Below are 111,650 nucleotides of genomic sequence, written 5' to 3'. Positions count from 1 at the left end.
AACCTAGTAATGTGCCCTAGCAGGGAATCGAACCAGCAACACTGGGCTCGCAGGCTGACACTCAATCCACTGAGCCACAGCAACCAGGGCCTGTTATTCCACTTATTTATGCATTCATTGGTTGCTTCTCACTTGTGCTCTGACAGGAGACTGAACCCGCAACCTTGGAGTATCCAGGCGACACTCTAACCAAGTGAACTGTCTGACCAGGGCAAAAACCTGGTTTCTATGAGGCAAGAGATTATATAAATAAATTGATCAGACAATGGGCTGGAAAGAAAAGAAGAAAGGGTATGAAGAGAAGGAAGGGTGGAGGGAGGGAAAATTCTAGGATCAAGGTAGCATCAGAAAACCCCAAATTTAACTTCTTCCCTCTCCTAGTTTCTTGCTGCAGTCAATAACCCCCCTCACTGCCCCAATAGGAGAGAATCCTCATACTATCTTCCCCGCTACTCATCCCCACCAAGGGTGCCCACATGCCAAGCACATGTTTTACAGTGTTTATAGACTCTTGAATAAAAATAAGTTTGGACAATAACCTGGATCAAATGAATGTTGGGAGATCCCTAATAGCTCAAAGAACCTACGATTCCTATAACTCATTAATTCTAGTAGCTAACACTTACTAAGTGCTTTCTATGGGCTAGTTACTGTATAAGCACTTCATGTGGTTTATGTCACATACTCAGGTAATAATACTAACAGGTGGGTAGTATGATTATACTGTTATACAGATGAAGAAACTGAGGTACAGAAAGGCTAAATAACTTGTCCAATGTCACACATCTAGTAATTACAGAGCCAAAATTCAAATCCAGAGACACTAGCTAACTCCAGAGACACTAGCAAAGAAGTGATGAAGTTCCCACCAAGATTTGGTATTTAATTTCCCATTAGAATTTTCTCTCCCCATCCATTAAATGATGTTGCTACATTTCTCACCAAGCATACCAAGAACATAAAACATGGAAGTCTAGGGATTTTTGTGTTTTTTTTGTTTTGTTTTGTTTTGTTTTTTTATTTCTCTGGCTTATAAATTTGTAAACTAAAAATATTCCCTATGTTATTTGATTCTTTAAAATGAAAAATAATTTTAAAAGCAACTTTCCCTGGAACCAAAGTTCCTTTTGCAGAATCTTGTTTACATTCAGAATTTGAAATGAAATATAAAATAGAATAGGATGCAATGTCTACATTGTCAACGTGCTTGATGGGTGGAACTGAATTTCCATTATGTTCAGCCATCCAAAATTTGACTGATGGAGTTGACATTTGTTGCAATGACCCTGCCAGGTAACTGGGGAGACAATTTTGACCTTGAAGACCATATTATATTGCAAAACAATTGTTTTTCTGTTTGCCCAATTCAATATTTTGTAAGAAAACTGCCCATGAGAACCCTATTTGCAAATAACTTGTGGGTTTAAATGAACCTATTTCCTTTAAACATTATGTATTTGAAGATCATATGTGCCAAATAAACACGAATTATTTGGGCTTATTGCCAATTGAAAATATTACTCAAAAATAGGTGTGTTATAAAGTATATGACAATGTTTTGTTGACCAAAAAGCCTAAAAATTTTTTAAAACACTTTTTCAGTAAGACTATATTATTTCCTTAATAGAACTAAAACTATCCCATAGTAAGAGAAGGGGAAAAATCGACATGGAAGACAGCTCCGAATAACTTAAAAGTCTAATGCTCATTAGTGAATGTAATAAACTCATATTGAACACAAAGAAACACATGCTTTTGTTGATAGTTTGTTTCATTTACTAAATAAATTGATTGAATACGTAAAATACGTTTTTAAGGATTTCAAATAATTAACCTGCCTGTTTGGGATATGTTGTGGGAAGAGGGATATTCCTTGGTGCCTCTTTTAAGCCCTTTGATAAAAGAAAAAGCTTAGGAACACCTCATATACCCAAAGGCAGTATGCCACAAAGGCCACAAGGTGTCACTTTCAGACAGCCTCTTGCTTTGCAACTAACAATATCCTCGAAGGAGGAGAAGGAAAGCAATGTTAACTACATTTCATTGTAATTACCAGGATATACAACAATTAATGCATCTAGATCAACAGGCCTTTCCCTCTAACGTCCCTAAACCTAATACTCAAATCTTTTTTTTTTTCTTCTTTACTTTCTTTTCCCCTGGAGCAACCCTGAGCACATTGGTATTGCTGCAGATTAGGGTTACCAATTTGAAAATTTTCCATCACCTTTTGGTCTTCACAAACATTCAGTGGGATGTTCTGGGTAGGAATTATAATCCTTATATTACAGATGAGAAAACGAAAAGTTGTAATCAGCAATGAAAATTCCAGTGGCCAAGTTTCCTTATCACCACCCCAGCTGGAGATGCTACCCCCTGCCCCTCCCCCCATCCCTCAGAGTGGAGATGGTTGGGAGTTTGACTATTTTGATTTTTAGAAATTAATGTAAAATATATGTAACTGTTTAATATGAATTTGAATTTAGTTATCTTTATAAAATAAGGCTTCTGGGAATTTTCATGGGTGCTCTAAGCCCCTTTGGGCTGTGTATCCTTAATGGGTTTCCAAGGGAAGTTCACTCTGTTGCTAGTGGTATTAGTGCTTAGTGTATTAGTTTGCTAGGGCTGCCATAAGAAAGTACAGATTGGGTGGCTTAAACAACAGAAACTAATTTACTCAATTCCAGAGGCTAGAAATCCAAGATTAAGGTGTCAACAGGGCTGGATTCTTCTGCAGCCTCTCTCCTTGGTTTGTAAATGGCCCGCTTCTCCCTGTGTCTTCACATGGTCTTCCCTCTATCTGTGTCTTAATCCCCTCTTCTCATAAGGAGGCCAAGCAGATTGGAATAGGATCCACACTAATGACCTTACTTTAACTTAGTTATCTTTTAATAGGCCCTGTTTCCAAATATAGTCATATTCTGAGGTACTGGGGATTAGGGCTTCAATATAGGAATTTAGGAGGGAAACAATTCAACCTGTAACAGGGTGGAAAAGTGGAGAAACCTACATGGCCCCTTCCAAGTCCTTCTTACCATGAGAATGATAGTGTTTTAGTTTATGTCCTTCATCTACAATGTCAGAAAACTGGACGCTATGTATTTCTTTTTCTAAAAAAAGCTCCTTAATTTGTCTTTTTTCCATGTGACTCTCTTGCTTTCTGTGAGAGCTTAGAAAAAAGATTTATGACTCTCAGCCTTGAAGTAAGGAACTATATTCAACTTTGGAGCAATTTAAAAAACAGGAATAGAATATTTTTTAAAATAATGCAGCCTGGAAAGTAAAAATTATCCTTACACTCACCACCTAGAGAATGCTACCAATATTACACATCATCTTTCTAACCTATTTTCACACACATACTTTGTTTTTAGCCAAATAGCAAGTTTTGCAAAAAGTTTAGTGGCCTTTTTCTTTTTCCTTATAGTCTTGCCCAAGTATATGTTTATTGATTTGAGAGAGAGATGAAGGGAGGGACAGAGAGAGAGGGAGAGAGGGAGAGAGACAGAAACATTTATTGGTTGCCTCCCATAAAGGCCCTGATGCGGGAGGAACCCAAAACCTAGGCACGTGGCCTGAGCCACACAGCCAGGACTGGCCTGTTTTATAAACCTAATTCTTTTCAGTATCGTTCCATATCCTTCTGCAAAACGTCGTCGTCGTCGTCGTCGGCATCCGTCCGTCTCGAGAGACGATGGTGTAGCTTCTACTGAAGCTACAGAGCCTGGGCAGGGTGATATGGAGGGTCTGCTGTTGCCCATGCAGCAGACCCCCCCTCTCTTCGCAGCTGAAGGGTCCAAGGGAAAGACGGAGTCAATACAGCTTGGCTTCAGGTGCGCCGCAGGAGTTGCCGGTGTTGACTACAACGTCAAACGTACCTAATCAGTTACTTAATCAATTTCAGATTTTTGGACATTTATATTGCTTCCAATTTTTTGAAGTAATAAGTAATACTGTAACGAATAATTTGTAAGCTAAAGGGAGAGAAGGGGCAAAGAAAGGGCTAGAGATGTGGACAGAAATGGGCTCCACAGCCCAAAACGAAGAATGCGCCTAAGACTGGAGGGAAGGCGAGAAAGTTAAGGGCAAAAGTAGAATGGGGCACAAAGCTGAGCGAGTTAGGGCCTAGGTACCTTTACGACTTAGTTTGTACAAAATTTACAGAGCCCAACTCCGCCCAGGAGTGGCACTGGGTTCGTGAGCGCCCTATATCAAGCAACCGGCACGGGAAGGTGGCGAGCGCAGGTTCGGACAGAGGACGGAGACGCCGCTGCACTAAAAGCGCCGAAAGGGAAGCTGGAAAAGCCGACGAGCTGGCGCGCCCTGAGCGGCAGAGGAAGTGGCGCTGCCGAGCCCGGCGTCTCTCAGCCAATGGCAGCGCGATGCGCCGTCCGACGCAGAGTCGCACGGCACCTGCGGAGAAAAGGGGGAGCCCGTACTGCGAGAGAAGGAACTATCTTTCTACGCCTGGACAGTATAGTCAATGACAGGCGTCTCCTCCCATTTGTCTCGCCGGTAAACTGTTCAGTGACACCGCGCCTGCAACCCAAGGCCCTCCTCATCCCCTTCAGCTGCCTCTCAGTGAAGATGGCTGACTGACGCGGAAGAAAAGCCGGAAGTAGGCGGGATGGAGGGGGCCGGGCGAGGGCGTGTCGTGGGCGTGGCTTGGCTGTCGCCAGGCCGGGAGAGGTGTGGCACGTCGCCACACTAGGTTTTTGATGGGTGATGCGCCCTCCTGCAGCCAGCAGCCCCACTTCCAAAGGCGGATCACCACTGGCCCTGCCCCCGCGCGGATCTCTCTTCTAGGGATTCCTTTCAGTCTCTGAGATTTGTTCCGAGTCGGAGCGTGGATCTCCAGGTTCTCCGCGGTCAGAGCGGCGATGGAGGGCGCCCAGGAAAACCCCTCGGAGTCGAGCCCCTCTGCGTTTGGGTCCGGAGAGCCTACCGGCTCGGCCAGAGACCCCGAGGTATTGCCTCCCGAGGGGACAGAGGGCTGCCCCCGGCCGCCGGAGACGGTTCCCAGGAAACTCTGTGGATACTTAAGTAAGTTTGGCGGTAAGGGGCCTCTCCGGGGCTGGAAATCTCGCTGGTTCTTCTACGACGAGAGGAAATGTCACCTGTATTATTCGCGGACCGCTCAAGATGCCAATCCCTTGGACAGCATCGACCTCTCCAGTGCGGTCTTTGACTGCAAGGCGGACGCCGAGGAGGGGACTTTCGAAATCCAGACTCCCGGCCGGGTTATTACTCTGAAGGTAAATGGAGCGGTTTTTCCTTTTTCAGCGGGGATGAGATTTTGCAGGGCGCGGCCGAGCGCCGGTAGGTTGTCACAGTAAGTTTCCAGGAATAATGACAACCGACCCTGATCACCTAGTGCTTTCCCGAGCGCGTTCACACCCATTTCCTAGTGGGTTCCCACAAGCAACTGAGTCAGAGAGATGAAGTGACTGGCCCGAGGTCAGGCAACCACAGAGGGGTTTATGTCGCCCGCACTTGGGCTCTCACAGTCTTTCTACCTCTCAGACAGCGTCAAAACGTTTACTTTTGGGTGTGCCTGACACCCAAAAGTTACCTTAACTTTCTTACTTGAGGCTGAAGTATATAGTCAAGATACGAGCTTAGCAATCCTCTCTCAAGGCCTGGATTCTAAATCACTTTTCTTGATATTTTGGTCAAGAGGAGTGAATGCTGAGACAATGTTGGCAGGGTTTGGGAGGTAAACATCCACTTTTCTTGATGTTTTGGCCAAAGGGAGTGGAAGCTGAGAAAATGTTGGCAGGGATTGGGAGGTAAATATCTAGGTTTCGCGGACCAGTCTAGGTTGTTCATCAAGTCATGTCTAAACCTGTTTTCCTATCTGGAGGTTTTGTTTAATCTTTATGTTTAACTGAGAAAACCTGAATCAGTGGAAAGGCCACGTGCAGGCTTTGAAATCAGACAGGGTTGGACTCAACTTCAACATCAGCTACTTACTAGCTGTGTGACCCTGGGCAAGTTATTGAACCTCTCAGAATGTAGGTAGTTTGTAAGATTTCAGACAAGATGGGTAAGTGTCTGGAACATCAAAGACACCTACAAACTGCTGCATTTCTCCCAGCTCCTAGCATATAGCCTGATACCTGGCAGTTGCTCAGTAAATGTTTGTTGAACGAACACACACAGTGATAGAACCAAAATCAGGATGTTCATGCCAGGAGGAGGTGCCTCAGAACTGAATTAGAAAGTCAATTCTGAAGTAAGAGTTCTAGGAATCACACTCATCAGAGAAGAATGTGTCAGGAGACAGCCTTCCCAACCCTGCCCCGTCTTCCTACCCCTCCGCCCTTGAATGCAGCCCACAGCTTCAGTTTTCCTTTACTGGCGAGGCCTCACTGGTAACCAGAGTTGGGGGATCGGTGAAAATAATGGAAACCAGGAATTCCGGGCCTGGAAAGGCAGGTATTTCAGAGGTCATGTGGTTTATGGGTCCTTTGTCTCCTCCCGCAGGCTGAAGGCTGTCTGCAGGGTCTCCAATGTGTGTCTTCTAGTATTCCATTGATCTGTGTGTGTGCCCTCCGCTGTGCTAGGCACTGGGGTATGGAGCCAGGCCACACCTACCCCCTGGTGCTCAAACAGCCTAAGGTCTGGTGAGAGACTGACAGGGAGATTGGCACACACAGTAGGATGTTCTATAGAGACACTGGAAATCTATACCAGGAAAGTGTGGTGACAGAAGGGCTCAGTGGCACTGAGTGGGAGGGGCCATCCAGAAAGGACATCATAGAAGAGGCAATGACACCTGAATCTTGAAAGACGAGATCGGTTTTCTACAGGCAGACAATAGGGAGAATATTATTTCAGCTCAAGAGAGCCCCATGAGCCAAGATAGGAAAACATGCTACCTATCTCCCACAGAGGAGCCTGGGGCACAGAGGGGCCCAAAAGATGGAATTAGAGAACAGAGGCCCAAGGGTGAGGGAGTTATGTGAGGGAGCTTAGACTTTGTCCTGTGGGCTGTGGGACATTGTCAGAGAGCTTTAAGCAAGAGAGCACTGTGATATTAGAATGTTTAGAATGCTTGGTCTGACTGTTGGGTAGAGAACAAGTTAGAAGGGAAGGCAGGTGGTCAGGGAGTCCAGCGGGAGGGGATCATGAGAGAATGATGGCTGAGCTAGAACAGTGACAGTGGAGAGGGAGCCAGTGGCCAGCGATGGGAGGCAGGAAGAATGTGAGGGATGAGTCAGGGGTGGCTCCTGTGACTAGCTGACGGTCTGGTTGAGCCAACCAAGGATGAGGAGACAAGGACATCCAGGTATACGTCCCCCTTGGTAAACTCTTAAGTTCCAAGACAACAGAGGCCATATATCTTGATTCACCACAGACTCTCCAGTGCCTATCACAGTCCCTGAACATATAGTAGGTGCTCAGTACACACTTGTCTGATGAATTAATAAAATGGGTTTGGGTATGAGCTGGAGCTTGTCAGCACAAGGTCATGGTAAAGCCTGAGGTCTCCCGGGGAAAGTGTATAGAAAGAAAAGACTGGTGGGCATCATTTTATTTTATTTGATACCTTCATGACAGGCTGAGGGCCTCTTTCATGGAGCATCCTGGCCTTCTGCACACCTCACCTGTGGGCCTCTTGGAAGGAGGAGCTTGCCCTGGCTGCCCATAGCCACCTGCTTTTCTCATGGCCTTGATTGTGAACAGCTCTGTGGTGCTCACCATGCACTCCCAGGGAGCTGCCCAGCTTCTGTGCCCAGCTGATCCAATGCCTTCTCTACATAGGCCACATCTCCTGGCTGTAAATTACAACAAAGCTCTGGTCAAGAAGTGGGAGACCCAGGTTCTGACACCAGTTTTAATGCGATCTGCCTGAAGGACTTCAGAACCTTAGTTTGTCCATCTGTGGAAGGTACTGATCGCTCCTGCCCTGCCTCCTTCCTGGAGCATGTGGTGATGTAATGGCTGTGAGAATAGTATTCAGACCATCCAGTGCTGAGAGACTAATGACCAGCATCAGCCATTAGGTGGTTCAGGGCTCCTGGAGGCTGCTACTGTGTCGTAGTGTGCATGTGGCTTTCCAGTCCCCAGTCATATGCATGATTTCAGTGTACCCACAGAACAGAAGGGAGTCTCCATTCCACGGAAAGTCAGCTGAGACATTGGGCTGTCACACAGAGAGCTAGAGATAGTGATGGTTCCAGTGCCCCACCTAGATCAGCATTTCAAAGCTATTACCCTTTCTCTTAGCATCTCCAAATTCCTTTACTCTCTGAGCACATTCTGAGGACCTACTGTATGTCAGGTACTATGCTGAGCACTTTATCTTTCTTACCCTGTGAAATGAGTATTGTCATCACCATAGTACAGATAAGGAAACTGAGGCCCAGAAAGGTTAAGGAATCTCTAAATCGGAGACCAGAGCCTGATTATTTCCTATGGCCAAGAAGCATGTGGTGTTTCAAGGTAGACACCCAGCCACAGTGAATTTTTTTTTTTCTGGGAAGGAGAGAGTTACCAAGTCTCCCCAACCTTCCCACATCCCACACTCAGTGCCACCCTGCGGGCTCAGGGTCTTGCCAACTAACCCTTGTGCTTCTCAGGCTGCCACCAAGCAAGTGATGCTGTACTGGCTGCAGCAGCTGCAGATGAAGCGCTGGGAGTTCCACAACAGCCCGCCTGCACCTCCCGCTGTCCCTGAAGCTGCCCTGGCTGGGAACGAGCCTGCCCTGCGCCTTGAGCTAGGTACCCAATGGGCTCGCCTCCTGTGCACACCCAGGGCTTCTGGTGACTAAGTCCGTACCATGCTGTTGGGAGTGAGTGGGAGGAGCCCTCTGCTAAGGAACAAAGAGCTAGGGATGGGACTCGGGATCAGTTAGAGCAACAGTATAGCATCCAGGGCGGGGATGTGGGCTCTGAGGCCAGGCTACCTGGATCCAGATCCAAGTCTTGTGTGGTCTTAGGCAAGTTGCTTAACCTTTCTGAGCTTCAGTTTCATTCCCTGTAAAATGAGATCAATAAAGAAATTATACCTTCTTAAGGTTATAGTGAGGATTAAATGAATTCATACACTCTTTAAGTGGTTGAAACAATGAATGCCTACACATTGTCAGAGCTCAGTGTCAGCTGCTAGTATGATGACCGTTTATGGGGCTGTCTTAAAAAATGAAACTTTCACAGAGTTGCTATGAGGAAGGTTAATGAAAAAGTACAGTTATTGTTGCTGCTTCTTTAAACAAATGCTTTTGTGCTGTGAGTTGCATAGACCAGTGATTTTATCCCTGGTGTTCCCATAAGTCAGAATCCTTTTCCTCCACACGGCCCACGAATGAAGTTTCTCAATCGCAAATCCTAGAACATCCCAGAAGAAAGGAGTCCTGGAGCTCACACCCTCCCACTCTGTGCTGAAGGCCGGAGTATGATTGGCAGATTTTTGCATCAGGACGGACCACTCGCAGCTGCCCCTGCAAAAGCATAGACAATGAGGTCTCAGCACAGATCTACAGTGTGCCTAAGATGCCTCATCCTCAGTTAACACGGAAGCCAAGTGGGTGAGGGCAGGACTGTGGCCAAGTGCATCCTAGTTCTCCATACCCGGATGTTTTACATGTCCCCCAAACTGAGCTCCTCTGCCTTGACCCTTGTCCCCAGTTTTCCTTCCCTCAGTAAATCTCCCCACTTACCCAGCTGGTCCAGTAATCAGGAGCCACCCAGTTTCTTCCTGGAGCAAGTTAGCCAGGCTAGTCAGTCACCAGTGCTGGCCATGTCCCCCCTCTGGCCTACATGACAGACCTGGGCCCCCCTTCACTGCCTTTGCCTTGCGTCAAGCCTCAGCTCTTAGCTGGAAAGTCATAGCAGCCTCCTCCCTGGTGTCCCCATGTCCCAGCCTGCCACCTCCAAGCATCCTCCTCACTGCAGCCAGAGTGAGCTTTCTAAAGTGAAAGCCTGAGCCCCGCCCGCCTCCCTGGCTGCTCCCCGCGTCCCAGGTCCAGTCCCAGCTTTTTGGCACCATGCTCAGGCCTTCCTCCTCCACCTCTGCCCGCTCCCCAGAGCCTGCCTCGTGCTTTACGCTTCAGCAGCACCAGAGGTGTCTCTGCTGTCACCTCTGCCCAGCAAATTCCTGCTTTTCCTCACGGCCAAGCTTTAGGGTCGCCTCCTCCTCCTGCCAGCCGCCTCTTGGAAGCCTTCTGGGACTCTGCTAGCTGGACTTTATATGAACCCTCAACACTTTCAGACAATTCAAGGCCTGTCACACTGTATTCTAATTAGGGTGTCCTTGTCAGTCTCTGCCCACTAGCCCTCAAGGGTGGGGGCGTGTCTGTCGTCTGTGTCCCCACTACCTGATTTCCTGCCTGGCACATTGGATATTTGTTGAGTGAGTGTATGAGCAAATATATTGAATTTTATAATTAAATGAGGAAAGGAATGTGAAGCCCTTAGCATAATGGCAGGCACGTAGTGCTCAATACACAGCAGCTGTCCAAATATTATATCATCACTATTATAATAACTACGTCTCTTTATTGTTAATAATCAGTAATTTTTTCTGAGAATTTTCTGGGTGTTTTATGCTTGTAAGGTCTTTCTTGGGGGAAGGGTTTATTTATTTTTGCTTCTACATTTTTACTCCACTCCCTACTCCCCACCTCCGAGAGAGCTGAACAATGCTGGCTATGCTGAAAACTGCAGCCTGAGTTGACACGATTCCCCATCAGCCCCAGGCCACAGCAATGAGAAACCCTTCCTGACTTGAAATGGGAGGGACCAGGTTATCAAAAGAGTAGCTTTGGGGTCCCACAAGTTGACCGACTGTGCTGAACCCTTCTCAAGTTCTTGAATTCTGTGGCTTTGGTTCAGCTCCAGCGGTGGGCATCAGGGCCAGGGAGTGGTTGCCATGCCAGCCAGGGCACTGGTTTCCCAAGGAGGACGCTCGGGAGATGCAGAAAGCAGGGATGCGGGCTTCTCCCCTGAAGCCTTCATCGTCCTGCACCAAGCCATCACCCTCCCAGACCCAGGGCCCCTGTGAAACCTTCCCCAGCTGACCCAGAAAGACACTTCTGGAGTCTTGAGCAAGCTGGCAGGCCCTGGATTGGCAGTCTGGAGCAGGCTGCCCCACCTCCCCAGTCTCCACCCTTCCTGGGAGGAAGCAGGGACCTGCCGCCAGAGCAGTGAAAACCTGACTCATGTCTGACTTTGAGTCACAGAGGCTTCGTCTTGTGCAGAGTGCCTTATGACTGCCTTTGAGCATCCACGAGGCATGTTCTCTACAGCTTTTACACCTTTATTTGATATTTTACCTAAACATTCTTCTCCCCAGAGCCAAGAAAGATCAAAGGGAAGCCAACAGACTGATAATGACATGTTGCCAAAGTAGAACACATTTTACAAAGCACTTTTATAAATGTATATCATCATAAAAATATGCATACCACTTACTGACACTGTTGTAGCTCTTGACATGTATCATCTATCTAATCATCACAACAATTTTATGAGATCGTTAACTGTTATTCTGATTTTACAGAAGAGAAAACTGAAGAGGCCAAGGGACCTGCCCAAGGTCAAACAGTAAGGAAATTTCAGTGCTGAAATTTCAACCGTAGTCTGCACTCACATGCCTATCCTCAAGCTGAGGAGGCAAGTGGCCATGTGTCCAGGGCCCTCCAGGAAACCAGTACCCTTTTGGCCTAAGCCCTACTTGTGAGGCAATGACTTCCTCCTGGTGATGGGGGAACCTCAACGGTTCAGGCAAAAGGCAAATGACAAGTAAATGCTGCTGAAAATTGTGTGGTCACCCCACCGAGGGTATTTCTCCAGGCAGGAGAGGACCCAGTGTCCCCAGACCAGGCTCTTTGGTCAATCTGTTTCCTCTAGGAAGTGCTGACCCTCACTGGGGTGTCACCATCATGTGCCTCTTATCCTTTGGGCACCCCTTTGCACTGGGGAGCTTGCACTGTCCTGGGCACCCCTTCATTCTTGGAACTATCTGCTTGTCAAAAAGAAAAAGTGAAGAACTGGGTCGGATCCATGGCTTGGCTTGCGGCTTTGCAAACTTGGCTGCAAAATTCACACTCTCTGAGCTGCTGGCCTTCTCACTGATGAAACCATCCAGTGGGAACATTTACACCCAAAACTTAGTTCCGTGTGGCCTCAGAGTAGAGGTGGAAGTTAAAGGAAAATATACTGTTAGGGAAGTACTTGCCAAAACATTAAAATCTTGGACAAATGGTAACTTTTTTGTTTGTTCTGAATGAGGGAGAATGAAGATGGCTAAAGTGCTGATAAACAAGGAAACCTTAATTATTTTGAATCAGTTCAAGGTCTAGATCAAAGACTACTTTGAAAGATGTGCATCCACAATATGGGGCTTTGTGGTTTTCAAAACATTTTCATGTACTTTAACGGTGAAGGAGACAGAATGTAGAGTGGCCTTCCAGTTTCAACAATATGGAACCTGAAGCCGAAAGAGAATCAGTGATCAGCCAGGTCACAGCATCCTCTCAGCAGAAACAAGGCTTGCCTCAGGTCTGCCAACTCCACAGCTATCACCCTTTCTAGTCAGCCAGGTTTCTTCAGGCTCCTGCTGAAACCCCCAAGGCCCTCTACCATTCCAGATGAGATCCCTTCTTAGCCACCCCATCCCGTTTGTCCTGATCAGCTCATTCTCCTCTGGGTTTCTCCTGGCACCCTCAACTCTGGCTCTGGAACCTCTTGCTACCTACACAGTAGGATCCTCTCAATCCTGCAGGTCCAGCTCCAGTGCCCTTCCTCCAGGAAGTCTTCCCTGACTTGAGTTGGAAGGAATCTGTCTCACCTCCCAGAACTTCCGGCACTTTGTCTGACCTGCCCTCCAGCTTCTAGGCAATTGGTCTAACTAAAGTGTGCACTTCTCCCCTGCTCCTGAAGCTGGGTGCTTCCTGTGCCTAAGATTGTCTCACTTTTCCAGCCCCGCCCACCTGGACACCTCAGGATAGGTGCCCAAATTGCTTGAGAAAGTGAATTGAAGGGAGGAACTCAGAAGAATGACTTGGTATGGCCAGGTCTGCTGGATTATAAAGAGCCCCTTAAGGATTAACAAATGATTGTTTGCAAAGTTTATTTCCAAGTAGATTGAAAAACTCTGCTTTGGCCCCCACCATTGCATTTAATGTTTTTGCAGATGTAGTGCAAAATAAATTTCCTCTACCCCTACATTTTCACCCTCTCAGTAAGAGGGCTCCAAGTGAAAGGTGTCTGCTGCCTTGCAGACCTCAGAGACTGCCTGACCAAGACCATACCTAAGTGGCTTTGGTTCTCTTCTACTTTTTGTAATATTCAAAAGTAACTTCTGAATATTTCACCTCCTCTCTCTTATACCTCAAATACTTCTTTCGCCTAGAAACCTGCCTCAATATTAAACCTTCTGAAGTACTCACTGTATAAAAAGCACTGTTTAGGCCCTGGCCAGGTAGCTCAGTTGGTTATAGCATCGTCCTGCTACACCAAGGTTGCAGGTTCAATCCCTGGTCAGGGCACATACAAGAATCAATCAGTGAATGCATAAATAAATGGAACAACAAATCTCTCTCTCTCTCTCTTTTTTCCCCCCTCCCTCCCTTCCTCCCCCTCTCTCCCCCACTCTTTCCCCCTTTTCTCTCGCTCTCTAAAAAAAAACAATAAATAACAGTTTTAAAAAAAAAATCACTGTTTAAGCAGAACGTTTGGAGAACATAGATAGGCCATAGCCTATCTATCACCCACAGCCCATGATAACATTGTATTATGACCTCCTGCCTACCTTTTATTTAAATGTATTTCCAGTCAGATAACAATAAAAAATGCTTTACTTTCCTTTTTGGTACTCAGTATTATGACCCATAAAATATTCTTGTGTTATAAAAATCTCTTTATTAACATCTATTTTTGATGCATATATATTATTTTCTGTTTATAAAAGTAACCCATGTTTACTGTAGAAAATTTGGGGGGAAAAAAACATAAACTTTAATGAGTAGCCTGCTTACTTCTAACCCTATCATGCAGTCTGACCACTGTTAAGATTGTAAAGTATTTCTTTGAGGCTTTTCCTATACAATGGCGATCATACTATACCCCCAATTTTTATCTGGCTTTTCAACCTAATATTATGTCCCATGCACACTTGCCATGTTCTTAAGCATTCTTCCTTGGCATCATTTTAAATGGTTAAGTAAACTCCATTGTCTAAAGGCATGATGATTGATTTAACCATTCCCCCACTCTTTACGTTATTTTCTGTTTGATGTTAAACAGTGCCAGATGAACCTCTTGGCTCATAAAGCTTTGTCTACGTTTCAGACAACTTCTTTAGGGTGGATTCTCAGATGTGCAAATATTTGCAGTTCCTCATACTTTAATGGGTTTCTGGGAAGGCTATTACAGCAAAATGAATATTTTACTGGTTGCGGAAAGTTCAGTGAACCCCTGCCTCTTTGGCTGCTGTTAACCCACAGGAAGTCTTGTTCTCACTGACTCCTGCCTGCTCCCAGTCTGGACCTGAGCCTGTAGCATCCACCTGTCTGGTCTTTCCAACTGCAGTGACCCAGAGGGTGACTGCCCTTTTCTTTGTTTCCCAGAGCAAGAGGAGGCAGAGCTGGAGGAGTTCCTGTGCCCCGTGAAAACGCCCACTGGACTCGTGGGTGCAGCTGCCGCCTTGCAGCCAGCCCCTGCCATGCCCTCGGCCCTTCAGAATATTTCCCTCAAGCACCTGGGAACTGAAATACAGTAAGTGCTAGTGGGGCTGGGGGGCTGGCCAAGCTGCAAGCAGCCCCTCTTTTGAGCTTACTGTGATCTGGGGTGATTCTCGGAAGGCAGGTGAGTCTGGGGAGGGGCTAGGGGCTTTATCTTCAATTCATCATGTCATTACTTTAAAATATTACCTTCAATGTTCTCATCTGAAAAGTAGTGCATGTTCTTTGTAGGAAATCGGAAATATCTCGAAAGGTGCAAATTGAACGTGAGCCATAATCCTGTCACCCAAACAAACATTCTTAGCATTTGGTGGATCTCTTTTCTCCTCATTTTCTATAGACACACATGCGTAACTGAGATCGTACTGAATATCATGTGATGGCTTCATAAATGTCTACATGTGTCAAATGCATCACATAATTTACTTTTAACGTGTAACTTATTCTTTGTCCATCTTATCGCAGCTACTCTTTCACTTACTAATGTTTTACATGTACAATTTCCCATTGGCGGGCTTTGTTCTAAATAGTTTATAAGAAAGTAGTGATATGGCCTGGGCTTCAGAGTCCGACTGACTGGATTTGTGTTTTGGCTCCAGCAGTCATGGTCTGTGGTATCCTTAGCACATCATTTGATTTCTCTGTGCTGCACTTAGGTTGTTAGTAAATACAAAATTCAGCAGTGCTTGCCTTGTAAGATTAGCACAGGGGTTAAATGGCCAGTGCGTGCAAACTGCTTTAGAACTGTGCATGGCAGTGGGTAGGCACTGAAAAAAATACAGGGTGGGGCAAACGTAGATTTACAGTTGTTCATATGAAAAGTAACTCCAATAACTAATAAATAATAATACAAGATAACTGTTTAAGGTCTTGTCTTCTTTCTAGTTTAGTTTTATCTAGGCAGGCACTAGTTCCTTGAAGATGAGGTCTACCTTTCCAGGTTTGTTTTTAAACTTTGTTGGGGCAGATCTCTTGTAGCCTTTCACCAGAGTTACTTTTACCCTGCCACTAAGATATGACCCTCTTTAAGTCTCTACTGATAGCTCAAACATGAAATTCCACTGTCTCCCAGTCTTGTGTAATTTTTGGGAATTGTTTACCTTATTGCTCCCTGTCAGTGGGTCTTCATCTCCCTTGTGGAATTTCACCCTCCACATGCACAGATTGAACCAAAGACTTATAACCTCCATGTTTATTTCTGGAGCTTTTTCTCTATCTAGCTCTCTTCTTTCCTCTCATTTCAGATGTGTTTGTCTTTCCAAACTCTAGTCTTGTCCTCATTAACTCAGTAAGTGGTTCAGAAAGTACACCCAGGCAAAAAGCCAGGCTGACCATAAGACTTACCTCATTGTTTTTTCTTTCAAGGATCAGTCTTATGCTGCCTGTTATTAGATGTCTGAAAACATTTTGTCCAGTATTCTAGTTGTTGTTGTATTTTGCAGCAAGAAGGTAAATGCAATAGCTTCTAGGATTAGAAGCCCTGAAGACAACTGGGGTGCTTTAAAAACTTTTAAACAAATTTAATAAGGCTTAAAAAAAAATCCAAGTTAGCTTTATAGAAGAGTATATATTAATATACTCTGACTCCAAAAAACCTCCGCTGCCTTGCGGCATACCTCTTCAGGGGAAAGGCTAAGGGAGTAAACCCCGACAGAAAATCCGGAGCTGGAGTCCCTAAGGCGGTTTGACGTTGTAGTCAACACCGGCAACTCCTGCGGCGCACCTGAAGCCAAGCTGTATTGACTCCGTCTTTCCCTTGGACCCTTCAGCTGCGAAGAGAGGGGGGGTCTGCTGCATGGGCAACAGCAGACCCTCCATATCACCCCGCCCAGGCTCTGTAGCTTCAGCTTCACTGGAGAGGACACTCCAGCGTCATCGCAAGATGTTGATTCAACACGGGAGGAGACAGATACCGTGTCACTCCCGAGTCGGACTGCACAGCCATTCTCGGCGGTGCAGATAGACTCTTAAGAAGCTACACCATCGTCTCTCGAGACGGACGGCTGCCGACGATATATTAATATTGCTACTTGACCTCTGTATAATAATACAAGAATAAACTCTGGGTTTCACGGACTCACAACTGTAGACCTACTTTTGCCCCACCCTGTATTATCTGCTGCTGTTATTGTTGCTTTAACTGAAGGAATGGAAGCTTTGGGGAATCCCAACTGCCCAATACTGATCCAGTTTAGGTGCATATTTTCTGTGGGGACATCAGACTAACTAGACCACTTAGAAAGCAGAAGAGATTGGTCGCTGGACTTGGACTAGAAGCCCTTGGCTGTGTGTGACTTGGGTACAGCATTTCCCTCTTGTCAACTGCAGTGGTTGAATTTGCCTGGGTAACTAGAAGAGTCGTGGTGCTGTTCCTAGGACAGAAGCAGGTTTTAGGGAACAGATGGTGAGTGTTCTCTAGGGTCTAGAGGTAGAACTACCCAACAGGCATTAGATGGAGGAACCTGGAACTCAGTAGAGAGACTTGAGGGCATGAGGCATGGTTAAGCCCCTCAGTGTGAGTGGACAAGGAGGGTGCCCTGCTGGGGATCTTCCCTCGGGAGGAGCTGGAGGGAACTGGATGCATTGTGAGCCTGATGGGAGGTTTGAGGGGACCTGAGAAGTCCGGCCATCCAGCTAGTACACACTGTAACTGTGTCCAGGGTGGTCTCACCGAGATTAAGCCAGGTTCTGTGCCTGATGAAGACCACAGACAGCAGAAGTAGAACAGAGAACATGCAGAGACCAAGAAAGGAAGGAAGTGTCAGGGGATCAGTCAGTTATCTCCTTCCTTACACTTTCAATGACCCACAGAAAATGCAGGGCAACATTGCCAGTGTCCTGGGGAGAGCCTGGTAAGATCAGGGTTGCCCTTATCTCTGGCACCCCCTTGCCCTGGCTGGTCTTAGAGCTTCCGGTTGGGTCTGCCATGAGCCCAGGTCATAGACTGGGGAAGGGAGTAAGAGAGCTTCCAAACCACTGTACTGGGTGCTTTATACTCTCTCACTGAGTTGTCTGGACAACCCTGTGAAGTGGTGTCATAACAGTTAAGTTCTCAGCCTGTGGAGTCAGATGTCCAGGTCTCATGCTCAGTCCTACCACTTACCAGCTCTGTGCTTTGGTTACGTATCCTTTCTGAAGCTGATAGTAGTACCTACTCCATCGGGCTGTTGTGAAGATTAAATGCATGTGTGTGAGGCTTAAATGAGTTGTATTGCTAGTGTTCAGCTTAGAGCCTGGTCCATGAAGGGCCTCACTGTTGTGAATATGCTCCTCATCTGCAGTGCAGATGAGGGAACCCAGGCTCAGAGAGGGTAAGTGGCTTGCCCAGGGTTTTCTTTCCAGAACAAGCCCTATGACCGCTACCTTCATGATGCCAGGCCTTTCAGACCTGGAGCTGAACCTACACAGAACATGATCTAGGAACTGTTTCAACCCAAGTTAATAAAATTATGAAATGTCTCGAGATGCCTCTTCCAAACACAACTGTTTGGCTGAGTAGTAGCCACCTTGTCTGTGTTTATAGTCAGTGAGCTCCTCCCCATCCCCAGAGGAGATGGGTGAGAGCTTCGAAGGCCCTGTACTTTGCTGAGGTTGGGTTTCGATGCCTCCCACACCCCAGGGATGGTGCTTGTGAGCTCCTGGACATGGTGAGCAGGCTGCAGTTCCTTGGCAAGGGGAAGTGTGGGCAGCAATGATTGTCACCCCATCCAGCCAGTTCCTCCAGCTATAGGGATGTGTCCCTGGGTCTTCTCCAAGTCATGTGACTTGTGGTTTGTGAGATACATTGTAATGGGGCTTATCAACACAGGCCCCAGCATATAGTGATACTCAGTAAATAGTGCCCCTCATGGCCATCATCATTCTTTTTAACATGACTACCACCCTTTATTTTCAGATGGGACAAATAAGAACTTGGAAGAGGAAGTGACTAGCCCAAGGAGTCAAGGGTTTCTTAAAATAGGACATTAGTATTAACAGAGTAAAAGGAATCAGAGACCAAATTTCAAAGTCAGGTATTGGGAGTGCTGAGTTCGAACTTTTTCTCTCCTTGATTTAACTGATTGATTTTTCCCTCCATCAGTCAGCTGTACTGTTTCTTCATTAAAGTATAATCTCATTCTTATGTTGGACCCAACTATACCAAAAAACTGCATTTTCTTTTAAAGATAAGTTTCAGATTAAATAATGATTCTTTGAAAAAAAACATCAAAATTGACAAGCCTTTAGCTAGACAGACCAAGAAGAGGCATCAGACTCAATTACTAAAGTCAAGAACAAAAGAGGGGACAATACTACCAACCTTATAGAAATAATAAGGATTATAAGGGAATACTATGAACAGTTATATGCCAACAAATTAGATAACTTATATGAAATACACAAATTCCTAAAATACACAAATTTCTAAAACTGACTCAAGAAGTAGGACCTCTCAATAAACCTATAACATGTAAAGAGATTGAATTAATAATCAAAAACTACCCATAAACATAAACAAAACAAAACACCTAGGACCACATGACTTCATTGGTGAATTCTACCAAACATTTAAAGAATAATTAATACCAATTCTTCACCAATTTTTTCCCACAAAAAGGAGGGAACACTTCCCAATTCATTCTCTAAGGCCAGTATTACCCTGAATACCCAGAGTCTTTGCCTAGAATTTCCTTTTGTTAATTTTGCCAGCAGGCATGTTTTTTCTAACTCACCTCTTCAGGAGTCCCAGCTTTATGTAAAACTTCAATTTCAGTTCTACACTTTACATGGATCCAAACCTTGTTTTCTTTCTCCCTTTGAAACCAAGGCCCTAGGTTTTCTGTATCAGTAGTTAAACCCTGATCACCAAAAAGAAAAAGAAAAAAAAAATTATAACTGTATGTGGGGATGGATATTAACTAGTCTTACAGACTTATCATGGTGAATATATATAAACATTGTATACCTGAAACAAATATGATGTTATGTGTCAATTATATCTCAATGTAAAAAAAAAAAGTTGATTCCTGAACAGACGTATATCCTAGTCAACTCTCATGACAATAATGCTGCAAACAAACACAAAATTCACTGTCATATAATAAGCATTTATTTTGCACCCATCTGGGTTCAGCTGACAAAGGCTAGGCCACTTGATCCTGACTCTAAGCAATCGGTAAGATCTAGTCCAATCCATGTATTTCTCATCTACGGACCAGCAGCTACCTGACGCATGTTCCTCAAGCCTGTGTTCACATCACATCTGCTAATGTTCCTTTGGCCAGAGCAAGTCACCTGACCACGCCCAAAGTCACAAGGGGGTGGGGGAGGTACTAGAGAAGGAGGGGAAGGAGTGAATACTGGCATACCTTGTTTTGTTACATTTCGCAGATACTGCGTTTTTTACAAATTAAAGTTTTGTGGTTACCCTGCATTGATAAGGTTGATCAGCACCAAATTTTCAGCAGGCTTGGCATTTTTTAGCAATAGGGTACTTTTTTTAAATTAAGGTATCTCTGAGGTCTACCTGTGTTCGCTGAACAGTAATCTACACATTCATCTTCCTTTTGTGTTTCCACTTGAATTTCACCTCCTTTTTCATGTTTAGTACCTAGGGATTTCTCTGCCTTTCCTGGGAATTCAGCTAAATATTTGTGAAATATGTTTTGTATTTATCTAGTAGCCAGGTGTTTTGGAATAAGGGTTTTTTACAGTAACTGGCCCCCCGTGTTGCTGGAAGTACACACTGCACGTCGGTGTGATACAGCAAAGCCAAGATTCCATCACTGAGCTACACGCTTCCACATCCTCTTCTCTTTTGACCACGCTGTTGCTATCTTTAAATAAATGACTTACTAGTGCATTGTTTTCTAACTTTTGACCATGATCACAGTGTACACACATATTTATATCTCACAAAATACTAACCATCTCTAAGTGGGGTACATTCTCATGTTTTCCATTTTTTTTAAATGCTGGTCATGATACTAAACTGATTTTACAATCTACCAATGGTTTATTAACTTGTAGTTTGAAAGACACTGACCTACTGAGCTCCTTTAATCATTTTCTCTTCCTTGTTATTAATTTTGGACTATGTCTTCCTTTTATGTCTCTGCAAAGGGAAAATAAAGTCAATCGAACTGTCTTTTCATCTGACTCATGAATTTCTCTGTGGTCCCTGGTCCTAGGCCAGCCTTTGGTGCTACCGAGTTCCTTCCTGCAAACCAAACATGTATTATTGATCTTGCACTCTGGGCATATGCAAACCCAGTGCCAGGTGCCAGCAGTCATGCAGGTAGGTTAGTGCCCAGCTCGTGAAGAAAAGACATCATCATCATTCTTGGGCACAGGGTGGCCCATTCATGAAGTGCAGTGAGCTCCTTTGAGGCTACAAGGTCACTGGTAAAAGCATCAGAGAGAACAGATCAGAGCAGGGAAGGAGCCAGAGAAGCAGGATACCGGGAGATGTTCAGAACTTCTCAGCAGAAGTAGGGAGCCACTGATGGTTTCTGAGCCAGGTAGTTACAAGACCAGGTGAAGGTTTTAGGAACAAGAGCTTGGCAGGTCCATTCAAAATTCATTCAACACACATGTAGAAGGGCCCTCTATGTTTCAGGCACTGTTCTAGGCATTCAGAGTACTTCAGTGAACAAAGCAGACAGACATCCTGCCCTCATGGAGCTTCTACTCCAGCAGTGGGGTTGGGGCAGGGGAGTGAAGCTTATATTGTTTATAAGCAATATTGTGGAAGGTGATAAGAACGATGAAATAACAGAAAGGTGAGGGGCGAGGGGGGTCGGGGGTGCATCACGCTGGGTGTCTGCGATCTAGCAAACTGACCAGGCCGTGGCTCGGGGTAGGGATGTGACCTGAGCTCCAGCAGTGACAAGGAGGAGAGGTACAGAATGGCAGTGCTGTCAGACTCACACTCCTTTGCTTTCCTTCAGAAACACGATGTGCAACATCCGGGGCAACAGGCAGACCCAAGGAACAGGCCACGGACCTCCAGGGGAAGACTTGCTGCAGAGCGGGGAGCCTCAGAAGGAGGGGCAGCCCTCAGCCCCAGACACTAGTGCCCCAGGTGAGCCCCTGCCCAGGTCTGAGCTGCCTTCAGAGCCCAAGTGTGCTTTTGCATGTCAGCCATGCAACTCTCCACGTCATTGCTCCTGGGTTTATGGGTCTAGTAGCAATTATTTATTATTATTGTTATTACTGTGGTGGTGGTGGTTGTAAAATGTACATAACATAAAATGTAACCGGTTTTAGGTGTACAGTTCAGCGGCATTAAGTATATTCTCATTCTTCTGCAAACATCACCACCATCCATCTCCAGAACTCTTTTCATCATCCCAAACTGAAGCTCTTAGCCATGGTTGTTGAAGTAATAAAGGGAAATCTTACTCACTTTCCTACTTTTTTCTTCTTTTTTTAATTTATAAGGAAAGGATATACAAGTGCCTTTCTGGGGTGATTAAAATCAGTCAGCTGTGCCTGAAGAAGTGGAGCCAATGACCTTTAGGTATCTGCCTCAGCTATGACATAGCACATTATTATTTCTTTCACAAAATGCATGTGACCCACACCACTGAGGGGAGGGTGGCTTCCTTGAAAGTAGCATTGGCGCCCATAGAACATAATTTAACATAGAAGCAGTCGGGAGAAAACTGGCTGAGGCAGCACTGTGGGGGTCTTCTTATAGCAGAGACGGGTAGAAGTGACTCGAGGAAAGTGTCCCTGTGGAGCAGTGCCTAGGGAGACCCGCTGATCGCAGCAGCAGTTCCAGAGAAGATCAGTACTGTTTTGAATCAACAGTAATGATGGAGCTAGCACTGACATATAGCGGTCACTTTGTGCCAGGGCTACTCTGAGCACTTTGGGTCGGGGGGCGGGGGGCGGTAGCAGCTGTATTAGGATATAATTCCATACCATAGAATTCACCCATTTGATGCATACAGTTTAGTGGCTTTCAGTATATTCACAGAGTTACGATGCAGCCATCACCATAATCCATTCTAGAACGTTCGTAATACAGTATTCTCTCACTTATCGTGGGTATTACGTTCTAGACACCACCACCACCCCCCCCCCCGCGATAGGTGAAAATCCGCAAAGTAGGAACCTTACACTTATTTTAGTATTTATATATATTTAAGGCTTTATAAACCCTTCCCACACACTTATAAACCATTCCCAGTCCCTTATTAACCTTTCCACACTTTTATAAACACTACTTATGTTCTTAAACATATTCTACACTCTTAAAACTACGTAACTTTAACAACATACGTATACAGTACTGCAAAATCCTGTGATAATAGCGAAAAACCCACGATAAAAAATTAAATATAATATTTTCTAAAATCCTGCAATACAGTGAGGCCACAATAAGTGAACCATGATATAGAGAGGGACTACTGTACCCCCACAGGAACCCTACCTCCCTCAGCCATCAGTCCTAGTCTCCGCCTCCCTGCAACTCTAGGCGACCACTAACCTGCCTTCTGTCTTTACAGATTGTCCTATTCTGGATAGTTTTTATCAATGGAACCGTACAGCATGTGGTCCTTTCTGATTGGCTTATTTCATGTAGAACCTTTTCAAGTTTCAACCACATGTGCTAAGCACTTTACCTGAATTAACCTGGTTAATCCTTACAACCACCTGAGCAGTAGATACTGCTGTTGTTCTCATTTAGTAAATGAAGGAACTGAGGACAGGAAAGTGGAACGACTGGCTCACGGTCACACAGTGAGTGACAGAGCTAGGATTCAGGCCGAGCACTCTGGCTTTATATTGCAACCTGAAGCCTCATTTTCTAAATCAGTGATTTTTAAAACTATGTCTTTATTTCCATGAAACTTTACTGCCACACAAAATCTAATATAGAAAGCATATAAAAGCTGGCTTTAGTTAGGGGTGGGAGTCTCGGCTCCCCCTGATCCCCAACTCTCAGTCCGTCTCAGTCAGGCGCTCCCATGAAATCCAGGGGCACTGTATTGGGGCTTGATTTCTCCAACTGTAAAATGAGCAAGTGATCCCTCCCCTGCCTGCCCTCGGGGCTGGTGGACAGGGGTGTTTCAAAGGTCAGTAGGAGAGTCTGACTCTCCGGGAGTCCTTGGCTGGAAGGATAGAGATATCACATTCTGCAGAACTCTGCAGTCTGCTTTGTTCTTGGCTCCACCAGATTTCTTTTAGGTCTGGAACAGACCATTCTGTCCTTCTACTTAGCAAGTTCAAGCAGTTTCTGGTTCCTATCACTTACTAGTGTAGTTCTTTTTTCTTTTTTTCTTTTTTTTTTTTAATTTATTTTTAAAGCCCTGGCTGCTGTGGCTCAGTGGATTGAGCATCGGCCTGCGAGCCAGGTGTTGCTGGTTCGATTCCCAGTCAGGGCACATGACTAGGTTGCACGTCAGGTCCCCAGTTGGGGCTGCAAGTGAGAGGCAACCACACAGTGGTGTTTCTCTTCCTCTCTTTCTCCTTTCCCCTCTCTCTAAAAATAAAATAAACAAACAAACAAATAAATTGTTTTTTAAAAAATTTATTTTTAGAGAGAAGGGAAGGGAGGGAGAAAGAGAGGGAGAGAAACATCTATGTGCAAGAGAAATACTGATCAATTGGTTCCCTCTTGCACACTCCCAACTGGACACCGTAACCCAGGCATGTGCCCTGACCAGGAATTGAACTGGACCTTTCGCTTTGTGGGATGATGGCCAGCCAACTGAGCCACACCAGTCAGGGCAGTTCTCTATCTGTTCAAGACTGTTCAAGACTGTTTGGCTGTTCCCGGAAGAATGATACTAAGTCACTCAGCTTGTTTTCCAAACCCTACCTGTCCCCTCCCCTGAGGTCCCATTCCACATCCTTTTTTTTAACACCTTAGTCTGGGGATAACTTATTAAAATACATACCTGGGCAAAGTAAATGAGTAATTATAGTTAGAAAATTTAGATAAGATCCTTCATAGTAGCTAAGGATGGGCAACAGATGTGGCTCGGAGCATCTCAGCAGCCACAGCAAAGAGGGAGGTGCAAGTGGTTAGATTATTTCCAGTGTTCATAGCTTAACACATATTTTCTTGGAAGGAGAGAGCCTTTTCTGACACTGAGGGCTGAGGAGAAATTCTGTTTATTTCATCCAGCCCTGTACAAGCTGCATCAGCATGATGTGTATGTGTCGTGTAAACTCAATTCTGAAGGTCCCTTGACCATATAATCAGACCATATAACATTCCTGGTTGCAAACTGATGGCAGAGACTGAAGCAAAGAGTGGGGACAGGGCAGGACAAGGTGGCCTGAAAGAGTGAATCTCTGATATTGGGTTTGATTTAAGAATAAAATTTAGCACTGATCAGCAAATGTTTTCTGTAAAGGGCCAGATAGTAAATATAATATATGAGGCCTGGTGGGCCATGTGGTCTCTGTTGCAAGTCCTTAGTTCTGCCCTGTGGAGGGAAACCAGCACAGACAGTGCGTGAACAAGCAGGTGTGGCTGTGTCCCAAGAAAACTTGATCTGCGAAAGCAAACAGTGGGGTAGGTTTGGCCTGTGGGCCATTGGTGATGACCCTGGCTCTAGAGGAAATGCTGAAAGGACTGTGCAGCCTTGAGGCAATCAGCTGTGGGAAATGCCACCTCACTTAGTTCATAGTAAGAATCAAATGAGAATTTGAGCTACTCTCTGGGGCAAGAATGCAGAGTACAGATATAGTCCATGTACCTGCCAAGACGCAGGTCTGTGTACTTTGAAAATTGCTCAGAGGATAGAGGTGGCATCCTGACAAAAGAAACAAGACATTCTGTCAGGGCCTCTGACTGAGAGGCTGACCACCTGCCAAACACAGCCTGCGCAGGTTGGGACCCGCGAGTAGGAGATAGGCAGAGTTCAGAGGATGGGCTGAATAACCTGGCCAGCGTGGTGTAAATCATGTTTATTTCCTTCAGCCCTATACAAGCTGAAGTGCGAATTCTAGGGGTGTTTTAGAAATGCGAATTCTCAAGCCCCACCCCAGGCCTATTGAATGAAGATCTCAGGGAGTGGGGTAACACAATCTGCATTTTACCAAGCCTTCCCCGTGCTTCTGCAGCTAGCTCAAGTTTTGAGGACTGCTAAGGCCCCTGATCATAACCTCTGTGTCTCTCCTCTTGATCAGGGAAAGATCCAGCGGATTCTCTGAAGCCTGCACCCAAGTCCTCTCTGACTGCCAATCTCATTCAGAAAGCCAAGCGCCAGAACAACACCTTCCCACTCTTTGCTGAAGGACTCACACGGAACCGCGCTGCCCAGGAGAAAGCCTTGGCCTTGGAGCAGCAGGTTCTGGTGCTTACCAAGGAGTTAAAGTCTCAGAAGGTGAGCTCTGGCCCCAGAGAGGCCTCAGGCTCCTCTGGGTATAGGCCATTCTGTGGTCCTCAACAGCCAAACTGGGTGGTTGAAAACGCTGTGCTGTTGATTCCTCAGGGATACGCTGTCACTCAAACTAGGTGACAGAAAGCCTCCAAGGGCAGGGTCTCTGGGGCCTACTTTAATAACTGCCTCCCAGACCCCTCCTAAGGGACTATGCATGGCCTGACCCCACACCTGATGAGGGACAGTATTTCGAGGAGGGTGATCTGGATCAGGGCTCTGGGAGGGGCCATCAAAGAAACCAGTGGGATTCTTTGACCTGTCAGCTGGTAACTGGGCACAGATCTCTGAAGGACCATCTCAGTCAGAGAAAACAGGCAGTTCTCAAAACCCGGGGGCTGAGTCGGGCCCAATGGGGGACAATAACAGGGAGGAAGATTCAGGCTTAATAGAGAAGTTAACTTTAGCAGTTAAAAAAAAAAAAAAAAAAGAGCTACATGGTCATTGTAGAAAACAGATTTCACACACATACACAGACATGAAAGTGCTTAAAAATCCTACAACCCGGAGGTAACTCGTGTTCACGTCCAGGGCAACCTCACAAAGCAGTGAGGGTCCCATGGCAGGGAGGCAAAAGCGGCTGCAGCACTGGGCAGCAGGCTAGAGCAGCTGCCTGATCCCTGGGCCAGTACAGCTTAAATCCTATATCTGAACCTGGGCAGGAAAAGAAACCTGGAATGTAAACACCGCTTCTGCTTGCACCATCTCTTCCCCTTCCTTCTAGGAAATACGGGCACCCTCCTTGACTTGGCCTTTCCTTCTAAGGCATTATGAACTGTCAAGTGGAGTAGAGAGGCCCCGAAGACCAAGCTTCCATTTAGGTTTGCCCTGACAGCTCTGCAGCCCTGGGGGGCACCCTGTCCTTCACTAAATGAAGGCAAGGTCCTGGAGCTGAGGAAGGGCCCCTGGCAGCTGACGACTTCCCTATCTTTAGAGTGAGAATGAGAAGAGGAAGTTGTTAAAGCTTTAAGGAATCTGCACTTCCTTACTGCTTCACTTTCCAGCAAACCTCAGTCCTGTCTGGAGCAGGTAGTCAGGAAGAGGACAGGTCTTGTGGTTGAGCTTTTGACTTGCAACGTGAGTGGACTTGTGTGTTCTCTGACCCATCTCATAGCTGTGCTTCGGTCTAGTGGGTAATTCAGAGCACAGGCCTTTGAACAGGATGGTGCAGACCCCAGTTCACCCCTGAGCAAGTTACTTAACCTCCACAGCCTCAGTTTGTTCCTCTGTGAATGGAGTTGTAGCCGTTCCCTGGAGAGACCTGTGTCCAGATTCATAAAGCCTGTGCCTGGCCCCAGCAGTTGCCCAGCAGGGTCAGACTCTGGTTATTTTGACTATTACAAGTATCCCCTGCCCTGTTGATTCCTTCCTGCCTTAGAAGGAATGACGCATCCGCCTTGAGGGGCTCTGAAGAACTCTCCTGAGGAGTTCTGGAAACACACATGAACCCATGAGGGCCTCCAGGAAATGCGCTGGTGGGACATAGGGGTGATGGACAAAAGGTCAGGTCTTCACTCCACATGAGGAAGGTGGCACCCCAGCCCTGCCAACTCTGGGGTTTCACCTGCAGCCCAGACACCAAAACCAAAGAGGGGAAGGAGAAAAGGAGACCAACTCTTGGTCCAGAGGAAGCAGAGGAGGCTGGCACAACCTTGGAATGCCGAGCCCTAGGCACTCAGAAATGCTGGTCGGAGAGCAGCTCTCCATCTGACCCCCAAGTCCAGTCCCCCAGCTGGGGACACAGCCCCCCAGGCTTCCTATGCCCGTATCTCCAAGATGCCCATCCCATGGCACTTCAATGGAAAGGCACCATCTTTCTACCAAAGGCTACAGGACGATATGGGAACAGGGGGCCTTGTTCTGGCCCAGACAGCCAGGTGGCCATGGCCAATAGCTTTAATGATCCTTTAAGAATTTGTTTCACAAACTGTTGGGTGCTCTAGAGGCCCCCGGTCTTTTTCTCCAGGTTCAGGACTCATCACAGGCTGCTACCTCCATGGTCTCGTGGTACAGCCCAGGGTCAGACACACCTGCTCTTCGGAAAAAACAGCCCCAACTCTCTGCCTCCCTGGTGTCACATTAAGCCACAGGGCGACTGATACCCATTAAGGCATTCTCTCTCCCAGGCTCTGCAGTGCTGGGCCTGCAAGAGATGTGGACTCCAGGAGATAGTACCAGATGGCTGGTTGCTTCGCCGGCTGGCTCAGGCTCAGAGTTGACAGAATTGCACCACCCTGAGGGCCGATGGAAGGCTATTGTTTGTGAGGATGTTCACCATCCATGTTGGCTGCTGGGAATGAGGGACTCCTCCTGGGCCCTGACTGGGGTCCGCTGGGGCCAGCATAATTCACTCAGGATTACTTGGTGAAGACGTGTAATTTGTTTAGGAAACTCAGTGTGGGCAAAGGGCAGCCTGTTATTTCCCTAGAACCCGAGCCAGAGAGTTCAGAGTACACTTCCGCTGCACAGGGTACAGACTTCAGAGTGCACTCCCTGTAAAGTGGCTTCTTTTATTTTATTTTTTACAGTGCAAAAGCAGCTTCACAGTGGCATGTATCACAAGTTTCCGTTCTTGTTTTTAATATTTCTATAAGGTATGTATGTGCATTTTTGTGACTGGCTTATTTCACATAGCATAATGTCCTCAAGTTCTCTACGAGTAGTATGTGGCAGGATTTCCTATATTTTTAAGGCTGAATAATATTCCCCATGAGTGTGTGTGTGTGCATGTGCACCATATTTTACCCATTTACTGTCAATACAGACTGTGTTTTTTACACCTCTTGGGTGTTCTGAATAACGCTGCTATGAACATGGGTTATTCCTATTTTTAAAGAAATTGAAAGAAGCATTTCAATGCAAAATCCATTAACTGTGCATCATGGAGAAGTGAGAGATCCTGGATTAGAGTTGGGAGCAGTCTGTTATGACATGTTTTTCCTCTCATGGGTATCTACCAGGTCCCTTTAGTCCTCTTCTCTCTCCTTTCTTTTGGTTTCAGTCTCCCCATGTAATAGCAAGGTGGCTGGGCCAGGTTTTCTGAATCCGTGATCCATTCCAGGGCCATCTTTTATGCTTCTTATGCTGGCTCCACACACCACCACCACCCCACCCCTTTTCTTTCTCCCTGTCTCACTGAGTGGGAGGAGAGCCTTCTGGGTTGGTGTCTTGGTCTTAGATTTTGAGATCCAGGTGTGGGAAGGGGGAGACAGCTGGATGTAATGAAATGGGCTTCAGAGTTGACTCTGCCACGTTGGGGAGGAAATATTCATTTGATTCTGAGCTTCAGGCAGGTCTCAACATTGGTGGTTGTTGGTTACTTCACCAGGCAGTTAGCAAGGTAATCTCCATATCTCAGCTGAACCAGAAATGGTCTGGGTTTATTCATTCTCCTGGAGCCACAGGAATGTTAATCTCTCTCAGCAGGGCCCAGGAAGGGATTTCTTCTTGGTTTGGTTTGCAGCTGGCCTACCCTCCTCCTGTAACACCCAAGGACCCCCATGGCTCCTACCTGCTCTTTCAGTCCTCAGGGGCTTTGTCTGAGCTGCTTTTAGCTCAGTTGTCTGGGAAGCTGTCTCAGCCCTCAACCCCCCCCCCCCCCCCTGCTGCTTGGCCATCTCTGGCCCTCCCATTCTTCGGTTTAAACTGACGTGCCTGGGGTGGGCCTGGTAGGGGAGAGCAATGGGGGGAAAATGGGACAACTATAATAGAACAATTTTTTAAAAAGAAAGAAATGAAAGAAAAAAATAAAATAAACTGATCTGTCTTCCTGTAGAAGATGCTGATCTTCCCCCACTGCCACCCGAGGCAGAAGTCATTGCTCTCTTCTCTGGGCCCCCACAAACACCCTTGCTTCCCTCTGTCGAAGGAAATGGCTGTGTTACAGTGGTTCACCTTCACTCCCACCAGTCTTTGTGGTTTTTGAAGGTGAGAACTATGGCCAGTCCCTCTCTGGGCCCCAGCAGCTGGCCCAGGGCTTGGTGCTGAGTGGATGTCTGATACAGGTTGAATGGAAGAGAGAAGCAGAGAAGGAACAGTACTGACGTTTCAGGAGGTGCATGCAAATTTGGTCTTGTCATTAACTTTTCATATAAAGTCGTGATTGGGGGGTTTTCTCCTCCAAATAGAATTGTTCTTAGCAAATAACCCTACCCCAGCTGATTCATTTATTTAAATGCTTCGGCATAGATGCAGTTAATGTGTTTCCAGGAAACTTTTTTCCAGATGAGGCTGGCATGGAACACAGCAACAGCTTAAAGACCTTCCCTACAAGGTTCATGAGGTTCGAGGAGGCTCATGAGGTTCAAGGTTCATGTGGGGCTGGCAGGTAGGCTGCTTGGCTTCTGATAATCTGATCCTGGCCCTGAATGAATCCATACCTCTGCTTTGGGGGACACAGATCCTGGGGAGGTTGGAGCCTCCAAGGCATCAGAGCCAAGCAGACCTTGAGTTTCCACATGAATGAATTACATGCTCTGCCAAGGTGTGAACTGAGGGCTGTTGCTCTCTAGCGGCTTCCTTGCAGGCATCGCTTGGTGGGCTGAGGAGGATGGGTGCAAATGAATTAACTGAGGCTGTGTGTGACTTAGTGTGTTTCCTCTGTTGCTGTCTCGGCTTGATGGGTAGCGACTGCTTGGGTGCTAAATTCAAAAGGATTCTTGAGGCCTCCACTAGCCCTCATAAAGGAGTATTGGGGTTAATTGGTAAAATATAATACCTGCCACAGGAGTGAGAGGCGGGAGAGCAATGCGCATGTGCCACGCTGCCCCTGCTTTCATTACTGATTTCATTACTGACTGAGCACTGGCTTTGGAGTCCGGGTGATTTGGGGTTAAATTCCACTCTACTTTGTTGGGCCTCAGTTTGTTCATCTCTGAAATAGACAGGTATTATTTAGGATACAACCTCTGAGTACTGTGACCTAAGACAATTTGGAAGTTTATTCCTCTCATTCTCTAGAAGAGTCCAGCAGTTCTGAGCTGGTGAGGCAACTCTGCTGTCCTCCACATGCAGCTTGTGCTGTGAGCCCGTGTGACTGCTGTAGTTCTTGTCTTTTCCCAGCCGGGAGGTCCACTGGACCAGGGAAGCATGTGTTCAGTGGTTTCAAAGGTACAACCAGGAAGCTGCCCGAATCATTTCCTCTAAGCGGTGTAGGTACAGCTGTCACTTGGCCACACCCAGCTATAAGCTTAGCTGGAAAACGTAGTCTTGAGCTGGGGAACCATGTGTCAAGCTAAAACTCTTGAACAGGAAAAGAGGAAATCAGTGCTGAGGTGAGATGACCCAGAGGGTGATGCTGGCCACCTCTCAGGGCTGTAAGGAAAACTGGTGAGGGCACGTGCCTCACCTCTGGCACCTAACAGGCCTTTCCCGGGTTCATGAGATGCTTCCGTTTCTCCACACAGGAGCTAGTGAGGATCCTGCACAAGGCGCTGGAGGCTGCCCAGCAGGAGAAGAGGGCGACCAGCGCATACTTGGCGGCAGCTGAAGACAAGGACCGGCTGGAGCTGGTGCGGCACAAAGTGCGGCAGATCGCAGAGCTGGGCCGGCGGGTGGAGGCCCTGGAGCAGGAGCGGGAGAGCCTGGCACAGACGGCGAGCCTGCGGGAACAGGAAGTGCAGGAGCTTCAGCAGCACGTGCAGCTGCTCATGGACAAGAACGAAGCCAAACAGCAGGTCATCTGCAAGCTGTCTGAGCAGGTCACGCAGGACTTCATGCATCCCCCTAACAAGCCCCTCATGGCCCTAGATGCTGCTGACAGGGACTTCCTGAGCCAACAGGAGAAGATGGAGCACCTGAAGGTAGGGGCCCCTCCCTCCAGACCCAGGGTCCCTGGGGAGGGCACCGCTCTCCATCCTAAGGGTTTTCTAAATACAACAGGGATAACATTCAATCTCGGCATGTTCATCTTTGAAAGAGATATTGGTGGAAATATTTCTACATATTTTCTCACTTTCTTAGCCAGAAGGCCCAGTGCAATTTGACCTGTTCATGGTGTCCTCAGCTGAAAAGGGAGGTATCTCTAGCTTATCAAATTAGAAAGAGCCCAAGATGGGTCAGAACTTCTGAGGGCTAGATCAGCTGTACACCTGGGGCCTGGCCTGGTCAGGTTCCTTAGGGAACACACTGATACTGTCGGGAGCCTCCATGGTTCCAGGGTGGCCCTCCCTCAGCAGCCTGCACACAGTACAGGTCACTTGTAGCTGGCCATGTGACCTGATCATCATATGGCACCAGTCACTGCTCCTGTCCTAAGTGCTTTATCTGCATTGTTGCATTTAGTCCTCACACCAGCCCTCTGAGGCAGTCCCCACTTTACAGATGGCAGTGCTAAGCCTGGAAAAGGTGGCGATACTTGTTTGCCCTGGGTTGTGAGCTGGGAAATGCAGACTGGAATTGGGTTGGAGCACACACCTCTGACTAGTCTGTTTGCTCTGCTGCCATCTAGCTTCTTCTCCTCTTCTAGCTACTGCCGCCAGCCTTGCCTCCCCCTGCCCCAGGGGTGACTCTCGCCTGGGGAAGGCTGCCCCATCCCACAGGGACCAGTTGTAGCACAGGGGGCAGGAACTTGATTTTATATGTGATCTCTGGAGGGTGATGGCAAGAGCTGCCAGACACCCAGAGGCCTGAGCTGGTAACAGGTGCTCACAGTCCCAGCTGTCCATAAGGGCAGCCATATAGCTGGGGCCAGTCCTGCCCCAAACTTTGCCACTTGCAGCCACATATGCATACATGTATATAACCATGGGAACTTTTGTGCTGCTGTACCAGAGAACTATTGTGGGGGGAGGGGAGGGAGAGAAACCCAGAAGCTTTAGAGGACCAGTGGGCAGTGTGGTCCAGTGGTCCAGTTGGTAGGAGGATAAGGGAAACCCAGATTCCCTTTCTCTCTTTCAGCATGAAAAACCATATAACCAGTCTGAGTCTTCTTCCTTAAAATCAGATTCGTTTAATTCAAAATGAAAACAAAATCCTTTCAAATGCAGTTGCAGCTAGGTCGCTAGAAAGCTCTCAGTCCTTCACTGAGCAGCGAAATGGCTTCCAGAAGATTGCTTTCCTGCCCAGCTGTACCCGCCCTGCTGGAGTCCACTGTGGAAGATACAGTAGAGCAGCCTGGGCTCACCCAGGAGACTGAGTGTGCCCCTGAGTGTGCACATGCAGGAATTTAATCTATCAGTGAGCCCAGGTCTGAGAAGATTCTGGTTATGATTCACATCAACCACAACCACACTTATATTTGTAGCTGATCCTCAGAGGCCCAGCATTTTGTGCTAGAAAGCGTTACATGTACTTGAGTTCTTTAGTTGTTAGCCTTTAGATGTCTGGTCTAGAATAAGATAGAAAGCCCATCCAGAATCCATTGTCTGAGTTTTGGGACATAGTGTGTTTGCATTTTCTGCTTGCCCTATAATTGAGAACAGCCAGCTTTAAGGAATGCCTCGTTGTTGAAGCTGTCATTCTGAGAATAGAATCACCGACTCTAAATATCAGAGCTGGAAAGACTCAAAGATCTAGTCTGTCTGACCCGCACCCCACTTTCTGACAGGGACAGCCGAGCCCTGGTGAGGTGAGGGGACTGGCCCAGGGTCACATAGCACAAGCAGCAGCGTCACAACTAGACCTCAGGTTCCCCACACCTAATCCACTGCCTTCCCTGCTGGCACGTGGGCTGGCCCACACGATGTTCCCCAAAGAAATATCATGGGTTCCCGTCCCTGTGGAGGCGGGCAGGCAGATTCCTTCCTCCTATCTGTCCCCTTTCTTCTGTTGTGTTTTCCTCCTTTGCTTCACTGGTGACTGTCACATGGCTTTTCTCTCTTCTGAGACTTCTCATTTTCCTCCCTACAGTTGTGAACCAAGAAGAACAAGGTAGGGCAGTGAGCTAAACAGGAAGCTGCTTGCTGCCCAGATGCCACCCCCACCCTACAGCCACAGCTGCTCCAGGGTGCTCAGTGCCGCCCTCCCTGTCTACCCTGTGCAGCATGTCCAAAGCCTGGGCTGGGGATAAGGAAAGGGGGACGGGACCAGGAGGCAGGACCAGGCAGTAGTGCAGTGCGTGCTCCAGCAGCAGACTCCTGTGTCTTTCGCCTGGAAGTATTATAGTTTTCGGTCCCTACAGTGACTGAACACACCCGGGTTTGTTCTGTCTCTCTCCATACCAGCTGTGTGACTGAGGAGAACTTACCTTCTCTGTGCTTGTTCCCTCATCTGTAAAGGGAGAATGACAGTACTTTATAGTTTTTAATGTATTTTATTGATTATGCTATTACAGTTGTCCTGATTTTTCCCCCTTTGCCCCCTCCACCCAGCACCCCCTACCCCTCAGGTAATCCCCCCACCATTTCTCATGTCCATGGGTCATGTGTATAAGTTTTTTGGCTACTCCATTTCCTGTACTGTACTTTACATCCCCATGGCTACTCTGTAACTACCTAATTATACTTCTTAATCCCCTCACCTCTTCCCCATTGCCCCACACCCCCTCCCATCTGGCAATCATCAAAAGGCTCTCCGTATCCATGATTTTGTCTCTGTTTTTCTTGTTTGCTTAGTTTGTTTTTTAGATTCAATTGTTGATAGATTTGTATTTTTTGCCATTTCATTGTTCATAATTTTCATCTTCTTCTTTTTCTTAAGTTTCTTTAACATTTCATATAATAATGGTTGGCTGGGAAGCTCTTTTATCTCCCCTGCAATTCTAAATGATATCTTTGAAGGGTGGAGCAATATTGTCTGTGGGTCTCTGTTTCTCATGACTTTGAATATTTCTTGCCAATCCCTTCTTGCCTGCAAAGTTTCTTTTCAGAAATCAACCGACAGTGTATGGCAACTCCCCTATAGGTAACTAACTTCTCTTCTCTTGCTGCTTTTAAGATTCTCTATCTTTAACCTTGGGCATTTTAATTATAATGTGTCTTGGAGTTGCCTCTTTGCATCTATCTTGTTTGGGACTGTGCTTCCTAGACTTGCATGTCTATTTCCTTCATCAAATGAAGGAAGTTTTCTTTCATTATTTTTTCAAATAGATTTCCAATATCTTGCTCTTTCTCTTCTCCTTCTGGCACTCCTATGATGTGAATGTTGGACCTCTTGAAGTTGTCCCCGAGGCTGCTTATACTGTCCTCATTTTTTTGGATACTTTTTTCTTCTTCTTGTTCTTATTGGTTATTTCTTGCTTCCTTAAGTTCCATATCATTGATTTGATTCTAGGCTTCATCCACTCTACTGTTATTTCCCTGTAAATTGTTCTTTATTTCAGTTAGTATATCCTTGATTTCTGGCTGAATCTTTTTTATGCTGTTGAGGTCTTCACTAAGTTCCCTGAGCATCCTTATTACCAGTGTTTTGAACTCTGTATCTGATAAATTGCTTATCTCCATTGCATTTAGCTCTTTTTCTGGAGTTTTGATTTATTCTTCCCTTTGGGCCATGTCTCTTTGTCTTCTTGTTTTGGCAGCATCCTTCTGTTTGCTGCTATGTATTAAATAGAGCTGCTTTGACTTTGTGTCTTGGTAGTGTGGGCTTAATGTAGTAGGTGTCCTACAGGGTCCAGTGGCACAGCCTCTTTTATCACCCAGGCTGGGTACCCTTCATGTGGACTGAGTACACCGCCCTCTTGTAGTTGAGCCTTGGTTGCTGTTGGCAGGTCAGTGGGGATTTACTCAGGCCAGTCATATGCAAGGATTGTCTATGACCACTTACCATCAACCTTTACCCTCTGTGGAGGATCAGCTGTGCACGGGCAGGGTGGTGGTGCTCTGTCATGGCCTGTAGTGCACTGGGTGCACTGGCCCTGGGGTTTCCCAGGTGGTGCAGGCCAAGGTCAGCCCGCACCTATGCTTTGACCAGGGTATCTGAGATGGCTGCTACTTGTGCTGGGCTGGAGATTCCCAGGCGAAGCCAAGCTGTGAATCTAGGCTGGCTGCTGCTAGTACTGGGCCCAGGGCTCACTGAGGCCAGCTCTTGCTTGTTTGATGGATTTAGGAATTTGGGAAGCATGAGCCAAAACCAGCCATTCGTATGGAAAAACAGGTTGATGGAGTCTCATATATGGCACCAGCTTGCTGGCTCTGTGTGGGGAGAGTTTAGAAAAGAGACAATGGCCTCTGCTCATCTTGACGCCAGACACTTCAGTTTCTCCCTGTGTACCACTGGTGACTTTCAAGCTGCTACCCCAGTGCTGGCGCTCAGAGGGAGTAAGTCTGAGTCCGTGAGTCCGTGTGTGGGTTCTTTAAAAGAAACTTCTTTGGGCTCTAACAGTTTCTTCCACCGACTCAATCCGTGCTGGTTTTTTCAGCCAGAAGTTGTGGGGACTTCTCTTCCTGGCACTGGAATCCTGGGCTAGGGGCCTGGTGTGGGGCTGGGACTCCCCACTCCCGAGACATCCCTCCTGAATTTTTTATCCACCACACGTGGGTGAGAGACCAGCCTGTTCCACGTCTGCGCCCCTCCTACCAGTCCGGATAGATTTGGTTTCTTTAATTCCACAGTTGCCAGACTTCCATTCAGCTCAATTTCTGATGGTTATGAGTGATGGTTGTTCTATATTTTAGTTGTAATCTTGATGTGATTGTGTGAAGAGGCGAGCCATGCCTTCCTATGCTGCCATCTTGACCAGAAGTCTCGAGAGCAATAGCGCTTTAATACTTAGCCCACAATGCTGTGGTCAAGATGAAATCACGTTCAATAATGAATGTGGGGGAAATGGGCCTGCACATAGTAGGAACTCAGGCAACTGTTAGCTCTTCTCCCTTGCCTGGAGGCTTGTTCATTTCCCCAGGCATTTGGGAAGAATCCACAGTAGCAGCAGTCCGAGATATGAGAACTCCCGTGGGAGAGGACACGTGCCCTCCACTTGCCACATGCCAGCCGCCACTCTAAGCCTTTTGCACAAATTGACTAATCGATTCCTCCCAGCAGCCTCTGAGGTGGTGCTATGATTATCCCGGTTTTCTAGGTGAGGACGTAAGGGGGAGTACCTTGTCCCAGGACTCAGGGGTGAAGGCAGGATTTATATGCAGGCAGTCCTCGGGCAGCGTGTGTGTCATTGACATGGCGCTATTATACAGACAGTTAGGAGAGACCAGACAAGCCTGTGTGCTTTCAGCCAGAAGACACCAAGGACAACCTTGAAGGGTGGGACTAGACTTTTGACCTGCAGGTGGATTCCAGTGGGGAGGGAGATTAAAGAGTAGCTGGGTGGTAAATGCGGTGGTTAGGACTCAGCTCCAGAATCAGACAAACTTGGGCTTAGTCACACCCTGCCGTGCACCAGCTCTGTGACCTCAGGCGCTCACTCCTCCTTTCAGAGCCTCGGAGGCCTCATCTGTGTTACCTTCTGAGCTGCTGGGAGGATTGTGTGAGATGATGCACTCAGCGTGGGAATGGGGTGTGCAGGTGACGGCATGCGGAGCCTGTACAGCCTCTGTGAGTTCTCTACATTTGCGGACAGTAAAGTGTAAGACTGTCCTGGGAGCGAGGAGTGGTCCTGGAAAATTGTGATGCCCACAGGAGGTTGGTCCTTGGGCTGCAGACGTGAAGTTTCCCACCAATCTCACTACCCTCTACGGCACAAGGATAAGGAAGTGGGGATCAAGAAGGGGAAGCAGGCAGACACTTGCCCAGAACAGCAGCCAACAGCCCCAGCAGCATTTCTGAGAGAGAGTGAGCCTAGGTTTTGATCCAACACAGAGATGCAGTTGGAGGGTAAGAGGAAAGCCAGGGTGGGGAGCTGGAACTGCCTGGGTCCTGGCCAGCAGGAGAGAGCAGAGAGCAAGTTTAGCCTGAGGACAGCCTTGTAGCCTGGGCACAGTGAAGGAGATGAAGACATGTGGCAGCTGGGGTTGGGGACATCACAGAGAACCCCAGCAGAGTGGTGACAGGCCATGTGATGAAGCCAGCCCAGGGCATTTATTTCTAGCTATGAGCCCTGGGACATGTGGCCCTCCCACCATGTCAGCTATCTAGGAAGAAGGCAGCAGACCCTGGACATGAGTTGGAGCTTCTGGGCCTGGGAGGGTTCTTGGCCAGAATGAAGACCCACCCAGGATCAGTCAGGATCACCTTTCCCTGGTAATGCAACACCACAGGCTAGGTATGATGTTGTTCTTAGTTTCCAGATAAAGCAGTAGCTATCCGAAGTCATCCCTGCGGTACTCTCTCACTCTCACCTACAGCCCAGTACACTTTCTTGAGTGGGAGAGAAAGCGATTGAGTTTCAGCTGGTAAATGCCTGAAATTGCTAGGTGTAGCTATGAGTGCGTGTTGTCCATTGCTTCTGCACTGTCCATGCGAGCAGAATAAAGACTGAGAGCCATTGCTGTGGCTGTTTCTTTCTGAGGCTCAGGCTTCTGCTTGAACCTCCGCGGTGCTCGGCTGGCGTCTCCTCGCACACCCCAGCAGCTGGGTCTTACTCTCCCCACTGTACAGCCTGCAGAGGAAAACTGCGGGCTCAGGGAGGTGCATCACAGCATTACTCATAATCAAAACAAACCGAACACCCAGGGCTCAAGGTAAAAACAATAACAGGAGAAGGATTATAACTAAGGGTAAATTCGCCCAATAAAATAGTCATCTGGCATTAAAAATGATCACTGGAGAACAACACAAACAAAGGAACTAAATAGAACAAAGAGCAGAATAGCAGTCAATAGGGGGGAGGGGAGAGGGAGAGAAGGGGGATAAGTAAGGGAAGGGTTTAGTCAAAGAACCCGTATAAATGACTCATGGACATGGACAACGGGGAGGGATATGATTGCGGGAGACAGGGTGGGTTGGGTGGGGGAGAGAAATTGGGGGAAAAGGGGACAACTGTAATTGAAAAACCAAAAATTTAAAAAAAAAAAAAAAGAAAAATAAATAAATAATGATCACTGGGAAGTTCCTGTAGCAACATAGAAAAATATTTAGAAAGTGGCACTAAGTTAAAAAATTGTCCACACCAAATTGTTTAGCATGATCACAAATATATGACAAAATATGTTTATTTTAAAAACAAGCATTGCCTGAAGTGTTTGCTATGTTTTGGTCTCTGTACTTAGTGTTCTGATACCTTACCTCACTTAGTCTCCCTGCTGCCCAGCGAGGTAGTTGGTATTTGTTCCTTTTACAGATGAGGAAACAGAGAGAGCAGTGCAGTGAGGTCTCCCAGGACTTGAACTCCAGGCTTAGCACTCTTTCCACCATTAAATTTTGGGATCAAGATGAGAGAAGGGGGCTATTAGTAATTTTTTTTTTTTCTTTCAGACTTCCTTTTCTGTTTGCATTATTGGAAATCTCTTAAGAAAGCAAGTGTTGGCAGCTCGTTTGAGGGTGAGAACCAGGGAGATGTTTATGGTGCAAGTCCTTAACTGCTTTGCTCTCTTCTCCAGGATGACATGGAAGCATACCAGACCCAGAACCGCTTTCTCAATTCTGAGATCCACCAGGTCACAAAGATCTGGAGAAAGGCGGCTGAGAAGGAAAGAGCCCTCCTGATGAAGGTGAGAGGCGGGACCCCTGTTCTGGCCCCCTCTATTCCCGCCACCCTGTGAGTCTCCTCAGCATCTCACCCATCTCACTCTCCTCCTTACCTGTCCACTCTCCCTGTGGACTGTGCCCTTCATGAGCTGTCTTCCAAACAGCAGGTGTCTGTGCTCTGATAGTTCGCTTATCTCCATTTCGCCCAGAGGTACAGAGGAAGAGGTAGGCACTCTTTGTTACACAGGATTTCAAGCCCCCCCTGGAGAAAGTAACTTCGAGGGACTTTAAAGAGCTGGCACCGTTTTTTTTATCTTTTTTTTTTCTCTCTTTTTTCCTTTTGGAAGCCAGATATTAAAGACTAAACATTCAAAAACAGCTGTATATGTGAAAAAACTTAGAAAGTGACCATGTGTGCTCAGGGAGAGGCTCAGAAAAGACCTGAGAAGACCTTAAGTTTACACTTGCAGCTGATTCTTGGCACAGAACCAGCCTACAACAATTACAGAAAGAAAAACAATTAAAAAAAGAAAAATAGCAAACCCTAGGGAAGAGGGAGAATCTGATTTCCAGATTTGCCATGTTATTAGATTCAAATGTCCAGTTTTCAGCAAAATATCACAAGGTATACAAAGAAACAGGAAAGTATGGCCCATTCAAATGGAAGAAAAATTAATGAAAACAATCCCTGACAAAGACCTAATGACTGATATACTAGACAAAGACTTTAATACAATTATCTTAAAGATCTCAAGGAACTAAAGGAAGATGTGTAGAATCAAGAAAGTAATGTGTGAACAAAATAGAATCTTAATATATAGAAAACCTAAAAAGAAACTGAAATAAATTCTGAAGCTGAGAAGGACAATAACTGAAATGAAAAATTCACTGGAGAGATTCAAAGGAAGATTTGATCAGGCAGAACGAATCAGTGAAAATGAAGATAAGGCAATAGAAATTATCGAATCTGAGAAACAGAAAGAAAAATATTGGAAAAAATAAACATTAAGTGGACCAACAACACCCTTGATAGTATGGGAATCCCATAAAGAGAAGTGAGAGACAAAGAGGCAGAGAGAATATTAGAAGAAATAATGACTGGAAATGTCTCAAATTTAATGAAAGACATGAATATAAACATCGAGTTTAATATAAACTCAAAGAGACTCACACCAAAACACATTATAATCAAACTTTTAGTACCAAAGACAAAGAGATACCTGAAAGCAGAGAGAACAGACTCATCACATATAAGAGACCCTCAATAAAATTATGAGCAGATTTCTCATTAGAAACTTTGGAAGGCAGAAGGCAGTGTCCTGAAATATTCAAAGTGCTATAAGCCATCAACCAAGAATCCATACTTGGCAAAACTTTCCTTCAAAAGTGAGAGAAATTAAGACATTTTCAGATAAACAAAAACTGAGGGACTTCATTACCATTAGATCTGCTGTACAAGAAATGCTTAGGGGAGTCCTACAGAGTTAAATGAAAGAATACTAGATAGTAACTCAAAAGGTGTGCAAAGAAATAAAGATCTCAATAAAGGTATATACATAAGTAATTATAAAAGCTGGTATTATTGTAAAAATTATTTATAACCCCAGTTTTTGTTTTCTACATAATTTAAGAGACTACATTTTTTAAAGATTTTATTTATATTTTAGAGAGAGGGAAAAGGAGGGAGAAAAAGAGGGAGAGAAACATTAATGTGTGAGAGAAACATTAATCGGTTGCCTCTCACACACGTGCCAATCAGGGACAGTCCCACAACCCAGGCATGTGCCCTGACTGGGATCAAACCGCTGACCTTTCACTCTGTGGAACGACACCCAAGCCACTGAACCACACCAGTCAGGGTCAGACTACATCTTAAAAAAATAATTATTATCATTATTAGTCTAAAAGCTAGTGGCATTATTGGTTTGTAACTCCATATTTTGTTTTCTGTGTAATTTCAGAGACTAATGCATTTAAAAGAATTATTTATGTTTTGGGGCACACAATGTATAAAGATGTAAGTTTGTGACATCAGCAACCAAAAGGGTAGGAATGGAACTATAAAAGTGCAGAGGTTTTGTATGTTATTAAAGTTAAGCTGGCAGAAGTCTCCCCTTATCAATAATTACTTTAAATGTTAATAGATTAAACTCTCCAATCAGAAGACAGATTGGCAAAATGGATAAAAACACATGATCCAACTATGTGTTGTCTACAAGAGACTCACTTTATAACCAAAAACACAAATAGATTGAATGTGAAATGATGGGAAAGGTATTCCATGAAAATAGTAACCAAAAGAGAGCAGGGTAGCTATACTAATATCAGACAAAAGAGACTTTAAATTTTAAAATACAAGAGACAAAGCAAGACGTTATACATTAATAAAAGCTTCAATACAGTGAGAGGATATGATAGTTACAATCATTTATGCACCTAGTAACAGGCCAGCAAAATATATGAAGCAAAACCTGACGGAATGGGAGGGAAGAACATACAGTTCTACAATAATTGGAGACTAATACCCCACTCTCGGTGATGAGGAGAACAGCCAGGCAGAAGGTAAGTGAGGAACTAGGGGACGTGAACAACACAATAACCAACTAAATCTAACGGACGCGTGCCGATCACTCTGCTCAACAGCATCATGCACATTCTCTGCATGTGTGTACGTGATATTTTCCAGGACAGACCATACATTAAGCCACAAATCATGTCTCAGTGGCTTTAAAAAGACGAGATATCATATCAGATATCTTTTCCAACCGCAATGGGATGAAGTTAGAGATTAATAACAAAGTAAGGAAAATTCACAAGTCTGTGGAAATTAAACAACACATTCTTAAACAATGAATCCAAGAAGAAATCACAGGGGAAATCACACCAAGACGAATGAAAAAGAAGACTCAACAGACCAGAACTTAGGCAGCGCAGTGAAAGCCTTGCAAAGGAGGACATTTAGAGCTATAAATGCTTTAAAAAAAAATTTTTTTTTTAAGCTCAAATTAACAATCTAACTGTACAACTTAAGAAACTAGAAAAAGAACCAAATCCCAGGTAGCCGAAGGGGATAACGATTAGAACAGAGATAAATGAAATAGAGAACAATAAAGAAAATCAATGAAACAAAAGTTAATTTTTTGAAAGATCAACAAAATTGTCAAACCTTTAGCTAGATATACTAAGAAAAAAGGAAGGCTCAAGTTAAAACCGGAAATGAAAATGGTGACATTACATTGATTCCGCAAAAATAAAAAGGATTATAAGAGAGCACTATAAACAGTCGTAGACAACAAATTGGATAACCTGGGTGAAAGGGACAAACTGCTAGAAACACAGCCTACCGAGACTAAATCGCAGAGAAATAGAACATCTGAGTAGACCTAAAACTAGCAAGGAGGTTTAATCACTAATCACAAAATTCCCGAAAGGCGTCGCTGGTGAATTTTGCCAAACGTTTAAAAAAGTAACACTAGTCCTTTCCAGGCTTTTCAAGAAGGGTGCGGGCTAGTGAGGGAGTTGAACACCATCAAGATGCAGTTGGGCACACAGGATTCTTTGGGGCCTAAAGGGAGGAAGAGCCAGAGAAGGCTTCCTGGTGGAGGTACCTTCTGAGGTGAGTCCTAAAAGGGAGTTACCGTTGTCCAGACAGAGTGGAGAAAAGCCTTCCAAGAAGAGAGGCAGCCAGGCTGGGTGGGCTGAGGCGTGAGGCTGGTGGGCGCAGGCTTGGGAGCGCATCCGAGGAAGCTGGTAGTTGTTGAGGGGGTTGTGAGTGGTGAGGGTCTCAGTCAGACTTGTCTTGAGAAAACCATGGGTGCCCAGTGGACTTGACGAGGTGGCCTGGGGGTAGGAAGACTTGGGAATCTGTAGCAGAATTCCAGAAAAGGCTTTTGGTGAGGGGGCTCAGGAAGCAGCCCAGAGGTGGAAGGACGCCGGAGTGGGGGCCAACTGAAACAGGATGGCTTGGAATGGGTGCTCAGCCAGTGTTTGGAGGTGGGGACCCAGGCAGGGGTGCCACAGAATGGCAGCCTTGCCCAGGAGGCATCCACTGTGCCCCCCAGGATGAGACTGGGCTGGGCTGGCCCCGAGGCTTTGGCAATGCTGCAAGGCACATCTCTTCCATCTCCCCCTTACAGAGAGGAAAAATGGGGCCCAGCCCTGCCCAGCTTATATAAATAGCAACAGGGTTCAAGGCAGAGGGAAGGTGTGTGGTGTGTGTCCCGTGAGGTGGGAGAGAGGGTGTGTGTGGGAGGAGCATAAGGAGCCCACGTGGTGGTAGCAGGAGGCCCAAGGGCGGTGCAGAGCTCTGTGTCCATCCCCGGGCACTGCTCAGTAAGGCCATCCACAGGGAGCCTGCTCTAGGCCTGGGACCTGGGCAGGGCTTTATGCACATCTGCTCCCCCAAGCCTCACCGGAATTCTGAGGCAGACTCTATTATCCCCGTTGCCCAGATGGAGAAGCTAAGTAAGGCACAGAGAAGTTCAGGCCCTTGCTATCATCACCCAGTCAGCAGCGGCTGAACCAGGATAGGACTGCAAGCCATATAAGAGCTGAGCTGTCTCTGCCCACCCTTCCCTTCTTTCTTCTGAATCCAGCTCCAGCCCTGGACCTGGTTCTGTCCTGCCTGGAGCCCTTTCTGCCTTGTTATAAACCCTTGGACTCGGAGCCCACTTCCTTTCCTTTATGTGAAGGGCTGGAAGCAGGGAGGGGGGAACCTGGAGAAGGGTGTGTTGCCTAAAGCTGTGCAGGCCTCAGGCCTCTGCGGCAGCCCAAGCCCAACCCAGTGGCCTGACCAGCACCCCCTTTCGCCCTGGCAGTGTGCCTACCTGCAAGCCAGGAACTGCCAGGTGGAGAGCAAGTACCTGGCAGGGCTGCGGAGGCTGCAGGAGGCCGTGGGGAGCGAGGGCAGTGAGTGCGCTGAGCTGCTCAGGCAGCTCATCCAGGAGGCGTTGCAGTGGGAAGCCAGCGAGGCCGCTGCTGACAGTGTGGAGCTGAGCCCCATCAGGTGAGCCCCGCGGCAGCCTGGGGGTCCCCAGCTGCCCCGCTGACTGTGTGTGAGCAGTGCCTATTTCTTACCTCGCACCTTCAGATGAATGAGCGTGAGGTTCGGACGGGCCCCATTTCACAGCTGAGGCAGCGCGGGCTCAGAGCAGGCAGCCCTTTGCCCCAGCCACACACCACTTCAGTGCACCTGACCTCAGTCTGCCTCCCCAGGCTGCCCCCCCGAAGTGTTTTTCAGAAAGATGGGGAGAGGGGACAGTACAGCTGCCTCCCCTGAGCTAAGCCCTTGCTGAGCACAATGGACAAGGACAGTTAAATAATGACAGAGGGGCTGCGACTGGAGTCTCGGAGGCTGGGTGGCCCAGTGGCAGGAGCCCCAGCTTTGGAGCCAGACTTGGGTCTCTCACTGTGCGACCTTGGACAAGTCACGTTAACTCTCAGAGCCTCATGTGCAGCTTCCATAAGATGTACATAAGGTCCCTGCTTCGCAAGATTACTAGGATCCAGTGACATGGCACATGCAGAGCACACATGGGGCAAATGTTGAGTAAATGAAAGGCCATCTGAAATGGATCCCCAACCCTCCCTTCTCCGTTTGTCATTGGTGCTGTCTGCGCCCCATGCATTTTGGGCTTACTGGCTCAGGAACTGGGCTTCTACATTGACAGTGCAAGGCTCCCGGGCCTAATAAGAGGATCCATTATACTTGCACAGAATGAATGAGTAAATGTCTCTTCAGCTCTTACTGTGTGCCAGGCACTGTCTGGGCCCCCAGTAGTTCATAACAGGATCTCAGTGGGTCTTCATGAGGCAGAACAGGAGTTTCTCTACCCATTGTACAGAGGAGCAAATTGAGGTTCAGAGAACTGAGTGACCTGTCCAGAGCTTGCATGGCTAACCCACAGTGAAGCCAAGGCAGGAACCTTGCCCTGGGTGCACTCCCTCCCCACTGCCGCTTATCTGGGGAGGGGCTCCACAAGGCGTTGCTAACACGGGCTTCTGCTGACAGCGAATATGATGAGTATGGCTTCCTGACTGTGCCCAACTACGAGGTGGAAGACCTGAAGCTGCTGGCCAAGATCCAAGCACTGGAGGTGCGCTCGCACCACCTGCTGGCCCACGAGGCTATGGAGCGACCGCTGCGAGAGCGCTGGGCTGCACTGGGTGAGCTTGCACCCTCCACCGAGCTCAAGCAGCTGCTGCGGATGGGCGTGTCCCAAGAGCACCGGCCTCGGGTCTGGAGGTGGCTGGTCCACCTCCGCCTCCAGCACCTGCAGGTCCCCGGCCACTACCAGGAGCTGCTGGGCCGGAGCCAGACCTGCAAGCACCCTGCTGCCCGCCAGATCGAGCTGGACCTGAACCGTACCTTCCCCAACAACAAACACTTCACCTGTCCCACCTCCAGCTTCCCAGACAAGCTCCGCCGGGTGCTGTTGGCCTTCTCCTGGCAGAACCCCTCCATCGGCTACTGCCAGGGCCTGAACAGGTAGGTGAGGACACAGCCTTTATCCTTCAGAGTGGCCCTCTGTCTCTTTGGAGCCTTTCAAGAACCTAGAGAGGTGAGTCCAGGAGGCTTGATGCGATCCCACTGTGCAGGTGGGGACAAGCCGATGAGAGGACATGTTCAGGACAGAGGTGGGTCCGAGCTCAGGGCTCCTCATCCCAGGCTCTCTCCTTCGCTTTGTGCTCAGGGAGGTGCCACTCCTGAAGAAAACATGGTAACCGGCCCCCTGGAGTTGTAGTGCACAGCCCAGTTCATAAATTGTGCCAATGTCTGGGTCAGGGATCATTTGCTTTAAATGAAACCCACTCAGCAAGCCAAAGGAAATGAGAATTTGCAGACATTACAGGGGAACCTCGCCCAAGCCAGGAAAAGAAAATAAGAGAGAGGACGTGGTCATTGGAAGCTGAGGCAACTGCACACCCCAGGGGGCATCCTTCACTCTGTGTTCCAGGGTCAAGGCCCCTGGAGACTGTGCAGCTCTGAGATAGTCCTGCTCTGCGGCCCTTGTGGGGCTGTGTGGCCTGTGGCCTCTCGGTCCCCATTTCTGCTTCCTCCCCTCTCAGCAGACCCACCTCTCTGCCCATCACTCCTTGGACATTTAGGGCCCATGGAAGCTGTCAGAATGGAGACCTCAGCCTCTGAGTCTAGAGCAGCGGTTCTCAACCTGTGGGTCACGACCCCTTTGGCGGTCGAACGACCCTTTCACAGGGGTCACCTAAGACCATCGGAAAACACATAGATAATTACATATTGTTTTTTGTGATTAATCATTATGCTTTAATTATGTTCGGTTTGTAACAATGAAAATACATCCTGCATATCAGATATTTACATTACAATTCATAACAGTAGCAAAATTACAGTTATGAAGTAGCAACGAAAATAATTTTATGGTTGGTGGGTCACCACAACATGAACTGTATTAAAGGGTCGCAGCATTAGGAAGGTTGAGAACCACTGGTCTAGAGCCGTTCAGCAGGTCTTCCCTTTTGTCGATACCCTTATGTCCCAGATCAAAATTCCCGAAGGAAGGAATCTGACCCAGCCTGGATTAATTTCTCCTTCTAGTCCAATAGCAGGAGACAAGGGATAAGGGTGGGGTCACCTGGCAGGGATGCCCCCCTCCAGTACTCTGGGGGCCTCTCATGGATGCCCCCAGTCATCTCAGTAGAGTTTGCACAATCTCAGGTATTTCCCAAAGCAAGTTTTGACTCCATTTAAACAGACATATGCTCAAGGAAAATTGACATAAGACATTCTGCTCGTTTTTCAGAATAGGTGGTGTGTGACATTTATTCAACACAGAATAAACATTCAGGCTGTCCCTCCTCAAATTGGAATGGTTCCCAGGGGTAGATATTTTTGATACTTTATTTCCAGTCTCAATTGGGTAAAATTCAGAGCATATACATGTACAGTTACCGGGAATTTTGAGTTAAACCCCAGAACAGCTAATCTGTGCTGAAGAAGCAGGGGGAAATTCCTGTACCAGAAGGGGGTCTTAAGATAAGCCTCAGAAGGGAAGACGCCAGGGTACATAGGAACTGAGACCAAGAATGAGGTGACACCCACATTGTATTTCTTTACTTCTTTTTCTCAGTAGTCTTTTTTTTTTTTACCAGTTATTGGTATATAGGAAATATTCATGTTACTGCTTTAAACAGAAAGTTATTTTTAATAGAACCTGTTCAAATGTAGAGGGTGCTGCTTATTCTTTCAAAGGCCAGTAAACCCAAGCCTGCAGACCCCTTTCACTTGTTGAGTGCCGCCATCTAGTGGTAGCTATGGGAACTGCACGTGTCGTGTCTGGAGGACAGACCCTGATGATACGGAACACATCCTGCCTATTTAGAGTGATAGATATCGTGGTCATGACTTGAACAAACATTTTAAATCCATTTCCCTTTAAAATATAAGTGGAGTGCTTTAAACGTTGGTTTTTCCCCGTTGTCACACCCCCTTCTTTCCAGACCCACTGGACCTTAAATGCTTAAGTCAGAGTCTGGCTGCAGTTTGTAGGCACTAGTTAATGCCAGCAGCCTGTCCTCATTTACCTTTTAATGTGCAGAAGCCTAAGCCGATGATGGCAGCCTGCTCCGGGACTGAGCACATCCTGAGGCTCTAGTGGAATGGGGTGAGGTGGAGAGAACAGCAGGGTGGACTTTGGGAGCCCTGGATTCTATTTCCATTCTGCTACCAACTGACTGAGTGACCTTGAGCAAGTCACTTCTGCTTTCTGGGTCTCGGTCTTACTGTGTCTGCAATGACTATCTATACCAGTAGGATGCAGCTGCCTGGAGCCTTGTCTTGTGAGTCTCTGAGGCAGCCTCAGACTCAGTGGGAAGGAATGCCGTGATCTGTTAGTTATGTCTGTCCTGGGCATAGTCAGGGAGAGTGGTGGCCGGTGTACCATACACGTGCTATCCCTGAACTAAATGACCTGAAACCCCCCACCATCCTTCCCCAGCTCTGAGAGGGCAGAGCTTTCTGTTTCCCAGGAGACCTGTGACTGTTTTCTCCATCCACTCAGCTCAGACTCATGAGGGTTTATACAAATATTTTAGCCAAAATGGAGAGAAATTCCTTCTCAAACTGCTGGGAAGATAAAAAGTTGTTTTGTTTTTTTTTCTTTTGAGAATTGACCCAGTTTCTTTGAAAAAACATTAACCTGGGAAGAGGCTGGAGGTCATGGATCCAATCTAGTAGGAGCCCAGAGCAGCATAAACATCTGGACAGTGACATGTGCTCTGTGTGCCCATCAAGAGTGTGAGCCTTCCCGGTGCTGCAGAGTGCAGTCTCACTAAGGATGTTTAGTGGGTGCACTTCAGAAAACGGGCTCCACAGCCCCATTGGACGGCATGGGTTAGAAGGCACACGATGTCCTCTTCCCTGTGGGATTTCTCAGAGGCTTTGCTGAGATACTGTGTATCATTGGCCTCTAAAAGGGAGCTGGAGTATACAGCATTCCCTAAACATCTGACTGTGGGTCCTTGTGTTCACCTAGCATCATGACAGATGAGTACATTTTGGAAAAGGTATTCTTGGATTGTTCCCAGAAAAGACCCATCAGGAAAAATGGAAGAAGTAGAGGAGATAGTGTTTCTTTCAGGCAGATTTCCCTGCTCAGCACTGTGGGTCTTTCCTTTCTTACCCATGATCTCATTAGAGCCCTGTGATAACTTTAGGGGAGAGGGGAAGCAAAGGAGAAGAACTCTGTGTATTGAGCACCTGGTATATCTAGACAGTGAGCATCTCCTCACTCCAAATGCCTCACAGTCCCAGGAAGTAGACATTAATCCCACTTCACAGGTGGGAGGCTCAGAGGGGGTGGCTTGCAGAGTCGCAAAGCCTGTGAATATGAAGATGAGGACAGTTAATATTTATAAAGCACTCACCACATGTCAAGTGCTGTGCTGGGCATTTACCATACATTAACTGTTAATCTTCATAACAGTCCTATGATTATTAGGAGGATGCTGAAACTCAGAGAAGTTAAATAGCTTGCCTAGGGTCACCCAGCAAGGAAGTGGCAAGACTAAGATTCACACCCAGGCAATGGGATTTCAGAGCGCCTGCTCTAAGATGATCCTCATTCGTCTGGAAATCCTCAATGTAGTCCTCCTCAAATGCATGTTTGGCTCACCCAGGTGCCAAGAACACCAGCTGGTCAGGGAGTGGGGTTGGGCAGGACTTCCCCTTCAGACCCAGGGAGCCATGTCTGTCACGAACTGCCTGACTGTGACTTCTGTGGGTCACTCCAGGCTTCCTTCCCTCCCACACAGGCTGGCAGCCATTGCTCTGCTGGTCCTTGATGAAGAGGAGAGTGCCTTCTGGTGCCTGGTGGCCATTGTGGAGACCATCATGCCAGCTGATTACTACAGCAAGACGCTGACAGCGTCCCAGGTAAGCAGGGCCGGGAGGAGACTTAGTGGTTATCTAGGCAAGCCCCTGAGGTGTTCTTGCAAGCCAGTGAATCTCGGAAAAGTCAGGGCTCACTCAGAATGGGCCAGTACCCTCTCACTGGACAGACAGGAAGTTCTGGTGAGCTAATGACCTTTAGAATTTGGGGGACCCTGCCCATAGGATAGATTGTTGTTATTCCAATGGTGACATTGTCATTAGAAACCATTGGTTTCCTGGGGAGGGGAGAAGAAGAAAATAATAGTGTCACTTGCGATTGGCCAATAAAGATTTTCAAAATAGAGTTCAGGGAGTATGGAAGATGGGACTGGGAGGGTAGAGGTGGCAATGATCCCCACACAAGCTCATCATCTCCTGCTGAGAGGTGCAGCTGCCACCAGCATCTCAGGACCTCCTTTACTGCCAACTGAGCACAGGCCAGCCCTGGAGTCCAGCGAACTCAGTCAGAGCCAACCCTTTCCGTAATCTGCAGTGCGGCCTGGGCAGGTGGCCTCCCTTCTCTGACCACAGACTTGTCCGCTTTTGAACGAGAGGAACTCTACTTCATGGGTTTGTTGAGAAGTGTAAATGAAAGGCCATTTCAAACCTCCCAGCTCCACTCTCCTCCTCCTATGCGTCACCCCTTGGCCTGCTCTTGCTGCATCAGCGCCATCTGCCTTATGGAGACGGGCTACCTCTGGAGCACTTTGTCACTTCCCAACCCCAAACCTACCAAGCCACTACCACCCCACCCTTCCTGTTCTGCTTTCCTACTATGGTCGTGCAACACCAATTCCTCCTTCTAGGACATCCTCCTGGGTGGGATGCTCAGGAGTGCATAGGCACTCGGGTGTGGAGTAGAAAGGTCAGGGCTGGAGATCAAGAGCTAGGATCATCGGGAAACAGGTGGTGAACCAGGTAGGGGGGTGTTTGGCTGTGCGGAAGGCAAGCCCAGCCTAAGAGCAGCTTAAGTGGGCAATTCTTGTCAGGTAATGACAAAGCTGAAGGCTCCTGCTAGCCCTCTGCTCTGCCATCCTGGCATGTGGCTTTCACCCTCCCACTCATCATGTTGTGACTACAGAATGGCATCTTGTGTCACCCCTGGCACCGTGGCCCTGGCCCAGACTGGAAGAAGCAGGAGGGGAGCGGCAGGAGCTGGCTCCCTATAAAACAGCTTTCCCCAACCCAGCAATTCCTGCTGACGCCTCCTGGCAGAACTGTACCACGTGGCACCTCTAGTTGCAAGGCAGGCTGGGAAATGTTCCATATTCTGTTTTCACATTTTAACATCTCTGAAGCTGAGGTGTGTTGTATAATCGATATGTGATGGTGGGCTGTTGTTTTGTTTGTTTTTTCATTTTTTAGAAAATTTCATTTTTAGAACATCTTTAATGTGCATAAACATTGAGAAAACAGTATATGAACCTCTATGTACCTATCACCTAGTTTCAATAATTATCAACACTGGAAGGCCAGTGCTGTTTCAACTAAACCTCTACCCATTCTTCCCACTTTGATGATCTTGAAGTAAATCTCAGACATCATATCACTTCATCCATGAATCCTTCAGAAGGCTCAGTGGCATCTGAGATTGAATGAATTACCCTAGGTTTTGAGCTGGACACTAGGCCTCCACAGCAGACCTGGGGTTCTGGGAGAAGAAGGAAGGAAAGGGAGGGTGTAGCTGTGGCCAACAGCTAACGCCTAGGAGATGACGTAAGTGGAAGGGGAGGGCTGAGAACCAGCGGTTACAGGAAAGCAAGAGCAACAGGAGCCTCAAATGGGCCTGTCCTAGAGGTGGGAGGCCAACCACCAAAGAACCATGTCTTAGAGCCAGGAAAGGAGCCAGTGCTGGAAGTAATCAATTCGTTCAACTAAAACAAGGATGGAGACATGACAGTGGCCACACGGGGAGGTCCTTGGCACCCATTGCCCAGCAGCATCCTCCTTTAGGGAGATTCCTGGATATTCAGGGCAGCGGGACAGTGTGACTCCTCCCAATACCTGTCCCCAGGGGCAGGCACAGAGCATCTTGTGCATCACGCCCAAAGTGTCAGCTGGCACAAGCCTGAGCTCCTGTTTGGCTTAAGGTTCAGATGGGCAAAGGGACCAAAACTCCACTGGCCACAACCTTAACAGCTCACAGAGACCTCTGGGCCAAAGCTCAGTGCTGCAGCCTGGGAGCGGCAGAGGATTTGCTGCTGCATCTGCTCCCGGCCAGGCCGGCTCTGTGGCCCCCCGGCTGGGCGGGACCCAGGCTGAGGCTCCAGGACTACCTGTGGCTGGGTGGAAGGAGCTGGGAGGGAGGGAGGCAGCCCTTTCCTCAGGCAGAAGCTGACCGGCCCTCTCCCCACCCTCCAGGTGGACCAGCGGGTGCTCCAGGATCTCCTCTCAGAGAAGCTGCCCAGGCTGATGGCCCACCTGGGGCAGCACCGCGTGGACCTCTCCTTCATCACCTTCAACTGGTTCCTCGTGGTCTTTGCCGACAGTCTCATCAGCAACATCCTCCTCCAGGTCTGGGACGCCTTCCTCTACGAGGGCACCAAGGTAGGGTACTACCAGGGGTGAGCAGGAGGGTCCTGGGCAAGACCCTTCATCCTCCTGGAAAATGGGAGGGCAGTGATACCTGTCAGGGCTGTTGAGGACATGTGCTGGGAGCATGGCTTTGTAAACTGAAGTGCTTTGCATACATGAGAGGAAGTGTCTCTGCCTCCAGAAATGCTCCCTAAAGTTGGGGGAGGTTCCTCTCCCTGGAGAGGAAGTGTGAGCATGACCTAGGCAGCATATCCTTATTCCATCCATTGCCATTCAATTCACCTGGGCCCCTCCTCATCTTCTTCCTGTTTGGACCGAGCCCTGGATTGGGAGGTTGGCACTTGGGTCTGGTCCTGGCTCTGCCCCTCACCTTGGTAGGAGCCCCTGGACAGGCCCTTTCCCACTGTCCGGTCATTTCCACAGAGTACTTGATAACAAATGCACTGCACAGTTTGCAGAGAGCCCTTGGATTTGTCATTTCCTCGATTCTTGCCAGCGCCCCATGTAAAGACAGTATTACCCTCAATTAGGTCCAGCCCGAGCCAAGACCTCACCAAGGGCTCCAGGACAAGTCAGGGTAGAGCCAGGACTCAGCCACAATCCCCAGATTCCACGCTATGGTGCCCCTGGGGTTTCTAATCTCCCCTCCCCAGTGGCCTCCCTGTACACACGTCTCCTGCAAACTTTCAGCCTCTGCAGCCTGTCCAGGGACTCCCACTGCCTAGTGCTCCTCCCTCTGGGGGTGTCCTACCCTGGCCCCCCAGGCCCCACCTGAGCCCCTACCTTGTCCCCAGGTGCTTTTCCGCTATGCCTTGGCCATTTTCAAGTACAACGAGGAGGAGCTCCTACGGCTACATGACAGCCTGGAGATCTACCAGTACCTGCGCTTCTTCACCAAGACCATTTGCAACAGCCGGTGAGACCCCACCCCTGCTCTCCACCATTCCCTCCACCTACACCCATTCATGTGTCACCTTCTCCAGGAAGCCTTCCCTGACCTACCTTTCCTTAGTGGGTTAGAGCTTCCATAGCCCTAAGCTTTCTCCTGCCTCAGTACATATGACTTTGGGTGGAAATCATCTTCTTCACTCTTTGCTCCCTGGAAGGTGAGCTCCCCAGGGGCAGGGGCCACGGGCCTTAGCCACATGGGCAGAATGAATGCAGGCCTGCCTGGAAGGCATGGGAGTACAGGCACCATGGGGCACTGCGCTCTGGGCTGACTGTGTTCTCCCCCCAGGAAGCTGATGAATATCGCCTTCAGCGACATGAACCCCTTTCCTATGAAACAGCTGCAGCAGTTGCGGATGGTGCACCGGGAGCGGCTGGAGGCCGAGCTGCGGGAGCTGGAGCAGCTCAAGGCCGAATACTTGGAGACCCGGGCATCCCTGCACCCAGTGGTGCCTGAGGCTTGCACCAGTGAGGATGAGGGGGATGGGGAGACCACTTGTGCTCCCCAAAGCCCTTCCTCACCCTCAACTGGCAGGCCCCCAGGAGGACAGCCATGGAGCAGTGGTCCAGCCCCCAGAGCCCCATCACCTTGTGACGCTGGGCAAGCCCCTCCCCATCTCTGGGCTCCAGTCTCCCCATCAGAGCATGGTCTGCTGGTTGGGTTATCTCCCCCTGAGCATCTCCAGGGTGCTGCCCCTTTCTCACTTCCTCCTCAGAGCACTTTATGATGCAGACAAGAGCACTGTCGTTATAGGGAACATTCTTTAAGTTTATCTGTGTAAAACTATGTAAATATGAGGAATAGTTCACCAACTTTGGAACTTACACGACTCTCAGTAACTGCATGTTCCTGCACCCGCCACTAGGACCTTCCTGGCCTGGCCATCCTGCTGCTGGTTCTGTGGGCATGTCTGCAGAGCCCGTCCCCCTCCCAGTCCCCTGAGGAGCTTCTGTCCTTCTGGGCCCAAGCACCTCTCCACTGCCCGGTGGGCTTGTGTTCCAGGCCCAGCTCCCGTCTACCAAGGCCTGTTCTGAGCCTTGCACCTGTGCTCTCCTTTCTGCCCACAGCCCATTCGGGTGGGGGAGGTCCCCAGGAAACCCCGTGCCTGCCACCAAGAGGCGCTTGGTGTGGGGTTTGGGCAGAGCCGTGAATCAGTTGTCCAGCCTCATCTCCCACCACCAGCTTCATAGGCTAGGGCTGGAAGGGTCACCTTTTCTCAAAAAAGTAAGTGGATGGAAGGTGAAGAAAAGGCACTGAGAGGGATAGCCATCGCCTGTGCCCCCGCCAGGGCTGTCAGCAGCAACTCGGTGTCCGTCTGGGCTGGTGCAGCCCTTCCTCAGCAGACAGAGCTCCCACCAGCCCCCTCCAGGCAGGGAGTCAAGGCGGCCCGGTGACTGTGGAAGCTCCTTGCTCAGCAACGCCCGTGACTGTGCTGGCAGAGCCCTGATGGCAGCCAGCTTTGGTTTGAAGGGCTGGGCGTGCAGGGTTCGCGCATGGAAACCTAACTGTGCTGGGAGGCTCCCGTGCAGGGCAGGAGAAGGAGGCCACGCGCATCCTGTCCCCCACGGGTGTGGGCTTGCGTTGGCCCAGCAGGTACCCAGTGCCCCACGCCACACCCCTACACAGCCCTGGGGAGGAGGTGCTTAGGGTTCCTTTCCTGCCACATCCACAGGGGCTGAAGGCCGCCCCAAGGACACTAGGTTTCCTGCAAATTCCCCACACTGGGGCTTGATGGACTTTCTCATTTTTACTACACTTTTTTCCTATGCTGAGCCCTTTCAGAACCAGACGGTATCGGTGAAGCATGATGGCCATGGGAGGCTGGACTGGAGGGTCCTGACTATACCCCCAACAGACTGGGTGCTGTAACCCTAAGGGCCGTCACCGGGGGACAGGGGGACAGGAGATGACGCTGGTGCTGAGCCTGGTGCCTGGCACGGAGTCGAGTGCAGCCACGGACAGAGTGGCCCTTTCATGCAGGAAAGCTCTCAGGGAGGGCTCCGAGGCCAGCCGAAGGCCCAAGGCTCCAGGAAGCACTGGGCCCAGCTGGTCCCTCTGACTCCAGCCTCGAAAACCAAATTCCTTCCTCAGCAAAAAGTAAACAATCCCAGATCAGACAGGCTGCCAGATAAATGGCACCCTGCTCTCCTGTCTTCCCTCCTCACCCACCCCACCTCTTGGTTCTCCTTCTTCCTTCCTCTTCCCCTCCAGCCCTGGCCCGTTCTCCCCCTTCCTCTCTCCTCCACCTCCTCTCCCCACCCCCCATCCCAGGCAGAGAAGAGGCTGCCCAGAGCTGGGTGCCTACACCCTCCCCTCCCCCACTGGAGGAAGGTGTGAGGCTTTGCTGTTGACCCAGCCCTGTGTAACCTGACCTGGTCCCTACATGACTACACCATAGAATCTTTTGAAAAATACTGGTGCTGAGCCCCACTCAGAGCCTGTCGTGGGGTGCAGACATTATGACACACTGAGAGGTTGGGGGACTGACAATGGGGCCTCCTCAGGCCGTGTGGACAGGAGCTGGAGCCAGCGATGAGAACTGCCTGTCCTAGAGCCCCTGCCCACTACCAGCCAAGCTTGGTTTACAGATGAGGAGCAAAGCGCTCAAACCCATTAACTTGCCCAAACATCACACAGCCATGGAAAGTTTAAGCCATGCTCAAGCCTAAAGTCCCTAATTGCAAAACCAGGGAGGGCTCCTCCCTGCTCATCTCCCTGAGAACCCAAGGGAAAGGGCAGGCCTGGCCCACAGCCTCCTGAGTGGTGTAGGGCCCATAGAGATGGCTCCAGGCAAAGGAGAATGGGAGGGAGAACCATCGCCTGACCAGCAGGCTGTAGCAGGGGCAGGTGAGGATGGAATCAATCCTGACAAGGCCTGGGGCTGCTGCGACTGCTGCTCCTAGGGAGACAGGCCACCCTCCCCCTGCTCTCCCTGAAGGGCTTCGGGGCCTACCCCTGGTGTCAGGTTCCCAGCCCTGCACGGCAGCTGTCGCCCCCATCCCCAGGGGCCGCTGCCTTCCAGGGCTAGAGGATCTGATCCCTTGCAGCCCCACCTTCCTACCCCAGGGGATGAGACCTCTTTCTCAAAGCATCCCTCTCCAGACATTGGACCCCCAGCAAGCTGAGGTTCACACTCCATTCTACAGGGGAGGTGGAAGGAGTTATCCTGGCGACCTCCCTGGGCTGAAATCCCCAAGGATAAAGAGACTCAAAGCAGGAAAAAGAGCCTGGAGGGCACTTTGGGAGCCCAGCACCACCACCACAGACCACCTGTGTTCAGGGCTACTGTCCCCCACACTCAGAACCTCACCTCCCAGGAGCTGCTGCCCCTACTTCAGTTCAATCTCCCATGGGCACAGGGCCAAGTTGGGCAAGTAGATGGAGAATTTGCCTCTTTCATACACACATACACACACACACACCCCTATTCTGGTCCCTTTCGTGGCAGATTAAACAAAGCAGGCCGTGTTGACACCTAGGGAAGAAAGGTGTTGGTTTCCTGGCCCATCCCAATCAGCAGTATGGCCCAGTAAAAGGTACTGGCAAATGGGCCCAACTTTGGAGCCAGACCTATTATGTGGTTTTCTAGCTAGGGGCCCCTGGCAAATCATCTCCACTCTGGCCTCAGTATCCCCATGTGTGCAATGCAGAGGATGGTCAGGGAATAACCTTCCTCAAATGGACCAGGGTTAGGGGGAGGGAAAGGGCAGGAAAGTGAGTGCTCCCCACCCCCAACACACACACACAGCATCTCCAAGAAGGGTCCCTATTACAGAGGCCTCCAATGGCCTTCCCTCTGCCACAGGCCCCAGAGGTCCCTGTCAAACCAGCTTTTCCCCAAACACAGCCCCAGCCTCCTGTCTTCATGGCACAGGGTGGGATGGTGCAGATACAAGGCAGGGAGGACACAGCCACAGAGCAGCTGGGAAGGCTTCCTGGGGAGGAAGGGGTGTTGGTGCCAAGCCGGGAAGGAAAGATGAGGATGTTTAGGCAGTGGGAGATGATGCGGCAAGAGAATTCCTAGTGGAAGAGAACGTGTGAGCAAAGGCACAGAGGTGTGAGCTGCAAGAGCTTGGGAGACTGTCCTAGAGGTGCTGCCTAAGCTCCAGCTGAATCGAGACATTCAGATGCTGTGGCCCTCAAAAGGTTATGGTGCCCACAGCCCAGGTGTAATTAAAAATAAAGGTAATATTGAACCAGAAGTATAAGGAGCTCCCACAACATCCTGATTTTCCATGTGCTTTTTTGAGACATCAAATGTCCACCTCTGTCATGCTGATACTGGAAGTGCGCCTTCAGTTGGCCTACTGAGCAGACCGGCTCTAACAGTCCTAGGTCAGGGCCGCAGAGCTGAGGCTTTGCAGGCTGGACTGAGGGGCTGGGCTTAGGGTGGTAGGCAGGGAGCCCATCAGCTCTGGGCAGGGCAGTGGTCCAGTGAACACCAAGTCACAGATTCGGCCCTGGCTGTTCTTTCTAAGGAGATAAACAAGACTTGAAGTACTTAGCGGCTCTAAGCCTCCATTTTCTTCTTATCTGTAAAGTGGGGGTAATCATAATGCCAAATAAAGGAGTTATCAGGATTAAATGAAATAATAGATGTTGAGTGCCTACTATGTTGCAGGCCCTGGAGATATAACACGGAACAAAACAAGCTTTTCTCAAAGGGTGGAGTGGATATCGACTTGGGCTTGGGAGCCACGCTGCCTAGTGTTGAGTTGTAGCTGTGTGTTCTCAGCTTCCTTATATGTAAATTAAGAGGGTAATAGTGTAACCTCATAGGCTTGTGTGACGTGCGAGTGAGGTGAGGAATTTAAGGTGCAAAGAACAGCGGCTGGCTCAGTAAGCGTTAGATAGAGGTGCTCAAAGTCGGAATCTCTCCATCTCCTCTGGATTGCCTAGGGTACTCAAGACCCCAAGCCTGACAGGTGCGTAGCAGCGCCCCCTCCTGGTTACCCCGAGAAAGAGGTACTTAGCGACTGCCCTTCTGCTCCCGAGCCGAGTTTACCTAGCGCTGCCGTGGCGGGCTCTGCGCGCGCACTTTCCCGGGCGGATAAATTAGATCGTCGCATCTAATTCTCAAATAGCTCTCTGAGGCAGACACAATTACTGTTTTCATTTCGCCATGGGGAAAACGGAGGCTCAGGGAGGTCGAGTCCCTTGTCCGCGCCGCGCAACGACGGACTGGCGGGACGTGAAGCCAGGCGGGTCTGACGGTCCCCAGCCTCAGCCTGGTCGCCGGGGAGCCCGCCCCAATCACTGCGGCGTGTGCGCGCCTGTTCTGTGAGTGTGTGCACGCCCCGAGACCAGCCCCTGGGGGCCAGGAGCGCAGTCAGGGGAATGGGGAAGGAGGGGGGGCCCCCCGCGGGGTGTGCGGGCGGGGCTTGTGCTGGGATCCTGCCCCTCCCACCGGCCCCGCCCGCCAGGCTGCGGGGGGGAGGAGGTGGTGGCTCTAGGCGCGGGGACTCGGAGGGCGGCGAGGAGCTCAGAGCCGGATCCGGACGCCACCGCCACCTGCGCGGTCGTCATCAAGGTAGGGCGGCCCTGCGCTGCCAGCCATGCCTTCCTGGTCTGCGCTGTGTGTGTGTGCTGCGTCTCCCGGCTGCAGCACCCCGGGAGGGATGCTGGGTCAGGGCGCGCCGCAGGGACCTGGTGGGGCGCGGGGGACCTGGCTTCCAGCCCCTCTCCATGACCTTGCACAAAGCACTGCTCCTCTCCAGGCCTCAGTTTCCCCATCGGGATAGAGGGAGCAATGGTGGCCCCCTTCCTTACTGGGCCGTGAGGAAGGGTCGCCCCAAGGTTCAGGCTCTCGACGGCTAGAGCCCGGATGGGCACTGTCTGCACCGCCCACCCCTCCCGCCCGCAGTGAGGCCCTCACACTCTGGGTGTGGCCAGCCGGCCCAGACAGGCCCCCTTGTGGCCTGAGTGCTCCGCGGGACCCTTGTTGGGACTCTCCCCCTCCAAATGAAAAACAGGAGGTGAGGACGCCCCTAGGTCCCTATTGAGCCAGCCTGGGCATGCAAGGTGGGGCAGTCAGAGTCTCTGCTTCACAATCTGAAGCTAGGGAATCTCTGGTTTGGAGGCGGTGGGGTCCTTGGTTGCAGACTTGCCTGGCTTTTAGGAATGATATGGGAAGTCCCTTAAATATGCTCAGGTGCTGGCACCCAGCTCTATGTCCCAGCCCGGAGTGATAGGACTGGCTCACGTCCATGTGTGGACCCCAGAGGCCGACAGTGCCAAGAGAGCTGTGTGTGAGGGGGTTGAGTCTGAGACAGAGCACAATCTGAAGAACTGTGGCTCCATGCTCTCTTAAGTAAAGACCTCTGGCATCTGGTCCAGCTCCTGCGGAAGATTCCCTCTGGATGGTCCTGTTACCCATGGCTCGCCCCTTAGGATGGGGATCTCATTAGCTGTAAACAGCTGGAGTCTGGTGACCTGTTCTAGGCACATAGACAGCATCTGACCCCTCTTCCCCACCCAGGGGCAATCATCTGTCCCATTGATCTTCTCACCTCCAAGCCAAACAGCCCCAGGCCCAGCAGCACTGTTTCTCCAGCTGGAGCCAAAGAGAGAGCAAAAGCAAGACTCAGCCTAGGGCTTGTTCAGAACCCACCTGCACTAGGACCGGAATGTGTCCCTGCACTTCCTGTGCACCTTTGGGTTAGCAGCTGCCTTAGAGGTCTGGTGTGAGAGGAGCCAGGAGCCCTTCTCCAGGCCTTCCTGCTGACTGATCCTCTTCCCCCTCTGCCGCTAACTGCCCTGATGGAGGCAGTAGTTTCTGAGAACCAAGCCATGGCCTTCTGGTCTCTCTTGTCCCCCTCATGACCTGCTCCTCTCCCAGGAGCTTTCTTACAGTCCAAAGAAAGTAGGAGCCACCTGGGTGGGTGGTGAGCTCTGTGTCATCAGAGGTATGTAAGCAGAGGCCCGGTGAGCTACCTTCAACCTCAAGTCTGGGATTCTAAGGGCTGAAGTGCAATGACCATGACGTTGCCTTCTGGCCTTGGTGGAGCTGCACAGAATTTGGAGCTAGACCACAAATGAGTTATTAGCCTCTCATAAAAGCAGACTAAGTATATGTGCTGTCACTGGAGCATAGCTCTGATGCACAGGCTTAAGTGCTTCCTACGTCTCCTGTCATCTCTACATATGTATCACCTAGGCCTCATTTTCCTGCCTGGCCAGTCCAAGCCATTTTGTCCTGGCTTAGGAGCATGGCAGATTCCAATTATTGAAAAATCATTCTGTCCTGGCTCAATTGGTTGGAGTGTTGTCCCCATGTACCAAGAAGACGTTGTGGGTTTGATTCCCAATCAGGGCACATACCTAGGTTGCAGGTTTGATCCCCATTCTGGGCGTATCCAGGAGGCAACCAGTCGATGTTTCTCTCTCACATCACATCAATGTGTTTCTCTCTCTCTCTCTCTCAAATCAATAAACATATCCTTGGGTGAGGATTTTTTAAAAATGTCGTCTCATGCTAATTTTAAAATGCACCATGGAATTATGAATGTCCAAGCTGATAGGGATCTTAAGAAGTCATCTCACACAACCCTGTCATTTTACAGATAAGCATCCCCTGTCTCCAAAGGGGATGTGACTTGTTTAAGGCCACAAAGCAAACCAGCAACCAAACCAAGGGATCCTGATTCCAGGACCAGAGTGTGTGTGTGTGTGTGTAAATACATACCAGTTAGTAAATGAAAGCAATCTGTATTCATTCCTACAGAATTAGCAAGAATAAATATAAAAGGATAAACCTCTGCTGATGGGGATCCTCCAGTGAATCTAATTTTGCAAGACAATCTGACAGCTTGTTACAAAAGTCCATGAAAATTATCTTAATTACCCTTTGCCCCCAGTTTTCTACTTTGAGGACTTTCCCATAAGGAAGTAAGTGCAGAGGGAGGAGGTGAGTGTCGGTCCAGCACAGAAGCCTACGTCCAGAGGAGAGGTCGCAGGACTCAAGTCAGCAGACAGATTCCAGGATGAACTCTTCCTCCCCCGACTCAGACCTTAGGCCAAACCCTTCCCCTCTTTCCGTACCTTACTGACCCATCTGTGAAATGGGGTAGCTTCAGTGACTGCTGAATATTTTCCAGCTCTGATAACCTATGTTCTAGACTTAAATCTCTTTTCACTGAAGCCTTTATTGAACACAGAGATACCAAAGAAAGTTCCTGCCTCTCTCCGCCATCAAAATCCCCTTGGAGGAAGGCAGCTAGGCTTTTTCCCTTGGGAAGGGACTTTGTCCAGCCTTAGACCTTGCTTATGGTGAGAACCTGGGTTATTTTAGAGCATAAAATATGTTCTTTACCAGATATCAAGGGACAGAGTGTTTCAGGGGAACCTGAAAACAATTCAGCAAGATCCTCTATTGATTAAGTCTACAGTCTGTGCCTTGCCTCCTTCAGACAAAAGGGAGTTGCTTTGCAATCACTCCTAGGTGAAGGACGGGGAGTACATGACTTCATTTCTGTGACCTGATATTTATTGGGCATTTCGTGTGTGCTAGGCCTTGAGGTGCCTCCCCCGAGGCCTGCAGGCTGCCATGGGAAAGATTTTAGGTTAAACTGTGAAATGGCCAATATCTGGCTGCTTTTGACTTACAAGAAATGACAATTTTATTAGGTTTAGTTTGAATGGAAAAAGATATAATTAAGGAGCACAGTACCTACCGCCTGCCTGATTCTGTCCAAAGTGCTTTGCATTGTTCATTTAGTCATTCAACCAGTCATTATTAAGCACATACATAGCACTAGGTATTTTGGGGGGGGGAGGGGTCTTGACTGTAAAAAAATAAATTAATTAAAAATATCTGTTGCAAAGGAACTTACAATCTAATAAGGAAAGATGGTGGTAACTGAGATGGAGCAAATGAACATGGGAGTGGAGTGCATTTCTGGTGTGTGGGTGGGATGGAAGGGAGAGCATTGCCCTTTGAATAGGGTGGTCAGGGGGAGTCATTAAGAAAGTGACTTTTGGGCAAAGGCCAGAAGGAGGTGAAGGAGGTGAAAGAAGGAGCTGGGTTGATCTCCGAGGAAAGAGCCATCCCAGAATGGTGGCAGGAACAGCCAGTGCAGAAGCCCTGGGGTAGGACCCTGCCTGGCACGGCCAAGGAAGAGCAGGCTAGGCAGTGCGACGGGAGAGGTGAGAGGAGACAGGTGGGAGAGAGGCCAGGAGTCAGACTGTTCCCCACCCAGACAACATGGGATCCTGTAAGTCTGTGAGGAAGATAACTGTTTTTATTCCTCTTTTTCAGTGAAGAATACAAAAGTACAGAGAAGTGAAATAACTCGCTGAAACAATGTCTCACATAGGAGCTAGAGCAGTGGGGAGCCACAGGTCAGGGGGATAGTGCTGCTCCGGGGCACAGACAGAAGATTGTGGAAGTGTTCCAGGCCTAGGGTGATGAGGCTGGGGCCTGCGGTGAACTTGGGGAAGCTGAGGGGGGAGCTTGATGCTGGGGTGAGGTGGGAGGTCCAGTCCAGGTAAGCAGTAAGAGGAGAAGGAAGCCAGGCTGCTCTTCGGCTTATTTATTTAGCAAACAATAGCATTTCTTATGCTCCAGGTACCATCGAAGATTTTACATACATTAACCCATTCAATCCTCAAAGCAATCTGTAGGATAGATACTATTACTAAGTATTATTCCCATTTTTAATGGGTATATCATATTGTATTTAAATTATATCTCAATAAAATTAAGAAGAAAGTACATTTGCTTTTTCTATTATAAGTACCTGATAATGGAGAATTTAGAAAAAGACAGGAATCAGACAGAAAATAAATTACCCACATCTTCTCTTTTCATCTCATAATCAATGTAAATATTTTGGTGTATTTATTTTCAGTCTTTTTTCTACTATCATCCCCATTTTACATATGAGGACACTGAGGCCCAGAGAGGTTGAGCAACTTGCCTAGGGCCACACATTTGAACGCATGTCATCTGGGGTCTTAATCACTGTGCTCTGCTGCCTGCAGGCAAACCCTGCAATGTCAGAGCTGGTGGGCTCCCCTGAGACAACCCCCTTCCACCCACCCCCCACCTTCCACTCGCCCCACCCCCTGGCATCATTTCTCAGGTGCAGAAAGTGAAGCCCAGTGAAAGGCAGGGCCTTGCTCAACATCTTTTAACCAGCTGGGAAATGATGTGTAAGGTCTTATGCTACTAAGAAGAAATAAGGAGCTAAGAACCTGTGCCGGGTTGATATGGCAGCTGCTTCCAGCCTGGCTTTGAGCCCAGAGCTTGCAGGGAGCTGGCTGGTGGTATGACCCTGCCCACAGCGGGTACTTGGGGACTGCCAGGGCCAACCTGTGTTCCCTGGGCCCAAGTGTCATTCCAGGGGTGGGAGGTGGCCGGTGACGGGGAGGGAGAGTTTGAGGCCTTGCCAAAACGAGCCTGCAGACCTCCTGGGAGGAGTTGTCGCTTGTACTCTGACTGTAGTTTGTTCCTGGCTCTTGTGCCCGCACACTCTTGGGGCTGCCGGCTGTCAGGGATGCAGCCTGGCTTCCAGGCCCAGCTCAGCCACTGAGGGAGCCTTGGGCTGGGGTCTCCCCCACTGCCTCCCGCAAAGTGGCATCATCACAGTGCCAGTGGCAGGATGAAGTGAGATGGAGACAGAAAGGGCTGGCACAGGGTGTGGCGCATGGAACTGCCCAGTGGATGGCCAACTCCGGTTGCCACTCCTAAGCTGCACTGGGGTGGTGGCGCAGGCTGGGGGCTGAGCCTACCTTAGCCAGAGCCCCTCCCCCAGCACTCCCCTTTACACCAGGCTGGGCCGGGCTGAGCCCAATCAGTGCAAGAGAAGCTGGAAATGACCCTCTGGCAGGGACTTGGAATCCAGGATTGCAGATGACAAGGGACACAGTGGAATGAAAGAAGCCACACCTCTGACGAGAGAGACCCAACCTGGCCACTGACGTGCTCTGTAGGCAAGTCCTGTCCTTTCTTCATGCCCCATGTCCTCATATACAAAGGTCGTTAATAATTGTAATGATCTTCACCCCAGCAGCCATCTGTTGAGATTTTTCTATGCTTGGGGAGTATGGATGTGGAAATAAGCCAGACCCATCATTGCCTTCAGGGGCACCCAGCCTGGGGTGGGGTGGGGGTTGGGGAGGCTCCCTGGAGGAGGTGGTGCCTGAGGGCTCCCTGGAGGAGGTGATGCCTGAGCCAGGTCGTTAGTGAGATTTGGAGTCGGCCAGACTCTGAAGGGGAGGAGAGCAGAGAGGCCATTTAGTAAATCACCCCACCTCTCTGAGCCTCAGTCTTTTCATCTGTAAAGTGAAGATAATAGCTACCTGCTTTGCCTAATGTATAGGGTTGTAGTGAGCCTCACAATTGCATAAAGAGTATAGAAATGCTTGATAAGCTATAAAATGCCAGGCACCTGTTCATTGTCATTTTTTGTGATGTCTGGAGCCCCTGGGAGTTACTGAAATACCCAGCCAGCATCTGGGTCTGGGAGAATATCGGCTCTGTGCTCAGAGGCCTGCAATCAAACCCAGCAGGGACAGACAGCCGCCATTGCCCTCACACCCCTTGATTTAAGAGCTCAAGAGGACTTCTGTGCCAGGGCGTGGCAGCCATGACCTAATCACAGCCCTGCCCTGAGGAAGGGGGGACAAGTCGCCCCAGAAACCTTTCAGGGCATAAGCCCTGCATCCTGGTGTGGGCTGGGTGCTCTGGGTCAGGCCTCAGGGACCTGATTGAGGGGGGCTTTCGGGACCTGCCAGGTGAAGGGTGGGAGGGTGGGGTAGCACCCTGAGGTCACATGTAGAGAGAGGTCTACAATGTTGTGTTAACTAGAAAAGCAAAGAAGAGTGCGTGTGGAACGAGCCTGTTTTGAATATGAAAAAAGGATGCATCTACACATATGCAAATAATACAGAAATATTCAGACACACATCAAACTGCTTATCACTAGATGGCAGAATTTTATTTTCTTTTTTTTAAAGATTTTATTTATTTATGTTTAGAGAGAGAGGGGAAGGAAGGGAGAAAGAAAGAGAAAGAAACATCAATGTGAGAGAGAAACACTGATCAGTTGCCTCTTGCACGCGCTGCAACCAGGGACCAGGCCTGCAACCCAGGCAGGTGCCCTGACCGGAGATCGAACTGGCGACCTTTCGGTTGGTGGGACGACGCCCAACCCACTGAGCCACACCAATCAGGGCTTGTCTTTCCTTTATTTTGAAATTTTTATGTGTGATGGATGTTGTATTTCTATAAAGATTTGGCCATATGTGATATACGTTACAGTATAATAATAATGTAGATAGTAATCTGTCCAAGCTGGCGTCTCCAGGCTGGAGGTTTAAGGAGGCACCCACAGCTCTAGGACGTGGCTGAGGTCTGGATGACAACCTGGTGCTGGCCTTCCAGAACAATTGAGAGCAGGGACCAGGGGTGTCTGGTAAATGGGTCACACTGGAGGAGAGGTCACTGGGGGTCCTGGGACAAAGACTGGGGGGTTTTAGGTGGCTGCAGGCACACAGACAGCATTGTGACCAGACTGCCCCCCAAGCCAGGGACTGCAGGCAATGTCACCAAGCGCATAGGCTCAGAGCCAGAAAGGTGAGGGTCCTGCTGGAGTTCCAGTTACTCTCTGAGTGGGACTAGGACTCTAGGTCCACGGCACAGGTTCAGAGGCCATCAGGCTGGGGAAGGCCTGTGCCTTCAGATTGCCTGATGCTTTAGGATTCCACATCATCATACTAGACCCCAGCAGACCCTTTTCCCTCCACAATGTTTGTTTTTGATCTTTGGACCCTGGACCTCCACAGACTTCCCTGTGTCTTTGCACAGGAAACTAAGCCACTGCATCTTTCCTTGAATGCAGGACACCATCTGTGAGAGCTGCCATTCTTGTCTAATCCTTTAAGAAAGAAAAAATGGCAGACAAACTCTGATTATGAGTTGCATTTCAGTTTCAGAGATGTTAAAATGTTAAAAACTGTGTCTTGAAATCAGTTAGATATGACACGTGGCAGACCCCACGCTCAACTAGACCCTTAATTGTATTTTTATTCATTTAATCCTTACAGCAACCTCTGGCTAGATATTCCTTCTTTTTTTTTTTTTTTTTTTCCTGTAGAGAGTTTGGCTAGATAGTCTTGTACTGTTTGTACAGATGGGGAAACAGGAGCCCAGAGAGGTTAAGTGACTTTTGCAGGGTCACACAGCCAGCAAAAGGTAAAACTGGGATTTGACCTCTGCTCTGACTAGATGCCACCACTTTGTCCTCATCCAGCCCCACAAAGAAAAGGCTTCTGAGTTCTAGTCTTTGGGATGAAGAAAGTGTTCACACTGCAGAGTAAACTGTATGCCTGTTCAGAAATGCCCCCATGGACTGGTCATTGAGTGCCCAGAGCTGTGAGTAATGGGGGCCAGCCTGGAGGAGGACTGGGAGATAATGGACAGGATGGAGCTCCAGAGCTTGTTGGCTGGGTCATTAGCCTCATCCTTGTTATGATCATTATCAGAAGTAGTTTGGCCTGTGGCCCACCCTGGAGAAAGACCGAAGAGACCTGCCCCACACGGATATTCCTAGAACCCTGTCCAGACTAGCTCATCCTTGAAGTTATTTTTTTAATTTAATGTTTTGAATGTTTATGGTTTGAATGTTCACGTATTGGTCACTTTCTGCATGTGAAGCACAGCTCAGTGCCATGGATACAGAGCAGAGCAGAGCAGACACAGGCACTGCCCTGGCGGGCTCACAGACTGTAGGAGATATAGTCCCACAAAACCTGAGCAGGTACCTGGATGAAAAGAGAGGATGTGATGGTGTGCAGAGTAGTGTACCTAGTCTGGGGTCACTGCGGGAAGGCTGTTCTCCGGGAAGGGTTTTGAGCTGAGATCTGAAAAGTGAGTCGGTGATGACCAAGTGAGGGTGGGAAGGGGTGCACGCTGGACAAGGAAACAGTGCAAAGGCCCTGAGGCTGCAGGCAGGGGGCTTTCGCAGAATTAAAAGCACTGAGTGTTGCCCTGGTCCCTGGCAAGGTGAGACTGGAGAGGTGAAATGGGCCATGGGTTAGATCATCCTGGACAGCAGTCTGTAGTCCAGGGCTCTCTCTTTCGGTCTGAACCTGTTTTTATTGCTCCATCGGGGGTTACTGACAAAGGGCTGGTCACATCTGGCGAGAAGCTGGAGGTGGGGGGAACATGGTCAGCAGGGGTGCTTGAATGAGTGACTTTGGAAGCAGGTGGAATATTTTTGCGTGATGACAAGGTGCAGGTGCGGCCAAGAGAAGGGATGGCGAGGTCAAGGCAAGGAGGCAATTTAAGATGAGCTGGTCCTTGTGCACAGAGACTGGTGAGGCCATGGCACTTGGCTGAGGTCACACACTAGGAAGTGGCTCTCCTGGAATGGTTTTCTACACTCGGAGTTCCAGACTTCAGAGCACGGTTCCTCTCTTGAATCTTCCTCTGGGGATGAGAACACAATGCTGCTGAGTCTAATGCCCTGGCTGGGAGTCGGGAGGCCTGGGAAGAGAGTCATGGCCTGCTGGGGGACATGCAGGAAGACTTCCTGGAAGAGGGAGCAGCTGAGCTGAGCCTTGAAGGAGCTGGATGTGCAGACTGGTGGGAGGGAGTTACTGGCAAAGGAACCACACAAGCACGCGACTGGCAGCAGGAAGCACGTGAGCCCCTTGGGGATGCGGCACACGGACAGTTGGGTTTGGCTCAGTATAAGGGGAACAACGTCAGGTACTGGCCAGATACCAGCAGCGGGTGGGTGGAGCAGCCACCCTGGCAGGGAGGAGTGTTTTATCACTGGCATTGTTTAGAACTGTAGGCCCATCATGGTAATTAAAAAAAAGTCAGACTTTTAGTCAATATTATTCTTTTTAAGCTCTCTATAGAAAATACACCGCCTTATTATCTACACCTCGGCTGACGGTTGCCCTCCCTACTGCCCTTGCCCCTCCCCCACTTTCCCTTCCTAGCAAGGGGAGTAGAGCCACAGAGACAGGAGCAGGATTTCAGTCCGATGCCTCAGAAGGCCCAGGCCCCACGTCCACAGCCACCCACCGCCGCGCCAGGCCTGGGCTGGAAGACACGGCGACCGCTGGGCTACAGGGGCTCCACATCCAGCAGCGTCCAGGGCTGCCCTTGGCTGTCAGAGCAGAATCTTTTGACATCCTGGGTCTCTCCCCTCAAAACAGAACCTGCTGGAGTGTCAGGACAGCATGACACCCGTCAGGTTACGTTCCCAGCTCACAGATGTCTACGGGACCCCATGGACACTCAAACAACAACCTGAGAGTGGGGTTTGATTAGACCCATTTCACAGATAAGGAAAACGAGGCTTTCGTGTAAAGCAGAGTGACTCCTAGAACCAAGGCCTGCTGTCCCCTATCCCGATACATATGTAAACTTTGCTGGGGTGCACATCTCCCTGCCCCCCTCAGCCACCCTCAGAGCTGGTGGGTGACCTCACAGCACAACAGAGGCTGCCCCAGAGGGCTGAGCAGTGCAGGGGCCTGCCTATGGCCCAGTACAGGGGCCAGTGAGGGGCTGCACTGTGGCTATAGGACTCAGAGGCAGCTGGTTGTAGCATCAAGGACTAGACATTTGTGTTCTGTCTGGGATCTGCCATTGACCAGCCAGGTGACCTTGGACAAGTTACATCCCTCCCCGGGTCCTTGTTTCCTCACCTGCCAAGTGAGGGGGGTTAGATGAGGTGATCTCTGCCATCCTTGCAGCCTGAAAATCCTCTCTGAGTCTCCCCACCTTCTGTTCTGGTGGCCTCTAAAATGAGGTATGTAAAATGCTCTTTGGAGTACAGGAAGAACATTATCTAAACAAGGATATTATATTTAAAAGCTTGGGTCCTGCCCGCGAGGCTCTGTTGGTTGGAGTGTCGTCTCATAACCAAAAGGTTTCGGGTTTGATTCCTGGTCAGGGCACGTACAGGAGGCAACTGATCAATCTTTCTCTCTCACATTGACGTTTCTCTCTACCTTTCTCTCTCTCTCTCTCTCTGTCTCTGTCTCTCTCTGTCTCTCTCTGTCTCTCTCTGTCTCTCTCTCTCTCTCTCTCTCTCTCTCTCTCTCCCCCCCTCTCCCTGTCCCTTTCTTTCTCTCTAAAATTCAATAAATATATCCTTGGGTGAGGATTTTTAAAATCTATTAAAAAAAAGCTTGGTTCCCACTGCTTTAACCTCCTGGGCTTTGCTGTGCTGCGGCCGTGCCAGACACACCACCACGCTGGTGATCACGGCTTGTTCGCATGAAGTGTCATCTCTCCGGTTTTTTTCTACCCATTCCCAGAGGCCCCACAGCTACCTCTGGACCCACAACTGGGGGTCTTGAACTGGGGACTCAGAAAATGTGGATCCAGTTGTTGTGCCCCAATTTACCCTTCCGTTGTAGGGGCTGCTGGTACTCTGCTGACTTTTCCAGCAGTCAAGTCTTGGGCCCTGTCTTCCCTCCTGACTCCAAGGAGCCCCATCTTTCCAGCCTAAATCACAGTCTGGAGAAATGCAGCCTCCCTTGCAAAGATCTGAGAGGGCCCAGCTAGGATGAATGACCCCCGGCCTCACAATTAGAAGACCTTTCTTCCCCAGCCATCCTTGGAATTTGTCCCTCTGAGAACGACAACACAGATAAAGAACAAACTATTTGGTGTGGTGTCCAGGCGCAGGATCAAAGGAAGCTTTGTTTGCTCTCTTAGAAGACTGTCCTGGGCTTGGGGGGTGCTGGAAACTTGGATCCCATTCCTGGTTCTGCCTTGTTTGGGTGGCCCTAGGTATGCTGACTCAGTTTCCCCTCCTGCACCCCATGATCTCTTGGGGTCTGGCCAGCACCTCTATTCTGAAAGGTGAAGTCTGGGATCTTCTGGTGGGGGCGCTGCTCTACTGAGTGGTTCTCAGGCTCCATCTGGAGGGATGAAGGATGGTCTGGGCTCTTTACTGGAGCATTATGGGGGAGGCAACCAAAATGGGGAGGAGATGAGAAACTGAATCATGCAAGAACCTCCCTAACCTGGAGTGAAGCCATCCCCGGGGCATGTGGTCAGGGGCCTCAGATCTCTGAAGGACTGCTGAGAGGCAACGGGTATGGTTTGGTGAGGCTTCGGGAACCAAGACAGGCAGTGGGGGAAATCGTGGGTTTCTGTCAGGGGAAGGAGGAAGTCTAAGGGCTGAGCTCCTCTGGCCCCAGATTGGTGAGCCCCCATTGCTAGAACAGTATAAGCTGAGACCGAGACTTTACAGATGGAATGGTGTGGAAGGGAGGGCAGGAGGCTGCACTGGGTCCCTGGCCCTGAGCAATCCTGGGCTATTGGGTCTGTTTCTTGCCCCTCAGATGTAATAAGATCATTTGGGAGTGGTCTGGCTAAGAATGAGATTAGATAAGAATTAGAGCTTTAGATTCTTTAATGGTTTTGCGTACATGTATCGATGCAGAGTATGTGCAGATGCAGAGCGTGTGCAGTTCAGGGTTAAAATATCCTGCTCGAGGAGGAGGGCCTTGCGCAGGAGCTTGCCCCAGGCCAGCCTCTGCCCTGGGGCACCTTAAATGAATAAACATGTGGAATTCTTGCAGCTCCCCTATACCTTACTTTCTCTTATTGACCCCAGTTTGCAAATGAGGAGGCTGAGGCACAGAGAGGTTGAGGAGCTTTCCACAAATCCCTTGCTGACTCTTGTCTGGGCCCTCTTGTCGCTCCTGTTTATTGAAGGCTCCCTGTGAGCCAGCCTCTGCTGGCAGCCCAGACAGAGGCAGGCGCCCATGTGGTCCTGAGACTCAGAGAAAGTGAGTCTGGGTTTGCAGCTGGTCTCTGACCCTGAAGCCAGTTTCGACCACCTGCCCTCCATGCCTGCTGTTCAGATGGTGAGGCTGTCATGGGAACACCTGTCTGGTTCCTGAGTGCTGCCCTGAGCCCATGTTTATATATTAAGACAAATAGCTGGATGCCTTGCCTGATGTGGCTCGGTGGGTTGGAGTGTCATCCCGTAAATGGAAAGGTCGTGGGTTTGATCCCAGGTCAGGGCACATGCCTGGGTTACAGGTTAGATCCCCAGGGGGTGTGTGTGCAAGAGGCAGCCAATCAATGTTTCTCACATCAGTGTTTCTCTTCCTCTCTCTCCCCCTCCCTTCCTGTCTAAAATCAATAAGCCTGTCCTTGGGTGAGGGAAAAAAAAGAAAAAGAAGAATATTTGAGAGATGGAAAGCCTCAAGAGATCACAGTTCCAAAGTGGCTTGAGTTAGGAAGTTACTATGTGCTCAGGGAGACTTCGGGGGACAGGTTCCTGCTGTCCCCTAACTGCCACCTCAGAAGAGTGACTCCATTGTCCTGAGCTGAGCCCAACTTGCTGCAGCCGTAAAATGGGGATAATTCTCCCCACCCCAAGGCGGATGTGAGGAGCAAATTGAAAGGAGAACAGGAAGGACTCGGTCAGTCACAGAGCAGGGTTATAGAGGTTGGTTCTCAGAGCGTGGTCCCTGGGCCAGCTGCATCATTGTCCCCTGGGAACTCGCTAGAAATGCAGATTTGGGGGCTTCACCCCTGACTTGCTGAATCAGAAATTCCAGGATGGGCCCAGCAATCTGGCGTTCATCAGTCTTTCAGGGGGCTCTGACGGGCTCTCAAGTTTCAGACCCATGGCTGCACCCAAAATGTAAGGGAGACACTGTCACCAGGCCTAGGGGAGTCCGGTGTAGGCGAAAGGGCCTCTTCAGCCTGCGGGCCTGACATCCTTCCTCTACTCTTCACCCTCAGCTGGGCCTCCTGCCCTCCCCCGCCCCAGGGCTTCTCTGAACAAACACTTTGGGCGGAGCTCAGGGAGGCTGGGAATGGGGAGAAGGTGACCTCACCATCCTCACCCCTGGCAGCTGTTACCGGTGCTACCGGGGAATTGATTAAGGCTGAGCAGGAGCATTTAGCTCCACGTTAATAAGCAGGTGAGGGCGAAGCAGGAAGGAATTTCCCGTCACCCTTCCGAGTATGTGGCTGAGCGAGGAAACAGGGTTATTGGGCTGCCCCTGCGGGCGCAGCGGCAACAGAACTCCTTCACATCTGGGGATTCTTACACAGGGACTGGCTTGAAGGATGAAAGAAAACCATTTTCTGATTTAAAAACTCCGGCTGCTGAGATGTGGCCTGTAGTCCAGACCCCCCTGCTCGGTTGCTCTAAGAGCCAAGATCTGTAGAGGCAGATCAAGCCTTGACTCCTGGTCACCAAATCTGCCAGCTCTGCACACTGCTCCCAGATCAATAATGCTCTTTTCCTCCTGAGTCCAGGCAAGGAAGCCTCAGAGTCTTCCTTCTCCTCCTCACCATGCTCCACAGCCCCTCGATCCCCTTGGCGCCGGCCCTGAGATAAAACCCACTTATTTAAGAAAGAAAATACGGGCCCTGGCTGGGTCATTCAGTTTGTTAGAGTGTCGTCCTGATATGCCAAGGTTGCAGGTTAGATCCCCGGTTAGGGCACATAAAAGAATCAACCAGTGAATGTATAAATCTGTGAAACAACAAATCGATGCCCACCCCCCTCTCCCCACCCATCCTCCCTCTCTCGCTCTAAAATAAATTGCAAGGGCTAAACCCATGTCAGCTCTGACCAGGTCAGTTACAAGCCTTGACGTGTTCCATAGTTTCAAGTGCCAGCTCCGTAGCTGGAATTCAGAACCCTTACCCGGCCACCTTTCCAGCTGCGGCCCTCATTGCTCCCGGCATTTGCCCAGATCCCAGCCAAACCAGACCCTTGTGATTTCCTGGATGTGACTTTCGCTTCCCTACCCCGCACGGCATGTCCCCGTCTTCACCTCAGCGTCCCGCCCTGAGTCACAGTACTGCCAGGTGTAGCCCAGCGCCACGCCTTTTACCTGAAGTCCCTTCCCTTCATTCTGTGCTGGGCTCACGCTACATGGCCTTTACGGTTTAGCTCCCAAATCTGCCCTGCAGCCCTCACCAGCTCCCCAGATTTCCACCTCCCTGCTGCAGCCTGTTTAGCCTGTTTGCCCTGAATCAAGTGTGCTGGTTACATGTCAACCTCTCCCATCAATCTGAGCTCCTGAGGGGCAGCGGCTCCTGTCAGGGTCCTCACTGGCTGTCCCCTACCGCGCCCAGGACAGGACAGGTTCCGGAGGGCCCTGGCGATGCTAGTTGAACTCACTCTGGGCCCCAGGTCCCTCGCAACAAGGCAGGCTGTGTGCTGATTTGTGTCCGAGGCAGGAGCCTGCTGACAACAGAATGCAGACCCTGGCCAGGTGCCCCCCCAGAAGGGGGGTCCAGAGCTACAGCCCTGCCTCCTGCTCACTGGGATCCTGAACAAGGCCCTCTCCCTCTCTGGGTCTCAGTATCCCTCTCGGTCCCAAGACAGATCCAGAAACTCTGTCCAAGGAACAGACAGTGAGCAGGGAGCGGAGCCTCCAAGTTTTCAGTCTCCTGGAGGTGTCTTTAGAAAATCGCGTGTGACCCTTATCTCCCGAAACTGCCAGATAAGGAGATTGTGGGGCAATAAATCTGCATGGAGTTTTGGTCAAGGCCTGATGTGGGGGAACAAACAGGAAGAAGCCCTGTTCTGTGTCCCAGAGGGTGAAGGCCGGAGGGACACAGCCCTGTGAGCTCTGGGGCCGCTGCCAGGCAGATAGCTTTGCTCGCCTCCGGGTTCCGGGTTTGGTGTTTGCAGCCTGCAGAGCCCTCAGAGGATCATCTGAACAGGTGGGCAGGGCAGAGGCATCTCCGGTCTGTGGGCAGACAGTCAAAATGGGAGATGGGGTAAGATTTGCCCAAGGTCATGAAGCAAATGGGTGTCAGCATCAGAACTCTCCATCCTGAGCCACACATCTGCTATGAAGGGACAGGCCCAGCCCCGGGTCCTCATGTCCACGATGGGGGTCACGAGAGACTGGGGTGCTGGTGAAAGTGCAGTCCAAGAGCAGGTTGTTCTCCCCTTCTGTGCCTACCTAGGGATCTGGCCTGTGGGGGCACAAAGCAAAAGGGAGGGCCATTTGGGGATGGGTGGATGGATGGACAGATGGGTGGACAGACGGGTGGACAGATGAAAGAAGGAAGAAACACAGGGAGCAGGACAGAGGAAGGGGAGGGAGCCCCCGGCAGCTGAGCTCCTACTTAGTGCCAGACGTGTGCAGGGTATTTTACATCCATTGCCTCCTGTCATCCCCAGTGAGACGCTGTCGGGTAGCTGTTAGGATACCTACCCTTCTGCAGGTGAGGACACCGAGGCCCGGAGACAAATGGGGTCTAGGATTTGGACCTGGTACCTCTGCTCCCCCTGCCCTGGGCTACCTCGTGGTTCAGTCCTGGGAGCTGGGAAGCCCCCCTGGAGGTGGTTCTGTTTGAACTGGGCCGGGAAGGTGTTGTGAGAGGAGGGAGCACCCTGGGAGCCCAGCTAAGTGCCCATGGGCTCATGTGGGCTGACTAGGTTCCAGACAGAGAGAAGGGGCGTGAGCAGGGATGGGGTGTCTGGGAAAACATGATGCTTTGAGGGGAGAGCAGATAAATCAGTTTGGTTCCAGGGGCAGGTCTGTGGAGATGAGACCGCTGGGGGGTGCCAGGGATCTCACACCCCAAGTCTAGCCGAGGGCTTTATCCTGAGGACAAGGGATTCCTGAGGGAAATGACAGGGTGAGGGTGGGGACAGGGTAGGGTCCTGGGCTGGGGCGGAAGAGGGGTGAGGAACAGCAGAGTCTAAGAGGAAAGGCTGCCCACGCAGGGCACAGCGTGAGGGAGAGACAGAGAACAGGGAGGGACCCTGGGGCAGGGGAAGTCCAGCCATCTTAGAGGTGCCCTGCCTCTCAGGGCCTAGGGACCTGGCACTGGGCTGTGTCAGATCAGATGTCTGGAGGAGGCGCTCCCTCAGGCTTAATCTCATCAGGTGGAAAGACATTTTCTTGGCTCCCTCTCTGAGTCAATCTGTATTTCCTGTGGGCCTGTGGCAAGGCATCTGTGCTGGACCAGGAGGACGGGAGGGCTGGGGGAGGGGAAGTGGGGGCGGGGGCAAAGAGAACCTGTCTTTTACTTGGTGGCTGCAGGAGGCCTCTGCCTCCGATGCTGATATGGGGGTAGGGGGTGGATTCAAGGTGGGACCATGACACCACGCCTCCCCCCACAAAAGCCCCAAGAGCCCCAGTCCCCTGAGCACAGGGCTGAGCTTAGCTGCTGGCCTCCACTCCGAGAGCCCTGCCAAAAAGATGCACAAATATACACTCTTCAGGTTCTTCTTGACCAGCAGACTGCTAGCTTTCACTCTGCTGGTCTATTCCCTCCATCAACATGGTGAGCACTAGGGGTCAGGACTTGGTGCCTAGCAGGCTGCTTTGCACTTTCTGGTTGGGGATTTTTTGTTTTTTAAATAATTTTTTTTAAATACTTTATTTCCTTATTTAGTTTTAGAGAGAGGGAGGGAGGGAGAAAAAGAAGGAAAGAAACATCAATGTGTGGTTGCCTCTTGTGTGCCTCCCAGCTAGGTACCTGGCCCACAACCCAGGCACATGCCCTGAGTGGGAATCAAACTGGCGACCCTTTGGTTCACAGGCTGGCTGGCACTCAATCCAGAGCCACACCAGCCAGGGCTGGTTTGAGATTTTTACTCAGATCCCCCAAATGGTGAGCCCTCAGCATGTAGCTGTCACGCCCTAAATCAAATCTTCGCGTCCTGTAGACATTGGGACCACAGCAGTGTGAACAGCAGACATTTGTTGAGTGCTAAGTGTTCACCCAGCATGGCTCCCTGAGCCCTGTGGACTACCTCATTTTATCATCAGGGCAGTTCTGTGAGAAAATGTGGACCTGGGACCAAACAGGTTGGCTTTGAATTCCAGTTCAGCTGTCTATTAGCTGTGTGATTTTGGGCAAGGTACTTAACCTCTCTGTGCCCCAGTTTCTTCATCTATAAAAATGGGGTGATGGCATTTATGGAATTGCTGTGAGGGTTGATTAATACATGGAACATATAATACTTCACACATAGTAAGCAAGGTAAGTGTTAGCTATTATTTTTTTATTGTTGTTACAATGTTGGTTTTCTGGGTGAGAAAACAGACACGTGAAGTAATTTGCCCAGAGTGACACAGGTATGATGGACATGTCCTATAATCACAGTGTTCAGCCGGATACCCAAAGAGCCACACGTGGCTACGGAGCCCTTGAAATGCTGCAGTGTGGCGAAGGGGCTGAACTTGATGTTTTATTTTATTTTCACTTCAAGCTAATGTGTGACTAGAGGCTCTCTGTTGGACAGAGCTGGTGCCTGGGTCCCGCACCCCATGATATGATTTGAATGATTCTAATGTGCGTTCCAAGTTGCAAACCACTGCCCTGTGCTTGAGCAGCCTGGCAAGGTCATGGCCTCTCACCTTTTCCTGCTCTCGGCCATGTCCCTGAGAAGTGTATGCATGTGGCAAGCAGGGACTGAATTGTTTGTCTCTGGCCCCCCTACCCCTGCCCCCACCACAGGGCCTGGCACGGAATAAGCTCTCAGGTAATGATGGATGAAGGCTGGGATAGAATTAAATCACATTCACCTCTCTTTACAACCGTTCTTGGATTTTTCAGCTCTGAAATGTTCTGTTCTCTGGCTCTCTGGCTCTCTAAAAAGTCAGTTCTAGAGCCTTCTCTTTCCCAGGCAAGTTGTCAGAGTCAGGGTTACTAGTAACTTAGAATCGTTGCATGTAAATGAGGTCCAGTCTTCTGGAGACCTCTGTGGTAGGTGGGGGGGTGGAGGAGGGAGCAACTTGTCCCTGTTTGCCAGGGACCTTCCCGATTTCAACACTGGAAGTCCTCCAGCCCAGAATCCCCCCACCCCATCCCGGGCAAACCTGGAAAGCAGGTCACCCTTCTTCCGCCGAGAATGACAAGGTCTCCACTTGCTATGAAGGGGAGAAGGAAACTAAGCCTGAGGGGTGGGGGACCCTTGTCACCCCAGACCTGTTGCTGGCTTGTGGAAGGCAAAAATAAAGACACCTTGTGCCAAGAAGAGACAGCTAACCAGGGCCTGGCCTCAGAAGGACAGAAATGACTGGCTAAAAGTCTCACTAGTGAGAAGCAGCTGAGACCTGTGGGCTCCTCCTTCCTCCTGGTGATGAAGAGGGGCTCCGAGGGAAGTCGCTGGTGCAGGGCCCTTGGTGGCAGCGGGGCGGCCTTGGGTTCCTGATCCATAATCCTGCCACCTCTTGGGTGTATCAGAGGCTCTGGTAAGGACGCAGGATACATTAGAAAGGAGCTTTCCTAGTCAAGTTTGGGGCCAAGGCCAGGATCAGGTTAAATTCTAAGATGATTGACAATAGGTCAAGGATTAGAGTCCAGGTGAGGGATCCACCCATAACTAGGTGTTTATTGTGTTAATTACTGGTCTTTGTAGAGCACCTTCAAATGGAGTGTTCTGTACTCTTACAGTGCTATTTTTTTATGTTTTAAAACTAGGAAACTTGTGGTTCTAATCTTCTTCTGTTAACTGCGGCTGATATAAGCTTGGTGTTTGGACTTTCACGAGGCACGTATGGGGCTAGTTCACTGACCACAAGGTCAGGTTTTAAGAGGAAAAAATAAACTAAAACTCCAAACGTTAGACGTGGAACCACAAACGTACAAAGGGACAATGGTAGCCGGCAGCACCAGACATCTACCTGCCCTGGACACTCCAAGATCAAATCAGGTAATTTCATTTTTTCCCTGAGTCCAGGAGCAGTGCAATTAATGGATAATTTATTATGCTAGTTTGCACCACACCCAATTTGGGTTTCCTTACTGCCACCCTGCAGCTAACCCTTGTCCTGCAATGATTGAGGGCAGGGCTGGGAAGACCAGCCTTTGGAGGCAGGCAGGAAAGGCTCTGTATCGATCTGTGAGTCTGTCTCTCTTTCACCTGTCAGAGAGGAGCGTGTGGCAGGAAGAGGAGCCTCTGGACAGGATTTGGCTTTTGCTTCCTACCTGCATTGTTCCTGCTCCGATGGTCTTGGTCAAGTTGCTTCCCCTGCACCAAATAGAGACAATGATCCCCAGGAGAGCCCCAAGGGGCGGGACAGGCAGTCAGCCATTCCACATCAGGCATTAAGAACTCAACTCAATGGGATGTTAAACCCAGAGATAACCAAACCCATCTCAGGGTGGGGAATTCACAGCCCACAGAGCCTAATCCCTTGGCTTCAGGGCCACGAAGCATGCATGGGACAGAACTGATGCCAACCCTGCTTTGTGCCACACCTGAGTCAGCCTGCTGTGGCTTTGATGTGGGCCCAGCCAGATGGGACCGGGCAGGATAGCATGGCCCAGCCTGTGGGCGAGGCCTCGCGGTCCTGAGGGCCTGAGACAGTCCGCATTTCCAGCAAGCACTTGCTTGTGGGGAAAATGAAACTCCTGTTCTCAGAATTGCTGAGTCCTTAAACTCATGAATGCACCGATACACATGTGCGAGCACAGAAGCAATTAACATCCAAACAGACACACACATGCGCACGCACCACAGGAGTGAGTACAGGGATGCATATGAACATGCTGATGGACGCAGCGTGCGTGCACAGACTTGCACACACAGTCACACAAAGTTCACCAGCATATATGTGTTTACATGCCCATACCACAGGCAGAGGGAGGGGTGGCCTGCTTGACTTGGCGCTGCTCCATCCCCCACTTCTGTAAGTTTCCCTCTGTGGTATTAGGTCTGGAAGAACCTTGGCAGTAAAGATAAGGTGGTGGAAGGGGTGGGTGGTGTGAGGAACGGAGTTGGGCATGGGGGCAGAAGGTCACTGACGTTCACTCTGCTCCAAGGCCAACTAGTTCCATCAGTGGAGGCCAACAACCCCTTTTACGGAAGGTGTCCACTTTTTCCTGAGCCTCATTTTCCTTTTCGGTGAAGTGGGGGTGATAATGGTCTTGGGCTGATGTGGGATCCAGGGTGTCATCATGGTCATGACCTTCAGGAACCTGGAGCTGGAGACTGCAGAGACAGCTGGGTTCAGTTCCCAGCTCTACTACTTACAGTCATGTGATCTTGGGGTGGGGGGAGGGGTTACTTCACTCCTCTGCCTCAGCCCCTGCACCTGTAATGGGAAGCCAGGTAGCCCCTATCTGTTCAGTTCATACACAGGGAAAGCCCTTGGAATGGCACCCGGCACATAGCAACCAGCCCAAAACTGTGAGTTGTTTTTTCCATAGAGGGGACTGTGAGCTCAAGTAGAGTTGTTGCCCAGGCTTCTTGAGGCCCTCTGACCCTCACCCTGACCCTGGGCAGAAAGCCATGCCCCAGGCATGGAGCCAAGCCCCAGGCTGTAAAGGGAGGGCACTGGGAGTGGCCAGAGAGGCTGGGGCTGTTGATGAGCAGCAGAGCACGTTGATTTCAGCAGCCACGACCTGGCCCCTTGTGCCACATCCCCCCACGGGCACTCAGGTGCCAAGGCTGGATGGTCCCCCTCCTTGGCGCTTCACTAACTTGCCCTCTCCTCTCCACCCTCTCTGCCCCACTTCAGCCCAGGTGACCGTCACCTCTCATCTGGTCCACCCTTTGTCCTCTCAGTAGTCAGAGAAATGCCCCTGAAAGTGCAATCTGGTCTTCTCGCCCTTCTGCTTTAAACGCTGCAGTTGCTGCCCCCTGCCCTCAGAGTCCAGGTTCTTTAACGCGGCTCCTGCAGTGATCTGGGTCCTGCCGCTCCCCCTCTTCTCCCCTGCAGGCTTCCTCAGTTCTGGCCACAGCGAGCACAGGCACCTATTTGCCCACTGCCGGTGGCTGGGCCTGCATGGGGCAGTGTGTGAGTCAGGATGGGCCGGCTGTGCTCTGTGACAAGTAACCCCACTGTCTCAGGGGTTCACTCTGTAAGTTTCTTTCTCTGTCATGCTATGTGAGTCATTGGCAGTGAGGATGCTCGGTTCCATACAGTCTTGGGGGGGGGGGCAGGATGATGAAAGCTGTACCATCTAGAACATGTGGCCTTCTCATCTCTTGTGCCAAAGACAAGCATTCAGGAGGGAGGGTCACAGGCAGGTCTTCTATGCTTCAGCCCGGAAGTGGCACATGTCACTGGACAGTGGCTGCCTAAAAGCAAGGAGGCTGGGATGTGCGCGGAGTGATGGACTGTCTGGTGAGCCTCACCATTGGCCATAGACAAGTCCTCCCCATCCCCGCTGCTGCTCAGAGTTAGTTGGGGTGGGGAGCCTGGAGCTGAACCTGATGACTTCTCCCGACTTTCCCACCCCAGCCCAGGCCTAAGGCAAGCTTTTCAGTTGCCACTTAATTAACAAGACCCTAAGGAGGCCTTTGTCCCTGCTGTTTCTTTCTAAGAGGACTCCCAGGGCAGAGAAAAGCTGTACTGCCATTTAGCAGGTGGTGGCTTTTATCTTACACACACTGACTAAATCCCATTCTGATTCTATTTCCCTTGTCGAATTGACCGCTAGGAAGCTCAGACACAAATCTGAGGTCCACCTCGTTGGAGTGGGCCACATGGCAGCACACGTAGGGGAGCTTAACCCCCCCCCCCCGCCCCCGGTTCAGGTGATCTCTTTTGTTCCTTCATTTCCCACTTTCTTCCCATTTCCTCACCACAGCTTTTCCATTTCCTCCTATATTGTGTTCTCTCTACTTCTATAATGCCTCTTCCATCCTTTCTGGGATCATCTGGGCATTCTGTGCTGCTTCCTGTAGCTCTGGCAAATGTAGCCAGGGTTTGGGGCAAAGTTCCCAAAAAGAGTAGAAATGCCTGAGCATCACAGGACGGATCTGCCCCTGTGAGGCCGGTGGGCTGCCTGTTAGGGCTTGGCTCATGGGTCAGGCCCTTGATCACCATGACTTCCCAGGTCAACAGTCTAATCGTGTGCCTTTGAACTGAGCACAGAGAAGAAGAGCCTTTGGGGTCAGTTGCTCAGGCTGGGCAGACGCCTTCTTTGTCCCAACCCTGTGGGTATCCAGCCACTCCTGTCTTCCCCTGGCTAATTCCTAGGGCCTGGGGTGGGATCCTGCAGCAGAGCCTCAGGCTCTTTGTTGAGAAACTCTGACACTGGTAGAGAAATAAGACCAGACACCACCCTCCTATCAGGGCAGAGGGGCAGGGAGGCTATAGGGAACAGAGGGGAGCTAGATCTCTGCTACTTGGGGCATCAAGGAAGATTCTGGGGGCTTGGAAGCTGGGAATGGGAGAGTGCAGACTTGCAGAGATGGGTGCAGGCAACAGGTGGCTGCGAAGGGCAAGCCAAGCAGAGGGAAAGGCAAGGGCGAAGGTCCCAGGGGACTGGACATGCAAGAGCAGACACCAGGGAAGCTGGATGCTGCTCTTTATCTGGAAGGTACCCTTGAGAAGATGAGCAAGGAAAAGTCAATCTTGGAATATGGGGTGGGACCCAACCAGAAGGCCTTGAACAACAGGCTGAGTTTGGCCTTGAACCTATAAGGAGGGGCTGGGGTGGTACGGAGTACAGCAGGCTTGGTATCCGGAAGATCCCTCTGGCCTACATGGGAAGCATAGATGGAAGGCTCTGGTGGGGTCACTGAGATTGAGGGCGAGGGGTTTGATCTGAGTAGCAGCGAGGCTGAGGGGAGGCCACATAGTATCATGCATTTAGCTACTCATGAGGTCAAGACCCTCTCACAGGCCATTCATGATCTGGCCTAGCTCACCTCCAGCTGGGATCCTCTTCACTCACATCACCTAACTTACATGTTTACATGTGTGCATATGTTAAGTTTTCACATCTCCTTGTTAATCTTACCAAATGACATGTAATTCCCCAACATTCCATATTTTCTTCTATCTCGTGGCCTTTTCTCACGCTGTTCCATCTGCCTGGTTCACCTCCTACCTGCTTCTCTTGTCCTGCCAACATGGCTAACTCCTGCTTGCCTTTCAAAGCACAGCTCATGTGTCACTTCCTCTGATAAGCCCTCTGTGACTACCATGTACAAACCTCCATTATTACCTAAAACACCCTGGGTCCCAGCGGCCCTGACTTCCCCAGTGGCCTCACTCACAAGACTCCTTGCTCCTGTGAGGCTGTGCTTAGGCCCGGTGCCTGGCGCAGGGAGGGCCTGGTCACACAGTGGTGCTCTGTAAATATTGAGAGAACCAGTACGAGGCTGGATGAGAAGCGAGGACTGCTCAAGATGCCTGGATGATAACCGTGGTCGTAACTATGACTGTTGATCAAGGGATCTAAGTGTATCATCGAATTTAACCCTCATGACAAGTCTGTGAGAAGGATACTTTCGTTGTCCCCATTTTACAGATGAGAAAACGGAGGCTTCCAAAGTTAAGCCACTTGCCTGCCCAGCTGGCAAGAGGCAAAGCTGGAATTGGGGCACAGGCAGGCTGGCTCCAGAGGGCACACTGGGAGGGGGCAGGATGGCTAGTCTGTCTGGTGAGACAGTGGATTGGGAACGCGGTGAGGTCTCTCTATGGTTTTTCTGCTTTTTTGTGTTCACATTGAAGGGATGAAAAGCAGATAGGCCAGCAATAATTATACATCACCTCACCAGGTCCATAAAATTAGCCATAATTATAGCCTGTTCACCTGGGTGACCTTCCTGGCCTGTCACTTTCTCAAGGTGAGACCCCCATGTGTCCCACTGTCAAGGCAGTGAGCTTCACACTCCTGTCCCATTTGTCCCCTGCAGATGTCATGGAACCCCCAGTACCGGAGTTCCAAGTTCCGCCACGTCTTTGGCAAACCAGCCAGCAAGGAGAACTGCTATGACTCCGTGCCCATCACCCAGAGCGTCCAGGACAATCACTTCTGCGCTGTGAACCCGCACTTCATTGCAGTCGTAACTGAGTGTGCTGGTGGGGGGGCCTTCCTCGTCATCCCCCTGCACCAGGTAAGGATGCCTGGTGAGCCCCAGGCCCAAATAGCTTCTCTGGAGGCAGCTCAGGACAGAGGGAAGGTAGGAAGAGCCTGGCTTTCTGCTACCATGCATGGGTTCAAGTCCTAGACCTGCCTATTAACAGCGTGTGAACTTGAATAAGTCATTTCAGCTCTGTGAGCCTTGGTTTCCTCATTGGGAGAAATATACCTCTCCTGGGATTTCAGCAGTCGCCTAGCTATTCCTGGGATTTCCCCTCCACCCTGCTGCAAAATAATTCACTCCTGAATAAAATATAATTATTTTTAATCTTCACCCAAGGATATGTTTGTTGATTTTAGAGAGAGAGGAGAGGAGAGAGAGAGAAAGAGAGAGACACTGATGTGAGAAAAACAGAGGTTGGTTGCCTCTCGTACACACCCCGACCTGGAGTCAAACCTGCAACACAGGCATGTGCCCTGACCAGGAATCAAACCTGCAACCTTTTTGGTGTACAGGACGATGCTCTAATCAACTGAGCCACCAGCCAGGGCAATAAAATATATATATATATATTTTATGGGAGCTTCTCATTTTTTTTTCTTGTTTGTTGCTTATAAGAAAATCTTAAAGTTGCCTCCTTAAGAAAAAATTTATTTTCCATGCTACTTTTTTCTTCTAGTCAGTAGGACAATTTAAGATTTGCAGATAAAAGTCTGGCCCATGTTGGGGCAGTCTGGATGTCTTTTTGAGCCTCCACTCTTTTATCAGAGATGCTGCCACTCACCCCAGAAGTCCTGGTTGTCTAGACAGTTCCGCTGCACTGCAGGAAAGCCCACAACCCAGGTGTCCGATGCTCATTTCTCCCTTGTAACTGTTGTGGGTTCCAGTGAGAAATCACTGTCATGCATGTGCTTTTTCCCTGAATCTTTTCCTTATTCAACAGTCTGCTTTTTCTTACACCTCACGTCGAAAGAGGAAAAATTGACCATGTGCCAATATCTTTCAACAAACAAAACGTGTGAGCCTGTCTGTAGTGTGCACCTCTTTAGCTGGGTCTTGATCAAATTCTCTTCTCAGGGATTAATGTGCCTAGTTGCTGGGTCAACCTCCCAATATAATTTTTAATGCATTGCCAGACTCACATGACACCTGAGAAATCTCCAAAGCCACTTTTCCTCCCCTGAAAAGAAAACAAACCTTAAGCCAAAATCTAAGGTAGGAGAGGAAAACAGTAAGTGAACAGAAAGCTCTGGCTCGTCGTGAGAGCAAATGTTAACAGTAGAGGTTGGACCATATGCATTTGCTGATATTTAACAGTTTTTGATGCCCCCCCCCCAAAGCAGTTTCATATGAAAAAAGAAAAAAAACACTATTTTTTTTAATTTTATTTTTAAAATATATTTTATTGACTATGTGTTACAGTAGTCCCTATTTCTTTTCCCTTTGCTCTCCTCTTCCCAGTACCCCTCTTCCCTCCTGCAATCCCACCCCACTTAGTTCATGTCCATGAGTTGTGCATTTAAGTTCACCCTTTCCTATATTATTCTTAACTTCCCCCTGTCTATTTTGTACCAACCAATTATGCTTCTTAATCCCTGCATCATTTCCCCATTTTTCCCCCTTACCCCTCCCAGCTGATAACCCTCCAAATGATCCCCATGCCTATGATTCTGTTCCTGTTCTGGTTGTTTGCTTAATTTATTTTTGTTTTTGTTTTTTAGGTTCAGTTGTTGATAGTTGTGAGTTTGTTGTTATTTTAGTGTTCATAGTTTTGATCTTCTTTTTTTTAAATAAGTCCCTTTAACATTTCTTATAATAATGGCTTGGTGGTGATGAACTCCTTTAGTTTTACCTTGTCTGGGAAGCACTTCATCTGCCCTTCCATTCTAAATGATAGCTTTGCTGGTTAGAGTAATCTTGGTTGTAAGTCCTTGCTTTTCATCACCTTGAATACTTCTTGCCAGTCCCTTCTTGCCTGCAAAGTTTCTTTTGAGAAATCAGCTGATAGTCTTATAGGCACCCCTTTGTAGGTAACTCTCTGCTTTTCTCTTGCTGCTTTTAAGATTCTCTTTTTATCTTTAACCTTTGGCATTTTTATTATGTTGAGTCTTTGTGTGGTCCTCCTTGGGTCTAGCTTGTTTGGGACTCTCTGTGCTTCTTGGACGTGTATGTCTATTCCTTCACCAAAAGGGAAGTTTTCTTTCATTATTTTCTCACATAAGCTTTTAATTCCTTGCCTTTCCTCTTTTTCTGGCTCCCCTATGGTTCGGATGTTGGCAGGTTTAGAGTTGTCCCAGAGGTTCCTAAGTCTCTCCTCATTTTTTTCAAGTCTTGTTCCTCATTCTGTACTGGTTGACTGTTTTTTTTCTTTCTTATGTTCCAAATCATTGATTTGAACCCTGATTTCCTTCCTTCACCATTGATTTTGTGTGAATTTTTCTCCATTTCATTTAGCATAGCTTTCACTTCTTCACTTATGTGTTTGACATACTCAAGCATATCTGTCAAGCCTGTGAGCATCTTTATCACCAGTGTTTTGAACTCTACATCTGTTAGGATGGCTGTCTCCTTGTCTGTCAGACTGGCTATCTCCTCGTCGCTTAGTTCTCCCACTGGACCCTTGATCCATTCCCTCTTTTCGGCCATACTTCTCTGTCTCCTCATCTTGACAGGCTCCTGTGTTTGTTTGCCTCTGAGTCCTAGGTAGAGCTGTTGCACCTGCTACATTGTAAGGGGTGGAGTCTTAGGTATTCATCAGAAGAGGGCGACTCATTTCAAGTTGTGGCGCTGTGTGGGGGGGGGAGGGGTCTGAGAGGGAACAATGCTGCTTGCTCAGCACTTGCCCCTTTCCCACGTACTTCTCCCACTTCTGTATGGGACTGGCGCCTCTCTAGCTGTTGCCCTGGCCATTGTTCCAGAGTAGGTTGGTCTGTGGATGTTCTAGGACCCTGGGGGCCCTTTAAACAAGCAGATTCTACTGAGAGACTGGCAGTTTCTTCCTCCGCCCCCACTCCCACTGGTTTGCACAGTCAGAAGCAATGAGTCTTTAGTGTCCCCAGTGCTGGAACCATGAGCTGTGAGGTCTGGTCTGGTGCTGGGAGCACTCCCCAGGTGTTCCTCTCAACTTTTTTAAATGTTTGACTGTGCTTTCGGCCTGCTGCTGCTGCTGCCACCACAACACTGCGTCCTCTCTGCCCCGGCTCTGCCCCTCCTACCTGTCTGGATGAGTATTTCTTCTTTTAATCTTTGTTTGTTGGACTTCCATGCAGCTCGATTTTCTGGAACTTCTAGTTGTCTCTAGTTTTGAGGTAGTTGTATTCTTTCTTAGTTGTGGAGGGAGACCCAGCATGTCTGTCTATGCCTCCATCTTGGCCAGAAGTCAAAACCACTATTATTTATAGATGTGATTGACTGCATAGAAACACAGAAGAGCATACAAATTATTAGAAAAATAATAAGAATATTTGGGAGGTGGCTGGATAAAAAATTCAGAATACAAAAATGAATTGCATTTTTACTTACTAAGAATGCTTAGAAAATGTAACCATTTGCAGTGAGAAAAGGAGAGTGGATGCCTGGGAATAAACAAGCAAGACTTAGAAGGAGAAGATTACAGAGCACTTCTGAGAGACCAATATTCATGACCCAAGCAAATGGAAATATGTACCATGTTCATGAATAGCCGTGTTTTCTCCTCTCCCAAAATCCCACACCATTCTCCTATTTAGGACATGTTCTGTAGCCTGTATTCCCCCTTAGTACACCAGGCTCTGAGTACTTTAAACTATAGTCACTTGTGTTCTGCTAGTACCTGCCATACTTGGAATAGCAGGTATGTTGTTTATCCATATATCACATTGTGGGAACACATTTGGTGCTCTTAAGTTTTCATTGATTGAACAAATTACCCAGTGATTGTTTATCCAAATAAACAGGGAGGGCATATTTGGCAAAGGGCAAAGGCATGGAGAGGGACTATGTGTGGACTGTTGAGGGAACAATACAGAGAGCTGTCTGGTTGGAACAGATGGACTCTCTGCTTAGGGGAGATAGGAAAGTACCCTGGGGAAGCGGCTTGGGGTTAGATGAGAAGGGCCTTGAATGCCAGGATGAGAAGGGTGAACTGTGTTCTAAAGAGATGAAATTTTTCAAGCTGGGGAAAGCTACGTGTTGAAGGCCAGAGCAGGTAGGACCCCTAGGCCTGTTTGGTTATGTATTTCTTCCAAGTGCTGAGTGCTTTTAAAAGATTCTGTCCACCAGACAACATGCATTTTTTAAAAAGATTTTATTTTTTATTTTTAGAGTCGGGGAAGGGAGGGAGAAAGAAAGGGAGAGAAATATCAGTGTGTAGTTGCCTCTCACGCACCCCCAGCGGGGGACCTAGCCCACAACCCAGGCCTGTGCCCTGACCGGGAAGCGAACCAGCAACCCTTTGGTTCATAGGCCAGCATTCAATCTATTGAACCAAACCAGCCAGGGCCAAAATGCATTTTAATTAATTACATATTAATGTGTTTTCCTAACTTTTATGACTCAGACTTTTTCAGAACTGTCACGGTTTCTAACTCCCCTGAAATGTTCAGTATACATAGGTACTAACAACTGATAGTAAGAAAATAAGTTGGTTTGATGTGATGGGATGTGACCTGGGTGGGACGAGGGGACCTAGCTCAGGTAGGAGGATCAGAGAAGGCCTTTCTGGGGTGGTGGCATTTGGGCAGAGAGCCACTAGAAGCTCTCAAGGCAGAGTGCTCAGGTAAATGAGTAGCAAGTGTGGAGGCCCTGAGGTGGGAATGGGTGTTCTGTGTTTGGACATGGTGGGTGGTCTCATGGGCAAGAGCAGTGGGAGGTGGCCAGAGAGGGGAGCAGGGCTGGGACTGTGCAGGCCCCGCAGGCCAGGGCAGGAAGCTCCAATCCAACCCGGGAGGATTGGAATTCAGTTGTCCTGTGCAGCCTTATCTTGGGTATAATGTGCAGTTAATTTTCTTTGGGCTTTTTGAAGTAGTATCATGAATAGCCCGGGGACACGTGTTCATTGCTGCTGTCACAGGCTCCTAGGAGTCCCAACACATCAGGAGCTGAAAGCCACCAGCCAGAGCTCATACCTGAGCGTCACAGCACAGATTCTGAGTCAGTGGACCTGAAGGAGCCAGAATCTGCCTTCCAACATTCCAGAGTGGCCAGATAAAATGCAGGAGACCACTGAAGTCTGCATGTTGCTTATTTTCTTTTTAATTGAACTTTTTGGTTTTGAAATCATTGTAGATTCACATGCAACTGTAAGACATAACACAGATTTCTGTGTACCCTTCACCCAGTTTCCCCCAATAGTAACATCTTGTGAGACTGGAGGACAATATCACAGCCAGGATATAGACATCAGTACAATCAAGTATAAAACATTGCTCTGGCTTAGTGGCTCACTTGGTTGGAGTGTCCACCAAAAGGTTGTGGGTTCAATCCCTGGTCAGGGCACATAATAGAGGCAACTGATCAATGTTTATCTCTCACATCTCTCTCTCTCTCTCTCTTTCTCTGCCCCCCCCACTTTATATATATATAAATATATATTCTCGGGTGAGACTGAAAAAATATATAGAATGTTGCCAGCATCACAAAGATCTCCCATGTTGCCCTTTTATAACCAGCCACTTTCCTCACTCCCAAGCTCATCTTCACCATTCATCTGTTCTCCATCTCTATGCTTTTGCCATTTTAAGATTGTGGTATGGCCCTGGCTGGTGTGGCTCAGTGGATTGAACGCCAACCTGTGAACCAAAGGGTCGCTGGTTCTATTCCTGGTTAGGGCACATGCCTGGGTTGCAGTCCAGGTCCCCATTTGGGGGCGTGTGAGAGGCAACCACACATTGGTGTTTCTCTCCTTCTCTTTCTCCCTCCCCTCCCATCTCTAAAAATAAATAAATAAAATCTTTAAAAAAAATTTTTTTTAAAGAATGTGGTATGAATTGGGGCCATATAGTATGTGACCTTTGGGCTTGACTTTTTTCATTCAGCGTAAAAGATCCATCCAAGTTGCTGCGTGTATCAGTAACTTGTTCTTTTTTATTGCTGAGTAGTATTCCGTGGTGTGAACGCACCAGTGTGTTTAACCATTCACCCGCTGAGGCCATCTGGATTGTTTCCAGTTTGGGGCTGCAATGAAGAAAGCTGCTATAAACATTTGCCTATAGGTTTTCGTGTGAACATAAGTCAGCCTCCGTTTCTGTGGGATAAATGCCCAGAGCACAGTCACTAGGTCATAAAACATGTTTACTTTTATAAGAAACTGCCAAGATATTTTCACAAAGGATGTCTCAGTACACATAAAATATCATATGGGATATACTTATCCTAAAAATAATATTCATTGTTTATCTGAAATTCAAATATCCTGGCACCTTGTGTTTTTAGTTGCTGATTCCAGCATCTCTTCTTCCTCATGGTGCCAATACGGCTGGTTTGCAAACCACATTTCAGTAGCTAGACTTCATCTAGTTCTTTTCTTATAATGATGAAAAAATTTCAAACACAGAAGTAGATTAAGACCCTGGCCAGGTAGCTCAGTTGGTTGGAGCTTTGCCCCATATGTCAAAAGACTGTGGGTTCAATCCCTGGTCGGAGCACATAGAGGAGGCAACCGATCGATCTCTCTCTCTCTCTCTCTCTTTCTCTCCCTCCTCTCTCTCTAAAATAAATAAAATACATATCCTCAGGTGAATATTTTTAAAAGCCTCTCAAAAAGTAGATTAAAAATAATATAATGCAAAAGAAAAATACCATATGATATCACCTAACACGGGAGGCTAATGAACAACACAAACAAATGAACAAAATTGAACCAGAGACATGTCAACAAGGAGCGGAGTAACAATTATGAGGGGGGAGGTGGGTAAGTCAGGGAAGGGTTTAGTAAAGAAAGGAACTAGTATAAATGACCCACGGACATGGACAACGGGGTGGGGACTGACTGTGGGAGAAGGGGTGGGCTGGGTAGCGGGGAGCAATGGGGGAAAAAGTAGTACAACTGTAATAGAGAAACAATAAAAATAAATTTAAAATAATAATAATAATAATAATATAATGAAGTTTACTATACCCAGATTCTGGAATTTTCAAAACTGCTACTCTTGCTTCATCCACATTCCACGCCCCCGTCCCCCACAAAGTACTTTAAAGCAAATCCTGGACATTTTGTCATTTTGTCCCTACAAACTTCAGTGTGCGATTCTAGAAAACAAGCACATTTCCTGACTTGACCACAAGGTCAAGGTCACAGCGCTGACACTGACTCCTGTGTCACTTGGTTTCCACTTCATGGGAAATGTCCCTGATTGCTTTATCAGTGCCCCGCTGTGTTTGAATAAGGGTCCAGAATGGCCCACGCATTGCATGTGGTTGATATTTTCTTAAGTAAGGACATCCAGTGTGACGGAGCAGCAACGCGAGGCCGAGAGAGGAAGGACGCAGGGGCGGGTCCCATCACCCGGCACTTACTCTGGACAGACAGGACAGTGCTGGCACCGATGCTGTCATTGGCCCGCTTTGTAGGGAGTACAGTATCACCCTATTGTGCGGATGAGGATGCTGAGGCTCAGGGAAGACGAATTCCCCAAGGACCCTGAGCAGTAAGGTGAGGACCCGAATGTGGCCCAAACATTGCCTCCTTGTCAGTTACCAGGGATGATGTCCCATCCAGGCAGAGAAGTGTCAGTAAAGGGATCTGTGTGCAAGAAAAGGAGGGAGGGAGGGAGAAGTTAGCTCATTATTTTATGGAGTGTCCGCCTTGGAAGGTGCCTGGCCTCACCGTCGTGTCCCGGAAATTTTTCTCAAAAGGGCTAGGCTGACCCAGGCAGAGTCAGGTGTCCCAGAGGGAGTGACTCTGCAGTCTGGGCCCTTCCTTTTGCAGGCTGTGACCCAGGATGAGGCCATTGGGAGGAGGTGCCTGCAGCCCTGGCAACAGAGGGCTGTCCTCAGGGCATAGTGGGACTGTCTGGGGACAGGCCTGCCCTGAGCCTGGGGACATGCCAGGTTGGGCTCCTGAACCTAACCTCTTGAAGGGTGGAAGGGCGGGCTTTGCTGAGAGGTGTGGAGGAGGGAGACGAATGAAGGCAAGAGCAGGCAGTGAGCTCGTCCATTTTTTGTGTTCTGTTTGTTTTGTTTTGTTTTAGTCTCTTTCAGTTCTATGGATCTGTTCAGCCTAGAAAAGCACCTACTCAAGGAATGGGTCCTCTGCCTTCAGTTTCCCAGGAGCTGGCCTGGGAGGGGGTGGAAAAGGTGTCCACGGGGTCTCAAAGGACAGAGCTAGAACCAGAAGCAAAAAGTGAGGGGAGTGGGAGGGACCACAGGGAGGCCACACCAGGCTCGAAGTAAGAAGTGTTTTCTCACAATAAAAATGGCCTGAAAGTGGAATAAACCATCTGGGTAGGAAGTGAGCTCCGCATCTCCGGGGCTGATCAAATGGGGATACCAGATAACCTCTGGTTCACTATTTCCAGCCCTGGGTGTGGGATTCTGCTGTAAACCATCTTCCTGCTCATCTGTGTGCTTGTAAAGGGAGGACTTCGCCCTAAATCCTTATGGGAACATGATTTGCATTGTAGCAGCAAGGGTGTTCCCAGGATTAGGGAACACTCCTATCATCCTTCCCTGTGTTCAACTTTCTCCTTAGAGCAGCGCTGCCCCCACCCCCGCCCCAGGCCCCAAGTCTTACCCCATAAATCAGGACAGAACTCATCTGTCCGCAAGTTCATCTGTTCACAAGGTCCTGTGCAGGGTAGACTGTTTCTGTGCCCACAGCCCAACTCCTCTTCTCTGGCCTCCTCTCCCATCCCATTTTTCAGTCTTTCTTCCCTGCTCTCTGCTTCAGGATCCTTCCACTTAAATCCTACCTATGACCCTGCCTTTTTGACCTAAACTACCTCTCCCCTACCCTAACCTGGTCAAAGGCTCCCTTTCTTTAAGGCCCAGTTCAAAGGCATCCTCCTTCTCCAGGAAGCCTTCTCTGATTGATCTGCAGGGCCTTTCCTGTGCCTCTCTCTCCAAGTCCTGCATATACTACATGATGCCCTCCACAGACTGCCAGCTCCTTGAAGGCAGGGACCATGACCTACTCATCTTCTGCATGGGCCCTGGTGCATAGTAGGTCCTCAGTGAAAGGCCTGTATGATGCTGATGGTAGTAACAATGGTGCAAGGATAACAAGAGGTAGACCAGGCAGTGGGAGGAAACATTCCCAGTTCTCAGGGCTGGGCCATGGATTGGTTCTGTGGCCCTTAGCACATGACAGTCCACCCCTCCCATCCCCAGCTTCTGCATTATAAATGAGGATTCTTGTGCTACTTCCTGGGGTGGTTGAAAAGTAAATCAAATAATATGAGCAGAGCACCTAGCACAGAGCCTGGCACATAAATGACTCTCTAATGGTTCCTTTATGTTTGCAAATGTGTTCCTTATAGAGTGAGAATGGGCTTGAGTTCATCCATTGAGACACAATCAAGGCATCAATTTATTCAGTGCGGCATCCCTGGAGCGAATGCCCATGGGTTGGGCAGAAAGTGATGGGAGTTGCTCGGCAGAGCACCTGAGCCTCACACTGAATACATCCCTGGGCCCGTGAAACGTTCTGAACAACAATAAGCCTGGATAATTGTGATTAGCCCTGATGAGTTTATACTAGCAAATTTACCGAGAGCTTACCCCGTACCAGCCACTCTCTTAAGCACTTTATGTGAATTAACTCATTTAATCCTCATACCCACCTTGTGAGATCCTACTATTGTTGCTATTTTGTAGATGAGGAAACTGAGGCCCAGAGAGCTGAGGTCACTTGCCCACAGTCACACAGGAGTGAGTGCTATAGCAGGGATTCAAACTCAGCAAGCCAGAGTCAGCCTGCCCACCCGACCTCTTCTTATACCAGGCACAGCACCTCTGCCTGCCCTCCCGTGTCCACTCTGGGCTGTTGGGAGGGCCCCTGAGGCCATGACTGTGACATTATTGTGGGAGGGCTGATGCCAGTGGCCTCACAGCTTTGCCATCCAGGCAGCTGAGGTCTGCCCCCAGGCGCCCCCTCCCCACTCCCCACCCTCTGCCTGGTTCTGCCCTCAGGGGTCCTATAGTCCTGTTACTCTGTCTGCCCAGAGCAGCCAGCGGAGACTTGCACCCAAGCCAGGCCGTCCGCGGTCTGTGCAGAAAGCAGCTGTATCTCCCCTGCTTTCGAGCTTGTGTCCCCCATAAATCAGGGGCTGCTCCTGGCTGACTATCGGCCTGTGGAACAGGAGGGCAGAAGTGGTCTCCCAATTATAAATACCCCTGCCCTGACAGGGCTTTTAGCAACTCAGTCAATAGCCCATCAGTAATGTCTGTTCACGTGGGTCCTCAGCACTAAACCCTGTTAGGCTCCAAGCAGCCTACCGTCCCCAGGGGACGCCCAGCTCTGGTGCTGGGGCTCTGCTCTGAGATGCCTGGGAGGAGCACCCGCTCAAGCTCAGCCCTGAGGAGCCAGGGCTGACCTGGGAACTGGGGGTCTGGGTGGCCTCCCATCAGCCAAGGCCGGCCTACGGTCAGCTCGTCCACAGCACCCACAGGACAGAAGCTGGGGCGCGGCCCTGGGCCCAAGTGTAGAAATAAAGGCCCTGAGAGCAATTTGATATCCCATCGCCCATCCAGCACTGCTCAGACCCTTTGACCCAGGAAATGAGCCAAGAGAAGGGAAAGGCTAAGTGCAGGACAGGACGGGGGCAGGACACTGACTCAGAGGGCTGGCGCCCTCCCTCCTCACAGTAAAGGCACCACGGACTCCCACTGGGCGACAAGAGCCCTGGGCGTGACCCCGCACACATGACCCTGGCTGTGACCCTGCACACATGGCCCTGGGCAAGTGCCTCCTCTGGTCTGAGGTCAGGGAGGCTGCAGGGATCCACGGGTGGTGCCCGCCACCCATGCAGGCACGAGAGCTGTGCTGGCTTTGCCATTCCTAGTCTCTCAGAGCCCTTCATGTTCTGCAGTTTCATAACAAAGTGTTGGCTAATCCAGAAAGGACCTGTCTTTTCAAAAAGCCTGGAGCTTTGTCTTAAATACTTTTGTATTGCAGATTTTACAGTTTTTATAGAAAGCTTGGGGAAAAAATTTTAAAGATAGGTGATAGCCCTGGATGGAATGGCTCAGTTGGTTGGAACGTTATTCCACTGACCAAAGGGTTGTGGGTTTGATTCCCGGTCAGGGCATGTACCCAGATTGCAGGTTTAATCCCCGGTCGGGGTGCATACGAGAAGGCAACCAATCGGTGTCTCTCTGTCTCTCTCTCTCCCCCCCACCCCCAACTTCTCTCTCTCTCTCTCTGAAAGCAATGAAAAAAATGTCCTCAGGTGGAGATAACAAAATAAATTTTATAAAAATATAGATGATTTTTTAAAAACCACCTGTTTATCCCTAGAGAAAAACCACTAATAACATTTTGGTGTGTTTTCTTGCAGTTTTTTTCTCAGTTTTGATATACACATGGCCGCCTGTGCACACACACACATATACGTATGATAACAGCTGCTCTTATTTGAGCACTTCCACTATATAGGATCACTATTGGGCTTTTCATGCATAATACCTCATTTTACCCCATAACGATCCTGCAAGGGAGAGATGATTATTCACATTTTACAGACGGGGAAAAAGAGGTTTGCAAAATTTGACATGATCAGATTTCAGTTCTTGAAAGATTGCCTGCTGACAGCGTGCAGAAGGCCTAGAGCCGGGGCGAGAGGTCCGCAGCGGGGCCACCGTCCTATGCAGACCTGAGCCGGGCCCGTGGGTGCAGGTTCTCACGCCAGGGCCCCGGCTCTAGGGGCCACTCCCGCTTCAGGGGGCAGGGAGTGGGCATTCTCTTCCCTGTTCAGGGACCCACTTTTTTTCAACCATGGAGAAGGCAAAACTATCTTAAAGAAATAGAACATTTGCCCACCTCCTTACATATCACTATCAAACAACACATGTCCAAATTCTTTCTTATCACTCTCTCTGAATGTGTATGTGAGGGTATAATGTTTCTTCAGAATTCTTCGAGGGTAAGTTACATACATCTTTGCCTTTATCTCAAACTACTTGAGTGTTTCCTAAAAACAGGAATATTCTCTAGGCACTAACCACAGTATGTCATCAACTTCACATTGCAGCACTGCTTCAATCTACTGTTCATTTTCCAGTTTGTCAAGTAGTGTCCTTTATAGAGTTTCCCCTCCAGTGAGGGACCCAGTCCAGGGTGGGGTGTCTAATACCCCTTTTTGAGGGGTGACAGCTGTGTTGGGCAGCATATTTCTGAAGGGGAGCCCAGGACCACTGCCTCTGTTTGCAGACCTACTATGACGCATACACAAAGCCCCCACACACCAGCGGCTCAGTTGTCTGCCTCCCAATTTGCCCGACGTGACAGGAAGGCCCTGTGTCTGTTATAGCAGCTGCCCTCTTCGCAATCTTATTAAGCCACGTCAGAGACCACCACAGTGTCTTTGCTCAGTCTCGACTGGGCACAGTCTCAGGATGTCCCACAAAAGTGCAGTGGTCTTTGCAGAGTTGGGGAGGTGAGGGAAGGACAGGTGGTGGGTATTCCCTGAGTTCACTGTTTTTGAACATTCCTGTTTTAAAATCCTCAGACTGTTAATTCTGCGAGGTCAGATTCGGGGGCTTGTGCTTACCCAGCCCCTCGCATGGTGCCTCTCCACTATTTTCCTCCTAAGGATTTGCTGAAGGAGGGGATATTGGCCTGTTCTCTTCTCAGCTGCCTCTTTCACTCAGATATAAATGGGGACAGAGAAGCATTATGGGGGGTGGCTCCAGAGCCTGGGGCCGGGTGGTGGATGTGGGCCACGCCTGCATGGGCAGGCGGAGGGCCTGGTCCTGCTCCCTGTTCTGCCGGGACCACGCAGTGTGATGTGTGAAATGAATGTGTTGGTCCCTGCCAACTCCAGGTTGCTGTGCCTGAACCCATGTGGCTGCCCCATGACCCAGGAAATATCCCAGTCTGTCCTGATAGTTGGACAGTTCAGATCTGGGCTGTGTGGCATGGGCTATGGGACCTGTGTGTCCTCTGTGCAGGTGCAGGAGAGGAGGGAAGGGGAGGGAATGCCCTTTCTTGTTCTTTGAAATATAATTCACATGCCATAAAATTTCCCATTTTAAAAGATTTTATTTATTTATTTTTAGAGAGAGGGGAAGGGAAGGGGAGAGAGAGAGAGGGAGAGAAACATCGATGTGTGGTTGCCTCTTGTGCACCCCCAGCCGGGGACCTGGCCCACAACCCAGGCATGTGCCCTGACTGGGAATCAAACCAGCAACCCTTTGGTGTGCAGGCCAGCATTCAAGCCACTGAGCCACACCAGCCAGGGCTAAAATTCTCCATTTTAAAGTGTACAAGTCAGTGGGTTTTGGCATATTCCACGGTTGTGCAACCACTGCCACTGTCTAGTTTCAAAGTAATTTCATCTCCCTCAAAAGAGACCCCATTTCCATTAATAGTCACGCCATTGCCCCTCCCCCAAGCCACTAACCTGCTTTCAGTCTCTATGGCTTTACCTGTTCTGAATTTTTTATATCGTTCCTCAGGGTTTTGAATACCAGGTACCAGGGCACGTGTTCATTTCCTTAAGCAATGAAACCACACCTGGTATATTCTAAGTGGAATCGGAAAATATTTTGTGGCTTTTGGTGCCTGACTAATTTCACTTAGCACAGTGGTCTCAAGGTTCATCCATGCTGTAGCATATGTCAGTACTTCATTCTTTTTTTGACTGAATGATATCCCATTGTATGAATATACTACATTTTTGTATCTCCAATCATCTGCTATGGACATTTGAGTTGTTTCTGCCTTTTGGTGACTTTGAATAATGTGGCTGTGGACATTAGTGTACAAGTGTTTTGTAGGCCCGTGTTTTCATTTCTCTTGGTGACATGCCTCAAAGTGAAATTATAGGGTCTTATGGTAACTGTGTATAACCTTTGGAGGATCTGCCAGACTGTTCTCCAAAGTGGCTGCACCATTTTTGCCCGCCCACCCCACAGTGTATGAAAGGAAATGTCCTTTTGTTGAACACCTACTATGTGGTAGGCAGGCACTGTGCTAGACCCTTTCCGCACTTCATGTCCTGTGATCTTCACAGCAGCCCTGTGAATACCTCTCATTGCCTTCATTTTACTGAGGGACACACTGAGGCTCAGAGCAGTGGTGTGACTCCCCCAGGGTCACACAGGGGACAGTACTAAGTCTCAGATTTGCACCCAGTTCTGCCCCTTATGTTTCCCTGTCCACCGGTAATTGCTGACTGACTGAGTGACCATCAACGTTAAAGTGGATTGAGCCCCCTCCTCCCCAACCCTTCTGGGCATTGTTTTGCAGACGGGAAAGTTGGACCCCCACTACCCAAAGGTCTGCGGGCACAAAGGGAACGTCTTAGATGTCAAGTGGAACCCTTTTGACGACTTTGAAATCGCCTCTGCTTCTGAAGATACCACGGTGGGTGTCAGCACATAAGGCTGCTCCTTTGACCAGGAGGAGTGGGGTTGGGGCAGAGGGAGATGGAATGGTGTTTGTGCTCAGCTCTGGTGCTCCCGACTCTTTCATCCTTCGTGAGCTGCGGTTGCTGTATGGGGAGGGGGTAATTTAGATTCTGGCCTCTGCGGAACTTGGGGCACGACCCCTCCTCTCCATGGGCCTCCGTTCCCCTACCTATAAAATGGGCATAATGGTTCCCAACTGCTTAGTGAAGACCCAATGAGATTCATATTCCAGTGGGAAAGCCCGTCTCTTGGGGGAGCTATAAAATGCTATGAGAGGCATTTTTACTGTGTCCAGAAACTACTGTGCCACTCAATCTTACAGAGAGAGAGTAGGGAAGTGAATTTTAAAAAATAAGAGTGGGAGCCATATATGAATATGGACACCAAAACCAACCCCAAAGCTTAAGTCCCACCAACTCTTTTGAGCTCCTATATTGTAACAAGGACTTAATTCCTTCTCCCACAGTGTTTAGTGTTATTTATTTATAATTTATTCTATGCTACTTCTCAAAGATGGTAGGTATGGCTTAAAACAAAAGATACAGATGTGATCCGGTGGTTCAAATAAGAATAAAAGCCATAGTTATTATTTCCTGTGAGCCGGCTGTGCGCCTGACTCTCATTACACACATCATCTCACTCAGCCTTCCCTTCCTGGCAGCCCCACAAGGTAGGACACTTCTCTGAGGTAGAAGCTGAGGACCTGCAGCTATTTGCCCGACGTCACACAGTTGGTAGAGGCAGAGCCAGACTTCAAATTGAGGTCTGATTTCAGAGCCCAGTCTGTTTCCACTGCGCTATGCCAGTTCCCTAAAATGTAGCAGCCACAGATGGAGGAAGTGAGGAAATAATACTAGAAACATTGGCAATGGAGGGTTGCGGCTGCTGAGCCCTAGGTTTAGCTCAGAGCTGCCTGGCAGCCAAGGCAAAAAAGGGAAATAGTATGCATTGCAGAACCCTCACTGTCTGATCAAAGGAAACACACCAGTTAATCAGGACAAGCAGGTAGAAAATTCTAAGAGGACTTGTGCTGGTTTCCATAGAGGGGATGCCGAGGAACATAAAAGGGGCCCCTTCAAAGGGGCCTGCCCTGCCCTGCTCCAAAGAGTGTGTTGGCTGGCTACCTGGTGCCCTGAGGATTCGGCACAAACCCTTCCTCCTGCCGCTCAAGGCTCCACCTTGGGCCTTTAGGACAAGGCGCAGGGGCACACCACTGTATGTTGGGGGATATTCTATGCTGGGAAGCAGATTTGCTCTGACACCCAGCCTGGGAGTCAGGCCTGTGGCCCACCTACCCACCCACTGCCTCAGGTCATTAGGATGGCAGAGATTACCAGGGGGCATATTGGGAGGCCCGGACCCATCTCTGGTCAGCACCAGCCCCTGCTTGGGTTGGAGCACCTCGACAAAGCCCCTGTCCTGTTGAGGTGCCCCAGCTGGCCCTCCACTGAGTGAGAGGTGGATACAGAGAGAACTCCCCAGCCCTTCTGCTGGGCACTGCCAGCCCTGAGGGTGGCGAAGGTGCTGCAGTGACCCTGGCTAACACTCCCCTGGGCCATGTAACCTTTGACAGATTAAGATCTGGAACATCCCGAAGCAGTTGCTGTCAAGGAACCTCACAGCCTGCAGGAAGGAGCTGGTGGGCCACTCCCGCAGAGTCGGGCTGGTGGAATGGCACCCCACGGCTGCCAGCATCCTCTTCAGCGCTGGCTACGACTACAAGGTGGGTCTATGTACCAGCTTCCTGGGGCTCCCTGACAAATGACCGAACTGAGTGGCTTCAGACAACGGGCATTTATTCTCACACAGTCCTGAAGATTAGAAATCCTGAATAAGATGTTAGGAGGGCCATGCTTCCTCCAGAGGCTCGAGGCGAGAATCCTTCTGAGAATCTTCTAGCTTCCTGTGGCTGTGTCACTTCAATCTGCCTTTGTTGTCACATGGCCTTCTTCTTCTTCTTCTTCTTCTTTTCTTAAATTTTTTTTTATTGATTGATTTTAGAGAAACATTGCTTGATTCTTGTAAGTGCCCTGACCCAGGATCGAACCTGCAACCTTGATGTATTGGGGCAACTCTAACCAACTGAGCTAGCCGGCCAATGCCAGGGCCTTCTTTTCTGTGTGTCTCTGTGTCCTCTCCTCTTCTTATAAAAACAACTGTCATTGGACTTAGGACACACTCAAATCCAGTGTGACCTCATTGTAACTAATTATATAAACAAAGACCCTATGTCCAAATAAGATCATATTCTGAGGCTCCAGGTGGACATGAGTTTGGAGAGGACACTATGCAACCCATTATTCTGCCTCGAGGGGCTGGGCTGGGCTCTGTGGACTGGGAAAATCCATGGTGTGGGAGACTGAGATTCTCTTCTGACTCGTCTCTGACTTGCAGTGTGACCTGGGAAGTCCTTGTCTTCTCTGGGCCTGAGTTTCTCCATCTGTACACGTGTGGGATTGGTGTGACCATAGCTGTGACCTCTGAACTCTCCCCTTCGCAGCTCTGCAGGGCTTTACTGAGGCAGCTCAGGGGGCTCTATGATGGATAAGATGGGAGTGGTGGGGAGGGCTGCCACTAAATGTCTATGTAGGGAGTGTCTGCTGGGCTGCTGCTCGGGGCTGTGCAGTTTCCTCTGCATACAACTCCAGGGGGCACTGTTCACGTAATGGATTATGGGAATGGATTGCCCTGGAGCGGTACAGTGCACAGTTTGTGCAATGAAGCATGTAGCCCCCTGTGAGGTGGGAACTGCTGTGTGAAACCCCCTGGGCTAGCTGGTCCCCAGGGTCCTCCCAGTGTGGATGTTTCATTGCTCAAAGGCAGATGGTGTTTTTTTTTTTTTTTTTTGCTGCCAGACAGCCTGACTCCCGGCTCTCCCCTCCTGCCATGTGGTAGCTTCAGCCAGCAGACCCAGCCCCCCACCGAGTCCTCTCGGCCAGACTGCCATCTGTGGCCTCCCTCCCGGGGATACTGTGTTTCACTGCAGCCCCGCCGGCGTGTGACTGGGGGCCAGGGCCAGGGGTGGCCACTGTGCTCAGAGCTGGCTCTCTGCCATGCAGGTGATGGTCTGGAACCTGGACACAAAGGAGTCTGTAATCGGGAGCCCCACGATGACAATTGACTGTCACCAAGATGTGATCCTTTCCATGTCCTTCAACACCAACGGCAGCCTCATGGCCACCACCTGTAAGGACCGCAAGATTCGGTTGCTCGACCCCCGAGCAGGGACGGTCCTCCAGGTCAGTGCTAGGCTGGAGTTTGGCTGGGGCCAGAGGAGCAGGGAGTGGCATGGAGATGGTGGAGGCTTCTGAGAACAGGGTAGTGATGCTGTTCCTTACAGTCACATGAGTGCTGGCCACGCCTGCACACATATCCCCATTTTTCAAATGAGAGAACTGAGGCGGGAGAGAGGCTGAGCAGCTTGCTCACATTGGAAGCTGGAATTTGAACCTGGTCTAACGCCAAAGCTTGTCAGTGTGCCTCAGCTCCGTCCGGGGCATGGCATGGGTTTGGAGACCTCGGGGTGCCACTGTCGATCCACTGTGTAACCTTAGGCGAGCACTTTAAGGTGTCCAAGCCTCTGTGTCCTCATCTGCAACAGTGGGCTGTTAGTCCTTCCTGTTCGAGGATTAAGTGGGATAATCCAGGCGACAGTACCCACCCCGCCCCATGCTTCCCATAGAGTGGGTGCTAGGTAATCTTCCAACAAGCACATGGAACTGGGCAAAAGTTTGCCTCTTGTAGCTCAGAAAAATGACTCCGGAAGAATTCCCCAGGCAGAGTTGGGGTGAGAGATGAAGGCATAAGCAAGGGCAAGGCAGCCCCTGACCGCACATTTCCCTCCAGGAAGCCAGCTACACCGGGCACCGGGCCAACAAAGTGCTGTTTCTGGGGAACCTGAGGAAGCTGCTGTCCACAGGCACATCCCCATGGAATATCCGGCAGATGGCCCTGTGGGACCAGGTGAGTCTCCCAGGCAATGCCACCAACATCCCTCACCATCCTCCTTAGCTCAGTTCTGGCTTCATTCATTCATTCATTCATTCATTTATTGATGAATAACAGGAAGATGCCAAGAGCCTGATGGCCTGAGCCCAGGCCTTGTGCATCTTGTCATTCATAGAAGGAGACTGGTCAAGGTGGAGGAGTGGGGACACATGGCCACGTCTGGGACCAGGACTGGGTGGAAGGGAGGAGAGGGCCTTCTGGACAGAAGGAACAGCTAGAGCAAGGGCTTGGAATGGAATAGCAGGCATGTGGGCAGGAGAGGCTGCATGTTCAAGGCAGGGGTGGGGGTGGGGTGAGGGCCAGGCTGAGCAGTATTGATCCAATGGAGCCCTTGGCCGGAGCTCCAAAGACTGGACAGGTCACTTCCTTCTCTCTGAATTTTCTTCTTCATCTGTTAGAATAAATAACAAAACAGGCAGCGGAGGACTGGTGTAAGAGGTGACTTGTTCAGGGCAAAATGCTGGCAAAATAAAAGGTGATTCTCTCTCTCTGTTTCTCTCTCTCTTCCTCCCTGCCCCACCCCTTCACACACACACACACACCCTCTCTCACATGTGCACACACATACACATGTCCAGAGCCACATGGCAGGAATTGGTAGCTCAGAGAGCAACACTGATGACCCCTGTGAGTGACCTGCAGGCCACACTGGTCTCCCTTTCCTTGCAGGATGACCTTTCCATGCCTCTCACAGAGGAAGACCTGGATGGCTCCTCAGGTGTGCTGTTTCCCTTCTATGACACAGACACCAACATGCTCTACGTGGTGGGGAAGGTCAGTCTGACATGGGATGGAGGCAACTTCGTGGAGTCCTGAGACAGGACAGAGAACTACCCTAAGCCTTGTCCCACTGGTGGCCGGACAGCAGTCTGGGGCCCCCAGGAGTCAAGGCAGGGGCAGGGACAGGCAAGAGTCGCTGGACACTCTCCCCCTGTGGTGAACCCGGCACCTTTCCCTCATCTTCCTGGCTCCCAAGCGCACCTGGGCCCAGGGCATTAGGTAGATACCCTGAGCTGGCCCCTCCCCAACTCTGGGTCCTAATGAGGCGGGACTGGTTGGTGTGTCTCATCAGGGGCACCTTTAAATTTGGGGCAGAATGGGTCTTCATTGGGTAGGACCATCATCTGTATTTGGCAGCCCTGACCCCTACCCATTCACGCCAACAGCAGCATCCCCACTCCTACCCTGCCCAGTCATTATGACAGTTACGACCAGAAAGACCCCTAGAGTTGAGACCCACTCACTGGTCTCAGGACACACCACTCTGACCATTGTGTGCAACTCTTGGATGGGATGGGGTTCCAGCCTGTGCCCCCAGAGCTTCTGCCTCGGAGGCATCAGGTGGGCTTGGGTCATGGTTGGGGGCATTGAGTGTTAAAATGAGGACCCTCCTACTGCCTTGGTGACAGTTCCCTGGTGTTCCCTTGTGTGAGGTGGCTTTGCCAACTCTTTACCTACTATGAACACCAGGTTTCTTCTTCATGGCAGTGGGGGCCGGGTGGGGGTCTGATGGGAACCGGCTCTGAGCCATACCCTCCTCTTCTTCAGGGAGACGGGAACATCCGCTACTATGAAGTGAGCACCAACAGGCCTTACCTGAACTACCTGACCGAGTACCGCTCCACTTCCCCACAGAAGGGGATCGGTGAGTGCAGGGCACCGAGGCCACGTGGGACCTGGGGAGACGAGGATGAGTCAGATTCGGGGCCTGCCCTGGAGGGGCCCACAGTCGGAAGGGGAGATGGTGGGTCCACAGTCTGATTTCATGGGAGCTCTCGTTAGGAGTATAGGAAGTTCTCTGGGAGGCTTCCTGAAGGAGGCAACATTTGAGGAATGGAAAGAGGAGGCAGAGCACAGCATGGGGAGGGAATAAAGGCATTCTGGGCCAACGTTAAGCAGTGAAATAGTAGCTCAGAGATGGGAGAGAATGACCTAAGAGAGCCCCTACTTTTTCCATGCATTTGGGCTAAAAAATAAAACAAGATGCAACTATACTTATATGTTGTCTACAAGAAACTGACTTAGATGTAAAGACACAGCTACATTACAAGTAAAGGGATGGAGGAAGATATACCATGCTAACAGTAACCAAAAGGAAGTTGGACAATCTCTATTAAGGACACCAGGTTCACAAGCTGTGGGGATGTCAACGGAGGGCCTGGAGCAGAGCACATTTCCTGCAAAAGTCATGCTAACATCATTTAGATCCTTCAAGGTGGGGACAGGGTCTGATGATTTCAACCCCATTTCCCCAGCACAGGGCCTGGCCCAGCAGAGGTGTTTGCTTATGAACTGTTGGTTGAGGGGAAGGATGGTGGGTGGAAGGTGGTCTCCGTTTACGTCCAGGTGTGCAGCCTCGCTTTGCCACTCTCACCGGGTCCCTGTGGCCCCAGCCCAGCTGGAACCACTTGGCCCTTGTTGACCATCTTCCTGCAGGTGTCATGCCAAAGAGAGGTCTTGATGTGTCCACCTGTGAGATCTTCCGCTTCTACAAGCTGATTACAACCAAAAGCCTCATTGAGCCCCTATCCATGATCGTGCCCCGGCGGGTAAGAGTGGTGGGGGCATCTGCAGGGGAGGGGGAGAACCCGTCCTGGAGAAGACTAAGCCTGGAGCCTGGAGCCCATGCGCCCAAGGCAGCAACAGGGAGGCTGATAGCACTTCCCTGAAGGGAAGGTCGCTCTTGTGGTCAGTGAGGTGTCACTGGGAACTAGGAGTCCTGATTCTTGCCTCACCTCTGCTCTTGAGTTGCTGTGTGACCTTGGGCACACCCTTTTGCTCTCTAGGCCTTGGTTTTCTCAACTCACAGGGCTTGGGGAGGGCCTGAACCCCTCGCTCCCTAAGGGCCCTCCTGTGGGTGGCCCCCCCTACCCCGCCAGGTCTCACTGTCCTGACTTCTCCTGCAGTCGGAATCCTACCAGGAGGACATCTACCCGCCCACAGCAGGGGCCCAGCCCTCTCTGACGGCCAGGGAGTGGCTCAGTGGGATTGATAAAGGTGAGGAAGGCAGGGAAGAGGCCTCTGGAGAATGGGGGGCGGGGGGGAATGGAGTGTCCTATGGCCCAGGTCGCTGAGGGGGTTTGGGCAGTGTTTATATTCTCCTGAAACCCCAGAGGACTGATCCTTGACACTCAGTTCCCAGTGGCTGGTATGGTCACATGGGGTCCAGGAAGGGAGGGACTTGTCCCAAGGGGCTCAGCACGCTCCCTCCAAATCAAGGGATTTTTGTTCCATGGAAAACTACTTTCAACTCTGGCCTGTGCAGAGTGGCTGGATAGTCTCAGCTGGACTCCCTTGCCCATCCTCCTACCCCTACCTCCTACCCCCACGTCTACAAGGACTCAAGGGACCCTCTAGACAGCAGCCCTGTCTGCCTGCCCTGACTCACCCTCTCTGTCCTGTCAACGTAAGGGCCAGCCCAGGGGAGGCTGTGGGTGCACCCCATCCCCACCCCAGCTGCTGCCTCTGTGATCAGGACCTCCCTCCCCTTTTACCTCCAATCTCCTCTTTTGTGTAACCCTTAGACAGTCCCACTCCTCTCTGGGTCTCAGTTCCCTCATCCTTCTCCATGGTGCCTGCCTCCCCTGCTCCCCAGGGGCATTGGGAGAATGCACAAACTGGTAGATGGCTGAGCGCAGTGTGGGTGGGACTGTCCCTACAAGGCAAGGGCAAGGCTTCACTGGAGGAGCCCATGCCCTGGGCGTCCTTACATAGTCACGTGGGTGGGACTCTGATTTGCACTCTTATTACCCCGGGCCATGGGTGTGTGCCTGTCTGCAGGGGGCCAAGCCCCCACACCTTTTGTGTGGGTCTGTGTGTCTGCATGCCTGCTTTTGCCAGTACCCCCCATGCCAATGCGCTTATGGGCTCTCAGTCCTCACACAGCCCTTTGGTTCCCTCCCAGAGCCAGTCCTGATGTCCCTCAGGCCTGGGTCCCAGCTGCTGAGCCCTCGGCCTCTGCCCCCAGAGAGATCTCTCTCCAACCCCATGGCCCCCGCCTCGCCCCACCTCTTGGACCAAACAGAAAAGCTGGCTGCAGAAGATGGCCAGAGGCCCTTCCCTGTGCTGGAGGAGAAGGCACTGAGGTGGGCAGCAGAGCACAGGCTGGAGGAGAAGAAAACCTGGCTCACAAACGGCTTCGATATCTTCGAATGCCCCCCACCAAAGACGGAGAACGAGGTGTGAATGAGGATGGGGTGTGCTTGCACTGGAGGAGAGGGGGGAGAGAAGTGCGGGGTGAGAAGAATAACCAGCTGTGTGGCCTGGCCTAGCTACTCAATTCACTTTGTTAATTCATTCAATAAGCAGACAGTGAGCACCGTCTGTGTGCCCAGATGGTGGGTTTACATACAAATGGTGGAGAACCATCTGTGAAATGAAGAGGGTTTGACTTGGTAGGTATTAAAATACCTTCCAGTTCTGATGTGCTGCATGCCGGGTGCCACGGTGGGCGCTCTGATATACCACCTGAGTGAATTGTCTCAGCAGCCCTGGCAGTCAGTAGGCAGTGGCTAAAAACCAAAGGGATGGCATCTCACGGAGGGATTCTGCTCCTGGCTCTACTGAGCTGAACTGTAGGACATTGGCCCCAAGGACTGAGTCTCTCTTAGCTTCAGTTTCCATAACGGTAAAATGGAGGTGCCATAGCAGGCAAGTGGGGGTTGTTGTGAGCACCCAGTGGAATAACCTTACTTAGGGGGAGCACCCAACACCTAGTACCATTCTATACAGCAGCTGCAATTGTGATAATACTGAAGTTAATTTTCTCACCTCCATTTCCCAAAGGAAGAATTAAAGCTCAGAGAAGGTAAGTAACTTCCCTGAAGTCACACAGTTTAGTAGCGGTGAAAACGTCAATCTTCACACATCAGGGCCAAATATCCTCTCCTCCATCCTATGGGGAAATCTAAGGAAACAAACAAACAAAAAAGTCTGAAGCATCTAGTCTTTTTGAATTTCATTTATTAGGTGAATTAGGTTTTTTAAAAGGATCTAGGCAGTAGTTTCCCCATAGGCCTCAGCCATGTTAATCACCTCCACCTTTCTGAGTTCAAAAGGGACAATGTCTTATCCTTTCTGTTGGTGTCCTGCCCCCTCAAATCCCAGGACACCGATATGACCTTTCCCTCTGTTCTGTGCTCCCCTAGCTGCTGCAGATGTTCTATCGGCAACAGGAGGAGATCCGAAGACTCCGGGAGCTGGTGACCCAGCGCGAGGTCCAGGCCAAACAGCTGGAACTGGAGATCAAAAACTTGAGGATGAGCTCAGAAGGGCACTGAGCAGAGGTTTCTGCCCTCCTCACCCTCAGGGACACCACTTGGCTCCATGGGGAGGTCCAGAACCCAACCACAAGTCCCCCGAGAACAACCACTATTTCTATATTTTTTACCAGAAAATGAAACTCGATCGCCGAAAGATTCCAGTGGGACATGGTGCCGTTTCTCTACTTGCCTTCTCACAACAACAGTGTCTGCACTGACTCTTTTTGATGATAACTTGCCTTTCATTTAATTCTGTTTATAAGAGTCCATGAGAAGCTATAACTTCCCAAGGGAAAGAACATTATATAGATAGAAAGTTAGAGCTTAAAGGACCTAGGAGGAGAACTTGCCTGTGGTTTTCAAACTGTGGTCTGTAGAATGGGGGAAAGCTAAGCAGGAGGGCTGTACCCCCTTCCCCCGTTCCAATCAGACAGCTCCCCTTCTTTCTGTTTTATATATTTGCTTCCATGGAATACATAATTCTGCCACTCACAAATATTTAGAAATTTGAAAACCTGTGATTGGCTCAACATCCTCATTTTACAGGTGGGGAAACTGAGGCCCAGAAAGAGGCAAGTGATAAAGGTCTCCAGAGAGTTGGTGGCAGGGCTCAGCTGAGCTCCTGGTTTCCTGGGTCTGTCTTTCTGCTATTTCTGGTCTGCTACAGTTCTCAGCCCACAGAGCAGGAATCCATTGGTTCTGGCCTCAGCTACATCCCTGACTTGAACTGAGTGACCTCAAATTGTTCCCTCTCTGGCCTCCGTTTCTCCATCTCAACAAGGTGGGGATCCTGGAATCTGCCACCCAAGACAAGAAATGTTGTCCTTGACCTAAGGAAAACTACCTGTAGGGTGATGATCTGGATTTGTGTTGGGACCTCACCAGACATTGGCAAAGAGGCAGAGGGAGTTTAACTTCAGGGAAAGAAGTCAAGGTTCAGCCCAATTCTATAATACAGACAGAAGGGCAAAAGCATCCTTTCTTCAACCAGAATTACCCCAGTGTGGATACACTCCCTTATGTGGGATACAGACATCAGGCCACTTGGTCCATGACCACTGACAGCCGCCAAAGCCCTCAGGTCACAGAGCCTGCCTCTGCCAGGGTGACATAGGCAGATGTCAATCCAAGGGAACAGAAGAGGCCCCCAGGGGGTAGGGAGCCCCAGTATTGGCAGTTTGCCCACAGAACCCCCTGGCCGCCCAGCCAAAAGGGCTTCTGGAAGATGATTGTACCAGGCAAGAAAGCAAGACCATATGGCCCTAGAGTTCCCTTCCAGCCTGAGTTTTTCCTGTGTCCCTCCTTTGTGAATCTGTTGTGAGCCCTTCCCTGAGATTTTCTCTTTTTTCAGTGGTCCATACAGTGGGCCAGTTAGAGACAGGGAATGTTGGAAGTTAAATATACTGCTTACTAAGGAGGTGTAGATGATGAGTTTTGCCCGTGGCACAGGGCAATCCTGGAGCTAGGTTGGGGACTGCAGGAGGCCACTTGGCCTGGTAGGTTTCAACCAGCTGCACCTTAGAATCCCCTTGGGAGCATTCAGGAAATACAGATGGCCAGGCCCAGCCTGGACCAGTTGAAGCTGAATCAGCCAAGTAGGGCCTGGCCTTGTGTATATTTTTATAAGCTTCCAGGTGATTCTGCAATACAGCGAGGGTGGACACCCACTGGGCTAGTCCATCTGTACCTATCTATAGTAAATGACCAGGACCAGGAGCCAGGACTGCAACCTTGTCCTCTAAGTCCCGGCCAGGGGGCTAAAGCCAGGAAGCATTGTTCTGGGCCCTCTACCAGGTCTCTGCCCAAGCCTCAAGCCCCCACATCCCCAGCCCTGTTTCAGCCCAATGGGCACTCTGTGCTCCTGATTGCCCCCTCCCCTAGCCATGGCTGAGTCTGCCTGTCTGCCTGCACATGCCAGACGCCCAGTTGCTTGTCCCATCCTCCATTTACTCAGTCGCTGGGGCTGCCAAGCTTGCCAAAGATCAAATCCCAGGTGTTGTCAAGGAAGCAGAATTCCACTGGATGCCTCATTTGTGGCCAGCACTTGACAGTTTACAAAGCCCTCCCACCTCCACTCACTGACACATCTTACTCTTAACACAGGTCAGGCAGGCATGATTATACCCTTGTTCAGCAGGGAAGACTAGCCTCAGAGAATAAAGAAACTTTCATGCCCAAAGGCACTGGTTACAAAGTGGTGGAGATGGGGCTTGGGGCTGAGTGTCCAGAGCTTCCCAAAAGCCTCCTCAAACCCGCCCCACCCCAGAGGGACCCAGACCTCACGCTTAGCAACAATATGAAGGCAGCCAGGAACAAACTTTGTCTTTCTTTCCTTCTTTCTTTTTTTACATTTAGAATAAATTATTTAAATTATTTCACAGCAAGGGAGAGGGATAGGTAATTTTTATCAGATATTTTTTTAAGCCATTTTTAAAAATTACTTTTTTGTTTATGTTCTTAACCGATGAAGTGGAACTTGCCCAGAGTTCGCAGGGCCAGGCCTTCATGCTCAGGGCAACAAGCAGGATGTACGCTCATCTCTTTATCCCATGCCCGGGCGGCCCCCTGACTGTTGGCTCAGGAACTTTCCGAGAAGGAAGACAGCACTGGGAGATGAGCTTCAGGGCGTATCCACCTTAGTGCTATAATAATTGTTCTTCTTGGAACAAAACTTTATGATTGTTATCATAGAGGGAAGCAGGAAGTCAGAAAATGATCTATGCTTTTCAGATAAAACCGTGCCTGAAACAGTTTGATTGTTTTAATGTTGTTTCTGAAATTCCTGTACCTTTGTAATAAATAAATAAATAATAAATGTGAAAATAAATATATGTGGAATCGTGCTATGGAAAGAATATAAAAAAATAATAAACATCATCTGCCTAGACATTTTAATACATGGAACTTTCCTTTTCTTAATTTGTTCCACAAATAATAAGTACCTACTTTTCCAGACTGAGAAACAGGTAAGACAGAATTTGTCCCTGCCCTCTGAAGTTTTAAGTCATGGTTGGAGAGAAGGGGAGTGCCAGAATAGGGGAAATATAGGAGAAGCAAAGAAGGCTTCTTGGAAGAGGTGATATATATAGGCAGAAACCTGAAGGATAAAAAGGAGTAAGCAGGGCAGTGAGCATTTGGGGAAAGTTGTTCTAAGCCGAAGAAACTGCCTGTTCCTTGGCCTCGAAACAAGCTAAGATTATAGCAGAGATGGCAGGGATTAAAGGTATTAAAAGCCAAGTGCCTTGTAGGTGGGAGCCGAGACCTCCCTCACCCCCCGCCCAGCTTTATTGAGATAGATTGATAAAAATTGTATATATTTAGGTTGTGATTTTTCTTAAGTTTCACAATGTGATCATTTAATATATGCATACACTGTGAAATGATTATCACAAGTTAATTAACACACCTATCACCTCACATAGTTACCATTTTTTGCATGTATGGTGAGAACCCTTGAGATCCACTCTCAAGAAATATCTAGTATACAATACATTATTATTTACTATAGTCACCATGTTGTATACTAAATTTCCAAAATTTATGCCTCTTATACCAAGTTGGTAACTTTCTCTCCCACCCTGGCAACCATATTTCTACTCTACTGCTATGAGTTAACCTTTTTCTTTTTTTTTAAGGATTCCACATATAAGTGATACCATATAGGTTTTGTCTTTCTCTGTTTGGCTTATTTCATTGAGTATAATGTCTCCCAGGCTCAGCCATGTCACCAATGGCAGGATTTCCATTCTTAGGCCTCAGTAGCATTTCACTGTGTACACTGTAGACATGTACCACATCTTTATCCATTCATCCATCGAGGGACATTAAATTGTTTCTCTATCTTGGCTACTGTGAATAATGCTGTAATGAACACGGGATCTCTTCAAGATATGGACTTCATATTCTTCAGGTGAATACCCAGAAAGGCGACGGCTGGATCATATGGTAGTTCTAGTTTTAGCTTTTGGAGGAACCTCCACACTGTTTTCCATATGGTTGTACCAATTTACATTCTGTTGAGGCTGAGACTTTCACCTGGGGCAAGTGGGGTTTCGAGGGCATTTCTTACAATTGTGGGGATGGTTATTTCTCCTGGGGAAAGGAGGAGAAAGAATCCAAGGAAAGTGAAAAGTGTAGGTAAAATGCATACCACCCCAGAAGGCCACAGCTAAGTCGGTCCCATTCACAGGGCTGCCGTTTTCTGCGCATGACTGGACAAGCCTCCCTAGGGGGTCGGGGTGGGAAGCGCACCTCCTTCCAGTTAGCCCATTAGGAGTGTGAAACTCCAGGGAACCCTCATGTCAAATGGAGTTGGGAGGCCAAAAGGGGGAGCCCTGGGGCACTACCACTGTAAGTCGATTACAGACCACAACAGGAAGAACGGTCAATTAAGGACAAGCGGCAGAGATGCACCTCGCAAGTGGATACCACCCTACCACTCCAGCAGGAGAGAGGAAGGTTTCCTTGTTGCCCAACTCGGTCAATGAGAAACCGTCACCAACCTGAACTCTCACTTTCCTATGGTTTTTGCTGTAGCTTGCTTGTCCCGAATTGTATTCCTCTGCCTTTCCCAAGTAAATCACTTCTGCTGATAAAATACCTAGTTGTTTTATCTTAAGGTATGCTGGAGCGAACCTTCATTTCTGCTGTGGCCACTTCTAAGCCAGGCACAAAG

At 49.4% G+C, this 111,650-nt stretch overlaps 2 protein-coding genes across 10 annotated transcripts; both read left to right on the top strand.

Annotated features, from left to right (window-relative positions):
* The first annotated feature begins 4,681 nt into the window (after nucleotides 1-4,681).
* Nucleotides 4,682-54,242, top strand: TBC1D2 (TBC1 domain family member 2). Of its 4 annotated transcripts, XM_090274478.1 has the most exons (13): nucleotides 4,694-5,255; nucleotides 8,586-8,727; nucleotides 14,577-14,724; nucleotides 21,620-21,753; nucleotides 25,821-26,017; nucleotides 31,477-31,872; nucleotides 39,442-39,552; nucleotides 44,347-44,534; nucleotides 45,540-46,016; nucleotides 49,817-49,937; nucleotides 52,296-52,481; nucleotides 53,264-53,385; nucleotides 53,707-54,242. In XM_090274478.1, the coding sequence occupies exons 1-13, from the start codon at nucleotides 4,881-4,883 to the stop codon at nucleotides 54,143-54,145; spliced, it is 3,036 nt and encodes a 1,011-aa protein (XP_090130604.1). In that variant the 5' UTR covers nucleotides 4,694-4,880; the 3' UTR covers nucleotides 54,146-54,242. The 4 variants fall into 4 exon arrangements, with proteins under 4 accessions (XP_090130607.1, XP_090130605.1, XP_090130604.1 ...); XM_090274479.1 differs by lacking the exon at nucleotides 53,707-54,242 and having other exon boundaries at nucleotides 4,688-5,255; nucleotides 53,264-53,389; XM_090274480.1 differs by lacking the exon at nucleotides 8,586-8,727 and having other exon boundaries at nucleotides 5,198-5,255.
* Nucleotides 54,243-58,265: 4,023 nt separating this feature from the next.
* Nucleotides 58,266-109,874, top strand: CORO2A (coronin 2A). 6 transcript variants are annotated; one of them, XM_090274475.1, is made up of 13 exons: nucleotides 58,266-58,343; nucleotides 77,816-78,047; nucleotides 82,992-83,192; nucleotides 97,546-97,662; nucleotides 99,280-99,429; nucleotides 100,766-100,945; nucleotides 101,553-101,669; nucleotides 102,384-102,488; nucleotides 103,263-103,359; nucleotides 104,151-104,263; nucleotides 104,621-104,711; nucleotides 105,619-105,893; nucleotides 106,862-109,874. In XM_090274475.1, exons 2-13 carry the CDS (start codon nucleotides 77,991-77,993, stop codon nucleotides 106,991-106,993), a joined length of 1,635 nt encoding a protein of 544 aa, XP_090130601.1. In that variant the 5' UTR covers nucleotides 58,266-58,343; nucleotides 77,816-77,990; the 3' UTR covers nucleotides 106,994-109,874. The 6 variants fall into 6 exon arrangements, with proteins under 6 accessions (XP_090130601.1, XP_090130603.1, XP_090130598.1 ...); XM_090274472.1 differs by lacking the exon at nucleotides 58,266-58,343 and adding an exon at nucleotides 58,862-58,948; XM_090274473.1 differs by lacking the exon at nucleotides 58,266-58,343 and adding an exon at nucleotides 73,963-74,092.
* The last annotated feature ends 1,776 nt before the right edge of the window (nucleotides 109,875-111,650 follow it).

This window comes from Furipterus horrens, unplaced genomic scaffold, assembly GCF_987537825.1.
Source record: "Furipterus horrens unplaced genomic scaffold, mFurHor1.1.pri manual_scaffold_4, whole genome shotgun sequence".
NCBI lineage: Eukaryota > Metazoa > Chordata > Mammalia > Chiroptera > Furipteridae > Furipterus > Furipterus horrens.
Note: the sequence above shows the minus strand (reverse complement) of the source record. Positions and strands in the feature narration are given on the sequence as shown.

Coding starts and splice junctions, on each gene's coding strand:
- TBC1D2 (XM_090274478.1), top strand. CDS start 4,881: ATGGAGGGCGCCCAGGAAAACCCCTCGGAGTCGAGCCCCTCTGCGTTT. Junction 26,018..31,476: donor AGGAGTTAAAGTCTCAGAAG/GTGAGCTCTGGC, acceptor TTCTCCACACAG/GAGCTAGTGAGGATCCTGCA. Junction 44,535..45,539: donor GTGGAGCTGAGCCCCATCAG/GTGAGCCCCGCG, acceptor TTCTGCTGACAG/CGAATATGATGAGTATGGCT.
- CORO2A (XM_090274475.1), top strand. CDS start 77,991: ATGGTAGCCGGCAGCACCAGACATCTACCTGCCCTGGACACTCCAAGA. Junction 83,193..97,545: donor TCGTCATCCCCCTGCACCAG/GTAAGGATGCCT, acceptor ATTGTTTTGCAG/ACGGGAAAGTTGGACCCCCA. Junction 104,264..104,620: donor CCATGATCGTGCCCCGGCGG/GTAAGAGTGGTG, acceptor CTTCTCCTGCAG/TCGGAATCCTACCAGGAGGA.